The 123,612-nt window shown below is 44.9% G+C and overlaps 2 protein-coding genes across 12 annotated transcripts; both read left to right on the forward strand.

The window, feature by feature from the left end:
- Positions 1 to 43,695: 43,695 nt before the first annotated feature.
- GGCT (gamma-glutamylcyclotransferase) lies at positions 43,696 to 67,108 on the forward strand. Of its 5 annotated transcripts, none has more exons than XM_030551051.1 (5): positions 43,696 to 43,782; positions 44,559 to 44,726; positions 50,969 to 51,114; positions 62,716 to 62,851; positions 66,205 to 67,108. In XM_030551051.1, the coding sequence occupies exons 1-5, from the start codon at positions 43,732 to 43,734 to the stop codon at positions 66,352 to 66,354; spliced, it is 651 nt and encodes a 216-aa protein (XP_030406911.1). In that variant the 5' UTR covers positions 43,696 to 43,731; the 3' UTR covers positions 66,355 to 67,108. The 5 variants fall into 5 exon arrangements, with proteins under 5 accessions (XP_030406911.1, XP_030406914.1, XP_030406913.1 ...); XM_030551054.1 differs by lacking the exon at positions 43,696 to 43,782 and adding an exon at positions 43,789 to 43,887; XM_030551053.1 differs by lacking the exon at positions 43,696 to 43,782 and adding an exon at positions 43,789 to 43,882.
- A 6,154-nt stretch (positions 67,109 to 73,262) lies between these two features.
- On the forward strand, positions 73,263 to 121,576 carry NOD1 (nucleotide binding oligomerization domain containing 1). Of its 7 annotated transcripts, none has more exons than XM_030551059.1 (12): positions 73,263 to 73,366; positions 87,431 to 87,768; positions 93,239 to 93,413; positions 101,559 to 103,362; positions 105,303 to 105,386; positions 106,661 to 106,744; positions 108,333 to 108,416; positions 109,825 to 109,908; positions 115,136 to 115,219; positions 116,150 to 116,233; positions 118,014 to 118,097; positions 120,015 to 121,576. In XM_030551059.1, the coding sequence occupies exons 2-12, from the start codon at positions 87,553 to 87,555 to the stop codon at positions 120,085 to 120,087; spliced, it is 2,856 nt and encodes a 951-aa protein (XP_030406919.1). In that variant the 5' UTR covers positions 73,263 to 73,366; positions 87,431 to 87,552; the 3' UTR covers positions 120,088 to 121,576. The 7 variants fall into 7 exon arrangements, with proteins under 7 accessions (XP_030406919.1, XP_030406916.1, XP_030406921.1 ...); XM_030551056.1 differs by lacking the exon at positions 73,263 to 73,366 and adding an exon at positions 73,381 to 73,527; XM_030551061.1 differs by lacking the exon at positions 73,263 to 73,366 and adding an exon at positions 73,381 to 73,527 and having other exon boundaries at positions 106,661 to 106,735.
- The last annotated feature ends 2,036 nt before the right edge of the window (positions 121,577 to 123,612 follow it).

A 123,612-nucleotide genomic window follows, 5' to 3' on the forward strand; every position in this document is an offset into this window, starting at 1 on the left:
GGAAGTAGCTTAAATTGTGTTTCTGCTGGAGAAAGCTTCTTTCTATTGTCTATATGCTAGAAAGACCCTGTAATATTTCATCTTGATTACAGAGACAATTTTTATGTTTTTCCTTCTTATTAAAGTTTTTCTTTTTTTTGTTAGAATCTAATTGATTTTTTGATTATCTTTTGTAAGACTCCAGGGAAGGGTGTCTGCACTCACCAGGGAATTGGTGGGAGAAAGGAAAGGGAGGAGGGAAGAAAAACCTGCTCTCTGCATTTATCTCTGTATCTCTCTCCGGGGAAGAAGGGAGGGGAAGGTAACATTCCTCTCAGTGTGGTGATTCAAGGAATTGAATCACGGTGGTCTCCTAGTGTACCCAGGGGGAAAGAGCTGGGAGGAAGAAAGGAGGGGGAAGGGAAATGGTTCATTCCCCTTTGTTGTGAGACTCAAGGAATCTGGGTCTTGGGGGTCCCCAGGGAAGGTTTTGGGGGGACCAGAGGATATCGGCCCTGGAATTCCTGATTGGTGGCAGCGCTACAGAATCTAAGCTGGTAATTAAGCTTAGAGGACTTAGGCTAATACCTATATCCTGAACGCTAAGGTCCAGAGTTGAGAATTATACTATGACAAGGCCCCAGCGCACCAAGCATGTGCTTGGGGCTGCATACCGCGGGGGCGCTCTGCCGGTTGCCGGGAGGGTGGCAGGCAGCTCCGTGGACCTCCCGCAGGCATGCCTGCGGGAGGTCCACCGGAACCACGGGACCAGCGGACCCTCCGCAGGGATGCCTGTGGGAGGTCCACCAGAGCCGCAGGACTGGCGAGCTGCAGAGCGCCCCCTGCTGCGTGCTGCCATGCTTGGGGCGGCAAATGACTAGAGCTGGCCCTGCCTGGAGGTGGCAGAGTGAAGGTTTGCACACAGCTTTAAGTTTGGCATTGCCAGATTTGTGAATGATTAGCTGTGCTCAACATTCTCTCGGGGTAGGTTTTTTATGGAGTTACTAGGCGTTTTTTAATCTGCTTATTTTTTTCTAGTTACTTCCTTAATATCCGAGAGTAAATCCTTATTTGATACCTTTATTTTTGATCCTTCATCTTGGTTCCTCATGCTGAATTTTGGAAGAAATAGATCATGAATTGCATTTCCAGGTTGTAAAGCTGAGAGAAAGCAATAAGCTTTTATAGCTTGCTATTTGTATACCACACAACGCATAGGGAGGAGACTTGATTTATACTTTATTACAACTATTCTCATCTACAGTTTTTCCTACTCCTTTTTTTGGCTCATGAACCTACATATTAAAATTCTGAGCCTGGTGTTTTTAACTTATTAGTATCACATACAGTAAAGTGAATGTGTTAAGTATACAGATTGTGTTCAAAGAGCTGCACTGAACTAATAGCTAGCAAGTGTATTTCAATGTACATTTAAAATATAGGGTCTGATGCTCATCATGCTAAGGCCCTTTATGCTGCTATAAGTAAACTACTCCCACTGTAAGGCCACTCTACATTTTTCCTTTTTAATATAAATAAGACTTGAGCCCCAGACATTTTACCTTTGGAGAGCACCTCTCATCCCAGGTGGTTTTACATCATGGCGATGCAGCCATGTGGAGGGCAAGTCAACTGATGTGCAGCACACTGCACTAGAAAGCAGGCATGAAAAGTTCTGCCCAGTGACGCCAGGGCAGAGCAGCCTTGGAATCTATAATGTCCAGGTAGAGGGACAGAACCTTGGTTTTTAAGTAAATTGCATGGAATTCAATTTATTTACATTCCCAGTATGAGAAGTTCATTTGGTTATGCCAAGAATTGAACCTGTAGTTCCACAGAATCTAGGTAGTTCAAATCTTTGGCTTCCGGCCCTGATTCAACACTTAAGCAGGTGCTTAGCTTTCAGCACAAGTCCCATTAGGATTTACACTTAAGTACATACTAAAGCGCCATCTGGAGAGGACAGTTCAGCAAAGCAAGGGGGACAAAGATATGACAAAGGGGAAGCAAATCTTCCCCTCTCTGCGCTCCGCTATTTGTTTGCATATGCCAGAGAGCAGCACAAACTGTTCAGCAAGCTGCACAGCACGACACAGGTGTCGCAAAAATGCAGCCTCCCTAGAGGATTCTGAAGAAAACTGACCATAAACAATCCACGCAGTTCAGATATTCCTGCTAACAATGCCCTTGAAATCCTCTGGGCCTGCTGCCACAAACAGCAAATTTGTGAGGCAAGAGACAGGGGTATTTAGTCATCTATAGCTAACAGATGACAATCAACATCTGCACATTCAATGGGCAATTCTGTAGAAACAAAATGACTGCACTAAATCGTAATGAACTAACATTATGTGCGGTGATAAAAAGCATCATGCTCTGAGGCACTTGAGATTAGGGTGCCCAGATATCCCAATTTTATATGGACAGTCCCGATTTTTGAGTCTTTTTCTTATACAGGCTCCTATTATCCCCCACCTCGTCCCAATTTTTCACACTTGCTGTCTGGTCACCCTACTTAGATTGTCAGAGATCCTGTACTGAATCATTAGCCTTTCCTGAAGAGATGCTGGAGAGAGATAGACGGGAACTTGAGAATTAAGGCCAATGGCTGTTCTTGGAAGCTGACTCAATAAATATGTTGATTAAACAAATTAAGTGGGAAGAGAAGAAACGCTGTGTGTCTGATGGAAAAGAAAAGCATGCTTGTGCCCAGCACACAGGATAAGTAGCTCCAAGAATAGCTCATCTGTGTGAGAATGCAACCCCTTACTGCTGCCAAGAGCAGTGAAACATGGTGATTATGGATCAGCTTTCGTTTAGGCCCCTAATATTTCCAAGATTAAAAAAGCCAGAGACAATTTGGGTCAGTTACTTTGTCGCTTTCTTATCCTCTTCTGAGAAATTCATGTCTCCATCCTTTGCTATATACCTGGAAGCGATCCAATATGCTTATCACATGGCCATGAGGAAGAGAAATTTTGTCTAATTAGAAGAAGGCAACCACATACTGTCATTTCCATTCAACAGCATACAAAGTCAAAATCTGCAAGGCATAAAGAAGAAGAGAACCCTCAAACTAATATTTATTTACAATAATTTCTTGATTATTTTCCGAAGCAAATTTACTTGACTTTCACCCATTCACACCGTATTCCATCAAAAACTGTATTAAAAGATCCTTAGAATATTTGGGGAGGGGAGGCGGATTCGCTACAGAAATAACTCAACTGATTTTAATGCCAACGAAAGATTTATAAAATGAAATGTTGATACAACTCACAGACATCTATTCTGTGTGAAGCGTCCTTAAAAATTAAAGTTAGCAATCTCAAGCAATCAGCTCATAAAACACATAAACACAATTATTCTCATGTGGTGATAGTTAAGTCTGCATCAAGACATACCCCATCTACTCAACACCTTAAAAACAATGGAATCTGAAGCTAACGGGAAAAGTATTGTGTATTTTTTGCCACCTGTACATTGCCTATAACACTCGATAACACTCTCCTACAGCACTGTTGATAATACACACCAATGATCCTAGAGTAGGGGTGTTGAAAATTTCCTGTCTAAACTGTCTTTAAGGGGAGCTTGGGTTTTCAGCTACGTGATGCCAGTGGGCCAGATGCCAGCTCTTCCCCAGCTGCAGGCATTAGCTAAGAACTGACAAACTTACAGCTGAAGACCAGACCAGTTCATCTGTATGCTAGTTTTGCTCAAAATAGGTATTAGTCTTATAAGAATGTATTTGGTGTTTAGGCTCTATGAAATACTTGTAAGTTGCTGCAAGAATTAATTTCACTTGCAATGTCTGTGTTCCATGCTATAAGAAAATAGGTAAGTTTTTCTTTATAACTTTGAAAATGTTTGCTCTGAGCTTGTGTACAGGAATCGTCATCGTCCCCCCACCCTGTCCAGAAGGACTATAAAAAGCAGATGGATGGGTCACAAGGAATACCACAATACAAAGGATTGATTAATGGCTCTGTCCCACCTGGGAAATGCTACATGCAAAGAAGCGCTTCTTGTGGATTTAAATGCTGAATGAAATAAAACAAAGCCACAGGAAAATTTTCCATCTCTTTGGCTGTTTGAACTCTGACAGGGCCAGAGACTCTGAACGGAAACCAAAGATCCTCAGGCACAGCCTCCTGGGAAGAGGTGATACATGGGGGTAGGGGGCAGGCAAGACCGTATGCCCCCTGCAGATTGCTTGGTCACATGGTGCAGCCAGACCCCCCCTGCAGAGCAGCTAAGCTAAGCATCTGGTAGGGAGAGGCAGAGGCAGGAGCAGAGGTGCTGCTGCTTTCCCAGAGGGGGGCTGCTTTCTGGAAGGGGAAAGGCTGCCGGGAGGAGGGGGGATGATGATGAGGAGCTGTTATGGACTTGTATCCCCGCAATGTCAGAAGGCATGTGTCATCTATGCTCCTGGGTCTTAAAGACACTTTGAACTGACAGATCACTTCAACTCTATCACTCTTAGGATTTAGATGGTAACTCATTTGTGTGTATATGTTTGCTTACTTTGACCTGTAAATAACTCATTTGTTTTTCCTACTTAATAAACCTTTAGATTGGCTTCAGGTGTTATCTTGTTGTAAGATCTAGGATACCAATTACTCTGGGGGTAAGTGACTGGTCTTTGGGGACTGGAAGCAGCCTGAATGTGGTGTGATCTTTGGTGTAAGTGACCATTAATCACTAAGTCCATTTTGTCTGGGTGGCAAGGTAGATTGGAGAGTCTAGGGGACTGTCTGTGACAGGCCCACCGACCAGGGGAGAGGGTGGCAAAGGGGGCAATTGCCTTGGGGCCTGGATAATTTAAAAGGGCCCAGGCCCCCAGGCCCTTTTAGATCACCCAGGTGGGCCTCAAGGCTCCTAGGCTTGCGTGACTACTCTGGGGCCAGATCCCATGCTTTGGGGGGCCCCGTGGGCCAGCGCCGGGTCAGTCCCGGAAGTGACAGGAGATCCCGGAAGTGATGGATTTGTCACTTCTACCCTGGGCCCCAACCCCCAATGATGGCCCTGGGGCCTGGAATTCCTGTCATCAGGCCTAGTCTATGACTCCATGATAAGACTGTTATAGTGATTCAGGAGTTCACATTTGCTATTGGCTTGGTGAAATCTAACCAGTTTGGGGTGTCTGTCCTGTTTCTGACAGTCTGCCTTGAGGTAGGCACTCACAGTCATGAGCCACTCTAGACAGCATGACAGTCTTGACAGACTATAAGAAATTTTCCACAAAGAGTGTCTTCTTATCTCCAACTTTTTGTTAAAAGACTGCACATCTGAAAACCAAAATATTTTCAGTCTGGGGCCAAAATCTGAAAATTTCAATCTGGAAACTGTGAAACATTTTGAAACAACATTTTCAATCAAAACTAAACATTTTGACATCAAATTGAAAGATTTAATTAAAGGGAAGAATGGGGGCATGGGGCATCTGAACTGCAACTTCCATGAGGCACCATGGCAGCAAAGGTGGACATAGTTTAATGTCAAACTGACCCACAATTAAACATTTCTATTCAGTTTGATAAACTGTGCTATTTTAATTTGGGTTGACCCCATCCAAAATAAAATATTTTGTTTTGATTTTCCCAACAAAAGCTTTCAGTTTTTGGCCAAACGTTTTCAGTTTTCAAACAAAAGGTCGACATTTGCCCGCCCCACCCCCGCTCCCTCAAAAATTCTGACCAACTCTATCTACAAGGCTTTCATTTGCATTGCCAACAAAAACCGAAAAGAAGCACATGCCCCCATTTCGTCAAATGCGCACTTTGACACAGAACCTTAACGGCAACCTCAAATGGTCTATTAACAATCAGTACGTCTGACTGTCACGCATTCCAAGTATTTGGGAAGTTAATCTGATTTAACATTGCTGAGATTGCTGTTAACCCATGATCCATCAAACCACCATGAAAAATTCAAAACACTCAAAGTGTACATCCCGTGTTTTGGGTTTTGCCTTTTTAAATGAGACAAAATAAAGGTTTCAAATGCCTGTTACACTGAAAGCTCTAACTCAGCCTAAACAATATGTCATGGCCAGCTGCAGTTTGATAATAAACTGTTTATTGGCATCAAAAGCAAATAAATAGTTCATTCCCCCCAACCCCTGATGTAAATTAAAATCTTCACCCTGCACAAAATGCCTAGGAAAAGAGATGGCTTTAGCAGCACAAGTGGAATATTAACAAATATTGGCTCTTGCAGATCCAGGGATTAAGAGAGCTCTAGCTGTAAATCTTCACAGAGAATCCTCTGCCAGCTGCTATCTTCTCGTTCATTGCAATGGAATCCAACTCAAGGACCCTGGTGATCACAATGGTGGCAATACGGCAGAGGCAGTCCCTCAAGTAATCAAATCCCAAACACATAGAAAGCAGGTCCTGATCTGAGTGATTTTATCTGCAAAGTAAAACGAAAGTTCCTGGCAGCATGAAAGGCTTGATTCTTTACCTCAGTGGTGACCCCAGGGGTTAGCTAGGCTGTCTCCACCTGCAGCTGCTCTTCTGCAGTGGAGGCAAGAGAGGATTCTTTGGCTCTTACACAGCTGCAGTATAGATTAAACATTCTTTACGTTGTCACCAGTCAGACTCAGCAAAAGACTTCCTCCACCAATGGTCTAGCCATCTCCTTTATCTCTTTGCCTTTCGCTGATCTTCTGCAAACCAGAGTGATCTAAGAAATGAAGCCAGAGGAAAGGACATGTAAGGGCCTCCATATCATTGCGGGTCAAGGACTTAAGACTATTATAAAATCCCAAAAGAGCATGTTCTTAAATTTTTCCATAATGTTGACCACATTTGAATATAGTGATTGTCTCATGGACACCTCCTTTCCTATTCACACTCACTATACAACACCTCTGTGGCAACTACAGCAATCACTTACATGAACAAATAATATAAGTACTGAAGATACTGACTGTATTAACTTTTAAAATGATTTAACAGTTGGAAACGAGGAGAGGCTGCACACAGTGACCAGCCAGCTCTCTGTGGACCACCAGCAAGTGCTCTGCAGAGCATCAGTGGTTCATAGACCACAGTTCGGAAACTTGTGCACACTACACTACCACACCACAGCTCCTTGGGGCAGGGACAGTCTTTTTGTTCTGTGTTTGTACAGAGCCTAGCACAATGGGATCTTGGTTCATGGCTGGTGCAATGATATCAGTAATAATAAATAATAATAGAGTGGTGACTCTGTTGATACCATAGTACATTTCTCAGAGAGCAGAAGGGGAGTATAAGCTCAACAGTGAAAGCCTCACTTGCCTGGATGCCTGTGCTGTGGATACTGGTCATGGACCACATTTGTAGAGCCTGTGATAACCCCATAGTGAAGGGCAAGTCACATGTGTTTGGAGTTGGACTCAGGAGGTGGCTTTATAGCAAATGAGGAAGAAACCTTCAAAATAAATTAAATGTATTTTCCCTTTAATGGATGATAGTGAATCTTACTACTGATTCTTTCTAGAGACGTCAGGTACATTTCACCTTCGCCTATCTGCACTTTTTCAAATCAACAAGCAATCTGAGGGCTTGGCTACTCTGGAGAGTTGCAGCGCTGGTGGTGGCTTTACAGCACTGCAACTCACACACCGTCCACATTTGCAAGGCACATCCAGTGCTGTATCTCCCTGGATACAGCGCTGGCTGTACTCTACCTCTGCCTGGGGAATAATGACTGCAGCGCTGGTGATGCAGCACTGCTCTGCCAGTGTGGCCACCAAAAGCGCTGTTATTGGCCTCCGGAGGTATTCGGAGGTATCCCAGAATGCCTGTTCAGCTACTCTGCTCAACAGTTCGAACTCTACTGCCCTGGCCTCAGGTGACCCGCCCTTTAAATGCCCCAGGAATTTTAAAAATCCCCTTCCTGTTTGCTCAGCCAGGTGTGGAGTGCAAACAGTGACTCTTTCCAGTTGACCATGCCTCCACGCGCCAAACGAGCCACAGCATGGCAATGGCGAGTTGCTGGACCTCATCAGTGTTTGGGGGGGAAGTTGTACAGTCAGGACTGGCGCTAGGGTTTTGAGCGCCCTAGGCGGACGGCAATTTCGCCGCCCCGCCCACTGGTCCCGTGGCTCCGGTGAAGCTGCCGCGGTGGTGCCTGCGGGCGGTCCACCAGAGCCGCGCGCGCAGCTGACCATCCACAGGCACGACTGCGGCAGCTCCACCGGAGCTGCAGACCAACAGACCCTCCGCAGGCACCACTGCAGCAGCTCCACAGGAGCTGCCTGCCACCCCTCCGACGGCGCCCTGACCCAGGGGGCCCCTGGGCTGCCAGCTGCTGCGGCGGCGCCCTGACCCGGGGGCCCCTGGGCTGCCAGCTGCCGCGGTGGCATCCTGACTCAGGGGACACCCTGGGCTGCCAGCTGCCGCGGTGGCATCCTGACTCAGGGGACACCCTGTGCTGCAAGGTGCCGCGGTGGCATCCTGACTCAGGGGACACCCTGGGCTGCCGGCTGCCACCGGCAGCTCAGACTCCCTCTCTGTCCCAGCAGCAGTGGCTGCTCAACCATTAAAAAAAAAATTGGGGGGCGCTTTTTGGTGCCCCCAAATCTCAGCACCCTAGGCAACCGCCTAATCTGCCTAAATGGTTGCACTGGCCCTGTGTGCAGTCCCAGCTGCGCTCCAGCCGTAGGAATAACAATACCTATGGGCAGATCTCAAGGACCATGCTGGAAAGGGGCTATGACCGGGACGCGGTGCAGTGCAGGATTAAAGTGAAGGAGCTGCAGAGTGCCTATTGCAAAGCCTGTGAGGGAAACCGCTACTCTGGTGCTGCCCCTACGACCTGCCGTTTTTACAAAGAGCTGGACGCGATAATTGGGGGTGACCCCACCGCCAATCTGAGGACCACGATGGACACTTCAGAGCGGGGGGAGGCAGAGGAGGAGATGGGGAAGAGGAAACCGAGAGTGAGGGTACTGGGGTGGGAGGAGACACCCCAGAGTCCCAGGAAGCATGCAGCCAGGAGCTCTTCTCAAGCCAGGAGGAAGGTAGCCAGTCGCAGCAGCCGATACTTCGTGAAGGACAAGCAGAGGAGCGGCTTGTATTTTCAGGATAGAAATGTTTTGAGAGAGGAGGGAGGGTTAGGGATGCATGCATGCATGTCTAGATGTGGAATAGCCCATTGATGTGGTCTGTCACGTCGCGGTAATTGGCCTCGGTAATCTCTTCAAAAGATTCAGCCAGAGCGTGGGCAATGCACTTCAGCAAGTTTATTGAGAGAGCCACTGTGGTCCTTGTCCCAGTCAGGCTAATGCATCCACGCCACTGTGCTGTGAGGGGTGGGGGGACCATTGCTGCACACAGGCAAGCTGCATAGGGGCCAGGGCGGAATCTGCATTGCTGTAGAAGACCCTCCCGCTCTTCCCACGTGACCCGCAGCAGCGAGATATCTTGCAGGATCAACTCCTGTGGAAAATGTTGGAAGAGTGTTCAGTGTAGGTGCCCCCTGCAGCAGTCCGCTTTCCCCAACACACAGAAACCCCAGTACAGCCCGAAGCAATCAGTCCCCCTTACTCACCATTTTGGGGCTCCTGTGGGTTATGTGCGCTCTCTTTGGCATAGGAAAATTATGCTATTGTGAAGACTGTAAACTCCTTCACTGTGTGGGAATAACTGTCTGAGATATAAACAATGCTGCCTCTGTTAACTGTTGCCTTTTTTGCCTTTCTACAAGCAACCTTGACTTCTCAGATGCCCGTGTTATCAGCAGCTGAAAGACTGCCCTGCGGAAGAAGCCGCGAAAAAGCAAAGACGACCTGCTGCAAACAGTTATGGATTACCTGCCAGAGAGAATCAAAAACTGCAGGACTGGAGGGAAAGGGAAAGAAGGATCCGCCAGAGAAAAGCAGCGGCCAGGAAGAAAAGCACAAAGCAGCTGATAAGCATCCTGGCATGCCAAGCGGACTCTATCCAGGCACTCATAGCCATGCAGGCAGAGCACTACCGTGCCAGCCCCCTTGTCCCAAAGCTCTTTCACTTGTGCCCCAATGTCAGCTCCAAACCCCCTTCCCCAGCACCAGGTTCTTACCACCACCAGCTGCCCCCAAAACCTGTACGTTCACCAACCAGCCCTGAGAACTACGACCCTTACCCTCTGCACTCAGCCCCCATCACCATGCAGTATAGGCATCCTGAAGTGCAGCAGTCATTGCACAGCACTCCAGACATGACATATTCAAACCTGTGACTGTACAGTCCCCCACTGCCCTTTTAGGTTCCCAAAATGTTGTGTGTCTGTCAATAAAGTTATTTTCTTTTCAATAAATGAATTCTTGGCTTTGAAAACAGTATTTATTACTGCAGAAAGTAAAAAGATACCTTAGCCCAGGAAAGAAACGGGCACTGCAAATCAGCTTAGGAAAAACAGATTCCTACTAACATTGTAACTGTTGCACTTCACTCCCTGCAAGGCATCAAACATTACTGTTACTTTTCAGCCTCAAATTCCTCCCTCAAGGCATCCCTAATCCTTGAAGCCCTGTGTTGGGCCTCTCTAGTAGCACTGCTCTCTGGCTGTGCAAATTCAGCCTCCAGGCGTTGAACCTCAGAGGTCCATGCCTGACTGAATGTTTCACCCTTCCCTTCACAAATATTATGGAGGGTACAGCACGCAGATATAACTACAGGATGCTGCTTTCCCCCAAGTCTAGCTTCCCATACAGAGATCTCCAGCACCCCTTTAAACGGCCAAAAGCCCACTCCACTGTCATTCAGCACCAGCTCAGCCTGTAGTTGAATCATTCCTTGCTCCTGTCAAGCTTCCCTGTATACGGTTTCATGAGCCAAGGCATTAACAGGTAAGCGGGGTCTCCAAGGATCTCAGTGGGCATTTCAATGTCCCCTACTGCAATCTTCTGGTCTGGGAAAAAAGTCCCTGCCTGCAGCTTCCTGAACAGGCCAGTGTTCCGAAAGATGCGTGCATCATGCACCCTTCCAGGCCAGCCTGTGTTATGTCAATGAAATACCCACGGTGATCCACAAGCGCTTGCAGAACCACGGAGAAATACCCCTTGCGATTAACGTACTCTGATGCCAGGTGGAGTGGTGACAGAATAGGAATATGCATCCCATCTATCACCCCTCCACAGTTAGGGAAACCCATTTGTGCAAAGCCATCCACAATGTCCTGCACATTCCCCAGAGTCACGGTTCTTCTTAGCATGATGTGATTAATGGCTCTGCAAACTTGCATCAACATGATTCCAACGGTCGACTTTCCCACTCCAAACTGGTTCCCGACCGATTGGTAGCTGTCTGGAGTTGCCAGCTTCCAGATTGCAACAGCTACCCCTTCTCCACCGGCAGGGCAGCTCTCAATCTCGTGTCCTTGTGCCGCAGGGTCGGGGCAAGGTCAGCACACAGTCCCATGAAAGTGGCTTTTCTAATCCGAAAGTTCTGCAGCCACTGCTCATCATCCCAAGCTTCCATGACGATGTGATCCCACTGCTCAGTGCTTGTTTCCCGAGCCCAGAAGCGCGTTCTACGGTGCTGAGCATTTCCGTGAATGCCAGAAGCAATTTAGTGTCATACGCGTCAGGCGACTCGCAATCATCATTGGACTCCTCATCACTTGGATCTGAAGAAAATAGCTCAACTGCCAAACGTGATGTGCTGGCGAGACTCATCAGCATACTCCTCAGCAGTTCAGGCTCCATTTCTCACAGAAATCGCGCTGCACAGAACCGCTGAGAGAGTCAGATGGAGCCAAACATGGACGGAAAAACAGGAATTGCTGGGATGTGAAGCAGTGCATCATGGGGCGTTGGGACAGGAAAGCAGAATGACCCACACCCTCTGCTCCCTTCCTACAACCCACGGCACCAAAAATGGGACAAGGTGCTGCTGTGGGATAGCTACCCATATGCACCACTCCCAACAAGTGCTGCAATTGTGGCTACACTGCAGCGCTGGTAGCTGTCAGTGTGGCCACACTGCAGCGCTTTCCCTACACAGCTGTACGAAGACAGCTGTAACTCCCAGCGCTGCACACCTGCAAGTGTAGCCAAGGCCTATATGTATTGAACAGATGGTCTCCCTGGTGGTGAGTAATTTGAAATTCTCTCCCACAGATGCAGTAAGAGTCAGGGAGTCTGTAAAATTGACACGTTGGCCCTGTCCACCCTGCTGCTGGAACCATACTGTGTCAACAACACTGCTTAGATGTCAATTTCACTGTCCCTGGGCCACAGCTGATGGAAGTGGACAAACAGTTGATGGATTTGGGAACGGGGGCTGGAAAGATGAGACAAAATATAGCAAAAACACCAAAAACCCACACCCCTGGAAACCCATTTTTGTTGCTTTTTTGTTAGCCATAGTTTAATTTCTTATAGTGTAATTTAGCTTATCACACCAGTCTGACCAGTACCAGTTCATAATATCCATCTGAAATACTTCCAACATGAAACATTTGCCCCAGGGGTGAGCAAAGCTTATTAACACATGTAATTATTGAAGGATTGTTATTCCACAGGCAAAACATTTGCTTTTCAGGATATTATGAGCTACACACAGAGATTGCTCCTATCACAGTAAGGGAAATCATCCCAACCTATCCTTCAGTTCTGTGGTACAATTTTGGTAAGGGCTGCTACTAGAGCCCCAGCTAGTACCTTACTGTACGTTTCACATTTGCCTTCATGAAGATTGTGTAAACAAGCATATGGCTTTTTTTTCACTTTGGTACTACTGTACGAGACCCCAGTCACCGAGTTTGTCCATAAATATATGCTTTACACTAAAGCTGCCCAGAAAAATGGAACTCCCCTCCCGTGAACATTTGATTTCTTGGGAAAATGTTCACAATGAAAAGACAAATAAATTTTTCAAGGAGGGAAACATTTGGAAAGATTCTATTTTGGGGAAATGGACACAAAGCCAGCTTTGCAACTGTTTGGGCAGCTGCTTCCTGGGTCTGCCCAATTCCTCAGGGTACCTGGAGGACTGGGGAGTCAGACAGTTGCTGGAGGCAGCTCCCTGGAGAATCAGGCAGCATGGAAATGCAGCTCACAGGGCGGCAGCTGCCCTGGGAGCCTAGGCTGACAGAAAACCAGCCATGCAGGCACTCTTGCCAGCCTTCCAGATTTCCATTTAAAGTTTCACTGGAATGGAGACTGTGACAAGTTCAGTCACAGGGACCCCCTTGGATCTGTCACCTGATGTGCTGACTTTACCTCTGAGCCCATTTTCTCTGCCAGCTTGGGAGTCCAGAACTCTGTCTTGTTGAGCCAGACATTCCAGACTGCTGCAACACAGACCCAGGGTCTGAATCATGCCCCGAAAGCTGCAGACTTAACAGAAAACAGCTCAGCAAGTACTCCTGTCTCCAGTACCCAGACATCCAGTTCCCAATTCCAAATAAATCTGTTTTACTCTGTATAAAGCTTATACAGGGTAAACTCATAAATTGTCTGCCCTCCATAACATGGTAGAGAGATATGCACAGCTGTTTGCTCCCCCAGGTATTAATCACTCTAGGTTAATTAATAAACAAAATTGATTTTATTAAGTATAAAAAGTAGGATTTAAGTGGTTTTAAGTAATAACAGACAGAACAAAGTAAATTACCAAGCAAAATAAAACAAAACATGCAAGTCTAAGCCTAATACATTAAGAAACTGAATACAGGTAAATCTCACCCTAAGAGATATTCCAATAAGCTTTTTTCACAGACTAGACTCCTTCCTAGTCTAGGCCCAATCCTTTCCCCTGGTACAGCCCTTGTTAGTTCCAGCTCAAGTGGCAGCTAGGGGATTTCTCATGATTGACAGCCCCTTTTGTTCTGTTCCTCCCCATGTTATAACTTTGGCACAAGGCGGGAATCCTTTGTCTCTCTCTGGGTTGCCACCCCTCCCTCTAAATGGAAAAGCATCAGGTAAAAGATGGAGTCCAGTATTATGTGACATGTTCACATGTCCTGTGAGCCCCCTCCATTCTTCCAGGACAGGCCCTCATATATGCAGTGAAGGCCTGCAGTAAACAGAGCCATCTACAGTCAATTGTCCTAGTCAATGGGAGCCATCAAAGATTCCAAGCCACCATTAATGGCCTATACTTGCATAATTACAATAGGACTTCAGAGTTATACTTCATATTTTCTAGTTTTAGATACAAGAATGATACCTACATACAAATTGGATGAACACACTCAGTAGATTATAAGCTTTGTAATGATATCTTACAAGAGACCTTTTGCATAAAGAGCATATTCCAGTTACATTATATTCACACTCATAAGCATATTTCCATAAAGATACGGAGTACAGCGTCACAGACATTCCCGCAGGAGGTGTCAGTTCTGTGGAATCATAATCTTCTAACAGAAAAGTGTTCCATCGGAAATGTTTTGACCAGTTCTACTTGACACTGCTTTGGGTAGTTGTTTTTCCAACATGCAAATGGATTCCTAGGAATTAAACTTGCACTCACACTGCTGCTCGCTCTGCAAACAGGAAAAAAAATTAATGCTCTGGACTCATGCCAGCAGGCACCAAGCAGACTGGAAGTGATAGACACAGTAGCTAGTGAAAGAAACAGGTCATACTTCGCAGCAACTAATTAGCTGAATAGAGCAGGCACACTGATGCTATTGAAAGCTAGACTTCCTTCTCCTACCCCCGCAGAAAAAGCATTGGGGAGGATGCAGCAGAGGGAAAAGGGAAACATTAGAAGACACAAATGGGAGAGGTCAAGAACAAATTGGAGTAAACAAATCTGCTTGAAGGGTTTTGCAATGAAAAGACAGATCAAGAACTGCAGCCATTAACTAACACAGAGCTCTTTAAATTTCCCCTGGAAATAAATGTGGTTTATTATGCTATAGAACTATGAGCAAGCTTCTCAGCTGCTGTAAATCAATGTAGTTCCAAACCAATAAGATAAATTATTTACATCAGCTGATTATCTGGTCTGCTGTTTTAAGGGAATACTGTGCACATCCAGGAAAAGCAATGGTTTATTTTTTCGTGTGCTATTTATATATCTTCTAGACTTCATCTGGAGCTTAGTGCTCTCCATGGCCCCAGCAGGTTTACATATTATCCCTTAAATAATAATAAGAGTAACAATAATGCTTGATCTGGGTGGAAAATGGCAGTTCAGTGGATTAGAAGCAGGCTGATTTGCCTGGTTTTTTTTCCATTTTGCTCATTATTTGCTCATATGGATGCTGTGACCTCTTCTTAACACAATACCATATTTAGATAGGAAAGTTCTCTCACAAACTCTCGTGAGCCTCTGCTAACCACATCAATTGAACTTTAAAGCAAACCAGCCTACACCATATACAAAAAAGGGGGTTGACATCGGATCTGGACCTGAGAGTGGAGAAGGAAAAATGAAGAGTTAAGATGCACTGAGATAAATCTTTAGAATCAGCCCAGTATGACTAATAGAGGGTCTGACCCATAGCCACTCTCCCATTAATTTCAATGGGCTTTGGATGAGGCCCATACAGTACTTGCTGTATTTAGCTCTTTTCATTCTAGAATCTCAGAATGCTGTGCAAACCTGAATTAATCCAATTTAATGAAAAAAGAATTAAGGGGCCCAAACCTGTATTCTTTGTTCCCGAAATCTGAACAGGAGTTTTAGGTGTATAAAAAATGAAAGATCACGGCTTTAATGTGGGTTTTTTTGGAATTTGAGGAAACTTTAATGCTATATATATTGTATTCGCCCTTATTGCACATAATTGTTCAGTGCTCATTCATCCAAAGCTTAAACCAACAGCTAGATTTCCTTTGATCAAACTCTACAACCATTAAAGCAGTGAGTTGATCTATGGTATTCTTGGTAGAATAAATCTTATTTTTGTGCATTGTTTTAAAAATACCCACTTCACTGTGAAATTTCCCTTTCCAGACACTGGTTCAATGATAACAGAATTGAGCTACATGCACCACAGGAAAAGATAAAGAATCAATGTCTAAGCAATTTCAACATTATCTTTTGATTTTGATGTCTATGTTAATTAGTTTATAGCCTGATGGATTGGTGGTCCTATTTTAAAAACTTCTCAGCACATACATCCTCTCCACAATTGAAATGCTTCCTAACTGGAAAAATCAAAACCAAGAAGAGCACAATTTACCATTCCAAAATTTAGTTATACTCATCAGATGGATTCTTAAATATCACCATTAGCCAGAGGAAACCTCCTACAAAATGAATGTTTTAAAAAGTCCAGTTCAGCAAGTATAGCTCTAACAATTCCTGTAGAAAGACAGACATTACTTATTCAAGAATAGGGGGTGGGGGGAAGGGTAACAATTGAGCACTCACTGCCACAGCACCTCCTGCTGGTCAGTCTGGGAATTAGCTCAATTCCAGCCTCGGAGTGCCCCCTTCTAGCCAGTGTCTCACCTGCCTGAGGCCCCATGTCCCTTCCAGACCCTGGTGCCTTTTACCTTGGGGTTCTGCCTGCAGCAGTACCCCCCCACTCTGGGTCTTCCCTCCCAGAGGAACCCCTAACCCTCTATTCCCACCTTGCCTCAGTGGCTACTACCAGTCATCATCTAGCCCACTTTCTCTGAGGCAGATAGGACCAGCTGGCTCTGTTTCTCATTTCCTTTTTTGCCATTGGTGGTCAGAGAAGGTTCATGAAGCCTCAAAGTTCAAAATGCCAATCAACTCCTTGAAATGCTATTCACTTGAGAGGTATGTTTCAGTGCTGCATGAAACATGATGAGTATGGGGCAGACTATAAAAGGGAAAGGCAGTAAAACCCATTGATAAACTTAGAGAGAATGAAACTGCAGGTGTAAAATAAAAGTCTCACATTTTCTCAATGAATTGTAATGTGCAAACTGTCATCCAGTCCCATTGTTTCCTCAACATACAGAGCCAAATACTGAGGTCCTTGTGTGAGAGTCTGTACCCCTGTATTCACCCTTCACACTCCATTGTAATAATCTTTGTACAAGATATCACTTATGAAGTATCACTTGAAAACTCATAATTTTCTGATCATTATTGTACTGGTCAAATATGTGTGGCAACATTGTATGTAAAGTTATAAGATTCCACTGTATGTTACTAAAACGTGTTACTAAAACATATTCCGAATCTGGGGAGTGGCCAAACTAGCTCCTCAGAGACAAAGGACAAGCTGATGCCTCCGAGAGGTGTAAACAAAGTCAAATGGGTCATCACCTGCTAAGTAGCTATTCATTGGCAGGAAAAAGGACATGGGTGAAAATCCTACATTTTAGGAAAGAAACAGCATGGAGTTCCTATCCACGCAGTCTGCCTGTTGCCATGTTCCCAGCTGGAGGTGCTTCTCAAAGGCAGGAGAGGACTATACAAAAGAGAGGCAGCCATCCCAAATGATTCTTCTGTTTCTCTTTGCCCATGGCATTCACGACAGTTGAAGAACAAAAGAAGCAGAATTGGGAGGGAGGAGGCATCCTGACTAAAAGAAGTTTAGTCAGTAGAACTGCTGAAACATATGGTGAGAGAGACTTTACTTTGAATTTACCTCAGCTTGTTAAGGGCACATCTACATGTACAGAACTGCAGCTATACCATTGCAGCTGCGCTGCTGCAATGCACCCGGTGAAGGTGCTCTACACTGATGGGAGAGAGCTCTCTCACTTGCTTAATAAAACCACCTCCGCGAGTGGCAGAAGTTATGTTGGTGGGAGAAGCTCTCCCGTCAGCATAGTGTTGTCCACAGTGGCTCAGTAATTTTTCATGCACGGCATTCTCCATTGAATTGAGATGCCCTTATTTGGGACAGTTATTTTACTGAGGTATTTCTCAGAGAAGCAATTCAGCCTAGTGGCAATGACTGCTGTTTAGTCAGAACAGTGTTAGGAAAAACTCCACTTCATGGGGACATCTTCAGCTAGTTATACCAAGACATTAAAGGAGATTTAACTAGTCCTTAAATGGGGTGAAATTCAAAGCTTTGGTCTTTTCATAGAAATGATCTGATATTACTGGCTAGAGTTAGAAGTAAAACTAATCATCTGGGACTGATTTTTTTTCTGTTTAATCTCTGTTTAAAGGTGATTTAAAAAAAAAGTTGTAGCAAAATTATTTTAGTGGTTTATGAGTTCGGTGAACGAGGGGAAACAATGCAACTTAAAGAATCCTAAAACCACGGTCTCTGAGACAGGACTACAGCCAGGACATCTATGGTTGAAACAAACATGGCTCACAGTGAACACCAGGCCTTTCACTGGTTTTAATTAATCTGGTTAACCAGATTTATGGCCATTTAAAATTACTATGCATGGCTCATGAGCAATAGACGTTCCTATAAAGGCCACTTTTATATTGCCCTTGTGTGGACAATATAAAAGTGGACTTTGCGGACGTTGTCTTTTTTTGCATTCCCTACCTCTGAGTGCTCAGCTGTGAGATCTTAAGACTAGACTCTGATCCCCTTACTCATGCTGAGTACAATCTTATTCCATGAGCAGTGCCACTGACTTTGATGGGACTGCTCATGGACTAACGTGATACTACATGTGAGTACTACATCTGACTCCTATTGTTGCATTAATGTAATTTTTAAAATTTAATTTTCTATGTTAAAAAAGGGGAGTGGGGCCAGGGTAATATGTAGGAAAAAAGAAAAAACCGATACCAAGTATTTTCATTAGACAACACCAGCTTTGAGTACCAGCTAGCCAAAGGTCAACTATAGGAAAATTACTTACAGCACTAATTCTGTAGTGTCATATTCTCCTTTTCTCTCTTCCTCATAGGTGGCAGGCACCCTCTATCCTTTACTGATAGTTCTTACGGTGGGAGAAGAGAAAGAGATCTAAGTTAATCAATATCCTTAAAGATTTCTAAACTAAGTTTCAGCCCAGCCCCTTATGAACTGACTAAAATTTTATCTCCCAATATTTAATTCATTAAACTAGGATGCAATTCATTTTATACTATGAGCCTTCTCCCAGTCAGAGTTTTGCCTGTGTAGTTGATGTAGGATTGAGCCCTGTAAAATGCAGGAGCTGTAAGGAACATGCTGACTATGCATCTACAATTGTTGACTATTGCATATTTTTTTCTCAGCAAGGTTGAATGAATGACCCTTTCAGTCACTCTATTGCCTGCCTTTCTTTGATCACATTGCAGGGGTTAAGTCAGATGACAGATTCACACTAATAGCACATATTAAATCTAGCTCACTAAACCTTTAAGCATATGGAATGGGCTGTAGCAGTGGCTCTGAAGCTTTCCAGACTACTGTACCCCTCTCAGGAGTCAGAATTGTCTTGCATACCCCTAAGTTTCAACTCACTTAAAAACTACTTGCTTACAAAAGTGTCACAACACACTATTACTGAAATTTTAGTTTGTACTGGTTTCACTAGTGCTTTTTATATAGCCTGTTGTAAAACTAGGCAAATATGTAAATGAGTTGATGTACCCCCTGGAAGAACTCTGCGTACTCCTGGGGTACACATACCCCTGGTTGAGAACAATGGGGATGGAGAATAGAAGATGATGTCAGGGAGTTACAGGAGACAGAGGAATCCATGGAGGATGTGAACGAATAAGAGTGTGATTTGTAGAGTTCTGAAGAGGGCAGGAAGCTAGTAAAGACTTATGTGAGTATGGCTCATTTGTTCTGGTCTCTAGGTACAGAGACTGCATGGCTGTGATTCACCTCACTTACATTGGTGTAACTCCATTGACTTCATGGCTTACAGCTATGTAAATGAGAGATTAATCAGGTCCCATGTCTTTGTGGTCCTCAAAGTATTTTTTTAATCTAGTTGCTTCCTGATTTATTCTCTGTTAGTGATTATCATTGCTGTGGAAAGGATTTACAGTCCAGAATGAGGAGGTCTATTTGCAGCTGGGACTGTATTCTCATGTACCAAGACTCTTTACTTTACTTGTCTGCTTTTCTAGTGACCAGACAGGGCAGTAAATTTATAGGAACCTGGTATGCTCTTCAAAGAGCATAAAAATGTATTCAGGTTCCCTCAGAATCAAAAAGAACATTGGTTAGGACACCCAAGCCAGTACAGAGATATTGTCATGGATGTGCAAAAAACAGAGGCCTCTCATTCTAGACCCTGGGTGGCATTTTAGCACTGCTAGCCATTATTTCACACTTCTTTTTCTCAGTAAAGCTCAGTTTGAATCTGACATATACTTTGCTGCATCCTAACAGGAGCATGAATTCAGGAGAACAGTGTGATTTAGCAGCACAGACTCAACAAGTGGACAGTAGATGAAGTTTGGCTCTGCAAATCAGCAGCAGACTCAGCTTCTTCTATGGAACATATTTAGAACAAGGGAAATCAAAACATGATCACCAAAGTCTTAGCTGGGATAATTACTTTGCAACCTTGTTGCACTAAAGTCACCTGATCATCCTAATATAATGCAGTTGCCTCCACTACACATCTAGTAGCATTAACCCCATCATCCTTGTTTAAAATGCACACTCACTACCTGAAGAATGATGGTGAGCACACTCTGAAAGCAGCCATCCGTCCACCCAGATATTTAAATACAAATCTGGTTTAATCTGTTTTCTGATCTAATTTACATCATATGCTTTAAAACTGTCACTAGCTAAAAACAAAGTTGCCAATGAGTACATCTGGAAGACCTATTCAAGCAAAGGACTACAGTGGATGATATTAAAACAGGGTTCTTTGGGTGTTAGGAGATTGATTTAAGAGGTTTACAGAAAGCTCAAGCCTTTAGATCTATTTTGAATGACTTCCCTGAGGGAATCTGGTAAGTGAAACATAATCACATAATGGAATTGTTCTTGGAAAAACTACTGGCTCAGGAGGCTTGGAACACAGTAGGTCCAGACTTATGACCTCATTTTTAACAACTTTATTAGTTATCTGGGGAAAAAGTAAACAATACACTCATCACACTGGCTGATAAGGGTCTTACATTTAAGGCAACACTTGCATAGATGGCATTATTTAGTCTAGAGCAGTGTTTCTCAACCCCTGGGTCGTGACCCAAATATGGATCGCAAGAATATTTGAAAGGGTTGAGAACAAATTTTAAAAACAGATCATATTTTGCATACAATTTTTTTAAATAGATGCCGCTTAAGCTTCACCTTCTGTTAACACTGTGCAAGCCAATCAAGTTATTAGTACATAGAGGTGCCACCATTTAGCCAATCAAATGCAAGGTATGAAGAGTTATAGGAAAGACTGCACTAGGGAGCAGGGGTCTCATGTCCCAGCTCCCCTCAGCTGACTGCCTGGGGAAGGGGCGCAGTAGGGATTATTGACCTACCTGCCTATTTCTGTCATGTGCATGGTGGCCTCTGCTGGCTCCCACCTGCCTCAGAAGCAGCCTGCTGGGATGCTTGGAGGACATGTAGCAACTCTGGGGAGGAAGGTGAGAGAGCAGGAGACAGAGTAATTTTCGGCACCCCGGGTTCGTCACCCGGGCTTGGGCTGCAGCAGCCCCGAGAGGGAGGACACCCCCAAGCAGCCCCTTTCCAACCCAGAGCAGCTGGTAAGCACTGGCGGGATAAGAAGGAGGATTATTTCTTCCTCATAAAGCAGTGGCAGATACTGGAGACCCAAAGGGCTGGAGTCCCAGAGAAGCTGAATGAAAGGGAGAGTTTCCACAGGGTGCTGTTGCAGCCAGCGCACCTCGCACTCTGCACGTGGCTGGGCCCTACGGTGCCCCACATGGGCCCATGCAAACTTTCCCTGGTGCGCTGGTTGCTCACAGTGGGGCCGGGGTTGGCCGTGCACACTGCAGACACACAGCCTTGCCGGTAGCAGCATAGGGCTTGCTTGAGGGCTGAGCAAGCCACGTTTAGCCTTTCCCAAGAAGTTGGCAGAGTGGGACAGCTCAGGGCAGCCAGGCTCAGTGCTGCAGGCAGTAGAGGGCAGAGCTAGAGGCTCCAGGGCTGCGCTCCACTGTGGGCCGATACCCTGCTCCTGGGAAGGCTGCATGGAGCACCAAGCGATGGGTGAGGAAATAAATTGGAAGGAGGCTACTGTGATTGCAGGGTCCAGGACAGGGCTAAGGCTTCATGTGCAAGGCCGTGGGCAGGAGGGGATGGTGGTGCTGCGTAGAGGGTAATAAGTATTTGGGGGGCAACATACTTGTGTGTTTTCTCCATATGCTATTTACTGGGTCAGGACTCGCTATCAATGTTTACACCATAGTACTCCTGGGGGAATTCTGCATCAAAAAATTAAAAATTCTGCACACAATATTTTGAAAATATTCTGCAAAATTCTGCAAATTTTATTTGTCAAAATAACACTATATAATCATGCCAGTTTCAATTATTTTGGTAATTTATTTCAAAATACTTGTCAGCAAGTATGTCAGTACAATACAGACACACATAAAAATTCCCCCAGGAGCAGAGAGTTAAAGAAACCCCATGACAACCCAGTTCCTGTTTCTCTCCCGCCCCTGAACCCAGCCAGGGGGCCAGACACTCACACCCCCTTTCCCCTAGAGCCCAGCCTTGTCCCCCCACCCACTAAGATACTCACAAACCCTACCTTCCTAGAGCCCAGGGATCCAGAGGGAGGAACTGCCTGATGCTGGGTCCCGGGCTTGCATGGAGTTTCTTGTGATCCGCTGCCTCCTTCCTTCAGGGTGTGCTGTGAACCTTACAGTTCCCTCCCACAACCCCAGGCCTTGTCTGCTATTTGCAAGCTGGGCTCTGTTGGGTCCAGCAGCCCCTGGTGACAGCCAACATCTCTGCAGCCTATTTCTGTGGGGTGCAGGGAAGGAAACTCTGCGTGCCCAACATTAATTTTTGTAAAATTCTACATTGTGCAGTGGTGCAGAATTCCCCCAGAAGTAAAATGGGCCCTGGTCCAAAATAGGTTGAGAACCACTGGTCTAGAGAGAAGTTGGTTAAGTGACCTAATGGGAGAATTCAGACTATATGGGTTATTATAAAACTCAGCATGATACTCTATTTGAGGTAAGGACTAAGGGCACAAGATGAGGACTAAGGGCACAAGAACAAAGAGTCATAGGTTTAAGTTAAGGGAGAACAAAGGATTTAAGGGGCTAATGGAGTTTATTAGTATTATTAGATGTGTGTGAAAAGTTCTCAAAACCCCAAACTCATCTGAAATCAGGAAGATTTGGATGTCCTTCATGACAAGCTCAAACATCAGCCCAGATCAACAAAGCTTGGAAAACCTGGGCACAGGCTTCCAAACCTCACTTCCCCACCCTATCTTCAGGAGTAAGAGATGGTGCCATCCCCATCCTGTCCTTGATAGGGCCCAGTGGTAACATCAACCAGTCTTCGTATGGCAACTCTCCCTGTAGCAGGATCTTTGGGTGGTGGGTGGGTCAGTGCTATTCCCCCATTACTAATCCAAAGTGTTTTCATGGGCTGTTAGAAACAGCCTGGCCCTGCAAAATGGCCACAGGATGAGGGAAACTGACTGCCTCTCGGTCCTAATGTACCAAATATTTTGAAAGTTGTCCCACAGGACAGGACAAAGGCTAGGAGATCCAAGGGAACTGTGCCCCAACTGTCTTGCTTTCACAGTCTGGAACAGGCAAGGCAGAGAATATGCCCATGTGGTTGGGAAACTCAGGGAAGCTGAGCCAAGAAGACTAATGCTAGATCAGTGGCCAAGGTCTAAGAGGTATGTATTCACTAACAGTAACTACAAAGATGGTATTTAATAACCAAATATGATGTTCATCCTTCTGAACCAAGGAAGAACATGAGTTAGCATGTGTGAACCTTGCCCCTAGGTGACAAGACCAGGGGGAAGGTTATGAAAGGACCATAACTCTCCAACTCTAGCCATTTTCTATCTAGTTGCTTCCTAAGCTGATGGTAAATTCTCCCACAGAATGGAAATTTAGTTAGCACTTAGCAGTAGCATACAATTTTATGGCGCTTGGGAGAGGTATTACTGGAAGAAGGGGAGCAATCAGCAGCTCCAGCTACAGAAAGTGCTGCCCAGAAAAATAATAAATTCAGGACAAAAGAAACAGAAGACCGTTCAGAAGATGCTCGCAGACCATGGTGATGAGTGCAGTATAAAAACCATAGGTAGATTAGAGAGACAGAAACTCCTTTTTACTGTAAACATATTCAAAATGTGCAGGCGTATTGGCTTTTCTTTAAAATTCAGCTTAGGAGCTACAGCTCGGCATCACATGTAATATATTCTTGGTGGAGTAAGAGTGGCACCCAGTGGCCACAGGGCTTCATCAGCAGCCATTGTCTTTGTGTTCCTTTTGCATGTGCAATACAGTAGAAGTGATAATCTGAGTGGCACTTCTTACTGCAGTACTGATATAACCTGCATGGCTAGATCAACAACTGCTGGCCACAATTATTAGTGCAACCTACACCTTATTCTGACCCCCTCATCATGCTAATTATACCGAATTTAGACTTCTATTTAGTATCAACTTGAAATTTGGCCAAGAATGCAACCTAGTCACAGGGCATGTCCATTGTACAGTATTTCCTATCCACACACTTACAGGTGAATTCCTATTTCACCCTACAAAAATATTATTTTAATCTTTTCTCTCACAAGGTTAAATGTATTTCATCAATATTTGCCATTATGCCAGGGATAATATGGATTTGCTTTTAATCTGTTACCAAAGGCAGATCTCCATAAATGATCAAAGCCACAATTGTCTTGGAAGAAAAAGATATCATTCTCCTTCTGCATGTTTAGGAGACCACCTCTCCTCCAGCAGGAAATTAATTCTGCATCTCTCTGAACCTTGTGTGCTGTGTCCCGTGCATAATAAAATATTCGTTGAGGCAGAATTTCAGCTAGCAGTACTCCTCAGATCACTGGCTCTCGGGAAGGAGGAATTTTTGATGTGGAAGGTCTCTATGTGATAGAAAGAGAGAAATAATAGCTGGTGATTCATGAAAATGCACCCAGTCCAGCTAGCAGTGTCTTCCCATTATCAGTGCAGAACACATATAATATATGATACAATATAATAAATAACTGTAATATAATAAACTGTAATATATTAAACAACAACCAAGCGAGATCCTGCAGCACAGTCATTGGGTTAAAGAAGACCTTGAAGGGTCATCAAGGCAAGAATGAGCAAGTCATTGCTGTGTACCAACTTATCACCACAAACATGCTACCTGGGTTTAAAGTAGGCTTGCCCATTGGCATCCACTAAAATGAACAGACAGCTAAGAAAGATGGATTCTATTTTGTGCGAGCATCTGTGATTCATCGAGCCGTGGGGATCTACAGGAACAGCTCATGCATGAAAGAGAAAGCAAAATAAGGTTTCCTTGCCTTTTCCACTTGAAGTTGCCTGTGGCTTAAGACCTTGAGCCCTTCCATTTAGCAGAGGGAATCACAGAATTCCCCCTGTAAAGCACTCAACACCTTCTATGAAGAGCTGAGTGCTTGTAGTTAGAGCCCTGTAAATCTGCAGATATCCGTGGACCCTGTTTGTGTATCGGATGCAAATATAAATTTTGTATTCACGCAGGGTTCTACTTGTAGTGCTTGGCTGTACCAGGCCCCTTATGAAGAGTGGAGAACCATGCATTCAGTGAGCTGGTTGTCTGGCAGGCATTTGTAGCTGTGTGTGTGTGTGTGTGTGTTAGTGACAAAAAGGGAATGTTTACGATGGATTGGCATGAGCTTGGTCTCCCACAGCACCCCTTTTGGGTGAGTCAGGACCCTGCACTCAGGGCTGGCCTTAGCATGAGGCAAATTAAGGTGGCCACCTCAGGTGCCAGACTGTGTGTGGGGGAGGAGGGGGCCACTAGGACCCAGAGTGTAGAAAATTGTGTCTGCTGCTGGTGCATATGTATTCTCTCTGCTCTAGATGCACAGAGATGGTGGAGTGCTGTGCTGGAGGAAGGAAGGCACAAGAGACATAACAGGCAGGCAGGAGAAAAGGTGAGAGGGAATAACAGAAAGCAGCGGGACCTGTAGGGAGAGAGAGGAGGAGGAGCCTCTTATCAGTCTTATGTACCTCTCTAGCACTCCCAGGAGCCTGGACTGATTAACACCAGCTTCTCAGAGAGCTTCCTGTTTCCTGCTGCTTCCCTGAACCCACCTGAGAAGAATAGGCAGTCAACTGATGTAGTAGGAGCCAGCTAGGCCCTTAAGACGTTGATATCTTCCCTCACTCAGGCCCTGCTACCAGCCTGCTTATTTGTCCCCTTCAATTGAGTGTTGATAAAAACCACTATAGCTGGCACAAAACAGCAGTCATGAGTGAAAGAAGAAAACGCTCCTCTAGGGCAGCATTCCGAAAAAGAAAAAAAAAAGCAAAGGAAACTTTTCTATCTAAGCAGGGAGGAGCTGTCCTGAGATACATAGATACAAATGTTCTCGGTGAGCCTTCCAGCCCCAGTGAGGATGTGAGTGGTGAGGAGATGCCTGATCTTCCAGTTAGTCAGAGTGCAGGTGACCTGGCAGCTACTGCAGCATCCATATCTCCATCTCAAATGGATGTCACCATGCACAAAGAAACAAGAACAGAGGAGTGCAGACACGGATCCAAGAGTTAAACTCTCAAGATTTTTTTGTCCCATGCAGTTCTCATTCATTGAACTTGGTGGTCAGTGACGCAGCATCAGCTTCTAGTGAGGCTCAGGGCCGGCACAACCCATTAGGTGACCTAGGCGGTTGCCTAGGGCACTTACATTTGGGGATGGCGACCGCGGTGGCCGGATCTTCGGCTACCCCAGTCGTTGGCAGTATTTCAGGGGTGGGACCTTCTGCCGCCTCTGTCAGGGGCGCCATTTTGGGGATGGGGACCTTCCGTCGCCTAGGGTACCAAAAAAGCTGGCAGTGTCCCTGGTGAGGCTGCTGCATTTTTTAATGTAATTCAAAGCATCTATGTTTTCTCTGCATCACCTTCGATGGCAAATTTTGAAGCAACATCTGGGAACATCCTCTCTGACACTGAAACCACTGAGTGCCAAACAATGGGAAAGTCGAGTGGAGGCGATAAAGCCTATCAAACACCAAACTGGAAAGATAGATGATGCCATAGTTGCCATTATGGAGGATAATGCTATGACAGGAACTGTTCATGGGAGAATGGTGGCAGAGGGAAATGGAATCACCAGAAACATACATAACTTCAAATTTCTGTGTGGCTTAGTGTGGTGGCATGACATCCTGTTTGAAATAAGTGTTGTAAGCAAGAGACTCCAAGGTGTTGATCTTGATATATCTGGAGCAATGGAGCAACTGGACAAAGCAAAGTCAGACCTAGTCTTACCGGTCAGTTGAGGGATTTCAAAATGTTCTGAAGAGTGCTCAGAAGTTGGCAGAGGAACTTCACACTGAAGCTATTTTCCCACCCATTCAAGAATACAAGAGTCACCGAAGAAGATGACATTTTGATTACGAGGCATGGGATAATTCCATATGAGATCCCAAACAACAATTCAAAGTTGAGTTCTTTAACCAGGTGCTAGATTGTGCAATACAGTCAGTTGAAGAACGTTTCATGCAGCTCAAGGAACACAGCAGTGTATTTGGGATGTTGTATGATATTCCAAAACTCCTCACTATACCTGAAGATCTACACCAGCAATGCAGGACACTAGAGATAGTGTTGACACATGATGACATGCACGATATTGATGCAAGTGATTTAGGTGATGAATTGAAAGCCCTTTCAAGATACATTTCAGCAGGATCAACTCCAAAGGCTGTTCTGGAATATATGTGCACCCTCTTTCCAATTCCTTTTGTTGCTCTGCACATACTTCTAACACTTCCTGTAAGATTTGCCAGTGGATAACGCAGCTTCTCCAAGCTGAAGTTAATAAAAACATATCTACGCTCCACAATGACACAGGAGAGGCTGTCGGTCTTAAAACCATCTCAATAGAACATGAGCTGGCCCAGACTGTGGACCTTCAGGAAGCAGTTCAAATTTCTGCAACCAAGGCAGCATGGAAAGCAACACTTTGATTATTCAAACAGATAAAAATGCCAGTGTTTACCTTGCAGACAAGAAAAGTTACGTTTGCTGTTCAGGTATTTGAAAGTTAAGTGTTACTTAAAATTTTTGAACAAGGCATTTTAAGTTGTTAGTTTTCCTTTACTGGGGTAGGTAGCAGAGCAGTACAATGAGAGGAGTAGACCAGGAAGAAGGCAGAATTGAGACCTTTCAAAGTTTTGGTCCAAGCGAGGGGTCGTGAGGGCGTCATTTTTGCTCCTCGCCTCAGGTGCCAAAATGTTGTGGGCCGACCCTGCCTGTACTCACCCAGCCCCCACAACACAGTGTCAGGACAGCACAGATTCAGATGTGGGAGACTCAGCTGAGTCCCATGGGAGTTTCCCCTTTTGGGGCTAACAAAGGTCAAGAAAGGGGGGGACCCCAAAACATCTAACTGCCAGTGGTAGGCCTCCCTCCCTTCCTTCGAGGACCCTCCAGCAGGCCATAGTTCAGTCCAGTGCCCTCAGGCAGATCACTCATCAATTCTAAAGTAACCATTTGGGGTCTGGCCCCCTTCCCCTTGGGCAGCTCAGATAGGCAGTGATCATGTGAGCAGTCATCATTCTCCGCCACGCCCTTCTGCAGGAGTTGGATTTTGGTGAAGTTCTATTTCCTTCCTAAGGCAGCTGTTGACTGAACTGGGTTTCTGCTTTTCAGGCCTTACCTCCAGGCCTGACCATGCCTTGAAGATGTGGCGGGCCAGGGCTGCGTGAGCTCATAACAATTCTGTAACCTTCACCTGGCTGGTGTGGGATTTGTACACCCTGTCACATGACTAGATAGGGTAATACCAATTTCTGATTTTCTCATTAATTGGGAGGGGGAGGGAAAATGACAGAGGGAAGGTCATTTGGATGCCTTGTTTGCAAGAGTCCAGCCTTACCTTTGCTTTTCTCGCATTTCTAATATTTGTTTATTATTATGAACTCTAACATTCTGGAAGGCAATAGAACTTTCAAACCATTTGTATGTGCCGGCAGCCTTAACTTCCCCTTGATGATGTGTGGATGTAGGACTTGAAACTTGTTTCATGTTTAATGATTTTCACCCAGCATGTCCAATGGAACTATGTATAACTAAATAATAAGTGTACATTACATTTCACTGATTTTATTTTTAATTAGTGAAAATAGTGAAATCTGACAATTTTTTCAAAGGTTAGAACAATTCTTTAACCTTCCTGACGTCGACTGAATGGCTTAGATCCCCAAAGGTATTTATTTAGGTGCATTGATTTCAATGGGAACTAGCACCTAAATGCCTTTGAAGATCTGGGCCAATGTCTTTTGTGGATGATAAACAGTGAAACTTATAGCTGAAGCACATAGTTATAAAATGCTGTGACTCCTGCTGACTCAAGTTAACAAACCAAATCATCTTCTGATTCTGTCTAATTAGATCAGCCAGATAGTTTGTGTGACAACAATTCAAAGAACTTGGATAGGAGGGGGAAGAAAACCCTTTCCAACTGATATGCAGTTAGACAAGAAGCTAATGCAAAGACTTTAAAAAGAGAAGGAACATGCTCAGACAGACAAATACCTGTAAGGATCCTAATTGTTGCATTCTGAACTAGTATGGTATAAGTAAGTGGTCCTGAAAACAAAGAATTTTCAGTAATTTAATCATGAAAAAACAGGCGTATTTCTCAAGTCTGTTTAGCCAAGCACTGGTCTCAACAAACTAAGGTTATGGCTACACTGCACTTTTGTTGGTAAAACTTTTGTCTGTCAGGAGTGTGAAAGAACACACCCCTGACCTATAAAAGTTTTGCTGACGAAAAGTGGCGGTGTGGACAGCGCTTTGTCCGTGGGAGACGCTCTCCCACCGACAAAGCTACTGCCTCTCATTGGGGGTGGTTTTATTTTGTTGGCAGGAGAGCTCTCTCCTGCCGACAAAGAGTGGCCACACTGAGTACCTTACAGCGGCACGACTAGCAGCACAACTGTGCCGCTGTGAGGTGCGCAATGCAGATGTATCCTAATGCTCCAGAGGTGGTAGAAAGGAGCTTTGGTAAAGGGCCCAAGATATCTGTCCATCAGAAACAGTTGAGTGTTATAATGAAGTGCTAACCAAGTGACCAATCCTGGGAAGTGCTTAGCACCTACAACTCACATTGCCTTCACTGGAAGCTGTGGTTCAAGCCCAGAGTGTGTGGAAAACAACTTGGGATTTGTCTACACGCACTTTTGTTGGCAAAACTTTTATAGCTCGGGGTGTGAAAAGATCACATCCCACACCGACATAAGTTTCTCTGACAAAAGCACTGGTGTGGACGCCAATATAGTACTGCTGCTCCTCGGGGGTGATTTAATTATGTCTCTCCCACCAGCATAGAGCAGCTCCACAAGAGACCTTCAGCAGCGCAGCTGCAGAGTCTGAAGTGTCGCTGTAAGGTCTGTAGTGTACACATAGCCATAGAAATAGTGATGATTATAGGATTCAGAATGCTACCAGTCAAACCACCACTGTAGGACACAGGCCAGATTTAAGAGCACAGTGATATTGCAGGACTGGAGAACATAGACCATCTATAACTAACCTTATCTGATAATTTTTCTGTAACGAAAGATGACAGAGGGAAGAGAAGAGCATAGCAACCGACCTCACACTGACCTACAGTCACTAAGAGGATGACGAGCAGACAAACACACTGAACAGAAATGGCAGAACTGCTTGGAGACGGCAGGATACAGTAGTTTCATCTGTCCCCGTGGATTCATTAGTAATTGTATTTACTCAGAAATGCTAAAGTGTATTACAATACTAAAAGACAAACTGCTTGATCCACCATGACAGAGTGGAAATGTCAAAGCCAGAGAAAAGGCAATGATAGTGTAGCCAGGTTGGTCCCAGGATATTAGAGAGACAAAGTAGGAGAGGTCATATATTTTATTGGATCAACTTCATAAGTAAGCCAGAGAAGAAAGACAACCAAAACTGATTATCTGAAAAGGAATAAATGCGTTCTGTGGCAGGATATGCTAATAAGGAGAGGTTCTAAGACAACTCATGCTTAATATTGTCCTAATAAAATAATCTTGATGCACAGCAAACTGAAGTATCTCAGTAAATGAGGAAACTAACTCTACAAAATCTTCAGGAACCATTTGCTTCTCACCATTAAGGAAATATTATCATTCAGAGAGCTAAAAAAACAGAGAGGACAAAATACTGAGTTGCTCCCAAAGTAAAATGAAAAGGAGATGGATTCTGTACTTATGTACTCTGCAGTTCAATATAATTACTCCTTGTAGAGGTAAGGTTGTGCAAGGTTGGCGAGGAGCTAAGTGGCGGACCGAGTATGTGACTGACTGTGAGCGAAAAATGCAGGCTGTGCAGTTGAAGGCCGTGCAATGAACCTTGTCCGGCAGATCCTGCCAAAATGAGTTTAGTATAGTTCAGCATGTTTTTGCCTGTAAATACGTTAGTTTAGATAATATGTACAATTTATGAATGTAATGAATGCAGCCAGCTGTTGACCCCATATAACCTTGAGATAAGCGCAGGGGATATAACATTGCAAATCACTCCCCTTGATGGAGTCCTGCCTGGCCAGCTGTCTTGGATGGCCAGAGTCCCCTGCAACCCCTCCGCGCGTCTCAGGGACTCCCCGCGCAGCTTGGAGTGTAAGTCCTTCTCTCAGTAAAGCCTTGCTTATTATTTTCGGGCTGAGTGTCATTCTTTCACCGGTATCTCGGCCCCCCTTGCGGGCACAATTGGCATCACAAACAGGATACCGGCAGGAGGATGCCTCTTTGGGGAAGGAAGGATAAGGGGGAGGGAGAGAGCCGCATCCCCAGGTGGCCTGCCACGGGATGGTGGGCACCAGTGGCTCGCAAGCTGGTGGGGTTGGTTGCCCCCGCCGCATGGCTGGAGCTTGAGAAGGAGCCGGGGGTCACCCCAGTTAGGCTGGAGGAACTGATATCCAAGCTCTGGCTGGATAAAGCAGAACGCGCGGAGCGTAAAGTGGCAGGAGACCTGGGATGGGTTTTCCTGACGGTGCTCTGCGCAGTGGATGAGGCGCTGCTGGCTCAGCGCCAGAGGATAAGATGGTTAGAGGCTGATCTGCAGCAAGCAAATGAGGCCTGTTCACTGACCAAGGTAGTCATTTCTGGCACAGCTGAATGGGCCGAGCACTTAGGGCACCGATGTGCGGGCATGGCGGCCTGCATTGTGAACCGCCAGCGGCGGAAGGGAGGGCGGCGGGATGTGCGCCCCCTCGTCGTACGTGCGCTGGTGCGCAAAACTGATTGGGACCCAGAGACTTGGAATGGGGACATTTGGGAGATAAGCAAGTGATTTAAGGAAAGAGTGAGAAGTTAACTCTGTAGTTGCTGGAGGGAACAGCAGTTGAACTTTGTAAAAATGCTAAAGAGAAAAGTTCTTGCTGTCTTTGAAATGTTTTGTAAATAAATCCAGGCAAAGAAATCATTTGATTGCAATCATTTGGCTATGAACAATTTAGTCAAATTATCTAAAGAAATGTATACAATGCTATGTAATTAAAACCCTATTAGGCTCTAAGAGGCTACAATAAGTAGTGTTTTCTTTCAGATCACTGTGTGTTTGAAAGCAGAAGTTAGAAGTAAAAGGCCATCAAAAATTCTGGTAAAGTTAATTGTGTCTCTTTTTAAGTAAGAATCTTTAAGTTGTGGATAGCTTTGGATCCAGAAGTAAGCTAGAAAACATTCATATTAATGCAAATTATCTAACTGATAAGGTAGAAGCCACTGAAACCTGGGCTGCCTATGAAACAAATACAAGAAATATGGGGAAATTTCTCTGTTTTCCCTGAAATCAACAAGGGTATTTGTATATTTTAAGCAATGATTGACTGCCCAGAAAGGGTAGACCTCTGTTCTTTTGTTTTTCAGTATAATCAGAGAAAACTGATGCCAGCTGAACAGTATTCAATGTACCATGCATTTACTGCCACAATAGGAATTATGTTTTGTGTTCTATGTTCTGTCTTGTGGTGTTTGTCTTGTGGCCAGAATTGTTGTGTTTAATATTTTCATAAGACAGTCTAGTTCAAAATTAAATAGAAGGGTTAAATCAAAATGCAGATACTTGTTTTATTCAGCTTGAAATACAAAGTGGTTGGATAAATCAGGAAAATGTGATATACTAAAGTCTAATACATTTGCTTAAGTAAGGAAAAAGAAATTTCATTGGCCAGATTTTTTAATTGAAAAATTGTTGTTAAATTTGCATACCAACAGTCTTTGCAAGCAAGGACATAAAAGGTTAACCCACTCCCCATATTGCACATGAGATCCTTCTGGCTACCTCAGATTTCTAGCCAAAAGCCTGGGGATGTTAGCAGGTGGGCTACATCAGCCCGTTGCCTGAAAGTCAGAGGCATAAGTACGGGCTGACATGTACTCCGGTCTGCTCTTTGTACACCCGTGTGCAAGTGCTACACAGGAGCAAATCATAAAGGGTTTAGAAGAACTTATCCTCTATTACGGATCCTCCCTCAAGGTGCAGAGTGATCAGGGAACTCACTTCACAGGAATGGAAGTGAGAGAATGGGCTAGGGGGAGAGGGATTGTGTGAGTGTTCCACATCGCATACCATCCGCAGGGCACCGGGCTCACTGAGTGCATGAATGGCTTGCTGAAGGAGCAGCTACATAAGCTGTCTCCCACTGAATCCTTGGCTGGCTGGAGCCGTAACCTGCGCCAGGCCGGAGCTGTGCTCAATGACCACCCTCTGTATGGCTCCACCCCATATGACCGATTTAAAGGAGAGATCATTGAGCGACCCCGGGTGCTGCAAGTGCAGCAGCTGCACCCGCAAGCTCAGCTTCCAATTCGGGCCACCCCGGGGAGTGCTGGCCTCGATCTGAGGGTCCCTCAAGAGAGCCTCACTCTACAGGCTAATAGCCGAAACCTCATCAGTATTGGCTTAGCCATTGTGCTCCCACAGGGCTACTATGGGCGCATCGCCCCACGCAGCAGTCTAGCCCCTCAAGGGCATAGATGTAGCAGCAGGGGTAATCAATGCCGACTACACTGGGGACGTTAAGGTGCTTCTGGTGCACAACAGCCCACAGACAATAACTCTCTCCCGAGGCGAGCAGCTTGCACAGCTGATCTGTGAGCGCATTGGTTTGCCTGACGTGCAGGAAGCGGATGCACTTGCACCCACCGCTCGAGTGGGAGGGGGTTGGCTCAACTGGGCGTGCCGTTTGGGTCCATGACCCCACCAAGCATAACCTGCTTGAGGGGAAATCCTAGCTGATGGCCCCGGGGATACTCATCTCATATTGCTGAAAGGGAAAGATACCCCAATTTATGTGCCCTCTAAGCATCTTTCTTCCAGGCGACCATAACCGCTGCATTCCAGCTCGGACAACACTGTGAAGCATCCCGTGTGCGCCACCTGAGGGCTGTGACCTGCGTGATGTCCCTGTGACATGCCCTCTATTGCCTAGTCCTTGAACTAGGCTTATCTGCAATCGGCACCCGAGCAGTGTGGCACCACAACTCCGCCGTCCAATGGATGCAGTCGGTGGCGCTGGCAGGTAACAAGCCGGATTGTTGGTATTGCACGCACGCCCCCCAACTGGCGAGCGCCAGCATTCCATGGGCTGCAGTGCCGTGGAATGTATCCTGGCTCCTTAATGATACTGCCTTTCTCACCAAGTATAATGAAACTCCCCCTACCGGCGCCAAGGGACACTGGTGGTGGTACTGAGTGACGTGCAGTGGTGTGTGCAGCGACCTCCGGTGATAGACACTGCTCGCCGCATCGGAGAACTTCCCCCATCCTCGAGTGCAGTGCTAATAGAATACCTGCCAGGCACCAAGCAACTTAATGTCACGGCCGGCCCACCGGGATTGCACAGTGAGTGGATGGCTGGGGATACATGGGCCCCAAGTGATAATTGCTCTGGCTACTCCGGAACTAATTTGACTTATGCCAATGGCACCACCTTATGCCATCGGTGGTGGCGTTGGGGTGAGTGGGGACTGCACACCCCCGCTCACGATGGAGCTCAAACCCCATTGTGCAGAGATACACAGGCTTTCACCAAGTTGTTTGTGCCTTTCTCCCCTGGCTAGCTGTGACTAGTGGGATTTGTATGTGTGTTTGTCCTTCTGCAATGTTGCATAAACTGCTTCTCCGCCCAACTGGCAAACCCCAAACCGGTGCGTGCGCTCACCGTGTGCTGGTGGCAGTAAACACAGCTCAGTCTGCCAAGGGATGGAGTGTAGGGGCAAGGTTGCAGAAGGCTGGTGAGGAGCTAAGTGGTGGACCGAGTATATGACTGAATGTGAGCGGAAGATGCAGGCTGTGCAGTTGAAGGCCGTGCAATGAACCTTGTCCAGCAGATCCTGCCAAAATGGAGTTTAGTATAGTTCAGCATGTTTTTGCCTGTAAATAAGTTAGTTTAGATAATATGTACAATTTATGAATGTAATGAATGCAGCCAGCTGTTGACCCCATATAACCCTGAGATAAGCGCAGGGGATATAACACTGCAAATCACTCCCTTTGATGAAGTTCTGCCTGACTAGCTGTCCTGGACGGCCAGAGTCCCCAGCAGCCCCTCCGTGCGCCTCAAGGACTCCCCACGCAGCTTGGAGTGTAAGTCCTTCTCTCAGTAAAGCCTCGCTTATTACTTTTGGGCTGAGTGTCATTCTTTCACCAGTATCTCGGCCTCCATTGCGGGCACACTCCTGTTGATTTACACTGGTATAAATGAGATGAGAATCTGGCATTGGGTAGCAACAGCTGGCATTCTTTGCAAACTAAGGTGATAAAGGAAAAACAACAAGGAGTCTTTGTGGCACCTTAAAGACTAACAAATTTATTTGAGCATAAACTTTCGTGGGCTAGAACCCACATTGTCAGATGCATGAAGTGAAAAATACAGGCTCAGGTATAAATACATGAAAGGATGAGGGTTGCTTTACCAAATGTGAGTTCAGTCTAATGAGATAAATCACTTGGTAAAGCAACCCCCATCCTTTCATGTATTTATACTTGCTCTTGTATTTTTCACTTCATGCATCTGATGAAGTGGGTTCTAGCCCACGAAATCAATTTGTTAGTCTCTAAGGTGCCACAAGGACTCCTTGTTGTTTTTGCTGATACAGACTAACACGGCTAACACTCTGAAACTTGTAAGGTGATATAGGGCAACACTTTCAAAACTAGCCTCCAAAGTCATGCTTGCAAGGTACAAATGGCCCTGTTCAAATGAGTATTTGTGAGTGTAAAATATGCACTTATGTACTAAAGTTAACTACTGCGTGGAGAAACAGATAGTTGTGTGGGTTAGGATCTATTTGCATGAGCAGTCACCCATTTAACACACATGCAATTATTTGTTTGCATCTGCACTCACATATTTTGGAACTTATATTTTAAAATTTAGCCCATAATGTCCTGCACCTGTAAGAGTTAGAGGAACTATGCAAAGTTAGAGGCAGGGATCTAGTTATTGTCTCTGAATCTCTGTTTTGTACAATAAAGGGCAGAATCAAAATGTGGCCATGCAGCCCCCTATTGTCAATATATTGTCCAGAGAGCAACTGGTATTCTAGTCCTGCATATAAAGGGGATACTCCTTCCCTTTCTGCTCCTTCTTCCCCCCTTGCATGGATCTTCCATCAAAGACCAGAAGGTGCAAATAAGGCACAGGACTGTACTGGGTGTTGTGTAGAACCTGGGAAAATTTGGGAGGCTCATCCTTAAGGAGGATGCACCATGTGCTTCTCCACACAAGGCTCAAGTAAGGGGAAGCACAGGAGAGCACAGTTGCTCCTCTGCTGAAATCAGGGTGAGAGCTCCCCCTCTACTTCCTCTCCCTGCCTTGGAGGAGCCCTGTACCCCCCCAGCTCTGGCTTTCAGCAAGAGCTGGTGAATCTGAAGTTGGGAAAAGTAAGAGTACAGATAGTTGGTTGAGGACGGAGTTTCTAGAACTTCCAGCCTTCCCACCAGTAGGCAGAGTAGCAGCAGTAACTGACAAGGGAAGAGGAGGTGTCCCAGCCAGATGTCTCTAAATAGATAGATTTTGCAATAAATCTCTGTTCTCAAATGTCTGAAAGTCCAGATATGCAGGAAATTGTGGCAGGCTTTTCAAAAACGTTCAGAGAAGAACCATTCCAATTTTTATTTGTTTTTACAACAATATTGATTATCCATCCTGGCAGAGGGAGTTCCAAGGACATGGCTGGTTGGCTGTGGTTTAAAAGCACAGTATATAAAGCCATGGAAGCTCAGAATAAGTGAGTACACAATTTGTTTACTTTTTTTCAGACTTGATCTACTATATTCTAAATACCTGCACACTTCATCTGTGGAAAATTTTAAAATCAGAATACCTAAGCTAGAGGTGTTTCAGTGGAGTCACTGAGTTAGTCCAATGAGCCACTGAATATTTCCACTCAAAACGGATAAAGGGATTTAGTTTGCTCAGGACTTTGAGTTCTCGTGTACGCTTTGTGCTGGTCCTCTGCAGAGGGGTGAACTTCACCCAGTGGGGCACAGCAACATAATGACTCACTGTAAAATAAGTTATGTTCATTTACACAATCATTAATTTTCTATAGATCCCAAGACCTAACATTGTATTAAGAAACGTTGCTGTAACCATCTTATGTTTTGGGAAATTATGGAGGGGTCAGACACAGGAGGCTCAGACAATAATTATTTAATGACAGGAGATGCTGAGATTCAAAGAGTTAAAGCTTTGTAACCATTAAAACACAAATCACATGACAAAATATACAAAGTAAGAATCGTTAAATCAGACTCTAAGTTCTCACACAAGGTTTTGCCTACTTGCCTATCTGTACATTTCTATTATTGTTGATGGAAATATTTTTTGTTGGTTTGTGAGTGTCTGGCTAAATCAATGTTCCAAGCCTACAAATAAGTGTAATCTTAATTAAATAATAATGGCAAAGCACATCCTGATAGGAATCCCTATAGGGGAGGTGTATATGGACGTACTTAATTTAATTTGTTGCCCCTGTTCACCAGAGATATTATTTTTTAAATGTAAGGCTCCCCTTTACAGCAGTCCTGGACTGCGAATTTTCCACCACTAGATGGTAGCCTTTAGCTGATCTAGCTGATCCCACTGCTTTGCATTTTTGGCCTAACACAAAGCAGAAGAGAGAGCACAGGCATATAATGTGTGGTGCATCTAGATTCAGAGTTATTCTACTGATTGAGATTAATTTCTATAAAAACACTATTTTCTCCATTAATTAGCCATTATTAATTGTGCATATCAGAGCTCTTTTTGGTATGTATCGTCAGCCAATAAGATCTCAGCTGAGACAATAAGTACAACGGATAAATTCTTTCTGTGTTACTGGAATGTTTGTGCTTACAGAGAGGATAAAAACGATTACTAACTGTTTTAGGTGTCAAACAAGTTGACCATAGCACTGTGTCAGCTGGTCTGGAGATATTTTGAAACATCCAGAATTGATTTGCTTCTAAAAGCAGGTTTCATTTAACACTCTAACCTCTAGGGGAAGTTAGTGATCACTGAATAAACTAAAAATATAAAATCCAATAAACAGTGGTTACTTAAGCTCAAATAATTATAGGAAAGGTTACTTTTATCATTCAGAAACTCCAGTTCAAAGCAGGCTGCAGTCCAGAATGCTCATAGTCATCTTTTGCACTCTCGGATAATGCTTGGCAATTATATGTAGTTTGGACCTACTGAATCTAACTCCAGTTCTTGCATTGGTTACTTAAAGAATGGTTTCATCAGATAAAATATTCACTGTCAATGTGACATCAGCTACACAGAAATGAATCTTTCTGTAACCTGGATACTGGCATGTCTCAGGGTATATGATAAATGGATTAGATACTTAACCATGTTGATTTATTGCTCAATGCACAGGGTTAATTGGATGGCCAGATTTGAGGATACTATTATTTATTTGTATTACAGTAGTACCTAAGGACCCCAGAAAAGACTTTGTCCCTGGTTTTGTACATACACCTCATAAGAGTCTTGAACAGGTTACAATCTAAATAGACAAAACAGACATAAGGGGGATGGAACCAAATTTTTTTCTACTTCACATTCGCAAAGGATCTTAGAAGTTTTCACCTTCCTATGGAAGGGCATCTGTCAGCACGTGACTGAACAGCGGCTTGGACATGTTTCCTTCTTTTAAATCTAGGCCAAAGATATTTTTTGTTCAGTTCAGGTCAGACGGTTCAAGAAACAAATAGTGCTCTGCCCCCTGGATTCATCCATGATCCAAGCTGCATCCCCTAATGATACTACTCATAGTACCTTCTCACAGTAGATTGTCAAGCTCTTCATACTATCAGCATCACTCTTCTTTTATGTGTTTTGATCAATAATGAAACAGTTTAAAAAGTTGACATGAAAATTACTATCACAAGGATGCAGAGCTACCATGTCACTGAAATGACATAGGTACATTACAGGCTTTCTGCAGACTCAGATCTCACATTTCCATTAACCTTTTCTGTGAGCTGCTGAGCATCCCTTGTGAGGTGCTGTTACCCTTACCTCCTAATGGCTTGGAGTGTCTACCACACATTTGAATGATGTATAAAGAATATCTATAATAAACATGATTATTGCATTGCTTCACATTTTAAGGGTTTCTTTGCACCCAAAAGGACTAGATTTTTTTTTTTAATGAAAACTTAGATTTTGGGATGTAAGATGGCAGCCACCAGCACACTGCAAGCCAGTCCAATTCAGCCTCTGGTGCTATCACACTCATAAATATTTGAGATGTTAAATCACTGTTTGTAAAATGCCATGGGCCATGCATGGAATGAAATGAACTTCGGAAGTGCAGTATGATCAACTCATTTAAACTAAAAATTAATATGAATATTGTAAATCAAGCTTTCATTTATGTAGCATTTAAATTAGTATTATGCTAAATCCAGAATAGGTAATGCCAGCAAATATCACATATTACTGTGCAATACAAAAATGCTTTGGGGACTATTGAATACTGTTCCTTGCTTTAAAACAGATGAATTCATCAGTTCATTGAGAATTGATTAACCCCATGTATAGATAATACCAGACAAAAGGGAGACGATCACAGAAATAGAGTTGTAAACGCCTCAATTGATTAAATAATTACAGTTTGAGGGGGAAGCAGTGTTTTAAAAATACTCTCTTTCAGCTTTCACAAAGTTGGCCCCAATCCTACCAGTTACTGCATACAGGCAAAGGGGATTGCATGCAAGGATCCAGCTGTAGGATCAGGGACTTGTTTTCCAAATCTCTCATTCATTTCACACTGCCGTTAACATTTGGTAACATCAAAATCTGATTCCTTGGACTTAAATCTTGACTTCAGAACTCTTCGCTTAGTTACCTAATGCATATATCTAAAACAATACAAATATACTTTTTGACATTTCCCATTTATGTATTGCTTTTTCTTTCTTCTATACACCGAGGTATAAGGGTTTTCTGGGGAAAATCTCTTGTTTTATATTGGTCCTAAATAAAGTATACAAGAGAGACCTTTTAATATACATGATTAACGTGAAAACAAACCATTCCTCAAGTCATTTTTGATCAAAGGGACACCCTCTGAATTTTTTTGTCCCAAAATTCTAAGGGTGAAATATTGGCAATGGCTAAATTCCTTCTGACTCAAATGGGTCCAGGGTTCCATCCAAAGATCATCATAACAAAACTTCAATGAAAACTAGTTATTGTTAAACAAATAAATATTCCCCTATAAAGCAATAAGCCAAAATACTGTATCAAAGGAACCTAAAAGTGAACTTGTGACTATAAACAAAATACTGATATTGACTTCATTGATTTTCATTATCTAAGCTGAGAGAAATGCAAAAAGTAAACAAAGAGCATAAAAAGGATGAATATATTGGATCGGGATTCTGCACCACTGAAGACTCAATGCAAGGGTAGCACTTGGAGGTATAAAATGCTGGGTTTATCTCAATGTGCTGTTAACTTTGAAACAGGGCTTTGGAGCGGAGCCCAGAGCTGGAGCGCAGAGCAGCTCCGGAGCAGCAGGTTCTTGCCTGGAGCTGGAGCGGAGCCAGAGCACGGCTCCAAAGCCCTGCTTTGAAACCTAGGTATTACAGTTAAATACCAATATAGTTGAATAGTTAACTACTGATAGTTTTAGTAAAAACATGCAGCACGGGTGCTTATCCCACAATCCCAAATGTATACCATATCTTCCTAGGTACTAGTAACCCAGCTACTCAACTGTTAGACAACTTCTACAATGCACTGACAGTACCATCATCTGTGGCATGTTGAAAAGTGAAACTGTGAGAATAGCATAAAATACACTGAAATTAATATACAAATAAATAATATAGAGGCTCCTGTACTGCTTGCATTTTTCATTTTCATATCTAATTCATTAAATTAAAATATAGGTTTTAGTGAAACCGTCAAAGAATTTCCTACCTTCTGCACTATAGTGCTGCAGAATCCAGGAATTTTGCTGCAGATTTTGATTCCAGCTCGCCACATTGTACGCTGATTGCTATTTTGCATGAAGCCACTTGTGGAAAGAGATGGTCATAGGAAATGGAACTCTTATTAGTTAATATTTTTGTTAATATCTCTTGTGAATGTATTTTATATGCTTTTCAGTAATCTCTATTATAGTCCTCAGTGGTACTTGGCAGATGAATCCTTCTGACAAAATCTATTAATGTGTTATCTTATGAAATATATATTGTTGAATGAATAAAAAGCTTTGCTTAGTAATCGAATATTGACAAACAATGAACTAGGTTATGATGTGCCATTAATGTGCCCCTTAAGTCAGCTTTCTGCTTACACTGAAGAAGAGTATTAATAACCTAAATAAAACATGCCCTAGAGTGCCTTCATACAAAAGTGAAACCTTTCTTTAATGGATCACCTAGGGGACCATCAAAAAATTGATTGCCTAATTGTGCTTTACAAAAGGCTGATCCAGAGTTTACTGCAAAGTTGAAAACCTTGTAAATGCTCTAAAGCAGTGTCATCAAAAGCAGAGCTGCCCACTGGACATCTCGTTCCTCCAAGCAGGTTTCATTTCAATTAATCTCTCCCATTTAAGACACTACCAAATAACTTTTTGCCACTGAAACCCAGACTGGGCCCCTAAGATTCAGCTGTGAATCATTTGTCCACACTTAATGTGCAAAAGTGATTCACTTAGAGAGAGCAGTGGGTACAATATGGTATCTTGGTTTTTTTTGTAAACTGCTTATACTTCTCAAAATATGGTCTGAAAATTGCAGGCAGAAATTCTGTCTGCCAGGTTCCCACGCAAGCAGGGCTGGCTCCAGGGGTTTTGCTGCCCCAAGCAGCCAAAAAAACAAATAAACAAAAAAAAACCCACAATCCCGATCTGTGGCAATTCAGCGGGAGGTCCTATGCTCTGAGTGGGGGCAAGGGACCCTCCGCTGAATTGCCGTTGAATAGCTGGATGTGCACCCCTCTCCGGAGTGGCCGCCCCCAAGCACCTGCTTGCTAAGCTGGTGCCTAGAGCTGGCCCTGCACGCAACAGCTGTGCCAGTGCTACCATGACTCTCTGCCCTTTTCAATAAGAACATAATGGCCATATTAGGTCAGACCAATAATCCGTCTAGCCGTGTACCCTGTCTCTGCATGCTGCCAGTAGTACCAGAGCTTCAGGGGGAGTGTACACAACAGGGCAATTTTGGAGAGCTCCACCCATCATCCCCACCTGGCTTTGGCAGTCAAAGCTTTAGAGTTGCCTTAGGCATAGGGTTACATCCCTGATCATCTTGGCTAATAGACTTATTCTCAGTGACCTTATCTAGTTCTTTTTTGAACCCAGTTATTCTTTCAGACACCAAACCTCCCCGGCAATGAGTTCCACAGGTTAGTTTGGTCTTTGTGAAAAAGTAGTTCCTCTTGTTTATATTCAATCAGCTTCCTGTTAATTTCAGCAGGTGACCCCTGGGTTTTGTATTATGGAAAAGTATAAACATTTATCTATTCACTTTTCCCACACCACTCATAATTTTATAGACCTCTATCCTATCTCATACCCCTCCATTCCCCCTCATCCCTTTTCTAGACTGAACAGCCCTAATCCTTTTAGTCTCTCCTTGTACGGAACCCATTCCATGCCCCTGATCACCTGTGTTGCCCTTCTCTGTTCCTTGCCAAGTTATTGGTTTTGAGATGAGGTGACCAGCACAGTTCACAGTATTGAAAGAGTGGGCACGCCATGGATTTATACAGTGGCATTATATTATTTTCTGCCTTATTTTCCATCCCTTTCCTAACACTGCCTAAGAATGTTCACCTTTTTGACCACTGCGGCGTGCTAAAGCTGAAATTCTGGAGACCTTTCCATGGTGATGCCAAAATCTCTCTGGAGCAGTGATGGTGAATTTACACACCACAGTTCTACACACCTATCTGGCATTATTTTTCCAGCTGTGCATCACTTGGCAAGGCTCACTGCCGGATTTCAATGCGTCCAGTGCCTGCCCTTAGCAGTGAGGTAACAGTAGCCCCGCTCCTCCCCACCGTTGCACCAGGCCCCACTTCCACCAGCGTCTCCCCTCCACCTGGCACCGCCCCCTTCACAGCCCTGAGGCTAGGCCAGCAGTCCACAAGGAACAGGTCGCCAGAGGGCGGAGCGTCCTCTCGACGTCACTCTGTCCCGCTCCATCCAGCCACTCTGGGGACGTTCTCGGGGAGGCGGCCAATCAGGAGCGGCTGCCTGCCGGCAGGGTACTGGGCCAATGGGGAGCGCTGTTATGTCGCAGAGTGAAGGCTACTGTTCCGCGTAGAAATATGCTACGTATAGAACTTAGCGCTACACGTACTGAGCATGCGCAGTACACCGTAAGTGAAACATTCCTTGCGGTGCAGTAGCCGTCACTCTGCTGCGGGATCAGCTGTTTCTGCTCCAGCGGCAGCTACGCGGCGCCCTCCTGGTCGGGAGGTGAGGTTGGTCCCCGCCGCCCGGGCCGCTCATCGCGGGGCAGCCCCAGCGCCGGGCAGGCAGCTGTGCGGCGCCCTGGGGTGTCCCCCGGCAGCGCCCGGCTTCTCCTTCTCCCTACCCGCCCTGGGGCTGCAGCGCCCCGGGGAGCGCAGCGCTGGTGTGGGGAGCCACGGACCTAGCGCCGCTCACCGTGGCTGCTGGCGGGGGTCGCCTGCCTGAGCTGTGAAAGCTGCCTGGGCAGAGAACCGCCCTGCACCGCGCTGGAGCTCCCCTTTAGCCCTGGGGCGGCTATCAAGAGACACCTGTAGCCGGAGCAGGCATGTGGGCCTTCTCGCAGAGGCATTGATCCTGACTGTTCTCCACGGCTCTGTCCCCAGCAGTGCGATGGGCGCCACCACCGCCCTTAGAGGCAGCCTAGTTAAGACTTTTCCAGCCTAAATATGCTTTTACTCTTCCATCCGCACCAAAGTGGATGTTTATAAGCCAGGGGAGCAGCCACTGAGAGAACAGGAGCAAAGGGGAAGGGCAAATGGGGGTGTAGTTGATTCAAGAAAGATGGTGAAGGAGCCACGGAAGCCACAAGACCAGGGGAAGTGAGGAGAGGTATAAGTAGAGTTCATCAACACTGTTGAGATTTCCTTTAACACTTGCTTTCTTATTATTCTCTGTATGGTAGATGGAGACTCCCAGGAGCTGTGTTTGTACCAGATTGAGTGGTGGTTTGGGAGTTAGTACCTGTGGGGAGGACAGTTTCCTGTATTTTGCTTATGGCAGTAACCTGCTTCGGGAGAGGATCCTGCTGAAAAACCCAACTGCCACTTTCTATGCTGTAGCCAACTTGCAGGTCTGTATCTATGGAAGAGATGGAACCCTGTATTGTCCATTCTTTGCTCTTTCCTTTATATGTGCCAAACAAATTTAGCCTTAATCTGTGTTTTAGTTATAGTTTCAGGAATTTGGAGAGGAGGCATAGCTGCTACATTAGGGAAAATGTTTATTACATTTCACTAACACTTAATTTTATTTTTAAGCTTGTAGAATATTGAAGTACACTTTGGGAAGCTCTAAGCTCATGTATGAACATTACCTGAGTAGTGCTGCTGCTGCCTTCATCTCACTGCTTCATAGGCTACCTGAATTGAAAATACTCTTTTCAGGGACACTCCAGGCACCAAGCACATGTAACTGGAAAAGTTCTGAGTAGGGTGACCAGATGTCCTGATTTTATAGGGACAGTCCTAATTTTTGGGTCTTTTTCTTATATAGGTTCCTATTACCCCCACTCCACCCCCTGTCCCGATTTTTCACATTTGCTGTCTGGTCACCCTAGTTCTAAGTGCTTACAGTATCTGGGAGGGGCTTAACACTTATATAATACTGGCACTGGAGACTCTCAAAGCACTTGGCAAACATTTAATCAATTTAGTCTTATATGTATGAATGAGAGAAACATTATTATGCCCATGGTTAGAGATGAAGAAACAGAGGCATAAAGTCTTAAAGTGACTTACCCAGGGTCACCCAGGAAGCTCACGGCAGAGCCAGAATTTTTGTAAAACCCGGATCTCCTGACTTCATGTCCAGTGTTCTAACAAGATTATCCCTTACCCTTCATAATTCTGCTTTTTATTTATCAATTCTAATCTGTTTAACATTTTGAATGTAACCACATTGCCCCCAAAGTCAAGTTTTCCAGTCATCTTGGCTAATATTGTGAACTTCTCATTTCTTAAGTGCATCTAAAACTGGGTATCCAGTCAATATTGGATCCAGAGTCAGTGTTGTGTAGCTTATCCTCCAGGGGGCAGACTGGAATCAGTTTTGGTGAAGATCTTTGCATTAACCCTTTGAATGAATCTCAGAAATAATAATGGAATGTCTAAAAGTCCACAAATCCTGACTGGCTAGGAGTTGCATTTTTTTTTTAAAACAACCAGTGTTAGCAGATCAAACATTGTTTTAACAATGAGGAAAATTGTGCTGAAGTTGTCCTTTAAGCGGGATCTAAATTATCAAGCAGCATAAAGTGTAATGCAATGAAGACTTCAGCGAACTCCTTGGAAAAATATTTTGCTACATAAGGGCACTTCTTCCTGAGAGAGAACTCACTGAAACCAATAAGAGTTTGGCTGAATTGAGAATGCTGGTTTAGGACGTCATATGCTAGAATAAAGAGCGCCAAAAGATGCAAATGAGAGCTCTGAAAGAGAGAGATTATTAAACAACATTTTTTATTAGGAGCTAGGTAAACTCTTAGAATCAGAAATATTTACTTTAGTCCAACAAGTTACTAACTTTTCATTTTTCTTATGCCTCAGTATTGTAATATATGTGGTATTCTTTGCTACTCAAAGTGGTTCTGCTACTCAAAGTGGTGTTGCACACAAATTTCAACAAATTTCACTGAGGCTGGAATGACTTACTCTGCAGTTTTGTCCTGGAGTCCTGGACAAACTGGTGGCTGAAAGGAAACTGGGACAGCTCGGTTCCCTGGCAGATAAATAGATGGGTGCAAGCCTCTCCTTCCCCAGGAAGAGGGGTGGTTTTTTCGGCTCTCGGCGAGCTAAGATCATGCGTAGTCTCTTTCAGAGCCAGGCCTAGCACAGTTCAAGGCTTCTTATGCTGTCTTGTCTGGGTATAAAGGGAGTTTTCATCAGTGAACTAAAACTTCACATTTCTTGCAAAAACATGATTATTTTGCTGGTTTCACTGGAAGTGTGAGTGGATTATTTGTGCATATTTAAGTTAGGGTTGAAATGCACTGACAAAGCCTTGTTGGGAAAGCCTATTAACCTCAGCTGAAGCCAATACTATCACTATCTGACATCTGCAGGCAATACAATCACTCATAAATTTGTCATAAAATAACAGTTACAATTTGTTTTGATTTTTTTAATGTTTCCATAGTTTTTAAAAATACATTCCCATGCAAATAGTTGCTTTAACAACAAATATACCTTCCCTTGCGCATCTGAAACCCAGGTGTCTATAGCGCTAGCGATGTGAAAGTGACTGCTCTCCAAACTAAGAGAGAGGCAAAAGGTAAATGGATGATAGTGACGCAAGGTTTTTTTTTAAATAATTTTTACTTTGACCTCAGATTTTACTACTAATCTAGGTAATGAAATTGACTTGTTTACAATGTCTGACTTAAGCTGAAAGTATCCCTTTTAATGTTAATCACCAAACTAAGGCCATGTCTACACTAATACTTATGTCAGCAAAACTTTTTTTGTCAGTCCGGAGTGTGACAAACACCCCCATGAGCGCTTATGTCACTCAGGTGCACAGCACTATGTCAGCCAGAGATGCTCTTCTGTGGACATAGCTACCGCCGCTCGTTGAGCTGGTTTTATTATGTCGACAGGAGAGCTCTCTCCTATCAGCATAACACAGCCACACAAGCACTCTTACAGTGGCACAGCTGCATCGGTACAGTTGTGCCACTGTAAGCTTGTAAATGTAAACATGGTTTTAGTGAACGTACCTTCCATAATTTTGGGATACAGTAATCTTAATGGTTTAGCAGCTGGGATGTATTACTAAATTTTCATGGAATTTGTTAAACAGCTATCAAATGTTCGTGTATAAAGTTTTCTTACACAGTATTTATTGTTTAAAGCACTTTTGTGTAAGAAGTTAATGTAGTCTCCATGACAGTTAAATAAACTACCTTGCTCATTCAGATTTAAGCCACTGATCTAGACTTACAGTATAAAAGATCTTAACAGTTGCATTTTTTGTTTATATCAACATATCTATTTGAATGACTTGTGTATGGTGGTCTAGTGCCAACTGGAGGGAAAGACGAACTCTATCAGAGGGAGTCTGAAAGTTCCAAAGATTACTGTGATCAGTATCTAGCATGTGGTCATAAGTGTACTCATTCAACCACCAGTCTTCTGGCAATTAGCGCCTGATCATCTGAAATGCTGAGCACTTTCAAATATCACTGACAAGTCAAAAATGCTCAGCACATCAGAGGCTTCTCAGCACCTGGCAGGATCAGGCTCTGAAGGAGGAGTTGAAAGTAGCCAAGTGCAGTATCTCTAGCAAAAGAATGTTGTGTGAAGACTTCATGCCCAATTGCAGCCTTCAATTTGTTACTTTCAGGTTATGCAGTAAGTGTATTATGTAGCAAAGCATGTGAACTTGTTCGATCTGGCTCTCAATATCTGGTGGTTTAGAACAGACCGATGTCATAGCTGTACAGTGTGCTAACACAGGCTCCCTTTTATCCACTGCTCCATACTGATTCAGTTATATTGTGATTCAAAAAGAACGGAGATCTCGGAATGAAAAGGCACTACCTAGATTAACAATTGACCTCTGGTAATTTCTGTACAGTGAAACCAGGTACGGCTAGCAAGACAAAACCAGCCTTGAAATAAAAGGTTAAGGATGCTGAACAGGAGTGTTAGCTTTCTCAGAGAGAAGCAAGACAGCAGTGTGTAAAAATGAAGCAATCTGAACTTTGGGGGTGGGGCTCAGGGAGTGGACATGAGTAGTTATGGTAAATGAACAAGAGAAAATAAGGAACGCAAGCAACAGACAACTAAAATTGGATCAGCATTTAGGAGAGAGGCAAAAAAATGAAGGGCATGAGCCCAAGTAGTGCCAAGAGCCTTTATTGCTGTTAACTCTCATAGGCACTGGAGGGGTTGAGCAGAATCAAGTCCAAAGTGGTCTTAAAACAGGAAAAGCTTAAACAATTGGAAAAATAATTAATTTTTATTAGAGTATCATCAATGTGCTCAATTCTGTAAAAACAGAAAGACCACCTCTTTAAGGGAAGAAGGGCTCAATCCTGCAAACATTTGCCCATGTCTGTAACTTTATGCCCGTGACTTCGGTGGGACTACTGGTGTGCATACTGTTACTCATGCTTGAGAGTTTGCAGGATCTAGCCTGGAGTCTTACACTCTGAAATCACTCTGTAGCAAGTCATAGAATGGCTGACGATTAGCGTTCATGTAGGTATGTTTCTGTTTTAGAGAGCACTTTGAGAAAAGTTGCTTTTCGGACGGTTTAGTTGCACTCTTTCATATATGGGGCATATTTTGCAAAACCACCTGTTGCATCCTCATGGCTTATTGAAAATCAGAGAAGAAGCTCCAAAGTGTACACTTGATTTTTTTTTTTAAGCCCTTCAAATTTCAGAAATATTTTTAAAGATCTGTAAGAGGTAGCTCACTTCAGAAATTACAAACCTTAACATAATTAAACACTTTAAAGGGACTTCAAAATCTGAAATATAGTCAGTTTAAAAAAAGGAGGGGGTCACAACTTAAAAGTAGTTGAACAAACTTTGCTTGTTCTTGAGTGATCCAGTCATTGATGTTGGTACAATTACATTTTCTTACTTTTCTTTAGAATGTCACTCTACAGGGCTGCTGGATGAAAAGCCCACACAAACTGGAAACTGGCTGACAACTGATTAGTCACTCACCGTTTCCATGATGTGCCGAGTGCTGTTTGATGCACAAAGTAAAACTGAAAAAAATAGGAGGAAAAGTTTTACTGTATTTTATTTTACAGGAAATTTTATAACAGGGGTCTCAAACTTAGTTTACCATAGGACTAGTGCCAGTCCTCAAATCCTCCCAGCGGGCCAATAATGTCACTGAAGATGGTGTTCGGAAAAGAAAATGTTTCTATTGTGTTCTTTATTTAGAACTTCTTAGAACTAAAAGAAGTGTCATATAACTTTATAAAATTCTTCGCCTGCCAGAGTGTGTTTGCTGTTTGCTAGACACCTGGCAGCGCTTCAGTTCTCTCAGTTTGTTGATGTTTGGCCTCAGTGACTGAGCAGTTGAAACCTTCAGGGTTGCAGCAAGGTGTGCATCAGATAGTTGTAGTTTGACTTGTTTATATTCACTGTGGGGAAAAAAGTAATGCCTCCATGGCTGACTGAACCTGGCAACTAGTGATGATATCTCTGTCCCTCTCCCTCAGCCAATAGGAGCTGTGAGGGGCGGTACCTGTAGCAGACAGAGCCAGGCAGCATGGCTGGCTGCATGCGTCTCCTCTGCATGAGCAGTGAGGAGGTTATCAGGCCACAGATGGCCCTTGGGCTGGGACTTTGAAACCCCTGCTTTACAATAAAATTAGGTTTTACTTGTGAGAACAGGAGGTGTATGAGTTCTAAAAGAATCTCAATTTTGTACCTACAGCAGGTTTTTTAAAAAAAAAGAAAATATCTCTTAGAAGTCTCTCACCTATTGTTTTTACAGGTAACTGAAGAATTAGAATTAGAAACTTTTTTTTTCAGTTTACTTTGTGCATTTGATAGCATTTTCTGCCTACTCACTTTTGTTGGTCAATTTCAGTTCCTTTCTTTTCTCATATGCTAGCAGGATGACTTCTCACATGCCCTGCTCGGGGCAGCACAGATGCATGCTCTTCCTTACTTCCTTCAAGAGGGTGTTCCTGGGTAAAAGCAGCACCATAAGCTGAGCAGGAATAAGCAGCTGAAAGGCATGTACACAGAGAGGAAGGGGACAAAGAGGAGTACTTGGCCGTAACAGGTTTGGTGCTGTGGCTCTCAGGCCCACCCAAAAACCCTTCTAAACCTTTGAAGGGCAGCAGAAAACCATTACGGAAACAGGATTTTAACTTCAGAAAGTCACTGACATCCCTTTAATGTTACTGTATTGTATTTAATGTAGAATGTGTCTATTACGTTGCGATGAGGTTGTGGCTCTTTCTCTGCCAGTCTCATTTTCTAGCATCTCTTTAGGAGAATTGTCAGTTGTTTGGCCTAAAATATAGAGATGTACCCAGATCTGGGCCAAATTTCACAATGCAGCTCATCGTCACTAAAAATGAACCTACCATACCTTTCTTCCTTCCCCAAACTCCTTATTTTTCATGGGGCCTGCTGAAACTCCCATTGAAGTCTGCAGAAAGTAACCAGTTGATTGCAGTGGGAGCTGGATCACATCCTTAATGAAGGAAAAGTGACTTCCTTCCTTGTGGCTATGCTGGCTCTTCTTGTAGACTTTGCTTAAGCTAGTACTTTGTTAAGAAAACCCAAATCGCTGAGTTTAAGTAGGAATTGATCATTTGTGTTGGTTTAATTTGCAGGATTTTAAACTCGTTTTTGGCAGTCATCAAGGCAAAGCAAGCTCTTACTGGCATGGAGGTACAGCTACCATTGTTCAAAGCCCTGGAGACGAAGTGTGGGGAGTAGTATGGAAAATGAACACTAGCAATTTAAATTCGCTGGATAAGTAGGTGCATTTTAATGTCTTGTCACTTTAGAAAGCAAGCCAAATGCAATGGTTATTTTTCAATAATCAGTGTGGTGGGTTTGTTTTGGATAAGGGAGAACACATTGGATTCTGAAACACAAATTTAACTCCAAAATTATCTCTAATGCGTTAGAAGCTGATAAACTTAACATTGCTTTAACTTGAGAAGCAAAACAACTTTAAAGAGAGGTTTTAATGTGAGAAGGGGATTCTGAACTGCTGGACTGAACTTAAATTCATGTCAGTCACTAAAAATTGTCATCTTTCCATATTTGCTAATAAAGCTCTTTGAGGCAAGGTTTTCTGTCTTTGCAGCCGATTATCTCTTTTGTCCTGCGGTGGAGAGGAGATGATACTGAGTTTGACTTTGTGATTTCTATGTCAATAGACTGATATGAGCATCATGTTGGGACTTCATCTTGGGCTCTAGCAGGAGGCAGTAGAGAACAAGCTCTCCAATGCTAGCAAAGGGAGCTCTTGGAAAAGCCACTTATATAGCAATTTCCTAAGTTTGCAACAGATTTCAAAATGTTCACTTTGAAGTTAGTCCCAACTATGAATTAACTAGGGAGCAGAATAGGAATCTCTTGTGGCAGTTAAATGAGCAGCATGGGAACTGTGATTCAGCAAAAAGCAACGAGGAGTTCTTGTGGCACCTTAGTGACTCACAAATTTATTTATTTATTCATTGCGGGGGAGGGATGTCTCAGTGGTTTGAGCATTGGCCTGCTAAACCCAGGGTTGTGAGTTCAGTCCTTGAGGGGGCCATTTAGGGAACTGGGGTAAAAATCTGAGGATTGGTCCTCTTTTGAGCAGTGGGTTGAACTAGATGACCTCTTGAGGTCTCTTCCAACGCTGATATTCTATTATTTGGGCATAAGCTTTCATGGGCTAGAACCCACTTCATCAGATGTCTGAAGTAAAAGATACAGGAGCAGGTATAAATACTTCAAAGGATGTGGAGTGCTTTACCAAGCATTAAGTCAGTCTAACAAGATACATAAATTAACAGCAGGATACCAAGGGAGGAAAAATAACTTTTGAAGCGGTAAGAGAGTGGCCCATTACAGACAGTTGACAAGAAGGTGTGAGTAACAGTAGGGAGAAATTAGTATTAGGGAAATTTGTTTAGGTTTTGTAATGACTCAACCACTCCCAGTCTTTATTCAGGCCTAATCTGATGGTATCCAGTTTGCAAATTAATTCCAGTTCTGCAGCTTCATGTTGGAGCCTGTTTTTGAAGTTTTTTGTTGAAGAATTGCCACTTGAGGTCTGTTATTGAGTGACCAGGGAGACTGAAGTGTTCTCCTACTGGGTGTTGAATGTTATGATTCCTGATGTCAGGCTGACTTAGAACAATGGTTCCTCAGCTCTCGTCCCCTTATGTCCCTACTCTACTTGTGCTACATTGATGACATCTGGACCCAGGAGAAGGAGGCCCTTGAGGAATTCCACCAAGATTTCAATGATTTCCACCCAACCATCATCCTCAGCCTGGACCAGTCCACACAAGAGGTCCACTTCCTAGACACTACAGTGCTACTAAGCGATGGTCACATAAACATCACCCTATACTGGAAACCTACTAACCGCTATACTTACCTACATATCTCCAGCTTTCATCCAGACAGCATCACACGATCCATTGTCCACAGCCAAGCTCTAAGAAACAGCCGCATTTGCTTTGATCCCTCAGACAGAGACAAACACCTACAGAATCTCTATCAAGCGTTCTGAAAACTGCAATACCCACCTGGTGAAGTGAAGAAACAGATTGACAGAGCTAGAAGGATACTGATAAATCAGCTACTACAAGACAGGCCCAACAAAGAAAGTAACAGAAAGCCACTAGCCGTCACCTACAGCTCCCAACTAAAACCTCTTCAGCGCGTCATCAAGGATCTACAACCTATCCTCCAGGACGATGCCTCACTCTCACAGACCTTGGGAGACAGGTCAGTCCTCGCTTACAGACAGCCCCCCCAGCCTGAAGCAAATACTCACCAGCAACTACACCACACAACAAAAACACCAACCCAGGAACTAAACCCTGTTGCAAACCCTGGTGCCAACTCTGTGCACATATCTATTCAAGGGACATCATCATAGGACCTAGCCACACCATCTGGGGCTCATTCACCTGCACATCTACAGGGGAATATATGCCATCATGTGCCAGCAATGCCCCTCTGCCATGTACATTGGCCAAACCGGACAGTCTCTATGCAAAAGAATAAATGGACAAAATCTGACATCAGGAATCATAACATTCAAAAACCAGTAGGAGAACACCTCAACCTCTCTGGCCACTCAGTAATAGACCTCAAGTGGCAATTCTTCAACAAAAAACACTTCAAAAACAGACTCCAATGTGAAGCTGCAGAACTGGAATTAATTTGCAAACTGGATACCATCAGATTAGGCCTGAATAAAGATTGGGAGTGGTTGGGTCATTACAAAACCTAAACTTAATTTCCCCAATACCAATTTCTCCCTACTGTTACTCACACCTTCTTATCAACTGTCCGTAATGGGCCATTTTCTTACCACTTCAAAAGTTATTTCTCCTCCCTTGGTATCCTGCTGTAATTGATTTATCTCGTTAGTCTGACTTAATGCTTGGTAAAGCACCCCACATCCTTTCATGTATTTATACCTGCTCCTGTTTCTTACTTCATATATCTGAACTGGGTTCTAGTCCTCAAAAGCTTATGCCCAAATAAATTTGTTAATCTCTAAGGTGCCACACAGGCTCCTCCATATATATATTTTGCTGATACTGACTAACACAGCTACCACTGAAACCTGTGATCGGTCATCTCAACTATCACTTCAAAGGGTTTTTTATTCTGCTGACAGTAGCTCATCTCAATTGATTAGACTCTTCCAGTTGGTATGCATACTTCCATCTTTTCATGTTCTCTGTATGTATAAATATCTCCTGTCTGTGTGTTCCATTCTATGCATCCGAAGAAGTGGGCAGTAGCCCACGAAAGCTTATGCTGAAATAAATTTGTTAGTCTCTAAGGTGCCACAAGTACTCCTGTTCTTTTTGTGATGATTCAGTTATCCCTCCCAATGTAAACCTGTCCTGCCCTCATTCAGTGATAACTTAGATAGCTCTGTCACCTATCAAATTGCCTGCTGGAGAGCACTGAGGCAGTACATGGCTAAGAACCTCAGAAAATCATCCCCCTCTTTTGCAGGTGCCTTAAGGATTTAGGTATCAAAGGGGTGCAGCAAAGAATCTTGTGGCACCTTACAGACTAACAGATCTGTATGTTTTGGAGCATGAGCTTTCATGGGTGAATACCCACTTTGTCAGATGCATGGATTAGAATTTAGGGGCCCAACTTTAGACACTGTTTGGAAACTTTGGCCAGAGCTCTGTACTTCTTGTTTTATTACAGCTCTTAGTGGCCTAGTCTATAAAACTGAAATTTCAACTTGCGCATTAATGGGATGTAACGAGTCTGAATCTGCAAGGGGTGAGTGCTCTCAGCCACCACTGACTTAAGCACCCCACAGGATCATTCAGGATTTGAGGAATAAAATTGTTTCCAAGTTTAGTTTGGAGACATTGAAATTAGATTAAATCTGAGCAGTAAATTACCTTGTGTACTTCTCACTGGGGAGAAGTCCTCACTTTCTTCTCTGCACCTTACTGCTCTCTCTAGTGATCATACTATAAGATCCTGTCTCTTTTTTGTACAACATCTTAACTTGCCATGCGTGCCTGAAACCTAAAATACTTCACAGAGCTAAAGATCCCATAACTATTTCTGTCTGTGAGGGAAGATACTGCCCTTACCAGCACTGTCAGGAAAGAATAGGTTGACTGATAAATAATTGTAATTTGTATTGTGGAGTTTTAAATCACTTGCTCTTACTTTTTAATCACTTTTAATGTTAGTGAAAGGTACCTGATTGGCTGCTCTGGAAACTCAGTTGTTCTAACTCAACAGAAAAGTTACAGGATGGGCATTATCATTGCTGGCTTGCTCCTCTGACAGTTCATGAATAGGTCCTAAAGGTGATCTTCAAAAGGAAAGAAACTGGATTTGTCCTCTTGCTTCTTTATGACCTATAAAGAAAACATGATTTAAAAAAACAATGCTAGTCTTTTCACTAGATACTTAGGGTATGTCTACACTTACAGTTTTGCAGCGCTGGTAGTTACAGCTGTGTTAGTACAGCTGTATAGGGCCAGCGCTGAAGAGTGGCCACACTTACAGCAACCAGCGCTGCAGTGTGGCCACATTTACAGCACTTGCAGCGCTGTTGGGAGTGGTGCATTGTGGGCAGCTATCCCACAGAGCACCTTGTCCCATTTCGGCGCTGTGGCTTGTGGGAAGGGGAAGGAAGTGTGAGTGTCTTTCCGCTTCCTGTTCCAACGCCCCGTGGTGCTTTGCTACACATTCCGAGCAGTTTGGTGGCATTGTGATTCTACAGCGCTTTTTCTGCGACTTTTTGTTATAAATGGATCCTGAGCAGCTGATGACCTTATTGATGAATGTTGCCAGCACATCGCGCTTGGCAGTGGAGCTATTCCTTCAGCTGCAAAGTGAGAGTGACAGTGAGAGCGACAGTGACAGTGAGGAGTCAGACGATGATATTGAATCGCCTCACTGTGAAGACAGTAAATTGCTTGTGGCAGTAACAGATGTGCTCAGCTCCGTGGACCGGCGCGTTTGGGCTCGGGAAACCAGCACTCAGTGGTGGGATCAAATCGTCCTGCAAGCCTGGGATGACGAGCAGTGGCTGCAGAACTTTCGGATAAGAAAAGCCACTTTCATGGCACTGTGTGCTGAGCTCGCCCCTACCCTGTGGCGCAGGGAAACGAGATTGAGAGCTGCCCTGCCAGTGGAGAAGCGGGTGGCTATTGCAATCTGGAAGCTGGCAACTCCAGACTGCCTCAGATTGGTGGCGAACCAGTTTGGAGTGGGAAAGTCTACCATTGGAATGGTGCTGATACAAGTTTGCACAGCCATTAATCGCACCCTGCTAAGAAGAACCGTGACTCTTGGGAACGTGCAGGACATTGTGGATGGCTTTGCAGAAATGGGATTCCCTAACTGTGGAGGGGCAATAAATGGGACGCATATTCCTATTCTGTCCCCACCCCACCTGGCATCAGAGTACGTTAATCGCAAGTGGTATTTCTCCGTGGTTCTGCAAGCGCTTGTGGATCACCGTGGGCGTTTCACTGACATTTACTCAGGATGGCCTGGAAAGGTGCACGATGCACGCAGCTTTAGGAACAGTTCCCTGTTCAGGAGGCTGAGGGCCGGGACTTTTTTCCCAGACCGCAAGATCCCAGTAGGGGACGTCGAAATGCCCACTGTGATCCTTGGAGACCCCGCTTACCCCTTAATGCCCTGGCTCATGAAACCATATACAGGGAAGCTTGACAGGAGCAAGGACCGGTTCAACTACAGGCTGAGCCGGTGCAGAATGACTGTGGAGTGTGCTTTTGGCCGTTTGAAAGCTCGCTGGAGGTGTCTTTATGGGAAGCTAGATTTGATGGAAAGCAGCATCACCGCTGTTATATCCGCGTGCTGCACCCTCCATAATATTTGTGAAGGGAAGGGTGAAAGATTCAGTGAGGAATGGACCTCCGAGGTTAGACGCCTGGAGAATGAGTTTGCTCAGCCAGAGAGCAGGGCTAATAGGGAGGCCCAGGAAAGGGCTTCAAGGATTAGGGGTGCTTTAAGGGAGCAATTTGATGCTGAGAGCCAACAGTAATGTTTGATGCATTTGATGTGCTTTGCTTTACCTTGGTGTATAATATTTACCACTTCCAGCAACAATATAACATAGTGAAAAAGAAAAAAAAACTTTATTCAACATACAGTACATAACAGGCAAGGGGGTTGGGGTGGTGGACTGTACATTCACAGGTTTGAATATGTCCTATTTTGATCACTATTCAATGTCTGCTGCACTTCAGGATTACTATGCTGCAGAATAATGGGGGTGGAGTGAATAGGGTAAGAATTATAGTTATCAGGGCTGGTAGGTGATCGTACAGGTGTTGGGGGCAGCTGGAGATGATAAGGAACTGGCTGCTGGAGAAAGGTGTTTTGTGGAAATACTGGGGAACAAGGAAGAGGGCTTTGGGAGGGCTGTGAGTTACCACGGTACATATTTGCCTGCATGGCTACAATAAACTCGAAAGACTCAGTTTGGCGAGCCAGGAGGCTTATAATCTGCTTTGTGGTTTTCTTTGCAGACAATTCCTTTGTCCTGCTTTCTGTTTGCCTCCATTCATGTACACTGTTTCTCCATTCATAGGTCTTCTCTCTCCATTCCTGTGTCTTCCTACTTTCTCTGTTGTAGTGGCTCATAACAGATTTGATCAATTCCTCTTTTGATTTTCTAGGATTCCGTTCAAGTTCTGCAACCCACGTGAGGCCGGTGATCCGGCTGCAGTAGTCAAGGTCACTAGAAAAAAGAGAGAGAGAACCATGTAATACACAGAGGCTACATTGTTTATTATCACACGTTGAAGGACTTTTTAGACTTTTGGTAGCATCCTTCTCACATACCTCACATAACACAGAGAGGGCAGGCAAGCTAAGTCATGGCGAGCAATGGGGTGAGTGGTTTTGCCCCGATTTCCCCTTGGGAGTGGGAATTGACCAATGGGTCACTAGGGTTTATCAGCAGTGGGTACAGGAGGTAGGTGGTGTCCTGAAGAGGGGACAGTAGTGAACAGGAAGGTAGTGAGCTAGCTGCTTGGGGGGGGGGGGTGTTCTTTGGTCCGCGTTCACGCCGTCCTGCTGGTGAGGGGGGGGGGAGCACCGCGGTGCTGGATGCCTGCTTGGAGGGTGGGTGGGGAACACAGGAGCACACCGCGGTGCTGGATGCCTGCTTGGAGGGGGGGTGGGGAACACAGGAGCACACTGCGGTGCTGGATGCCTGCTTGGAGGGGGGGTGCCTTACACCGGAGCACACCGCGGTGCTGGATGCCTGCTTGGGGGAGGGGGGATGCCTTACACCGGAGCACACCGCGTGGATGCTTACATGCTGGGAGGGTGGGTGGGGAACACAGGAGCGCACCGCGCGGCTGCCTACGTGCTTGGGGGGGGTTAAAAACAGAGTGCCATGGGCTGGGGAAACGCGAACCTGGCGCCCTGCACTCAATTATCCCTAAACTCTCAACAGGGTTTCCTACTGCCAGACATATCACTGCTGCGTGTTACCTGGGAAGAGAGGGAGGGTCTTCTACAGGAATGTGGATACCGCCCTGGCCCCTATGCAGCTTGCCTGTGTGCAGCCATGGTCCCCCCACCCCTCGCTGCACAGTGGATCGGACGAGTTAGCCTGACCAGGACAGGGACCACGGTGGCTCTCCCGATCAACTTGAGAAAGCAAATTGCAAACGCTCTTGCAGCAACATTTCAAGAGATTACCGAGGCAGATTACAGAGACGTGATAGAGCAAATCAATGGGCTATTCCACGTTTAGGCATGCATGCAGGCAGCCATAACCCAAACCGTCCTTTCCCAAAACATAAAAATCTGCTTACCCCGAGCACGATCCTCTGCTTCTTCCTCACCAGCAACTTCCAGCTGCTGCGACTGGCTAGCCTCCTCCTGGCTTGAGAATAGCTCCTGGCTGCATGTGTACTGGGACTCGGGGGTGTCTCCCTCCATGCCAGTAGCCTCACTGTCGCAGTTCTCTACACCCTCCCCCACTTCTCCCTGCTCTGAACTCTCCATCATGCTCCTAGGATTGGCAGTGGGGTCACACCCAAGTATGGCATCCAGCTCCTGGTAAAAACGGCAGGTCGTGGGGGCAGCTCCTGAGCGGCGATTTCCCTCACGAGCTTTGCAGTAAGCACTCCTCAGCTCTTTAATTTTGACCCTGCACTGCAACGCGTCCCGTTCATGACCCCTTCTCATCAAGGACTGCGATATCTGACCATAGGTATCATAATTTCTCCTTCTGGAGCACAGCTGTGCTTGCACAGCCTCCTCTCCCCAAACACTAATGAGGTCCTGCAGCTCTGCATTGGTCCATGCTGGGGCTTGTTTGGTGCGTGGAGGCATGGTCGCTGAGTGATTGATTGATTAATTGCACTCCACACCTGGCTGAGCAAACAGGAAGCGGATTTTTAAAATTCCCGGGGCATTTAAAGGAGGGGTCAGGTGAGCCCAGGGCAGTGGAGTTTGCATGATTACCAGAGAGGCTTCTAAGGTATGCTGGGATACCTGCTTATGCCACGGAGGTCAATAAAAACGCTGGTGAGTGTCTACACTTGCTGACCAGCGCTGGTGATCCAGCGCTGGATCCTCTACACCCGAGGCTCGACCGGGTGTACAGCCAGCGCTGCAACCAGGGAGTTGCAGCGCTGGCCGTGCTGTGCAAGTGTGTACACCACCTAAGTTGCAGCGCTGTAACCCCCTCACCAGCGCTGCAACTCTGTAGTGTAGACAAGGCCTTAGTTTTTATCTACCCCATCTTCCTAGTGATCTGGTATAATTATGATGGAGTAACCATGAAGTAAAAAGCGATAGGAAACTATTTTTATCAGATGTTAAAAATTCACTTTTTGTATGTGTTAATATTAACTTTTTCCTTTTCTGCATTCCTTGTCCTTGAGAAATAATTTAATTACCAGGATTTCTACCTGTTAAAATACTTACGTTGGCTTTTATTCTGATAACATGTCAGTGTCCTTTTAAGGACTATGGCCCCAATCCTGTAAAGGCTTACATTATGGGTATGTCTACATCTAAAATTTTGCAGCGCTGGTTGTTACAGCTGTATTAGTACAGCTGTATAGGGCCAGCGCTGCAGAGTGGCCACACTTACAGCAACCAGCGCTGCAAGTGGTGTTAGATGTGGCCATACTGCAGCGCTGTTGGGCGGCTTCAAGGGGGGTTCGGGGAACGCGAGAGCAAACCGGGGAAGGAGACCAGCTTCGCCACGGTTTGCTCTCGCGTTCCCCGAACCCCCCTGCAAACCGCAGGGAAGGAGACCTGCTTGCACGGAGGTTCGGGGAACGCGAGAGCAAACCGGGGAAGGAGACAAGCTTTGCCGCGGTTTGCTCTCGCGTTCCCCGAACCACCCTGCAAACCGCAGGGAAGGAGACCTGCTTGCACGGAGGTTCGGAGAACGCGAGAGCAAACCGGGGAAGGAGACCAGCTTCCCCGCGGTTTGCTCTCGCGTTCCCCGAACCCCCCTGCAAACCGCAGGGAAGGAGACCTGCTTGCACGGGGGTTCGGGGAACGCGAGAGCAAACCGGGGAAGGAGACCAGCTTCGCCGCGGTTTGCTCTCGCGTTCCCCGAACAAGCAGGTCTCCTTCCCTGCGGTTTGCAGGGTGGTTCGGGGAACGTGAGAGCAAACCGGGGAAGGAGACCAGCTTCGCCGCGGTTTGCTCTCGCGTTCCCCGAACCACCCTGCAAACCGCAGGGAAGGAGACCTGCTTGCCCGGGGTTCGGGGAACGCGAGAGCAAACCGGGGAATGAGACCAGCTTGATTACCAGAGGCTTCCTCAGGTATGCTGGGATACCTGCTTATTCCACGGACGTCAAGAAAAGCGCTGGTAAGTGTCTACACTTGATTACCAGCGCTGGATCACCAGCGCTGGGTCCTCTACACCCGAGACAAAACGGGAGTACGGCCAGCGCTGCAAACAGGGAGTTGCAGCGCTGGTGATGCCCTGCAGATGTGTACACCTCCTAAGTTGCAGCGCTGTAACCCCCTCACCAGCGCTGCAACTTTGTGATGTAGACAAGCCCACAGTCTGCACTATGGACCTTACAGCTGTACTGCTACAGCTGTGCTAATGTAAGGTCTCCTGTGTAGCTGCTCTTTGCTGACAGGAGAGAGTTCTTCTGCCAGCATAATTAAACCACCCCCAACGAGCAGCGTTAGTGATGTTGGCAGTAGAGCCTCTCCTGCCGACATAGCACTGTGCACAACATCACTTTCGTTGGTGAAATGTATGTTGATCAGGTGTGTGTGTGGGGGGGGGGGTTTCACACTCCTGCCAGACTCAAGTTTTTGCTGACAAAGGAGCTAGTGTAGACAAAGCCTTAAATGTGTAGAGTTAAGCACAGACATCAAATAGCCCTGAAATCAGTGGGACTGTTTGCACTTCGTAATCGCACACAGTCATAAGTGTCTGCAGGATTGGGACATAGTTATAGCTAAAAATAGATTAACTTTTATGTTGGATGATTAAACCTGAAAAATCCAGTTTTACTTTTTACTGTGTTCACTTTTTCTCAGCATGAACAATGAAAATAGTCTTTGTTACTTCTGTTTTTGCATAATGCATAGTCAATTTCACTTTTAGTTCCTCATTTACTAACTAAGCAATACAATTCTTGGGTTTGCAAACAAGGAAGAGGAATCTTTGTGTCTTTACTTTCCTTGGTATTAAACTTCTTGGAGATAGTTCTCTTGATTGTAAATTTTTGGAGGTTTTGTCTTAGCTTAAAATTTACATTTCATAAGTTTGTTTGACCTGACACTTCTTCTTTTAAATCCCAGCAAAAGACACGATTGGCCTCTCATCTTTCTTCCCCTTATGACCCAGAAATCTGTTTCTAAAGTTTACATTCTGTTTGTTGGTAGGCTGCAATCTTCCTGTTAGTTCCATGTGGCACATGGGTCTGCCTGCAGTGAGCCAGCTGGGGCCGTACTCTGCTAGTAGATGTTGTTTTCATTTGAAAATATAATTTTGTCAGATACGCGGATACCATTGTGATAAATAGTGCTAAAACCTAGACAGGGTATTCTAAGTGGTCACATTTTTACCTATCGTGTTCAGCTAAGCAGTTAACTGTCGTATCTAAATTCTGTCCCTGATCTCATGACGTTTGAACCCATTACTGCAGCCCATTTATTTAGATTTGTATTAGAAACTACTTTTAACGTTTTAGCACTGTGTTTTTAATCCACTTTCTTCCCTCTGCCCTTGGGCAAATCTTTCTTTTGAAAGAAACTAGTTATGGCAGTTCTCGATACAATCTTGTAGCTCATTGCTATTGTGCAAGTTCTACGTACAAACTACAAGGTCTGGGCATGTCGATGGGTGTGCTGGATTGTTCACAAGGATGTGCTTTGCCCAAGAACTGTGGGAGTTTCCTCACTTTAGAATTATCTCTGTTTAAAAATAATTAAAAGGGCAAGGTAAAATTTTGCAGTTTCATTATCAAAGTGGAACTTAATGATTCTGGCATTGTCTTTTAATTCTGATCATTTTGTTGTGTGCATATTGTGGATTTTCAAATTTTATTTATATACCAAACATTAAGCAATTTCCAAGAAGTGCAGAAAGTAATGTTGCTGTTAACTTGCATGGTTACAGGGATAGACTTGCTGTTACGCTATTTGTTCTGGATCTAAAAAATAAGCCAATGGTATTGTTCACTTTTTGATTTCAGTACTCCAAGATTCAAGTATTGATCAAAATTATTGGAATACATTAATATTATTCAGTACTGCAGCCAAAAAGCCACCTTGCATTTAACATGCTAAAACTCACCTATTCAAATACATGTTAGTTTTCTCCCCTGTATTGGTGGTTCAGAATGAAAGGAAATGTTTTTGATTCTTTACAGGCAAGAAGGAGTTGCAGGTGGTATTTACATTCCAATAGAAGTTAACATTCCAACGCAAGAGGGAAAAATACTGACCTGTCGAAGTTATCAGATGAGTGATTGTGTCTGTGATCTCCCATCACCACAGTACAAAAAAGTAGGCATCATCTAAAAAGAGTGTGAACTGAAGTGGATATTGTATTACTGCTTGCCATTTAAAATAGTCTCTTACAACAGCATTTGCTATATAGCAGAGTCCCTTAAAATAGCATTTCAATTACTTCCAAATGTATCAAACCAATACATCCCTATTGTTAGTCTGCTGACTTCAGTGAAACTAAACAGAAGGTAAATCTGGGCTATAGTTCGTGAAGCATGTGCTCTTATCCATGAATTGCTTCTTCCTTGACACATTTGCAGCCACCTGTGAGCTTGCACCAGCTGCTCAAAAGCAGTAAGCAACTTTACAAAATAGTTTGGAATAGAAAAGATGACTGTACTAAACACAAATGGAATTTTAGTGGGCAGAACTTAATGTCCTCACCTGGAATCTGGCAAGGACATAGATATTAATATCTCCACTCTTGTAAAAAAAAAAAAAAAAAAAAAAAAAAGTGTGATAGACTCTTTAATGACTAAAGGTACTTAGTATCTTGGCTTGACATCTCCAGCATCATAGGCCCTGTAACACTCTTCTGGGGCATTGGTCTAGTACTTCGTCTTAGGGTATGTGCAGTGTGCCTCAAGTGTCATATGATCCGGATTCATCACTGAATTTGGACTGCTGGTTGGATCATTAGCTTCCCTGGCTTGGGCTGGGTACTGCCGGGGAGCGCGACATGTACGCTGATCTGTGTCCCCCGATTTAGTACTGATTTGGAAGAAAAAGTTCCCTGTGCGAAGTTCACCAACACCACTCTGCAGCACATGGACTCTTTTTGGAGGTATGCCTAAGCACTGAGCTGTCCTGACTTGCTTAGCTAGTGAGGTCTGAGGCCCTATCCCAGAGGTGATGTGACTACATGTCTAGAAATGTTTAGCTAATTGGAATTACAGGTAAAATCAACAAGCTACCATAGTGACTTTCTACTGAAAATAACTAACTGGGCTTGATCCTATAACCCCTATGCATATGTCACGTCTTTTGACCCAGGGGTCAATCCATATGGATCAGATTGCAAGATCAGAATCTCGTTTGTTAAAGAACGCTAACCCAGGCATCCCTAGTGCGCTAGCCAGCTATCACTCCCCCTTATTTTTCTCCCAGACAGATCTTTGGGGCTGTTTTGAAGAAATACAACTATGCTAATACAAACATCAAGGTTGATAATTTATATATCGTCTGGGGCTCTCCTGGCCATACTGAATGTATACCAAGATAATGGAAAAACTGATCTTTTATTTGACAAACAAAATTACCCCTTTACAAGTAAAACTTTACAAGGCAGTCATCTAATTGTATACACTGTAATATAATACTGTACTACATATGTACAGTTAGTCATGGCTTTTTGTGACAAAACTGAAACTGTTACGGGAATTGTAATTTCCTGGCTTGTGTATTTAAATTCTCTGCCATACACTTTTTAACCTACTAGGCAGTGTCTGTCATCGCAATAGTATCTTGCTGCCTGAGCTTTTAAAACATGCATATATATCAGTTATATATTGGTAATTATCAGTTCTCCTTTCTCACTGGCTCCCCTCTCTCAAAACAATTGTAGTGTCGGGCTCAAACCAAATTTTACTCTTTTTTGTAATCACATCAACTCTGACACTGCCTTCTGTAAGGGAAGTGTTCTCTTTCTAATACGTCTTCGTTTTCCTATGGTTCTCTTCTACCTTTTTTTTTCCTATATGAAAGGACAGGTAGGGTTGTTCATGCCATATGACTGTGTCGGTGACTAAGTGTGCTGTGTGTGTGTAGTATCTTCGGTACCTGGAATAAGCAGTTTTTATTTTTGTAACCTCCACCCCAGTAATTTCCTGTATTTTTTTTTCTTTTCACTTCCCATAAATAGTTTTGGCTTACACCACACACTTCCATTTATTTTATGTGGGGGAAGGAAAGCTTCAGTAAAATAAGCAGTAGAGAAACTGTCTTTCAATCTAAATGGCTTCTTTGCTACTGTAGTTCTTAGTCATATTCACTACTGTCCATTCAAATTAGAAAGACCCAGCAGCTGTTGGTGTACCATCTCAGGATTTTTCTTTAATAACTCAAGCGTTATAATTACTTCTCACTTAGAAGAACTTATGCTAAGGCTGGTTGAAGACTGAAATCCTATATCTTAAAGGTGGAAATTAATTTACTCCTGGGGGAATTCTGTGCCACAAAAATTAAAATTTTTGTGCACAAAAATTTTTAAATTCTGCATATTTTTTATTTGTCAAAATAATGCACTATAATCACTCTGGTTTCAATTATTTTGGTAATTTATTAAACTACACTACAATGGATGGAGAATGGGAGGGAGGGAGTATTGGAGGAAATCCTCAAATACCTAATAGTAATGGTGATAGGTTTCACCCTTTATTTCTACTTATTAGTCAACAAATATGCAGCTGTGTTACATCATAGGTAACTGAAGAGTAAGTGAGGACTGGGGAATCAAATTCTCTCAATTTATATTAGCTAGTGACCATCTCCAGAAAAGGAAGGAGAAAACAATTCCTGGAACACATTTTTGATAAGATTTTTTTTCAGTCCAAAAAGAGAGACCAGTTCTGATCACTAAAGGAACATAAGCATTTATAAGGCCATACTGTCCTTTATACCACTCTGGCAAAGTAAAGGAGCCTTAAAACTTTTACACCTGTTTTATATTCTGGGGGCATTCACAAAGACAAAGGAAAGAATTCACTAAGCAGGCAGGCTGCTACATTCTGCTCTGTTTGAAGGGACAGAGCCTGTCCTACACCTACCACCTCAGAAACACCTCGAAGCCCTGCCCCTCCACACTGAGCATGCTATAGTAGTGAGTAAGAGGGATGGTCGGACATGCACCAGCACCCTGGAGATTTACATCTCTACTGGCTGGTCCAGACACACAAACCAACCTGCCTGTGCTGCCAGGGAGGGGCATGTGACCGCTCTTGCAGCGTCCCTTTGCTTCCCTGTCAGATGTCATTTTTCTGTCAAAAGAAATCTGTGGGGGACATGAATTCTGCACATGCACAGTGATGCAGAATTCCCCCAGGAGTATTAATTGAATCGTTAAGTGCCTGATCTCTCAGTGCTTTACACAATAGCCTCCTAGGGGGTTTGTCCTAGTACCTATCCTGGCAGTATCTGAGCTGCTTCAGGTTAATTATATTGGCACTAGAGAGCTCTTTAGTAGTCTTCATAGTGTCTTTGGCTGCCTTCCCTTTTCTGGTTAGGTAGGGTGTACATAGGGTTTTGTTTTAGTCCTGTCACCTTAAATGGTACTATTTTTACACAAGTAAAGGTTTGTGTGATCTAATTCTTCACAATAAAAGTGATATTAAAAGTTTTTCTTTTAATTGTAGGTTATCTGTATGGGTGCAAAACAGAATGGCTTACCAACTGCCTATCAGAAGAAATTAGAAGCTATAGAAACAAACAACTATGCAGGACCAGTATCAGTCTTTGAAGAACTTGAAGCTACTATTAAAGAGAAGGAAACAACAACTCGTTAGAAAAGTATCCCCAAAATATCTCCACTTCAACTTCCTTACCTGATTTAATTCTGTGGCCTGTGTTATACTGAAGTCAGATTAGATTATCACTGTGATCCTTTCTGGTCTTGGAATATATGAATTTTTCATTTTGATTTAGACATCTATTGCTAATCAGTGTATTGAGAAGATAATTTCCTTCTTTGATAAAGAAGGGTGAACTTGATATGTTTGTGTAGTTCAGTAAGGTATTGGATTGAATATGCAATTTAAGATCCTAATCTTGCAAAGACCTATGTACATGCATAACTGTATGTACCACATCTAAAGTTAAGTACGTGTAAATCTTTGCAAAGTTCAGCTTAACTTTCTGTAGTTCTCATACCGTGCTGGTAAAGTTCATATAGTTCTTTAATACAGCTATAAGCAGAACTAAAGAGAGAAGCCAGCTTGGTAGTCATGTGCATAGGCTGCTGTGTTCAAAGATTAAGAGTTGCAGGATCAAACTACAGTTCTTAAGTGCTGTGCTGCCACTGCACAGATAGCTGACACGGCAGACCCCGAGAGAAGTCCCAAAGACCACAGACTCTAGTAAGGTATGAAGGAACCCGAGCCAGGTTTATTGTCAAACGAAGCACAGTAATAGTTTCCTATAGACTTTACAGGACATACTATGAATATGTGCGCCCTGGCAATGGGCACAGCTCAGTCAGTGGCGGGACTTTCCACTGCCCCCTAGGCTGGCCAAAGATGCGCACTCCAGGACCTACTTTTATACAGTTACAGGGCAGATTACTCATCCTTACTGACGTATTGAGGTACAGCCCCTTGGCTCATTAGGGTGCTGTTTCCCCTTTGATCATGTTGTTCCAGACAAACAGATCTATCCATCATGCTGTCCTGTTTTTAAGATGCATTGCCTGTTCCTTGTTATGTCTATAGAGTGTCCTCATGTCATCTTGGCACAAGTTCCTCTTCTCGCTACTTCTGTGAGTGAGGCCTGCCTCTGGCTCACAACCCAGCTTTTGCTTAGCGGTGCACGGAAGTACTTTGGTTCAGGCTTCAGGCCTCAGACTAGGCCTCTGACACAAGAATTTGTTTCCGGGCCTCATCTTACTACTACAACAACAACAAGACGGAGTGTGCTTGTGTGTGTAATTATATATGCGAGTGATACATTTATTATCAATAAATGTGGCGCTTTGCCTTATTTCCCCCGAAAAGATTCTGTGCAGTACTTTAGGTACAACAGAAGGACAGCATTCTACCTGTAATAGTGTGCTGTTTTGTGGTATTGCTAGAAGTGGATGAACCAAGTCAGATAATATAACTCTCTTGAATGGATTTTTTAAAAATTCTAAAGAGTTGGCTAACTACTTAAATTTTTTTCTTTAAATCATTGAATGCCTTGAACTTCCTGACTTCTGCAGGAAGCAGACCTAAGGCTTGATGAAAGCCCATAGGAATCTCTTCATTGACCTCATTGGGTTTGGATTAGGCCCCAATAAAGAAACACTGAGTCTCTCTTCACAGTAGCAGCTGCCTAGCTCAAATCAGAGTATTGTAAATCTTGCATGAGTTCCTGATCTTGTGATACTTTCAGATTAAATTGAATGATTACTTCCGGGGAAAGTGGGCAATTGAACAACTTTGGGAAATACAAAAAGAAAATGTCTTTTTTTTTCCTTTTGTATTTAAGATCTGTATGCAAAGAATTTGCCTTGATATAAAGAGGATATGAGTTATCTTCAAAAGTTACTATGTGATTGATTATGACATCTGACAACATACACATAGGAACTTATAATTTACCTTGTCTTCTCCTCATAAACTTCCATATTGGACATGTGCCATAGCAGTGCACTTCCCATCCACGTCATGGGAACATCTCCAAAGTTTATGCCTTTCATTTGGACCCCATCTAATTCCCATGTTCTGTGTGTGTAAAATAAATATCTATGCACTGAAAGTTGAAGTAAATAAAAAAGATTGCAGTTGCCAGATTACTTATGTGTCTATACAGTGTACAGAGAATGAAAAGTCATTTTGATTTAAGAATGCTCAGTGTAGCCTGTGTAGGCTAAAGCTGTTTGTGTGAATGTGTAAGTGAAAGTTGTCATACTGGGCATTGTTTTTGAATTCATCTGTAAATTAATCTATGTGCACTGTGTATGTGTGCATAGAAAAGATCAGTTTTTTTAAAATAAAGATTCTTTATAACTGTAAGAATCATTTTTGTTTAAGATCATTTGAAACTGCCATCTTTAACATTGTTACTTTAGCACAGGCAAACTTTTTGGCTCGAGGGCCACATCTGAGTATGGAAATTGTATGGTGGGCTATGAATGCTCATGAAATTGGGGGTTAGGTTGCAGGGGGGATGAGGGCTCTGGCTGGGGGTGCAGGCTCTGTGGTGGGGCTGGGGATGAGAGGTTTGGGGTGCAGGCTCCAGGCGGCACTAACCTCAAGCAGCTCCCAGAAGCAGCAGCATGTCCCCTCTGGCTCCTACACAGAGGTGTGGTGCTGGCCGGGTGGCTCTGCGTGCTGCCCCATCTACAGGTGCTGCCCCTGCAGTTCCCATTAGTTGCGGTTCCCGGCCAATGGGAGCTGCGGAGGCAGCGCTTGGGGCAGAGGCAGTGTGCAGAGCCCCCTGACTGCCCTTACATGTAGGAGCTGGAAGGGGGACATGCTGCTGCTGCTTCCAAGAGCTGCGGGGAGAGGCCAAGCCCCCGACCTCACTCCCTGGCAGGAGCTCAAAGGCTGGATTGAAAGGTCTGATAGGCCAGATGTGGTCCACGGGCTGTAGTTTGCCCACCCCTGCTTTAGCAGCTCCAATTAAATGATTTTTAAAAAATGTATAACTTAAGCTGTTTACAAACATAAAGTACCATCATATATGCTTAGCTTTATTACTAAAGAGTAAGGCCAAAATAATTGTCAAGAGGAAGAAAAAGGAAACTTTCGAAGGACAATATAATTGCAAATCATGTAGAAAAGGAGCAATGCTGGGGATCCAGTACTTATACCACTGGCACAAGAGATCAAAGATTTCTATGAAAGCAAGGACAAAAATGCAGTTATTCCTCTACTATATTTGATCCAAGGAACATGCTGTCCTGCACTGACCTACCAGTGTCCCAATTTATTGATGTAACTTAGCCTAAACTGTGCTGGATCATGAAAAATACTTTTTGAAATCTTTGTGAAAGTTTTACACTTGTTTTTGTCTGTTCCCTGTCTTTAAAAAACATGGGGTTTGGGAGAGGGGCTGGACAGCTTGCAGGCTGATAGCTAAAGGTCCTGTTTTTGTGGTAAGGGACAAAGAGTCCTGTAGCACCTTATAGACTAACAGATGTCTTAGAGCATAAGCTTTCTTGGATGAATACCCACTTCATCAGATGAATGTAGTGGAAATTTCCAGAGGCAGGTATCATCCCAACACCTGTGCTAGCTCTTCAATGTGGCAAATGCAAACAACTGGTAGGGAAGTTATCACCTTCTGCATTGTAGATAACTGTAGGAACAACAGTATCAGGTTGCCCTGCCCTAAAATATATCCTCATTCTTCTTGCAAGTTCAAGTGTATAAGCAAAAGTAGTACTAATCAGCCCTATCTTTCTGAGGGCTCATTTTTCCAGATCTTGGAAACTTTGGATTGCAGTAGCATGCTGCTTCAGCCATTACTATATGGTCGGGTGTGCCTCCAGCTCTTCCAAACATCTGTTTCCAGTCACACCTGGTGATGCTAGACATAATGGGCTAGATACAAATAGACCTCCACCCTGATATAACGTGACCCAATTAAAGGCAGGTTCACATACAAAGTGGTGAAACTCTGACAGGCTGCTCTGAGCAGTATGTTAAGGGTGCTGGGCCAGGCCGGGGCTGAGGGTTCGATAAGGGGTAGAGGGTCTCGGGTGGTCAGGGGCTCCCCCCCGGGGGGGGCAGGAGCTGTGGGAGGGCATTTTGGGGGCCTCGCAGTCCTAGAGTGGCCTGTGGGATTAGCAGGGGGCCAGGAGCAGCCTGCTCTACTTCCCTTGCCCCAGCCCCAGCAGTGTCGCTTGGGGGAAGGGATCCCCCCGCACTCGCCAGCAGCGGTGGAAGCGGAGCAGTCTGGCCTCAGCCTGCCCCCAACTGCAGCACTCCGCCTCCTGCCAAAGGTGAGTACGGGGCATGGGGGGGGCATACTTTCCCCAACCTCCCCGCACTCACCTGTGGTAGGAAGCAGAGCGACGCAGCTGCAGTCCACTCCACTTTCCTTGCCCTGGCCCGAGCCATGTTGCTGGTGAAAGGTCCTGCACTCACCTGCCCAACGGGAAGAGGAGCACCACAGCTGGGAGCTGGCGGAGTGGAGCTGGCTGGGGCTGGGCTGCTCCACTTCCCGCCGGCAGCCCTATACCGCTCCACTCTGCCACCTCCCAGGCCTGGTCTACATTATGCGTTTAAACCAATTTTAGCAGCGTTAAACTGATCTAACCCTGCACCCATCCACACAACGAGGCCCTTTGTATCGATATAAAGGGTTCTTTAAACTGGTTTCTGTACTCCTCCCTGACGAGAAGAGTAGCGCTGAAATCGGTATTACCATATCGGATTAGGGTTAGTGTGGCTGCAAATCGATGGTATTGGCCTCCGGACGGTATCCCACAGTGCACCATTGTGACTGCTCTGGACAGCAATCCGAACATGGATGCACTGGCCAGGTAAACAGGAAAAGCCCCGCAAACTCCAGCATGGGCCGTACGGGAGATACTGGATCTGATCGCTGTATGGGGAGACAAATCTGTTCTATCACAGCTCCATTACATAAGATGAAATGAGAAAGCATTTGAAAAAATCTCCAGGCTATGATAGACAGAAGCCACAGCACAGTGCTGTGTGACAAGCGTAATGGAAAGCCAAAGAATCAAATGGACGCTCATGGAGGGAGGGAGGGGGAACTGAGGATTCCAGCTATCCCACAGTCCCCACAGTCTCCGAAAAGTATTTGCATTCTTGGCTGAGCTCCCAATGCCTGTAGGGTCAAACATATTGTCCGGGGTGTTTCAGGGTATATGTGGTCAATTTACCTCCCCCACTGTGAAAGAAAAGGGAAAAAAATCATTTCTTGACTTTTTTATGTGTCACCCTATGTCTACTGCATGCTGCTGGTAGACGCAGTGCTGCAGCAATGAATAGCAGCATCCTCTCCCCTTCCCGGTGGCAGATGGTACAATATGACTGCTATCCATCACCAGCATCAGCCCGTGAGTGCTCCTGGCTGGTCTCAGGTGAAGTTGGCTGGGGGCGCGTGGGTAAAAATAGGAATGACTCCCGATCATTCCCGGTAGATGGTACAGAATGACTGGTAACTGTCCTCATCATAGCAACTGGGGGCTGAGCTCCACCAGCAGCCCCCTTTCATGTCTAAAGAAAAGATTCTGTACTGCCTGGACTATCATAGCAGTGGGATGCTGGGCTCCTCTCCCCCGCACCGTTTAATGTCCTGCCTGGACTATCATAGCAGCTGGAGGCTGCCTCCCCCTCATTTTATCTCACTAAAAAGTCAGTGTTTCTTGTTCCTGCATTCTTTATTACTTCATCACACAAATGGGGGACACTGCCACGGTAGCCCAGAAAGGTTGGGGGGGAGAAGGGAATCAATGGATGGGGTTGTTTCAGGGGCATCTCCCGTGAATGGCACACAGCATATCATTTCTGCAGGATCTGACATGGAGCAGCTATGCTCTCTGGTTCTCTGATACACTGGTTTTCTAGTACACTTACCCCATATTCTAGGCAGGACTGACTATTTTTAGATAAACCATAAAGGAGGAATTGACTCAGGGAGTCATTCCCATTTTTGTCTTTGCACCCCTGGCCAACCTCAGCTAAGGCCAGCCAGGAGCACCCATGACAGCAGCAGATAGTACAGAATGACTGATAACCATCATCTCATTGCCAATTTACAATGGCACAGCAGACAGTACAGAACAACTGGTAACCATCTCTGCTACCTTGCAATAGCAAATGAATGCTGCTGTGTAGCACTGCAGTACTGCCTCTGTCAGCGGCATCCAGTACACATACGGTGACAGTGACAAAAGGCAAAATGGGCTCCATGGTTGCTATGCTATGGCGTCTGCCAGGGCAATCCAGGGAAAAAGGGCGCGAAATGATTGTCTGCCGTTGCTCTCACGGAGGAAGGAATGAGTGACAACATTTACCCAGAATCACCTGCAACACTGTTTTTGTACCATCATGCATTGGGAGCTCAACCCAGAATTCCAATGGGCAGGGGAGACTGTGGGAACTATAGGATAGGTACGGGATAGCTACCCAGAGTGCAATGCTCCAGAAATCGACGCTAGCCTCGGTACATGGACGCACACCGCCGAATTAATGTGCTTAGTGTGGCCGCATGCACTCGACTTTATACAATCTATTTTACAAAACCAGTTTATGTAAAATTGGAATAATCCCATAGTGTAGACATACCCCCAGCCGTGGCTTTCCCCAATCTCCTGGCACTCACTGGCAGCGGGAAGCGGAGCGATGTGGCTGGGAGAAGGTGGAGTGGAGTGAGTTAGGGCTGGGCTGCTCTGCTTCCTGCCTCTGCTGGTGAGTGCCTGGCTGGGGCTGGGGCTAGATACAGGTGGGGGCAGTCAGGATACAAGAGGGTTGTATAGGGGGTGGGGTCCTGGGGGTGATTAGGACAGGTGCCTCTGGAGGGGGTAGTCCGGGAACAAGGGGGGGGGCCAAAGCAGGTTTGATATAACGCTGTCTCACCTATAATGGGGTGAGATTGTTTTGTCTCCCTGGGACTGCCTTACATCGGAGTGGAGGTGTGGCTTAGAAACAGCTTTAAAAAGTGAACGGTGTTTGTATTAAAATGACCCCAGCCTCTCCCTCCAAAGTGAGCCAGCCCTCTGGGCGCGGCAGCTCTCTCCAGCTCAGGCCCTCTGGAGAATCAGAGACCCAGGGAGTGGAAGGAACTAGCAGGCTCATGCAGTGTAACCCGCTGCCCAGCTGCAGGATGGGTTGTGGCTGGGAGGTGGGTGTAGCTCTTCCTTCCCTAGTTATTCCAGCGGGCTGTACGGCTAAGGCCGCCTGCTGACCGTTTCCCGCCGCTGCTGGCTGGCTGCCTGCAGGGGGGAGCGCGGCCCTGGCTCCCGTTTCGGGGGCGCTGCGGAAGCGTGTCCCCGAGAAGCCGGGGTAGGTGATGTCCTGGCTCACAGCCGGGCAGGGGCCAGGGCTGGCAGGGCGTTGGGCACCAGACAAGGCAGGTCCTAGGGCCTGATCGTCCGCGGAGCTGAGCCCCTGCAGCAGGGCAGCTCCCCCTGGCTGGAGCCCTGGCAGGCCCGCCGGCCGCAGAGGGCGCCGCTGCCGCTGCCCTCGGGGGGGGGGGGGGGGAGGAGACGCCTTGGGGTTGCGACATCGTCTCGCTCTCCGCGGCTGCTGACGGGGCAGCTCGCTCAGTCAGCGTCGGGCTCCTGCGCGGTGCAGCGAAGGGGAAGCGCCCGGCCGAGCCGCTCTCCCAGTTCCCGGGGCGCCGCGCAGCGCGGGGCTCCGGCCCCCGTGTCCGGCCCGCTCGGGGCAGCAGCAGCGCCGGGTCCCGGCCAGGCGGCCTCGCTCCTCCCCTTCCACTCCGTGTCCCCACGCGCGGCCGCCGCGGTGAGTCCTGCGCGCGCCGCGCTCACCCTGCTGCGCCGGGGGCTCACAGTGCTGCAGGCAGGAGAGATGGGGGAGGGGCTGCCTGGGGCAGGAGAGCGAGTGGGCTCACAGTGCTGCACGCAGGGGAGATGGGGTGTGTCACAGTGCTGGGGGAGGGGCTGCCTTGGGGGGGTCTCAGTGCTGGGGAGAGGGGCTGCCTGGGACAGGAGAGCAAGGGGGTCTCAGTGCTGGGGACAGGAGAGGTGAGGGGGTCACAGTGCTGGAGGGGTGGCTGCCTGGGACAGGAGAGCAAGGGGGTCTCAGTGCTGGGGGCAGGAGAGGTGGGGGGGTCACAATGCTGGAGGGATGGTTGCCTGGGGCAGGAGAGCAAGGGGGATCACAGTGTTGAGGGAACATGTCACACGGTTGTGGGTGAGGCCTCGGTGAGGTGAATGAGGCCAATGACTGCAACACACGTCTACAGCTCAAGCTTCAGGGTAGCTGGTTGGGTTCTGTGGCTGCCCCCTGCGGTTCCTTTCCAGAGATCTCATCCCTGTAGTAGGTTTTGAGATGCTGCTGCTTTATGCAAAATAAAGAGTCAAGCATCTGAAAACAAATGCAGTTCTTCTAAAACAGTGATTGGGGCACACTTCCCTGGCCAGGTGGGCCAATGGCCATTTGCAGAGTTGTGAATGAATGTCATTTGGGTTTGGCATGTGTCCCTCAAAGTAGGGTTGCCAAGTCTCCAGGATTCCTCTGGCGTCTCCAGGAATTAAAAATATTTAGTTAAAGATTATGTCATGACGAAACCTCTAGGAATACATCCAAACAAAATTGGCAACCCTACCTCAAAAATATCTATTAACTGCCAAGAGGTGGTATGTTAAAGGAATAGTAAGGACTTGACTTAAAACACCTGACTCCAGGATTGAAAGCCCTCGGTTTAGGTTGCCAGCTGCCTGATGACTGTGTGTGTTGTGAGTAGTGGGAGAATTTTCTTTACCCCAGTCCAGTGGCCCACAAGTCTGGCCCGTGCTTTGTGAGAGCTGGGTTTCCCACTGATAGGTAGGTTGGTTCTGTGCCTCTTTACTGGCTCTCTTTGCATGGCTTTGCCAATGTTGAATTGTTTTATTTGGGATGGTGGTGGAAGGAAAGAGAACCACTTAGAAATCCAGAGCTGTGGGAGCAAAATATTTCGGGTAGCCCATGTCTTAGAAATAAGTGGATATAAGAGAGAAAGGAGCAGGAAACCAAGGAGGTATCAGATAATGTGGTATGAATTTGTGTGGGAGAAAGGCCAGTGAAGCAAGTATGCAAGGAGGGAATAATGGGACAAATGGGTTAGTGGAGTTGAGAGGAAAGTTAGAGAAATGTACAAGGTTAATTAATGAAGTCTAGAAAAATGAACTAGACATAACTGAATTTGCTTTGACATTTTGGGAGGTGTGTTTTGAAATCTTCTCATTCAGTCCAGATGTGTCCTCATCAGGAGTTTGGTCAGTGAGATACAGCGAAACTCAAATTACTAAGTGACATGGAGACAGTAATGTTTTTTTATAGCTACATTGTACAGGCATTAAGTATTTATGATTCTTATTCTAGTTTAATTTTTTTTTAATCTAGGCCAGGGATCGGCAACCTTTCAGAAGTGGTGTGCCGAGTCTTCATTTATTCATTCTAATTTAAGGTTCCACGTGCCGGTAATACCTTTTAACATTTTTAGGTGGTCTCTTTTTATAAGTCTATAATATATAACTAAACTACTGTTGTATGTAAAGTAAATAAGGTTTTTAAAATTAAGACACTGCATTTAAAATTCAATTAAAATGCAGAGCCCCCTGGACCAGTGGCCGGGACCCGGGCAGTGTGAGTGCCGCTGAAAATCAGCTTGTGTGCCGCCATTGGCACACGTGCCATAGGTTGCCTACCCCTGGTCTAGGCTTTGTTTGTTAGTCTAATATTTGCACTTTGTAAATCTGTACTCAGGCTGTGTTTCTAAACTGCAAGGTTTGAGTTTCATGTTTCTTCAGTAAGAGACACTCCCATTCCTCAGAAATTTGGCAGAGGACAAATCACATTCGGCAGGGCTTGAAGAGTGTGCTGAGCAACTTTTAGGCAGAGAATTAAACATAACAGCTAGAGGCTAATACAGGAACCCCACTAGCAAAGACAGGAGGAAAACCCAAACCCAGCTGCTCCTCCCCAATGCCACCCCCTGCTGCTGGCAGAGGGAAGGTTCTGCAGGAATACAGTGCATCTACATTACAAATAGCAGATCCTGGGTTAACTCTTCTTCCTGGATACCAGTAGCAAAGCCAGAATGGTCAGGCCTTACACATGATCCCTGTAAATGGAATATGACCATCAGCAGCCTGACAAAGGAAATGCAAGAGAGCCCTATTGAGCTAGTTGTTGTGTACCCACTTATCAAACAGATGGTACCTGGCAGGAATTAGTCTTACTCCAATCCTTCAGAGACCAAGCATGGAAAATTTCTAGGGCTGTCAATTAATCGCAGTTTACTCACATGATTAATTCAAAACAAATTAACTTGATTACAAAATTAATTACAGCTTACATTGCACTGTCAATAATAGAATACCAATTTAAATTTATTATAAATATTTGGATGTTTTTCTACGTTTTCAAATGTATTGATTTCAGTTACAACACGGAATACAAAGTGTACAGTGCTCATTTTATATTATTTGTTATTACAAAGATTTGGACTAAAAAGACAAAAGAAATACCGTATATACTCATTCATTAACCCGTTCGTTTATAAGCTGACCCCCCAAGATGGTTAGGTAAAAATAGCAAAAACTGTATGACCCTTTCATAAGCCAACCCTGTATTTCAGGGGTTGGCAAACTTTGGCTCCTGTCCCGTTAGGGTAAGCCACTAGCAGGCCTGGTCGTTTTGTTTACCTGGAGCGTTCACAGGCACAGAGCCCCTCAGCTCCCAGTGTCTGTGGTTTGCCGTTCCCAGCCAATGGGAGCTGCAGGAAGTGCGCGCCACAGGGAGCTGAGGGGCTCTATGCCTGCAGACGCTCCAGGTAAACAAAACGACAATGTATTAGATATTCAATTCAATGATTCCATAGAGTTTAAAATCATCAATTTTTGGTGTAGACCTGTTTGTAAGACGACCTCTGCTCTTTGATGCTCACTTTTTTACCAAAAATATTTGGCTTATGAATGAGTATATACAGGTAGTATTTTTCAGTTCACCTTATACAAGTACTGTAGTGCAATCTCTTTATCAGGAAAGTGCAACTTACAAATGTAATTTGTATCAGGGGGTAGCAGTGTTAGTCTGGACCTGTAAAAAGCGACAGAGTCCTGTGGCACTTTTTGGACTAACAGATTTATTCAATCCTCCCTGATTGAACTAACTTCATTATCTCTAGACTGATTCTTGCCTGCATATTTATACCTGCCTCTGGAAATGTCCACCATATGCATCTGACAAAGTGGGTATTCACCCATGAAAGCGTATGCTCAAATACATCTGTTAGTCTGTAAGGTGCCACAGGACTCTTTGTCGCTTTTTACAAATGAAGATTTGTTTTTGTTACATAACTGCACTCAAAAACAAAACAATGTAAAACTTTAGAGCTACTGAGTCCACTCCGTCCTACTTCTTGTTCAGCCAATCACTAAGACAAACAAGTTTGTTTACATTTGCAGGAGATAATGCTCCCTGCTTCTTATTTACAATGTCACCAGAAAGTGAGAATGGGCGTTTGCATGGCACTGTTGTAGCTTGCATTGCAAGGTATTTACATGCCAAATATACTAAACATTTGTATGCCCTTTCATGCTTCGACTACCATTCCAGAGGACACGGTCTATGCTGATGGCACTCATTTTAAAAAGAAAAAATGCATTAATTAAATTTGTGACTGAACTCCTTGGGGGAGAATTGTATGTCACCTGCTCCGTAGTTTTACCCACATTCTGTCATATATTTTGTGTTATGGCAGTCTCGGATGACGCCCCAGCATATGTTGTTCAGTTTAACAACACTTTAATTGCAGATTTGACAAAACGCAAAGAAGGTACCAATATGAGATTTCTTAAGATAGCTACAGGCTAGCACTTGACTCAAGGTTTAAGAATCTGAAGTGCCTTCCAAAATCTGAGAGGGATGAGGTGTGGAACAAGCTGTCAGAAATCTTAAAAGAGCAACACTCTGTGACTTTCTGTATCTTGTGGGAACACCCTACACACCCCATGTTCATCCTTATAATATGATTGTGTGGTCTCTAATGCAAAGTTTGTCATGTTGGGTGTCTTCAGAAGGCTCATGATGTACTGAGCATTGTTGCTATGGTAATGTTATAGGTTGTAATTTCATGTATATAGTTATGAGGCTGAAAATGTGTCCTCATGGCTTAAAGCAAGCGCAGGCAAAAACTCCAGAAGCAGAGGGGCAGTTCACACCTCATCAGGGCACATATGGGACAAACCCAGCCCAGCATCACAGGAACAAAGGACACTGGCCTAGACAACAACAAAGGATCTGTTGGACTCTCCAGTGAGTCACCCCCCTTCCTTTGATCAGTTTGGGACTGCGATGAGGTAATGCTCACCTAACTCTGAAGTGGGGGCAAAGCCAAGAAGGAAGAATGGACATGGTAAAAGGGAGAGACGTTTGCCATGCTCTTCTCTCTCTTCTACCTCCATCTACGAACACTACCAGCACCAAGCAACTGAAGCGCTGATCAAAGGGGAGAGCCTGGCTGAAGTGCAACCAGCCAGTCTGTGGTGAGACGCATCTAAGTTTATAAGCGTACTGAAAGTGTTAAGATCAGCTTAGAATGCATTTTGCTTTTATTTCATTTGACCAAATCTGACTTGTGTTTTGACTTATAATCACTTAAAATCTATCTTTGTGGTTAATAAATCTGTTTGTTTATTCTACCTGAAGCAGTGCATTTGGTTTGAAGCATGCCAGAGACTCCCCTTGGGTTACCAAGCCTGGTACATATCAATTTCTTTGTTAAATTGACGAACTCATATAAGCATGCAGCATCCAGCGGGCATAACTGGACACTGCAAGACGAAGGTGCCTAGGGTTGTGTATGGGACCGGAGATATTGGCTAGTGTCGTTCGGTTGCATAATCCAAGGAACAGCTTACATGCCAGAGGCTGTGCGTGAACAGCCCAGGAGGGGGGGGTTTCACAGCAGAGCAGGGTACGGCTGGCTCCCAGAGTTAAAGATTGTAGAGGCCTAGCAGATCACCAGTCCAGAGAACACCAGAGGGGAACGTCGCACACTCCAATTCGAAACCTTCAAAAAAGAAAATCAACCTTCTATTGATGACATCTGGCTCAGATGATGAAAATGAATATGCGTCAATCAGCACTGCTTTGGATTGTTTTCAGGCAGAAACACTCATCAGCCTGCAAGCATGTCCTCTGGAAGGGTGGTCGAAGCATGAAGAGGCATATAAATGCTTAGCATATGCTTAGCACATAAATACCTTGCAATGCTGGCCACAACAGTGCCATGCGAACACCTGTTCTCACTTTTAGGCGACATTGTAAATAAGAAATGGGCAACATTATCTCCCAGAAATGTGAACAAACTTGTTTGTTTTAGCGATTGACTGAATAAGAAGTAGGACAGAGTGGACTTGTAGGCTCTAAAGTTTTATATTGTTTTGTTTTTGAGCACATGTATGTAAAAAAAAAAAAATTCTACATTTGTAAGTTGCACTTTCAGAATAAAGAGATTGTACTGCAGTACTTGTATGAGGTGAATTGAAAAATACTATTTATTTTTGTGTCTTTTTTACAGTGCAAGTATTTGTAATAAAAAATAATATAAAGTGAGAGCTGTCAAGAGTACAGTATGTTTAAAAACATTAGGAAAGATCATATACTATGAATTTGTTGTGCAATTTTTTTAAATTTACACCTCATTTCTAAATGTATCTTTAAGCACGTGCTCATGCCATGACCTCAGTGGGACTTTACTTTATAAACATGTGCTTAACTGAATGTCCTAATTAGGCATGTTTTCCTAAATTGAGGCCTTAGATACTGTCATGAAGGGTGCTATGGAAAAGCCTAAGATAAAAAAGTCTCTGACTCCTAGCAACTAGTTCAGCTAGTGATGTGTCATAGTTGTTGTTTTCAGAGTCAGTAGGAATGGTTTGTTGTGGACAATCAGAACAGAACTAATATGGGTTGGATTTTTCATTTGGTTTAATTCTTTAAAGAGAAACTATTAGTTTTAAATTAGTTTTTCCTTTACTTTAAAAACAAGTGACCAAGGGAAAACCTGCTCTTCAGACTGATTTTCTGTGCTTCCCCATCTTGTATACCCTCTGCCTGTGATTAGGCAGTTTAATCAGAAACCATACTTAATGGATTAAATACTTTTCATGCTCTTATTGCAGGCCTTCACCCCTTTCTCTGTTGCATGTAAGTTAAGAGGCTCCAATAAGATCCTTTGGCAATAAGTATTTACACTATCAATGAACCACAATATTCTTCACTACCAGATTAGGTGAGCTTCTTGCATCACCAGGCGAGGGAATGGCAGGCATGAGCAGCAGTTGTGATGGGATTTGAGGGAAACACTTTGAGCAAAAAGAGGATGTGAACAGTAGAAAGCAGAGCCAGTTTTTTTTGGCTGCACAAAGATGACCATTTTAAAGAGCTGTTGTAATCAGCGGCCTGACTACATCAAAATGGCCTCATCTTACTCATCCTTGTGTGACTCCAGCTCAGTGATTGTACAGCACCTTGGTGGAAGTGCTAAGTATATTGTATCTACTTACTATGGCAAGTCTTCACCTATGTCTCCCTTTCACTTCTCTCTCGCCCCAGTCCCCTCCCATCTTCCATTATCCCCAGCAATTCATGCTCCTTTCTCTCTGTTTCCAGCATTGCTATTGTTTTGCCTGTCCTACAGATCCTTTCCACCTTCCTATTGTTCTAATTCCCTTCTCTCCTTTGCTTTTAAACTCCTTGGATGAGCAATCTTCTCTGTTGATTGCTCCTCCTCCAGTTCTTTGAGCTCATGCATTCTGGCTTTCGCCCTGTTCAATCCACTGAAACTGCTGTCCTCAAACTAACAGCCTGTGCAGTCGGTTACTCCATCTTCCCCTCCTCCACAGTCCTCACAGCTGTTCCATGGTTATGAGGCTAAGCATGTGTAATGCTCCTTCAGCCTTTCTTCATAAGCTTTTCTGCTCTCATTCCCTTCACTGACAGAGTTCCCCAAGGCTCAGTCTTTGGCTTTCTCACTTTGGGTGATCTTCTTTGAGACCACTTGATTCAACTCATATCTACACCCAAGACTCTCTCAAATCTCTCTCTCCATCTCCATCTTTTTGGTAACCTGTGCAGTCCCACATCTCTGTCTGTCTCTGGATATTTTCTTTCAGATGTTTCTATCCCACCTCAAGTTCTGTATGTCTGAAATCAAACATACGCTATTTTTTACACATACCCTTGCCCCTCTGTCAGTTCATTACCCAGGTTTGTGGCTTTGAGGTACTGTAAGCGAGTGGAAAGTTTACATCCCTTAACAGTTTTAAAATCCACCCTTTCTTCTCCATCCTTGAAAATTCTACCTTCTTTCTGGGTGTTTAGGCCACTCAGATCTACGTATATATGTATCTCTGTTTTAGCTAGCCCATGCTGATATGTTTTGTCTATTTCTCAGAGAAACACACATTAGCTGTACTTGCAGGCTGGTGTGGTAGGGTTGCTATAGGAGGAATTCCACTTGCATATCAACTGAGTGATGTCTTACTGATGGATGGATACTAAAATAGCCACTACTAGTCATAAAACAATCCTGAGGTTCAGAGGTCACTTGAAGATTGTTTGTATTTATTAAACCTGTCACAAATGCTGCATCAGTTAAATAAAACATTTCTTGACTCCAAAATTTTTCAAAAGCTATTTAATGTACTAAAATACCTGCCATTGCCTTGTACCCCCAAACTTTTCCAGCAGAATTCTACATGCTGGATAATTGCATTGGGTCTGGAGCCAGCAACTGGAGTGGCTGAGATGGATGCACCTCTGAGGCCACATCCACGCTACGGGGGGGAAATCGATCTTAGATACGCAACTTCAGCTACGTGAATAATGTAGCTGAAGTCGAATATCTAAGATCGGATTACTCACCCATCCACACCGCGCAGGATCGATGTTCGCGGCTCTCCCTGTCGATTCCGGAACTCCGTTGGGGTTGATGGAGTTCTGGAATCGATATAAGCGCGCTCGGGGATCGATATATCGCGTCTAGATTAGACGCGATATATCGATCCCCGAGCAATCGATTTTAACCCGCCGATACGGCGGGTAATCTGGACGTGGCCTGAGCTTAGCAAGTGGATTCTTTCAGCACCTATTTCTAATTTGTAAAAAGATTCACACATCACCTTTAAAAGTAGTGTGTGCATGTAACATTGATTAATAATCAAACGAATAATGCAAGCTTGTAATGACAAACACACAATACTTCATAACAATACAAGACAAAGTAAGACACATCTCAGAAGACGTAATAGTAGATCAGCTGTGTCAGATACTGTTCCTGCTACAGAAATGGCCCATGGACATGCAGACAAGTGTATAGGTATGATGATGTCACCATACTAGCCCTGGGGTTTAAGCAATGAGTGAATAAAGAAGATTAGGTTAGCAAGAATTGTACTACCTAGTTTCTAGTTGCAGGCTCTTCTGAACAGTGACTGTATGTGTATAACAACTGCCACAATGGGTTTCCAATCCTGATTGAGGCCTTTGGGGCATTATCACATCTTGAGGGTTCTGTTTTAATAACATTATATGGTCTGTTTTAGTAAGATTATGTAGCTGCTTTAGTTTATGAATAGGACTGGAAGGTTCATTACACACTAATACAATGCTCTGCAAGACCGATTAGCTTTTCCAAGAAGCAATCAGTTAAGGTGTTTTTCTAAACCTTGTCCTGATGTGACATTTGACGAGTTTATTGTGGTAGCTGAAGACACTCATTTTTACTGTTTAATTAGACTGATACCTGCTTTCCAGAAAACCCAGCACCTACATTCTTTCAGGGTTAGCCTCACCACTGGACACATCAGGACTAATTAGTGTTGCCAGTTCTCACAATTTTTTCATCAGTCAGGGAAACTCAGCCTCTCCCACCTCCTGTGAATAATGGGATAGCTCTTCTCAGTCCCCTTCCTCCCCTCTTCCTCCTTGCAGCACCCAGCCTGGAAAAGGGGAGAAGGGGAACCGGCTGCAGGCACCCCAGACCTGAGAGAGGGGTTGAAGACCCCAGCAGTTGCAGGAGGAGCAGAGGTGGGGCTGGTGTAGGAACTGATGTAGGAGCTCAGGGCCAATGCGGGCACAGGATTAATTTGGGGATTGAGGGCAGAATTTGTTGCTGAGCAGGGGAATTAGGAGATGTGGCGGTGAGAGCCGCAGTGGGGCCCAAAATCACATTACTCAAATAACTTGGGAGAGTGGTCAGCACTAGTTGTAGCGCATGTGCTGGGGTGGGTAGGCGATGTTCAAAGCACCCAGCATACCCTCTTTTTAAAATGCCTCATGATTCTGGGGACAATCTCATGATGTTTTGGGGTCTGTTTTTTTTTTTTTTAACCTTTAGGGTTGTCAGTACTGCTCCTGATTCCTTCAGCAGCAAGTTACATCCAATTGTCAGATTCATAGAATGTTTATATTGCTAACTAGACCTGGAAGGAGTCATAATTCATATTCCATAATTAATATCATTCAGCATCAGACCCACCTAAATCTTTGTAAGAAGAATTTGCACATAATCATCCAAGTAATGAAGCTATCAATTTGAAATTTGTGCAGGCACTGGCTAATCAATTGCCCCATTCGTGGTTAGCTGGAGACACAATATGATCACTAACACAGATGAGAGAATTGTGTGCTAAGAAAAGGCCTGTTAAAGAATGCAAATCTTGGTCTCATTGCTATAGCCAATGTGGCTTCTGGGACAATCAGAACTGTACATCATAGCATGCATTAAATCAGCCATCCTCCTTGCATTAATGTTATATGTCCTTGTCTTACAGTGATGAGGGTCAGAGGCCCTTTTCATCAGGATAAGCTAGTGACATTTCCTCAATCAATATGTATGGCTGTGAAGCTTAAACATAGCTCTGGGGAACAGGAATGAATTGCTCTTCTTTAAATAAGGGCTGTGACTACATAATTGCATTTTTTGGATATCAAATACCAGCTATTGTATCTGTCAGATAACTGATAAAACTGGATTGTAATTAATTACTGTTACTTGTACTTAAATAGCAATATAATAAAATATATGTAATTACTATTTTGGTGCAAGCACTGAATCTACATTTAATTTATTAGCTGAGAACCAGACTTCTTACAAGATCACAATCAGATCCATTCCAAATACCTTTGGAGAATTTGCAAATTGAACTTGAATTGCACTCTTGAAGTATGCCCTACAATTCCAAGGTGGAAAAGGTTGGGTGAAATCTTGATGCGGCACTTCCAGTGAGATTTTTGTGAACACTTTTTTAGATTTCTAATTGTAGTAACAGTAGAAAAAATCTCCCTCGCTTCTCTGCAAGAAATCCAGTGTAGCTGCTTCAAAGTGTATATAATTCCCCAAGACAATAACAATTCAGAAAAGCTTTCCACACCTTTCTCACCCTCTTTCCCTTTCCAGATATAAATAAGGCCTTATCCACACTGGAGATTTCATCCATAGCGACCAGACACCAGTGCAGACTCTCAGCCCTTTACGTATCCACACTAGAAGCTGCAAGATGCACCAATACAGCTTACCGTTGCTTGAAACTGGGATAAGCTGTGATTCACACTAGTGCAGTTTGTAATGACTTTGCCTATCTACACTAAGAGCCAGATTCACAACTGGTGAAAATTTGCATAGGTCCACTGTCCCCCAATATGCATCTCACCAATTTACACCACCTGAGAATGGGACAGTACTGCTTTTGCACAAGTGCAGCTGCAGTACTGATTAGTCATCAGTGGCTAAAACGGGGGCTAATCCCTAGCCTAGACAAGTTCTAAATGTTGCACATTCCTTTAACTGAATGTAATGACACCTAAACAGTCTGACTAATGTTTTTCGCCACAAGTAAGTGATCTGTGTTTATTAGATAAATCCATCTTCATTACACCATTCATGTTACTCATGCAGCTGGGCTGGCTGGTTCCTGACTCACTTGGCTTCCTGGAAACCATGTTGCCATTTCTCTGTGTCAGAAGAATCTAATTGTGTAAAAATATGAACCTTGATGACTAAACCATTTTTCAAACACCACTTCATTCTAAAACTTTTGCAAGCTTTCTTTGAAGAGGCACCATCATCATAATATATGGTCAGTAAAAACATCTATACTCTTTTAAGATATTATACCAACCCCTGAATCCCTAGATCATTTTTGTTGTAATATTGTATTATTATTATTTTATTTTATTTGTATTGCTGTAGTGCTTCAGAGCCCCAGGCATGAACCAAGGACCCCATTGTGCTAGGCTGTACAAACGCAGATCAAAAAGACAATCCTTGCTCTAAAGCAGGGGTCTTAAACTCAAATGACCACGAGGACCATGTGAGAACAAGTACATTGGCCTGAGTGGCACATTACTGACATCTCCCTCCTGCCGCTCTCGGCCCCGCCCCTACTCCCCCCTTGCCTGCCCCCATTCCAACCCCTTCCCCGAAATACAGAAAGGAGAAAAGTTGTTTTGGTTTTTTTAAAGGAAAAGGAAAGGGCTCAGGAGAGGAGAGATGGTGCATAATTTCTGCATATGCCCACTTCCATACAGAATATGATCTGTGTTAGGAGATGGACATATACATGTATAGGTTTTCTCTCTTGCTTCTCTCATCTGCCAGTTGGTTTCATGTGGAACTGGGCTGGTAGATGGGGAAGGGATAGAGAGGTATGAGGAAAAATGGGAAGGGATGAGAAAGGGACGAGAATTAAAATCAGATGATCAGCCTCCTCCAGAACTGGTTTGGTTTTGGCAGCTTTCTTGGTATGGATGTATTAGGATGGCCGACCAATGAATTACAAGGATGTGTACCTAGGAATGCTGCTTCACAGCCAGCGATCACGTGGTAGCCAAATGCTTCATTGAAGTGATAAGATCGGCAGTAACAGACATAAACTGGAATATGCAGCCAGATCATCTTAAAAACCTAGCTAGAGACAGCTCTGGGTGGTGCTCGATCTATACAAAGAGGTTGTGTCAAGGGCGCCAGAAGAGCGGGGGCTATGCCTTCTGACTTTTTACCAGCCGTAAGGGTGAACAATGGCAGAGAGGGAGCAGAGATGAGTGAGCAGGGGGTGAGGTCTTGGGGCGAAGAGGTGGCACGGGAGCAGGGCCTGAGGGGAAGAGGTGGCATGGGAGCAGGGCCCTGGGTTTGAGCTCTGGTGGGCCCCCCTCCCTTTTAGGAAGTTTCCACCGCTCCTGGGCTGTATCCCTTTGGGGTTTGCTATGATGATGTGCTCAATTAAAGGTCCTCAGTTTTTGTTGATCCTTACAGGTGGGATTTTGTCTGTATTCTGTGATTCCACAGCTACTTCATTCACCCCTTATCACAGCATTGTAATCCAGGATCTAAGATACCGCTTATGGGTTTTGGGGAAAAAACAAACAAAACGTGGTGTTAGCCTGTATGGTTGCAGAGGTAACTTTGAAAAGTGGACCAAGTCTAAACCAATGCAATGATATTTCCCTGAGTCTGAGCACAGTGTGAAACAATAGTTCTAAGAGGCGTGACCTGCCTCTGGCATCTCAATTGGGTGTTAATTCTGAAACCTACAGGAGATAATTTAATTGTCAACGTTATTATTTGACTGCTGATTGCTTTTGCAGAAACATGCAACAACGTGATCTTCCCACCCCAAGCTGCCTCCTAAATCTACCCAGATGCCAACTCCCCCCATTTTTAATGTATCTGAAGCTGTCACAGGTTCACAGGGCCTTGTCTGTAGGCAAAATTTTAAACAGATTCATAACTTTTTGTAGTAAACGAGAACTGACTTGATCTGTAAGAATTACTGCTTTATGATGCAATGTCACTTTGTTTCCTTTCTTTCCTGCCCAAAGACTTTTGGACAGATGCCCTATCTTATCCACTGAAGCATAAAAAGATATCAGATATTCTATCGTGCACCAGAGGACAGCAAATAAAGCAGACAGAAATGCAGCACAAGGCAGAATACACTACACTCTTTATTATAGAGTGCTGTGTATGCTTTTGTTAGCCTTGACCATTAGGTAACCCTTTGCCAAGAGCAATGTGAGTTCAGGTGCTAGGATAGGAAACCAGTGTTCTTGGAAGATGAGATTAGCAACTGTATTCTTGAAAGACTGGAAATGTTTTGTTTGATTGGTATTTGAGGAGTAAGTCTCTACAGCTGAATGTTCTTTTAATAGATATTCTATACTGTTATCTGCACAGGTCCAATAGTGTGAAGAACAATCTTTGTTTCACTTGAATTAAACTCCATGCCGATTCCGTGCTGCAAATCTCCAGTTGCTCAAAGATGAAGTTAGAAGGAGCAGCCTCTTGCTATCTTAACAATGGAAGGTCAGTCTTGTGCTAACACAGAGATTATCCAGCAAGAACCCTTCGGATCAAGTCCTCCACCCTTCCTTAACTTGCTGAAAATACATCGAGAACTTTTAGTCAGCAAAATCCGAAACACCCAGTGTTTGATTGACAATTTGATTAAAAATGAATACTTCTCTACTGAAGATGCAGAGATTGCTGCACAGTTTTCTACTCAAGCCGACAAGGTACAGTAACTCCTCGCTTAACGTTGTAGTTATGTTCCTGAAAAATGCGACTTTGAGCAAAATGATGTTAAGCGAATCCAATTTCCCCATAAGAATTAATGTAAATGAGGGGATTAGGTTCCAGGGAATTTTTTTTTCACCAGACAAAAGACTATATTTTTTATAGTATATATACATACATACACACAGTATAAGTTTTAAACAAACAATTTAATACTGGTACACAGTGATGATGATTGTGAAGCTTGGTTGAGGTGGAGGAGTCAGAGGATGGGATATTTCCCTTACTGCTAAATGATGAACTAGCAATTGGCTGAGCCTTTAAGGGTTAAGTCTCTCACTTTACAAGGCAGCAGTAATGAGGGAGGTATGCACATTTCCCCTTTAAGTACACTGCCTTGTTAATTAGATCAGTTTGCTGAGACTGCAGATGCTCCTGAGCCCTGGTGTGTCCCTCCTGCTCTATGGAAGATGGGGTAAGCAGGGTGCAGGAGCAGGGGGAGGGGGACACTCTGACATTAGCCTTCCTCTTCTTTCCTTCCCCCTCCCCCACAGCAAGCAGGAGTCTTGGGGAGCAGCTCCAAGGCAGAGGGCAAGAGCAGCGCATGGCAGTGGGGGGAGGGACAGCTGCAATGCTAGCCTGCTGGGCAGCTGCAACACAGGGAACTTAGGGGAGAGGGGAGCTGATAGGGGGGCTGCCAGTCCACCCTGGTTCCAAGCCCCCACCAGCTAGCTGCAACAGGCTGCCCTTCCTGCAAGCAGTAGACAAAGCAGGCTGCTGCCAAGTGACATTAGAAGGGAGCATTACACAACTTTAAACAAGCATATTCCCTAATTGATCAGCAACGTAACACTGAAACAATGTTAACTGGGATGACTAAGTGAGGAATGACTGTATATTCTTATTTCACTAGCCAGCTTTAACTTTTGATTAGCCATGTAAAACCCCACAAGTTGAAGTGTATCTGGTAACTTTAGCTCAACTATCTTTTAGGCTTCTATTGTGTTTGATAATCTGTCCAGTTCCTACTTGGCTGAGTTCCCATCTCAGGTATCACTGCCACTAGTTGGCACTCTAGAGGGTAGGCTCAGCACAGAGGCTATTGAATGGGTAGGGTAACTGAACAATTCTCTCACACCTAGAGGTGACCCTACCAATGAGGAGGGTCATTGCTGAGGCAATCTAAGGAAGTTTACACAGTTGCTACCTTTGCTCTGTGGATAACCAGAGAACACCAGTCAGCAAGGCTGCCAATCCAGCACCTTTGACAATCACTGGGTTGACATGGAAAATAAATGAATGTAAAGACCATTATACAGGGCTGAAAATCATTGGTGTATTTGGGCAGTGAACAGCTGGAGTGTGGGGCTGGAGTAGACAGACTACCTGGTTACCAACAAACTGAGGATTTGATTGTCAAACTACAGAAGCAAACCCTATGGGATGGGACTTTCAGAAGCACTCGGTGTTGGTCCAGCTCTGATTTTGTTCATTTTACCGTCAGGACCCAGTATTCATTTAGGGTTTGAACAAACTCCTGTTGAAGTCAGTGGTAGCCTTTCTACTAATTTGAGTGGGAGGTTGATTGTCTCTCCGCTTCTGGCCATGCTGCTCTCCCTGCAGCCTTCGAAGCAGCTGCAGCTCCGGGGCTGGCAGGCTGCAGCCATGCCACTTGGCCCCACCCCACAGAGCAGTCTGTGGCCACGCTGCCGGAGCACACTGCAGCTGTGCCGCCCGGCCCAGCCCTCTGGAACATGCTGCAGCCATGCCACCCAGTCTGGCCTACTGGAGCAAGCTGCGGCCATGCTGCCCAGCCTGCCGGAGCAGCTCCAGTCAGGTCAGAGACATCCTGCCCTGGCTCTCTCCAGATAAGGTGGGAAGGGATGGGAAGTGGAGAGTGTGGGGGTCCTGGGCTAGCGGTGGGGCCATGTGGGGGGTGGTCATAGGGATTACCACCCCAGCTTCTCCCCCCACAAAAAATTTCCCCACCAGTTGCTGTCCCAGCCCATCAGGGTAAGCAGCTGGCGTGACGGGACACTTTGTTTACTTAGGTTTACCTCTGTGTCTGCGGATGCTCGAGGTAAACAGACCATCTCGGCCTGCCAGCGGCTTATCCTGATGGCCCGGGAGCCAAAGTTTGCTGACCTCTGAATTATAGGGTCAGCTTATGAACGGGTTATAAAAATTTTTCCATTTTTACTTATCCATCTTGAGGGAGTTGGTTTATAAACAAACCAGCTTATGATCAAGTATATACAGTAAATCTCTGTAAATCTGTTTGTTTGCAGTTACAAGAAAAGCTTTAAGAACACAGATTTTTTTGTAAATTGATGATGTGAGCACATTTCTAATTGCATACCTATACTGTTTAGAGCATTGTTACCATGCAAAATACTTAAGAGGGAAATAGAGTTTATTTCACTGTGACATAGGAGGGTTCATAAGTTGATCCTAGTTTAAAGAGGGGAAAATGTTCATTTTAAAACTGTAGTCACTTTTTCTACACATACTCTTCTCTTTAAAGACCTAAGAGCATTCTGTATCCTCCTTCATGAAATTGGGAAAAACCTTGATATCCTCACACATTTTGGTTTTAGATTTCTGTCTCCAGGAGGAAATATTAGCAAAAATTGCTTGGGTTTCCAATTCTTCCACAAGAGAAAATGTTCCAGGCTTTTTTTCCTGTTACAGTGATTTAATACAATACCTGACTCTGACTTCTTTTATGAACCAGTTATGGAGCCTTAGAAGTTTCAGATTTGTGTCACAGCTAGAGGAGAGTGAACGACAAAAGAGGCAGGGTCCTGCGCTTCATTAATGTGCAGATTTCCCTAGGATAATAACTCTTGTTGGTTAATGGACATTGTACCTGTGGTGCTTACTTTGTGTAGGTAGCCAAAGCTGGGAGTTGAACAGTGGTGCATTGTATGATCACCTTGGGTTCTTTTTTTGTTCAGTAGTATAATATAGTAATAAAACAGTCAGTCATATACAGAAGGGAGCTTTCAGCCAAGGCAATGTGTACTTCACAGGACCAGTGGGAAGTTCAGTTTTTGGGCCAGATTGCCTGATCTCCCACAGAGAATCCTGCAGAAGGGACCAGAAGTGGCTGGAAATGCAGGGATGGAAAAACCCACAGGAGACAGCTTGGAGTGAAGGATTCAGTGAGGATCCTCTCAGGGCCGGCTCCAAGTTTTTTGCCACCCCAAGGAAAAAAATTTTCCCATGCCCCCTGGCCCTGCCCCTTCCCTGTCCCATTCCAACTCCTTCTTCAAATCCCCGGCCCTGCCTCCTCCCTGGGCACGTCGCATTTCCCCTCCCTCCCAGGCTTGCCTGGGAGGGAGGGGGGAGAAGCGGAGTGGCGGTGCGCTCAGGGGAGGGGGTGGAGGTGAGCGGGGGGGGAGCAGTTCTTCTGCCCCCCCCAGGGTTACTTCCTGCTGCCATCCTCGTGCCCCCCACCACTGCAGCTCACCTCTGCTCCGCCTGCTCCCCTGAGCACGTTGCTGCCGCTCCTCTTCTCCCCCCTCCCTCCCAGGTTTGCCACAAAACAGCTGATTTGCACGGGAAGCCTGGGAGGGAGGGAGAGAAGCGGAGCGGCAGTGCGCTCGGGGGAGCAGGCGGCAGTAGAGTGGATGCGAGCTGGGAGGAGGGGTTCCTCTGCCCCTCCTGGGTTACTTACTGCGGCCCTCCCCATGCCCCCCACAGCTCACCTCCGCTCAAGACCGGCTCCTGGCTTTTTGCATCCCAAACAAACAAACAAAAAAAGAGCCGGAGTGCCTCCCCTTGGAAAGTGCCTCCCCAAGCACATGCTTGAAGCGCTGGTTCCTAGAGCCAGTTCTGGATCCTCTCATGGAGTCCCCCCTCCACCCACTCCATATTGTTTGTCAGGGGAGCAGAGTTTGACCCCGGAGAGTGAGCCGCAGGCCCATGCCTAGACCCTGTGGTTTTCATGGGCTTCTACAAGAGGCCCGGCCTGTCTGCATGGAGGCCCCATTACCTCTCTGTGCCCCCAGCAATTCCTGACAGGGCAGTTCCATTGGGCTGAACTATCAGGAACTCCTTCCCCCATGGCTTCCTCTTACGCCGCACCTCCCCAGGATTTCCCTTGAAGGAGAATCCCCACTATCGAGGGGTCTCTGTGGAAGAGGCTAATGCAGCCCCTGAGATTGTTTCCTGATGCGACCACCCACATTTACGTTTACCAGGGCTCCATTCTTTGTTCCTTTTCTTTTTAAATTGAAACGATTTGTAGCTGTAAGCTTTGTTCACATGAAATATCTCCTATTTGTAGTTTTCTTATTGAATATCTGAGGTGGAAGGAAAAAATAGATTGTCCGAGGAATGTTTGCTGGCTACAAGTAGGTTTTATCGATATTTGTCATAAGAGAGTTGCCCCACTTTTGCAGATCCTGAACTAGAAAGTGCAGATTTCAGACCAGAGGATTTGGGTGAAGGTCTTTAATATCTAAAAATCCTCTTTTTATTGCGCTCTGGTGTATTCTATCCTGCATTGTGGGTTCTCTAGCTCATGAGAGGCCAGAGAAAAGTTGCCTCAGAGATTAAGGAATTTGGAAGACCTTTGCCTACTGCAGAAATTGAGGTTGTAATTAGCAGGAATGGAATCCAGTCCATAGAGAAGTATCCTTAGAGCAAAGGCTGTACTCTCTAGAAACACTCGCACTAAGGTTGTCACATGCTGGTTGCCCTCTAGATCCACCCACCAAACCTAACCCCTTCCATCTGTTAGCTGGAGTCAAACTTTTTTGCTAGTGGGTGTGGACATTTACTCTCCTATGGCTGCTGAATGAGAGGGGCATACAGCATTGCATGCACATGCACGCTGTCTCTCACCCCCCATGCAATCCCCATAGCATGGGCGGGGAGAGGTGGTCTTGCAGAGTTAAACTGCTATGCTTAAAGAAGGAAGAGCTTGTTTGATTCTGCATTCAAGTCCAGAGAGACATTCTGCTGTCCACACTGCTATTCAGGCTAGATTCTGATATAAAATTAAATAATGCAACTTAGCCTCAGAAATCAGAGGACCAGGCCAGGAGGTCAAATATCAGTTGTCTGGTTTCATTTAATATGGGCAAGATTTGAAATCTCCTGCATGACTGTGGTAACCACCCAGACCAGGAATTTCCTTCGCATTCTACACTGTGGAGCAGCCTGTGTCCTTTATCTTTATAGCTGGTATATGTACACAGCTGTAATAATGAGCCCAAACTAAAACGTCTGATCCAAATCAGAGTTGCAGGTCCAGCCTCTTTGTAATGCCGGAATCCAAAGACACTGAACTTTGGGATGGTTCAGGTTCAGATCCAGATTCTGACATCCCAGCTTGGGAGCGTAGACTCTAGGATTTGACTGGGGTCCCATTTCCATTCCTGCAGCAACTCAAAGCATTTCATAAATGTAACCGATACACAATCCTACATATTGCTAACATTCTACGTGGTATTTCTTCAGGTTCGTAAAATTCTGGATCTTGTTCAAAGCAAAGGAGAAGAAGTTTCAGAATATTTCATCTACATCCTGCAAGAGGTCTTTGATGCGTATTATGAACTACAGCCTTGGTTGGATGAAATAGAATTCCACCCTTCACAGAATATTCAAAATAAACCTGTTGTACATACAGATCCAGGTAGGAAGAGGTGTAAGAGCCAATATGCAGGTCAATTCTCTATAGAAAACATGTCTCCAGAGAAATGTATGTTAATATTAACTGGATTAATTTCATCTACTGATTAGCCTCACTATTAGTTCTGATTTTCCCAGCCTTGGGAACCAAGCTTTAAAAATATGTAACCAGGGATAGACCCTACATTGTGTTTCTTGTTTTCAGTCTGAGTAATATGGGATGAGATTTTTATCCCCTCTACTACTGTCTGTGGCAACATACAGGTGTGACAGGTTGGATCACAGAAACCCCCTTGGGAAGTGCCAACTGATGTGCCAAGACTACTTCTGGCCCTGCTTTCCCTGCCAGCTCGGGACTCCAGCACCCTGTCCTGTTGAGCCAGACATGCCAGTCTGCTCCAACACCAACCCAGGGTCTGAACCACGTGCCCCAAAACTGCAGACTTAACTGAAAGAATCTTACAGAAGTGTTCCTGTCTTTAACACTCAGATGCACTACTCCCAATGGGGTCTAAACCCCAAATAAATCTGTTTTACCCTGTATAAAGCTTATACCAGGTAAACTCATAAATTGTTCACCCTCTATAACACTGATAGAGATGCACAGCTGTCTGCTCTGCCCCCCCCCCAGTATTAATACATACTCTGAGTTAATTAATAAGTAAAAAGTTATTAAATACAGAAAGTAGGAGTTAAGTGGTTCCAAGTAATAGCAGACAGAACAAATTGAATTACCAAGCAAAATAGAACACGCAAGTCTATGTCTAAGAAAACTGACTACAGATAAAAACCTCACCCAGTAAGCTTCCTTTTATAGACTAGTCTCCTCCTAGTCTGGGTTCAGCAATCACTCACACCCCCTGTAGTTACTGTCCTTTGTTCCAGTTTCTTTTAAGTATCCTTGGGGGTGGAGAGGCTCTCTCTTGAGCCAGCTGAAGCCAAAATTGAGGGGTCTCCCAGGGGTTTAAGTAGACTTTCTCTTGTGGGTGGAGACCCCCTCCTCTTCCCTATGGAAAGTCCAGCTCCAAGATTGAGTTTTGGAGTCACATGGGCAAGTCACGTGTCCATGCATGACTCATTTTTACAGGCAGCAGCCACTGCTTACCTGCTACCTTGAATGTCCTTGTGTGGACTTCTTATGTGGATTGGAGCCTCCCAAGATCCATTGTCCCTTAAGTGCTTCTTGATTGGGCACTTAATTTGCACATTCCTTTCTCAAGAAACTGACCAAATGCTTTACAAAGGCTACTTAGAAATCAAGCAAGTACACAGCCAATATTCCTAACTTCAAGTACAAAAATGATACATACATACAAATAGGATTAATAGATTCAGTAGGTCATAACCTTTACAGAGATATGTTACATGGCATGTGTAGCATAAAACATATTCTAGTTATGTCATATATACTTTCATAAGCATATTTCCATAAAGCCTTATGGGAGGCACCATCACAAAAGAATCTGTAAAAACCAGAGCACCATCTAGGGAAAATAACATGGTGAATGCATTGTGTAGGGCAGCTGTAGGCTTCCAGGCTGCTGGAACTTAGAACAGCCCCTTCTATTACCTAAGTAAGTTATGCAGGTGGCCATTTTAGACCCCAAAGCATGGCAGATCATGAGGGCATACACGTGGATTAAAGTCACCTTAGTCCTCCCCGCATAGCGCTGCAAGCAGTACCATCATGTGTATCACTCCCATTTAAATATTTGACATTAATTCACTCTAAAAGTATTCGGTTTTACTGATCAGCTACAGTTGACTTAAAAAAAAAGATACTTTAAACAAAATAATGAAAGAGCTACCTTACTGAAGCCAGGAGGGGCAAAAGGGAAAAATTTCAAAAAGGTTACCAGGGAGTCAGATGAAATTGCTACACTGTGGTATGTCTGTGACAGGTTACCTGCGGTGCTTCCTGGAACTGGGATACCACTGAGCCCTCTGTCTCACCAACCTGGATTCCCTCTCACACTGATGCTGTGACAAGCTGCAAACCTCTCCCGGTCCTACACTTAGGGCTTGGCTACACTGAAGAGTTGCAGCGCTGGTGAGGGGGTTACAGTGCTGCAACTCAGGATGTGGCCACACTTGCAAAGCACAGCCAGCGCTGCAACTCCCTGGTTGCAGCGCTGGCTGTACACCTGGTCTGCCTTGGGTGTAGTGATTCCAGCGCTGGTGATGCAGCGCTGGTCAGCAAGTGTGGACACCACCAGCGCTTTTATTGACCTTTGGGGTATAAGGAGGTATCCCAGAATTCCTGTCCACAACAAACCAGAAGAATGGCTGAACTTCGATCTCCCCGTAGCTACTTGCTAAAAAACAAACACAGCTGCTCTGTGCTCCAGCGAGCGAGCCAGCGAAGGCAGGAGAATTGCTTTGGAATGTTCAAAGCTGTTTGCTTGAGGAGAGAGGGGGGAGGGGTAATGTTGAGCAACTGTTTATGTGGTCTGACGGCTATTTAGGAGTGCATAATTAGCATTTAGTGAATAAGAGACAGGTGGGGGAAAGGTCAAAACTTTTAAAATGATTGAAGGTAGGCACTGTGTATCTTCCAGTCCTTACAACTTGCAAGGCAGGGAGCTGAGAACAGTGTCAGCTCCAAAAATCCACACTCTCTGTCTCCCCCACGCTCCCTGTCACATTCCACCTCACCCACCTCTTTTGAAAAGCACGTTGCAGCCACTTGAATGCTGGGATAGCTGCCCACAATGCACCACTCCCAACAGCGCTGCAAATGCTGCAAATGTGGCCACACTGCAGCGCTGGTAGCTGTCAGTGTGGCCACACTGCAGCGCTGGCCCTACACAGCTGTACGAACACAGCTGTAACTACCAGCGCTGCAGAACTGTAAGTGTAGCCATGGCCTTATATAGCTATCCACAGGCAGGGACAACCCCAGCTCAGTTACATGAATGCTTTTGCCAGCCACCCATGAACCAACAATAGAGAGGCTCCAGCCGATTCCCCCCAGCTCCCCAGTCTAGCATCCCAGAGCTGTACTGTCTTGCCCTTGTTAGAAGCCTGGCCCGTGTGAGTTTATTATCCACTTGCCCCTCCCTCAGTGTGAAGAGGACATGCACCAGCTCTTGTTACTGAGCAGATTTCCCAAGCACTTCATCTAAAACACACTGTTTTAGGTAGAACATAAAACAGATTTATTGATTACAGAAAGATGGATTTTAAGTGATTTATGAATAGTGACTGTACAGGTCAAAGTTGGTCACCTAAGAAATAAAAGTAGAATCACAATCTCAGTTCTATAAAATAGATAGGATTTGAATCAAGCAGTGTGTCACCCTGATGAGATAGTTCCTTCATACACAGGCTGGGATTCCTCTTTTCAGCCTGGGATCACCTTCCCTGTGCAAAATCTTTGTTCTCCAGACTTGTTTCCAGGTGTTAAGTTGTGGGAGGAGAGAGGCCAAGTGAGGATGTCACTTTCCCATTTTGTAGCTTCTTCCAGCTTGTTGGAAAGATCTTTTGGTATGATGTGAGTCAAGCAGTCTCCATTGTCTGTGCTTTCTCTGCGATGTCTCCATCCTATACAGTTCTTGGGGGAGTCCTGTTGAGTGTGGATTCCCCTTAATGGGCCATCATCAGTGTCTGGCTGCTCCATTGTTGTACCTGAAAGGCTGGTTCTGGGTATTTCCAGTCTTACAACATATTTCAGTAACACAAACAGTAAAACTTCACATACAGTGATAGCACATACAATCCAACATCTCACAAGGCATACTTTGTACAAAACCTATTATAATCATATCACCATGGTAAATATGGGGTGCCAGGGTGTTGCTTTGAGGTACAGAGTATCACAACATCAGATCAGCATTTTCAGGTGAACTGGAGATTTCATTTTAACCATGTAACCTAATGACAGCAGTTTAAGCATCAACATTAACTATTTCACTTCCAATTGTTTTTGCAAAAATGTCCTGGGATTGTAGGTGGAACTTGAGTATGCCACCATGACTCCTGACTTACCCTTATAGATAGGAGGCTCTAACCAAGTAATAGTGTGATAAGGACACAGTTTGCTGTGTATCTAGGATCATCTCTATTATGCATTAAATCACAAGAAACACATATACGCTGTAGGATTTGTGCTAGAGCAGCCAAAGAAAACTAATATGTAAACACTCAGCTGCTAGCTGACATATCTTAGCATTAAATGTAGCCTGACCGCAGCCCCACCACAGTATTGGAATACAGTCATGAGGATTTAGTTGAACATTTATATTTTGCTTTGTTTATGTAGCTTTTATTTTCCTAAACCTCAAGCACTTTTGTTTGTTTGTTTTTATATATCCCATAGTGTTGCATCACAGTCTCAGATCAGCCCTAGAATTGATTAGTTTTCAACACACAGCACAAACTCACTGCTCCGTGATTATCTTTGGCAAAGTGACAATCAGATTTTTTGTTATATTATTACAATTAAAATATCACATTTTTATACAGCCCTTCATCTCAAAGGATCCCAGAGCATTTTCCAGACTCTGGGCTTGTCTACATCACAAAGTTGCAGCGCTGGTGAGGGGGTTACAGCGCTGCAACCTAGGAGGTGTACACATCTGCAGGGCATCACCAGCGCTGCAACTCCCTGTTTGCAGCGCTGACCGTAGTCCCGTTTTGTCTCGGGTGTAGAGGATCCAGCGCTGGTGATCCAGCGCTGGTAATCAAGTGTAGACACTTACCAGCGCTTTTCTTGACCTCCGTGGAATAAGCAGGTATCCCAGCATACCTGAGGATACCTCTCTGGTAATCAAGCAGGTCTCCTTCCCCGCAGTTTGCTCCGGTGTTCTCCAAATCCCCCCCCAAGCAGGTCTCCTTCCCCGTGGTTTGCAGGGGGGTTCGGGGAACGCGAGAGCAAACCGTGGGGAAGCAGGTCTCCTTCCCCGCGGTTTGCTCTCGCGTTCCCCGAACCCCCTCCCCGCAAGCAGGTCTCCTTCCCCGTGGTTTGCAGGGGAGTTCGGGGAACGCGATAGCAAACCGCGGGGAAGGAGATCTGCTTGCACGGGGGTTCGGGGAACGCGAGAGCAAACCGCGGGGAAGGAGATGTGCTTGCAGGGGGGTTCGGGGAACACTGGAGCAACCCGGGGAAGGAGACCTGCTTCCCCGCGGTTTGCTCTCGCGTTCCCCGAACCCCCCTGCAAGCACATCTCCTTCCCCGCGGTTTGCTCTCGCGTTCCCCGAACCCCCTTTGAAGCCGCCCAACAGCGCTGCAGTGTGGCCACATCTAACACCACTTGCAGCACTGGTTGCTGTAAGTGTGGCCACTCTGCAGCGCTGGCCCTATACAGCTGTACTAATACAGCTGTAACAACCAGCGCTGCAAAATTGTAGATGTAGATATACCCTGTATAAATACAAGACTCTTAACCTTCTTAAGACTCCTCCCCTGTCCTCCCCCCCCCCCCCCCGACCTTCTGAAATGTAGACTCCTTTGCAATGAAAACACAGGAACATTGTCCAGTGATTAGGATTTTTATTATTCTATAAATTATTTTTTAATCTGTTGAGGTGCCTAGAGCTGGGATGATGATGATTATTAACAAACTAACAAATAGGCAAGGAGTGAAGAGTGACAAAGATGATCAAGGGGATGGAACTCAAGCCATATGAGCAAAGGCTGGAGGAACTGGGTATGTTTAGTTTGGAAAAGAGGAGACTTAAGGGGGGGACATGAAAGCAGTCTTCAAATACTTGAAAAGCTGCCATAAAAAAGATGGAGAAAAGTTGTTCTCTCTTGCCGCAGAGAGCCGGACAAGAGGCAATGGGTTCAAATTACAGCGTAGCAGATAGAGGGTATGGCTACACTTGAAATTTGTGGTCGGAGCACCGGCGCTGGGAGAGAGCTCTCCCAGCGCTGTACGTAAACCACGTTCCTTACGGGTGTAGCTTGCAGCACTGGGAGCCGCGCTCCCAGCGCTGTGGCACTGATTACACTGAGGCTTTACAGCGCTGTATCTTGCAGCGCTCAGGGGTGTGTGTTTTCACACCCCTGAGCGCGAAAGTTGCAGCGCTGTAAAGTGCCAGTGTAGCCAAGCCCTTAGATTAAATCTCAGGGAAAACTTCCTAACTGTAAGAACAGCAGAGCAATGGCACAAACTGCCTAGGGAGCTTGTGGAAGCTCCTTCACTGGAGGTTTTCAAAAGGAGGCTGGATGGCCATCTGTCTTGGATGGTTTAGACACAACAAATCCTGCATCTCAGCAGGAGGTTAGACTAGATGACACTGGCAGTCCCTTCTAACCCTGCAGCTCTAAGAACAACTCCTGTAACTGAAACTGCTAGGGAAACTTAGAGGGGAGAATGTAACCATCTAAATTGTCTATGGCTTGGACATCCTGACCATTAAAGAAAGGGCAGTGGGGTCTATAGGCCCTAGGTTTTATGTCTCCTCCAAAAGATGACGGCATCAAGCAACACAGTGCCCCCTAATAAAGTCTTGTGCCGCTGGGTCAGTACTGACTGGAAGGGAAGAGTGTTTCCAACTGAATCACCAGCACCACTTCCTAGGCAGCCTCCCATCAAAGTACTGGCAAAACAGCCCCATTGAGCCTGTAAGATGTAATTACACCAGCTCAGGACTGGGGGAAAAGTATTTGAGCCAGGAATTCTAAAGGCACTCAGGAACAGCTAGCAATCAGATCTTTGCAATAGTCCTAATCGCCTAACTTGGCATGTAGAAAGTACCCAGTGCTGTAAAAATAACTGCTTTTAGTTTGTTCCTTTTGGACTGAGGCCATGTCTACATCTAAAATTTTGCAGCGCTGGTTGTTACAGCTGTATTAGTACAGCTGTATAGGGCCAGCGCTGCAGAGTGGCCACACTTACAGCAACCAGCGCTGCAAGTGGTGTTAGATGTGGCCACACTGCAGCGCAGTTGGGCGGCTTCAAGGGGGGTTCGGGGAACGCGAGAGCAAACCGGGAAAGGAGACCAGCTTCGCCGCTGTTTGCTCTCGCGTTCCCCGAACCACCCTGCAAACCGCAGGGAAGGAGACCTGCTTGCTCGGGGTTCCGGGAACGAGAGAGCAAACCGGGAAAGGAGACCAGCTTCGCCGCGGTTTGCTCTCGCGTTCCCCGAACCACCCTGCAAACCGCAGGGAAGGAGACCTGCTTGCTCGGGGTTCCGGGAACGAGAGAGCAAACCGGGAAAGGAGACCAGCTTCGCCGCGGTTTGCTCTCGCGTTCCCCGAACCACCCTGCAAACCGCAGGGAAGGAGACCTGCTTGCTAGGGGTTCCGGGAACGGGAGAGCAAGCCGGGGAAGGAGACCAGCTTCGCCGCGGTTTGCTCTCGCGTTCCCCGAACCACCCTGCAAACCGCAGGGAAGGAGACCTGCTTGCTCAGGGTTCCGGGAACGGGAGAGCAAGCCGGGGAAGGAGACCAGCTTGATTACCAGAGGCTTCCTCCTTCCACGGAGGTCAAGAAAAGCGCTGGTAAGTGTCTACATTGGATTACCAGCGCTGGATCACCAGCGCTGGATCCTCTACACCCGAGACAAAACGGGAGTACGGCCAGCGCTGCAAACAGGGAGTTGCAGCGCTGGTGATGCCCTGCAGATGTGTACACCTTCAAAGTTGCAGCGCTGTAACTCCCTCACCAGCGCTGCAACTTTCTGATGTAGACAAGCCCTGAGAAATCACACACAAACCTGTTAGCCAATTCATGACATCCAGAAAATAAAGCATGCAGTTGGAAAATGTTGCTAAGCAGAAATTGTCTTTCTTATCCCGACAGGAGCTTTGCTAGTGCCTCTCAGATTTGTGCTGAACACATGGAAAGGAAAAAAAAAGTTCACTATTACAAGTTGATTCCCCTCCAGAGAAACACTGCTTGTCATTGAAAAAGCCCAAAGAGCCTCTCTGAGGGTCCTGATGTTGCCTCTCTAGAAACTGTATAATATCAAAATTCTCATCGTTCCCCCTGTTTCTAGAGAGGCAACTTCAAGACAGCATGTATTTGATAAAAGATAGGAAGGAATTAGCTGTAGCCTAAAACTCTTCTGTACCTAAGAGCTGCAGGCATAAGTGTTTGTATATAGCCAGTCATTCCTCCTCAGTTCCTAAGCATGGAGGGACTTTATATACTGTAGCCCTTATGTTAGATTCGATCTCTTTTAATAATTAATTCTCTCTTTAGTCAGCAGGTACCGTCAGAAACTCAAATATGAATTGGCAAGAGACACAAAGTTTGTTATGTCGTATGCTCAGAAGGAGGAAATGCTGCTGGAGGAAACCTATGCTGCTAGTCTTATCGAGCTGGTCAGTTATACCAATGAGAGCCTAGGCAAGGTGAGCTGCCTAGAAGATCTGTTTGATGATAGAATTGGGTTAATTAATGAAGATGGAGAGACAATCTACATCTTTGGTGATGCAGGTATTGGAAAATCCATTTTGCTGCAAAAGATGCAAAATCTTTGGGCCAGAGGAGAATTGGATGTAGGTGCCAAATTTTTCTTCCGGTTCAGGTGCAGGATGTTTAGCTGTTTTAAAGAGAATGAAGCCATCTGTTTGAAGGATCTCCTGTTCAAATACAACTGTTACCCAGACCAGGACCCCGAGGAGGTATTCAACCACATCCTGTACTTCCCTCATACAGCCCTCTTCACGTTTGATGGTTTTGATGAGATCAATTCCGACTTTGACCTGAGCAGCATCCCTGAGATCTGCTCACCCAATGAACCTACCCACCCTCTTGCCCTGTTGGTGAATCTTCTCAGTGGAAAGGTTCTTAAGGGATCAAGGAAAGTTCTGACAGCAAGGACAGGAACTGAGATCCATCAAAATATCATTAGGAAGAAAGTACTGCTCCGAGGGTTTTCCACCAGTAACCTAAAGGAATACACTGAGAAATTCTTCAGAGACGAGGAGTGTCGGGTATTGATGTCGAACCAGCTGGAAGCAAACCCCAGTCTCTGCAGTTTGTGTTCGGTGCCTTTGTTTTGTTGGATTATCTTTAAATGCTTTGAACTCTTCCGTTCCATGTTTGACAGTCATGAGCTTCCAAACTACTCAGTTACACTCACCGATGTATTTTTGCTCATGACTGAAGTTTACTTGAACCGAACTCTGAAAACAAATTTGCTGAAGAAGAACACCAGAAGCCAAGTGGAGACATTCAGGTCAAAAAAGGAAACTCTGTTCTCTTTGGGTAAAATAGCACACATGGGGATGGAGAAGTCTCTCTTTATCTTTGACCAGGAGGAAGTCACATCCTTGAACATGTCAGAGCAGGATTTGCACCTGGGATTCCTCAGAACGGTTCATGACTGTGGTGGCTTTGGAGACCAGTCCTCCTATGAGTTCTTGCACTTGACCCTGCAGTCTTTTTTCACAGCTCTGTTCCTAGTTACTGAAGAGAAATTGGGTACAAAGGAGTTACTGAAGTTTTTCGCAGAGTGCTCTTCCACTGATTCTGCCCAGTCTACTTGTCTCCCTATTTCCTGGTTGCGCAAACTCTCTATAGGAGAAGATCCTTTCCGAAATAAAGAACATTTTCACTTCACCAATCTTTTCCTCTGTGGTCTGCTTTCCAAAGACAAGGAGAAGCTCCTCAGACATTTAGTTTCGCCTGCAGCCATTAAGAGGAAAAGAAATGCGCTCATCACATATCTCTTAGAAAGCATGAAATTTCAATTGCAGAGCCTGATGCGGGCAAGACATAAGGGTTATAAACAGATTCAGGTCATGCCCAATTTTGTTTGGATGCTGAGATGCATTTATGAGACTCAAAGTGAAAAACTAGCCAAGCTGACTGTCAGGGGCATGAGGGCCAACTGCATCAAACTCACCTATTGCAATGCCTATTCGTCGGACTGCAGCGCCATATCCTTTGTGATGCAGCACTTTCAGAAGCATCTGGGTCTGGATCTAGACAACAATAATATCAATGACTATGGAGTAAAACAGCTTCTACCTTGTTTTAACAAGCTTGCGGTGATCAGGTAGGATGTTGTGCCAGGTGACTGTTTGTCTTTGATTTATTACACAATATAAGCATTAAACTTACAAAAACTCTTTAAAGCTTGAGAGGGCTAAAGGCACCAAGTGCTCCTGGAAATAAACTGTATTTGGCTTTTAAAGCCTTGTTTCAGAACGATCACCTCAGTATCTTAAGAGAAGGCAGCCCCAAGCAGCAAAATTTGGATCAGAATTTTGAACATCCCAGAGTTTGCCGATTTAAGATCTGTTTGGGTGTGTGTGTGTGGAAGGTAGAATAGCAATAGGGACCAGCTGTGTGAATTTTGAATCCAGATTGCAAAAAATACCACCAGAAGTTTGGGGTGTTTAGGTCTGTGGTCTTAATTTGGGTCCATCTCAGATTATGTCTTGAAAGTGGTCCAGGTTCTATGAAAAAGCACCAGGGGTGGGGTGGGATGGTGAGGGGAGCAGGGAAGGAGAAGTACTTGCTGGTAGTACTTCCCTGACATGAAAATTTGCTAGAGCCTGTCCTGGCTTTAAAATATGGCAGTGGGAGGAATCTGCCATTCAAAGCAACTGCTGATCAGAACAGTGTGCCTTTTGTGTTAACATTTCTCATCCTGACATGAGGACTGTCATTTCCATTTGTTAATTCCTAGAGAACAGAAAATGACATTTATAACAACCCAAACCTAATTTCACAGTGAGTCATTTGAAAAAAAGCAGACACCTCTGATCTGTAGAAGTTGAGCCAGATTCTCTCTACTGATCAGTGCAGCTGAGTGGGCAAGCTACCAACCTCCTGGAATAAGCAGAAGTGGCTTGGCAGCAGGGCGTTCTCAGGGCTTGTCTGCATGGCAGCACAGTGTGGACTCTGGGGTTGTGAATTGCATAGTATGCAAACAGGTTGTGCTGTAACCGCCCTGTGCAGACTCTGCTGGCATGAACAAAAATCTACTTGCTTCTCATTACCTTTTAATTCATGCCAGCAGGATCTGCACGGGGCTGTTACAGCACAACATATTAGCGTGCTCTACAGTTCACAACCGTAGGGTCTGCAGTGCACAGTTGTGTAGACAAATCCTTGGCATTGGAGCTTGCTCCAGAAATGGCACTGGTCAAAAATTTTCCACTGGATCAGTTTTATGTTGGAAAATGCTGATTTGTTGAAATGTTTCACAGGAACATGTTGATTTTGATGACATTTAACAGAAAAATGTCTAAACTATTCATTTTGATAAGGTCAAAACAATTCTTTTTTTGTCCCTTCAACTCCTGTATTATGAATTAGAATATAAAAACCAAAATAATAAAGTTTGAAATAAAATGTTCTGATTTTTCTGAAACAAAATATCTTGGAGCATTTTGTTTCATGACAAAAATTCAGTGTTTTGACTTTTTGTCCCAATACAGGGCAAAAAAAGAAATTTCAAAATCTCCTGTGGGATAGAAATTCTGTCTGTTGACCATAGTTCACTAGTGCATATATATGTCATGGCCTTCAGAACATGCTTCTATACTCGTCTGTTTTCTAGCCTTTCACTGAGTATGGGCAGGGATGATTAGATGACTGGTGGCCCATTGAGGAGCTGGGTTTTGCTGGGATAGGTATTGTTGCGAGATGCCAAGTAGAGCATCTTCCGTAATTATAATGAACTATGGGAAAACGGGGATCTGTCTTTGGTCTGTTGATCTACTGAATTTATTTGTTTTTAACTCCATGTACGACATACAGAGCCTTAGCCGCGAGCTCTGTTTTTTTTAAAGTGCAAGTTTTAAAAACTGAATTCACATTTGTGTCAATGGCTTTAATATATTAAGGTCTGATGCTCTGTTAAAATGTCAGAGGAAGATGTGTAGATCTGCAGCAATCCATGAAGAGGAGGCCATAGAATATCCTGTGGCCAGTGAACCCTTCAGAATCTGACTAATCAGCCATCGATTCCCTTCTTTCTTCCTTTAGGCTGAGTGTTAATCAGATCACAGATCATGGAGTAAGAGTACTATACGATGAGCTCTCCAAGTACAAAATTGTGACTTACCTGGGGTATGTATGAGTTGCGAACAGCGCAAGAGATAATGTTACATTACAGCACCTTTCATCCTGAATGATCCCTCAGCGCTAATAGCACTAGCAAGGACAGGATGGAAACTCAGGCCCCTTTGGGTTATGTCTACATTGCAGTAAAAGACCTGGGGCTGGCCTGGGACAGCTGTCGTGGGGTTGCAGGGCACCACCTGAGCTTGCATGTTTATACTGCAATTTTATAGCCCTGTCACCAGAGCCCCCAGATCCTGAGTCAGCTGACCCGGGCCAGCCACAACTGTGCCCACGGGTCTTTTATCGCAGTGTAGACATACCCTTAGTTTACTGAACCTTACCATGGCAGGAGTTGTAAGGCACCGTTTTATGTCATAGTGTAGTGAGATGTGATGCAGGTGTCCGTGTGACAGCACAGCAGGAGAGGGACAGCCAATCCCCCATACAGCAGTTCTTCTCCTGTCCTTGATCATAGGATGGATTCCTACAAAGGGCAAAGCTTGCTCATGTTGTAATGCTGATCAGGTATGTTCAGTTTTGCAGCTAGAAATTGACCTCCTTTGTCTCTATCCACCTCTAGTTAAGTCATTTCTTTCTTCTATACAAAGTAAATATAGCTTACAAGAGAGAAGGGGAGTGGAAGGGTCATCTTTCAAGGGGTCATGTTTACTGGATCCTTTTGTATAACCACACTTACCCATGCAGGAAGCAGCGATTTCCTTAAAGACCTAAAAGAACATCAGTTTTTGGTCAAGTTTGGGCTGGTTGGCTTGTTAGCCTTTACTCGCTACTTTTGGTTAAATAGTGGCATGAAAAGTGAATTTAAGTCTCAAGAATTGCTTTCTTCCACCAATGCCCTGTTCCCAGTGTGCCTCCTCAATAATCCAACCTTGCAATGAAAGGAACAGGATGTATTTCAGAGAGCTTTCATGAATCTAATAAAAGAATGAGCACATATTTTGCATACTCACTGGTTTCATAACTTTTATGTAAAAGTATTTTCATATTGGCACCAAAAAATGGGAGCTGGGTTTGCTGGAAGAGATCATTTACGTTTCTTTTTATATATAAACACCTTCCTTCAAATAAATCCCAGTCTGGTCTTAAATTTTATAGCTCTTTATTAAATTATTATCCCCATCACTAGAAAGAAATACTTAAATCTTTATACAGGACCCTCATAAAGACAGATACTTTGTGTGTATCAAAACCATCCAGGTTGTATATATTCAGGTAACAGCAGAAATAATCTGTTTTTACCAATGTGATTTTTCTTTAAGCTTGTACAACAACCAAATTACTGATGTGGGAGCGAAATACGTTGCAAGACTCATTGAAGAATGTTCAAGCCTCACGTATGTTAAGTATGTCCAGGATTTTTCCTTATTATGCTCCATGGTACCATAATTAGGGTACATCAACTTTAAAGAGAGAAAGAGAAAAGTTTCTTACTTGAATAAAAGAAAACACGTGCAGATTGAACAAAAGGAAATTTGCGAAGTTATGTACTTCCTTATAATAATCTGACAATGATTGCTCTGCATGCATTCCTTTAATGCTTAATCTTTACTAAAGACTGCTTTGCTCCCTGATGCAAAGGGTCAGCACAACACTCCACTTAGGTCAGGCCTGCACAACATGTGGCCTGGGGCTCACTGTGCGGCCTGTGAGGTGAGTAGGCAAGCGGTGGGTGAGGGAGGGGGACTGAAGGGACAGGCAGGCAGTGGCAGGGGGTGAGGAGGCGAGCCAGGGGGAGGGGGAGGGGCTGAGGAGGCGAGCGGGCGGGCAGTGGCGGTAAGCGGGCAGACGGGCAGTGGCGGAGGCTGAGTAGGTGAGCCAGGAGGGTGGGGGTGGGTAGGTGAGCTGCGGGGGGGGGGGGGGAGGCTGAGGAGGCGAGCGAGGAGTCAGTGGCTGACCTGTTCTACTGATCTGGTCTGGCTCCCATCTCCTCTCCAGGGATTGCAGCTGTCTGGAGGTGCTGCCTTCCACGCCTTCCTCAGTCACACCTCATTCATTCAACAGGGCAATTGATTACAAAGTGGGGGAAGATCTTATTCTACTTCTAGCAAAAAGACATTTTTCTTTTACCTTAATTATTCTACTTTAGAGGCCCACTATAACATATTACCAAGGTTCAATATCGCTGTTCCGGTGGGGCAGTGCTGGGGAGGGAGGGTTTGTTTCCACAGGGCAGGCAGTTCTGGATGGGGGGAGTATTTCAGGGGAGCTGAAACATCCCTCAGCTGTTTTCTTTGGAGTTTTACAAGTTGTGCAGGCCTGACTTACGTCCTATTTTGAGTACTGGAGAGGGACTTTACTAGGTCATAAACCTTATGCTGGGGCCTCTGCATAAGGTTACATTTCCCTCATTGTAACTAATTTCAGGTTTGTGTAGGCCTGACCTTTTCATAAGTAAAGGGAAGGAATGTATTCCGGTATTGCATTTCAATGAAGGAACTACCAGAAGTCAAATGGTGAACCATTATCATTGTTTACAGGGAACTTCCACAAAGATAGACTGCCTAGCCATACACAATGCCAGTTTTCATCCTCAGGTTAAGTCACGTTAACTTGTCACGTAATTTTTTTTTTACCATATAAAGTGAAAAGAAGCAACAGAAGCAATGTGAGCTAGTGGAGTGAACACAGTACTGGGAGCCAAGAACTCTTGAATTCTAGTCATGGCTCTGCTGCTAACTTGTGCTGCCTCAGGCCTAAATTTTGCAGCCTAAAATGATTACTTTTGCTCTGATACCTTGTAACTGAAAGTTTAAATGTGTACAACATTTTAGTCCATGGAAATTTGCAGTAGCCGTAATTGACCTCCATCATTATCTACCATAGGAGTTGGCTGCTAGGGTCAGTGTCTAAGCTGGGGTTCAAATATAGATGTATAGATGAGTTGGGTTTTTTTAAAAGCTGCATCTTAACAGTGAATATATTTTTAAGCAGAATAGGAGCAAACAAGATAACCACGGAAGGAGGGAAATGTCTTGCCCTTGCTATCCAGAAGAGCAAAACGATGTATGACATTGGGTAAGTAAAGTTAGGTACTGCCTGGCAGGAGTCTAAACATGGCGTCGGCTGGGGCTGGCAAAGGAGTTATGACAGTTTGCAGCAGCTGAAGAACTGGCCTACTGCATGTAGGAATAGCAGCTTCCAGAGGGCCAGGGCCCGATTAATATATAGGTAAACTATGCATGTGCCTGTGGTCTAAATTCACATGGAGGACCCAAAATCATAGGCCAGTGTCTTTTGCCACAGCTGCCTCCTCCTTGACCTGCCCGGGGGCATCGACCACTGTGGCAGCACCCTCCACCCCAGCCTGGTGCAGAGGGGAGGCCCCAGAGTGGGGGAGGAGATGGAGAGTGAGCCCCCTCTGCACTCACCCCACTGCAGCAGCTTCTCTCCTACGGGGCTGGACCCAGCTCCCTGCTCTGGGCATTGTGACCGCGAGGTTTGGCCCAGCCACGAGGAGTTGTTGTCATCTCAAGAGCAGACTGCCAACGGAGGTTCCCGGTGATTTTAGTCGCCCTGGTGGCAATCTGCTATTGAGATGCCAACAACTCCTCTGGCCTGGTATGGTGATAACAGAATTATCACCATTTTATTTTCACACGTTACTGAGGATGGAGAGCCTGCAGGGCTGCTTTAGTATCCACCTCCATTCCAGGCCTGGCCCTTGCACTGGCGTGGGGCTGGAGTGGGCACAAGGAGCTTCTTCCCCTACACACATCCTGCCTGGGCTGGGCAAGGGCCAGGTACAGTGGCAGTCTCTGCATGCAAGGTAACAGAGAGACTGTGCTAAGCACCCTAAAGGGGGCAGGGAAGAGAAAGGATGATAGTCCCTCCACCACACCAGCTCAGAGCAGGATCAGCGTGCATGGAAAAGTATCCCCTAAAGAGGTGTAGCTGCAGGTGGATCCCAGCTCAGTCCAAGAAACACTCCCACTCAGGCAAACTATCTCCCAGTGCTCCCTGTGGGCTGCACCTTTACAGAATTGAACCCTAAGTGCTCAGTCCTGTAAGTGATTGGGAATCGGGCGGCTCTAGGTATTTTGCCGCCCCGAGCATGGCAGGCGGGCTGCCTTCGGCGGCTTGCCTGCGGGAGGTCCCGCGGATTTGGCGGCACACCTGCGGGAGGTCTGCCAAAGCCGTGGGACCAGCTGACCCTCTGCAGGCATGCCGCTGAAGGCAACCTGCCTGCTGCCCTCATCGCGACCGGCAGAGCGCCCCCTGTGGCTTGCCGCTTCAGGCGTGTGCTGGTGCCTGGAGCCGCCCCTCGTGGGAATGGAACCTGCAAGGATCAATGGGAGTGAAGGGGGTCAAGTCCCTCACGGGCTTGGATCCCTGGTCAGTACTATAAGGTTACTAGTGGGGGAATCTGATAAGGATGACGCTAGATCCTTGTTCTTTATTTTTCTCTGTTTTCTTTCCTTGCCAGGATGTGGGGTAACCAGGTTGGAGATGAAGGAGCAAAGGCATTTGCAGAGGCGCTGAGGAATCACCCCTCCTTAACAAATGTGAGGTAATAAATCGGCTTTAGAGAACACCTGCCTTTCTAACTGGCTTTGAAAACAGAGCTGATCTGGAGAGGCTTTGTCTGCAAAGTGTTTGGTAATGGAGCCTTTCCTCTGTAGGCTAACAGGTCCCTGAGTCAAACAAGACGCGAGCCTGAGATCTGGGATCAGGCGGGATTTTCAGTCACAACGCAGGTTGTCCTTTGTATGTCTGTCATTTTCTCTTTTCATAATGCTCCAAGTTACGGCCTAGGGCCTGCTTCTCTGCTGCCTTGCACCATCAATGCTCCCGTAAACCCATTTTCCATTCTCATTTGGTAGCACTTGGCACCTACTTTGTAATGGTGCAAATGACTGCACACATCGCAGGGTGATGGAGAAATAGGCCCCTGGTGCACTGCATACTAGTAAAACCTGCTCTCTTGAGGAGAAACATGCAGTTTCTGTACTATTTCTTAGGTTATGTCTACACTAGAGACCTTACAGTGGCACAGCTGTACTGATACAGCTGCGCCGCTGTAAGATCTCCCATGTAGCCGCTCTATGCTGATGGGAGAGGTCTCTCCCATTGACATACTTAAACCGTTCCCAATGAGCAGTGATAGCTATGTCAGTGGGAGAGTGTCCACACCGGTGCTTCTGTTGGGGTCACTTATGTCGGTCAGGCAGGTGTTTTTTCACACCCCTGAGTGACGTGTGTTTTACTGACAAAAGTGCTAGTGTAGACATGGCCTTAGACTGTAAACTCTACAGGACAGGGATCATGTTCTGGTTAAGTGTTTGCAAAACAGGGCTACCAGAGTATAAATAATAGTGATCCATGAGACAGTGTTGGTAATGAAGTTCAGTATCTAAGCTTGAAACTAGTATCGGAAAGCACTAAAATATTTGAAGTTGGCAATCTGGTATGTGGGGAAGCTAGACTTGTAAATCTCATCACTTCAACTCATACCTATTTGTGTTAATGTTTTCAATTCTTGCTGTGAATTTTAAAATAATTTTCACGGCCACTTCCACCCAGTTTCAGTGCATGCTCTCCTCCCCCCCCTTATCCCCGCCTTTTTTTTTTGGCTCAATTACTTTCATTTTGTCTCCCAGTTACACTAAACTCCATGACCCTCTCTTGAAAGAGCAAATATCCTTGCTTGCTTTCCCCACAAGATGGTGCACTTCACTAGTTTCTTCAGTAGAGAAACAGGGAGCGTGGTTAAGACATTCTGGATCTCTGGAGAGCTCTGTGCTACTGTCTCAGACTATCCGTGATTTCATAGCTAGAGCTCTGCCCTGTTTTCTCTGAGCAGATGACTGCCTGAAACAAAACGAAATGATGAACAGCTGCAGCGACCTAGATTTTTGTTCAAATATAAAAACTACCTAAGCGAGCCTTCTCCTCACTGCGGAATTCCTCTAGAAGTCTTATCTCAGGTGTGATACACCTTGAGCCAGCATTAAGCTGGGTTCTGCTTGCCTGGCACTCTTACTCTGGAACAAATTTGTTCATGCATTTAGTGCTTACAGAAGCAAATACGATGATATGCACTGGCAAGCTGCCGTCATTGCATGTGCAGTATGAATTCTGCCTTTGCACCTGCCTCATTCTTAGAACCATAGGGTTAGAGGGGACCACAAGGCTCATTTGGTCTAACCTCCTGCCGAGATGTGGGATTTGTTGTGTCTAAACCATCCAAGACAGATGGCCATCCGGCCTCCTTTTGAAAACCTCCAGTGAAGGAGCTTCCACAAGCTCCCTAGGCAGTTTGTGCCATTCCTCTGCTGTTCTTACAGTTAGAAAGTTTTTCCTGAGATTTAATCTAAATCTGCTGTGCTGTTGTTTGAACCCATTGCCTCTTGTCCTGCCCTCTGTGGCAAGAGAGGACAACTTTTCTCCAACTTTAAAATATTTCAAGGCCTCTGTCTTGCCATCCTTTAATCTCCTCTTTTCCAAACTAAACATACCCACTTCCTTCAGGCTTTGCTCATATGGCTTGAGTTCCATCCCTTTGATCATCTTTGTCACTGGCCTCTGGATCTTTTCCAGTTTCTCTACATCCTTCCTATACATTGGTGACCAAAATTGGGCACAGTACTCCAGCTGAGGCCTAACCAGCACTGAGTAGAGTAGTACTATCACCTGCTGTGACTTGTATGCTATGCCTCTGTTAACGTAGTCTAAAATTGCATTTGCTTTTTCTGTAACAGCATCACATTGCTGACTCATGTTGAGGTTGTGATCCACCACAACTCTCAGATCCTTCTCAGCAGTGCTGCTGCCAAGTCAGTTATCCCCCATTCCGTATTTGTGCATTTGGTTTTTCTTCACCAAGTGTAGCACCTTACATTCGTCTTTGTTGAATTTCAGCTTGTTGTCTATAGCCCAGTTCTTCAAATTATCAAGATCCCTCTGAATTCTAGCTCTATCCTCCAATGTTTTGGGAACTCCCCTTTAGCTTTGTGTCATTTACAAATTTGATCAGGATGCTGTCTATATAATCATTCTTAATTTAGAGTTCTTAAATTAGCAATTTACATTCTGAACCTAGAGTACTTTAATCTTGTTTAATCTATTGAATATCCATTAGTGTGAATGGTGGGTTTTATGCAAAGTTTAAGGATAGATGAAGATGGCCCTAAAATAATTTTTGTTTCAATCTTTTAGCATGTCATCATTTTACTTAAGTCCAGTCATCACAGGTGCTGAATATCTGCAGTTTCCCTGTGGTCAGTCAGAATTCCAGGTGCATGGCCCCTTCAGAATTCAGGCTTTTAACTAGACTAATCACTAATCATCATGGACTTTAATGAAGAAGTGTGCTTGCTTGCACGTCATTGATTGGAACATAAGAATAACCTTATCAGGCCAGACCTTTAGTTTGGAATCCTGCCTCTGGCAGCAACCAATAATTGCTGCTTCAGGGTTTGTCTACACACTGAAGTCACACTGGTCTAACTTAATGTTGGTTTAGTTAAACTGCTCCACTTACCTGGTTCATACCAGGGAAATTGATGATTCAACCAGTGAACCACATTCAAGGTTCTTTGTATGACTGAATCTCAGTTGTTTGCCAGCTGACATTCCTGATGCAATGCCTCCCCCCAACATTTGAGCCATCGGGCTAGCCCTGAGAGTACTGCAGATAAGTGTTGACGGATTGTCCTCAGCCAAATGCAGCATCATCAGCAATTCTTATAACTGACCCATCCATGCGCGTACCTGGCTTTGACTTGTCACACCGTTCATGGACCCTTCTGAACCTGTTTTGAACAGTTAAGGGTCAGTTTGCACCCAGCCTTTACACGTAGGGCTAACGAGAGGATCCCACGCATGGTTGTGGCCCATGCACACAATGTCACACATCACAACTACCCTCTGACCAGATTTGATGGTGATCAGAAGCCTCTGGCACTTGGCTGATGACGCTTCTGCAAATAGGCTTGGCAAGCTCTGCACCCAATAAGAAGAAATCAACCAGCGACACTTGTGTGTGTGGCTCCTCTTGTATAGGTCTGTCTGCTTCTGGCCACACTGCTCTCCCCTCAGCCTCCAAAGCAGCTGCAGCTCTGGGGCTGGCAGGCTGCAGAGAACCAGAGCGGGCTGCGGCCGCACCACCTGGCCTGCTGGAGCACGCTGTGACTGTGTCACCCAACGCGGCCTGCTGGAACATGCTGCGGCTGCGCCGCTTGATCTGGCCCGCCAGAGCAGGCTGTGGCCGCGCTGTCCAGCCTACTGGGGCAGCGCCAGCCAGGCCAGAGTCATCCTCCCCTGGCTCTCCTCAGATAAGGTGGGAAGGGATGGAATGGGGAGAGTGTGGGGGTCCTGGGCTAGGGGTGGGGCCATGTGAGGGGTGGTCACAGGGGTTACTCCCTTGACCCCCAGCTTCCCCCCAAAAAACATTTCCCCACCAGTTGCTGTCCCAGCTCGTCAGGGTAAGCAGCTAGTGCACCAGGACACTTTGTTTACTTAGGTTTACCTCCGTGCCTGCGACGCTTAAGGTAAACAAACCATCTTGGCCCAGCAGCGGCTGGCTTATCCTGATGGCCCAGGAGCCAAAGTTTGCTGACCCCTGAATTACAGGGTTGGCTTATGAATGGGTCATAAAAATTTTCCATTTTTACTTATCCATCTTGGGGGGGGGGTTGGCTTATAAACGAAGCGGCTTATGATCGAGTATATATGGTAAGTGGTTGCCCAGTCCTGGGCAGCTAGCTAGCACAAGGCCTAATCTCACTGGTCATCCCTGCAATAATGCCAGCTCATGTTTAGCTTTTAGAGGGACTTAGAAGAGCTGCTTTTTAAAGACCTGAAACTTGGAGCTTAGTATTAGGCAGATACTCTTACCAATGTGTAGCTGAAGATAGGGTTTTTAAATCTTTCCCTCTATCCTCTGCACTGAAAACTGTGTGTATGTATAATTAAGGCTATGTTTTAGTCATGAGTATTTTTAGTAAAAGTCATGGACAGATCATGAGCAGTAAACAAAAATTCACAGCCCGTGACCTGTCCATGACTTGTACTATATACCTGACTAAATCTTGGGGGCTCTGGCGTAGTGGACGGCCTGGGGGCACCACAGGTGCTCTGGGGTGGGAGGGTGGCCTGGATGCTGGGGGAGGGGAGGATGGCATGTGGCCTGGGACCCCTGCTACAGCTGGGGGAGTGGCGGCATGTGGTTTGGGACCCTCACTGGTGCTGGGGGAGGCAGGCGGTATGGCCCAAGACTGCCCCAGCAGTGGTCAGTGCAGCTGGCCCAGGGGCTGCCTGAGCTGCTTAGGTGGCCCCGGGCCAGATGCACCAGCTGCTGCAGAAGTCCTGGAAAGTCATGGAATCCGTGACAGATTCGCAGCTTTATGGTTGGCTGGGTCCCTGGTGGTTTGGGGCTTTTTTGGATTAGCTACTGGTGGAGATAGCACTGGTGCCAAAAACATTTTCCACCATGGCACTCAAAGCCACCGGTCACAATTCTGCTGTCAGTCCTGTAAGTACAACTATCTGATGCCAAACCTTGTGACCTGTGTAACTGAGGGCAGAGTTGGACCCAGGCTGTACAACAGTAACAAAGCATGTAGTTAAAATGCTTCCGCTTGTAAAGTCTTAATTAGTTACAGTTTGTAGAGCCCTTTGAGCATGTAAATCACTCTCTATATGCTCTGTATTAGGAGTGATTAAAAGATAATTCAGGCTTTTTGTAAAATGGAGATGCTGGCTATTTTTATATATTCCTCTCTCTTGTTTCCCAGTCTTGCATTCAATGGCATCACGCCAGAAGGAGGCAAAAGCATTGCCGAAGCTTTGAAGCACAACAACACCGTGAAAATATTTTGGTAAGCAATATCTGTTCATTCTATGGAAATATCTGCCCCCTTGCTCATTGTTAATGGGTTGCAAAGGGAAGCTGCAACTTATGTTTACTTTCTCATTGGAAAATATTGATCATTTCACTTTAGAATGGGTGCAAAGGTAAAGGACGATTACGTGTTCTTTATGACAGGTCTTTTCCATAGCTGCGTTGGAGTGCTAACTCTTATCTAACGGGCGCAGGAATGTCTCCTCGAGCTGGGAATCACACCCCCAGCTTGAAGTATAGACATCTCTTTAGGCTAGGTCTACACTTCACTTTCATCAGTATAACTGCGTTGCTCAGGGGTGTGAAAAATCCACACCCCTGAGCAATATAGTTATACCAACCTAACCCCAAGTGCAGGTAGTGTTGTGTTAACGGGAGGGCTTCTTGTGTTGGCTTAGCTACTGCCTCTCATGGTGGTGGATTAACTGCCCTCCTGCTGGCATAATAATGCCTTCAGTGGAGTGCTACAGCAGTGCAGCTGTGCCACTGCAGCTTTTTATGTGTAGACCTGAGTCTTGTCTCCTAGCACTTTTGTTACGTGAGACAAGTTTTTTGTTTCTGTTCCCACAGCCTTCGTGGTTTCTCTAATGCTACTTTCATTCTGGACCTGTCTGTCTTCCAGTGCATTGTATCTACCTTCTCATACACAGCCCCGTCCCATTCTGCAAGGCACACACCTGCTAACCCATGTCACCGCCCCAGTGTTAATAAAAATCAAGTAGGTAGTCTCTTTGCCTCTCCTGCCTTCTGTCCAGGGGGGGTGCGTGTCCAGTCTTCTTAAGCTGCTCAGGACAGGAACTATTTGTGGCTTGTCCAAAGCTGAGTGCACTGTCAGCTCTTAAATAATTGAGCAGCAAATGTTAAAATGGTCAACAGAGTTTCTGAACAAACTGTCTCTCCTAATTAGGTTGACTAAAAATGCGATAGATGATGAAGCTGCAGCGAGTTTTGCAGAGATGCTGAGAGTCAACAAGAAGCTAGCGCATTTATGGTGAGTTAATTACATTTAGACAAGGTGGCTCTTTGTCAGCCATCACATAAAAACTTCAACTTCCAAGTCTATGCAGGTCCCAGTGAGCCATCTTTGCAATGCCTGGACGTGTTCGGGCACTCCTGGGCTACGTGGGTGACAAGTGAAACTGAGCTGCTGCTGTACTTTTTTTTGTTTTAAACTTTTGAAAAAACATGCATAAAGTTAGGCACCTGAATCTGCATTTAGATGCCTCAGTAAACGTCCTGAGCACTTGCAGCTCCTATTGCAAAGAGTGGAGGCTCTGGGGAATCACCACCTCTGAAAGCAAAAACGGGCCCTGATTTAGGGTGCTTAGCTTTTAAGCAAATACATTTGAACATTTTGGCCATAGTTTATTATAAATCTGCCTTAAAATAGTGGGAGCACAGCACCCTTTGGGTCAGAGCGGGCACAGTGGCTCAGTAAAGCATGGGTGCTGCTGCCAGTAGACAAGTTTATATCCTGCCTTTCTTGGTTAAGCTACCTGATGCTTTGAAATGGCAAATTGACCAGGGTAGATATTTGTACTTGAGACGGAGCCAAATATTCTTCCAGTAGCTGAAAGCACACTCAACATTTCAATTTGTTGGCCAAGTTCAGAAAGTTCTTCAAGGTAATTCTTCCTTTTCTCCCCACTGAGAGAGATTTTTGAGAATTAATTTGATTTTCTGAGTCCTGAATCTCTGCCAATCCCGGGATCTTAGAGTATGTGTGGCATATCATGACAAGCTACAAGGTGGGTGGTGTTTGCCTCGGCTGAGTATTTTTACAATATTTCAGCAGGGGGTAGCTTTTGAATTTGAGACAACAGTTCTATTCTAGAGCAGTTAATGCGGATCTCATGCTGTCTCCTTTTCTATTCTTATGTCTTTTGTATCTTTCAATTTCAACTCTTATATCAAGTGTGATTTATAACTAGTGAGTGACCATCTTACCTATATATTACTGCAGCTACATTTCTGTCTAGTCTATGGCTTGATTATGACGAACTCCATTTGGAATTAATACCTGTACTCATAACTAATTTGCTGTGAACAATACATGGTGCACACTTTTCCCTCCGGCCCACACAAGGGGGAACATATTGACCTTATTTCATCCCTGGCATAAGCGGTAGCAACTCCTGTTGACTTCACTGGGAGTTGCATTTGCTGACACTATGGCTGTTTGGTGCAGTGTCTCCAAAGAGATCCCAATCCTTGCCGGCCTGATACTCAAGAGACTCCAATCCATTTAGAATTTCATTTGGATTGCTCACATGGCAAATAGTGACCACTAAACACCCAGCCTGCCCCAGGATTTATGCACAAAATTGGTCTGCTATTCCATGAAGAGTCCTTGTTAAGTAGAAAATATAATAAAGAACTTTTCATGTGTCAATAGATCCAGTGTTCATAATTCCACACTGATAGTAATCAGCTCCCACTTACCAAACAGCAGATGTATCATCAATTGCATAATTCAGCTCACTAACCCTGAAACACACACGCAAACACTTTGAAATCAAGAGGCTCTAAGACTCTTGGTTTTGCAGGTAGTAGCGCAGCTGTTGGGAAGATTGTCAGATGCTGGCATGCCATCCATGCAGATGGTAATCAGAAACTACCTCTTCTTGGCAAACAGTTAACCCTGCTCATCAGTGTCAAGCAGAGCTTACCTCCCACTGTTGATTTCTGCATCAAATACCCCAAGTGTGCAAGAGAAGGGATGCTACAAGTCAGAGCTAAACAGTTCGTTTGACATGGTGCTTTATTCTTAGGCTTATCCAGAATCAGATTACAGCCAAAGGGGCCAAATACCTCAGCGAAGGTCTCCAGGAGAACACAACCATTAAAGAAATCTGGTAAGATCCCACTCTTCAGAGGGTTGCTTCGTAACACTTTCCTTTCAGATGCTTTGACCATATGACACTTGAAGTAAATCAGAATTTAGAGCAGGGGATCTTGACTTTTTTCTTTCTGAGGCCCTCTTCTCTCCCCCTCTCCCCCCAACCAAATGCTATAAAAATTCTATGGCCCACTTGTGCCACAACTGTTTTTCTGCATATCCAGTGGATTAAACATCAAGGCTGGCATAACAGGGTAGATAGCAGGGCTGTTACCTGGGGTCCCACAAAGCAAAGTTGCTTGTGCTTTCTGCCCTTAGCCCCAGTGAGCCCTGGACTCCTGGTTGAGAGCACATTTCTAGGCGGGGATCTTATATCTCCAGCCTGTGGGATTTAGATTTTGAAGGACCCGCCTCTTCCAACACTTACACCTCTGCTTTGCTCATGTGCGCAGTCCCTTTGGCTTCAATCTGATCGCTTTCCTGGAGAAAGCAAAGCACATGCATAGGTGTTTGATGAATCAGGGCCTAATTTTGTAGCCTGAGTTCTGTTTGATCTGAATATTATTTTCAAGCTTTCTTCAACATGTTTCTGCTACCAAGGAGCCAAAGCCAGACAAGCAGGTGATGGCTGCATTTAATTAACATTAATAATTTGGTTCACAGAATTTGTGCTTTGATTTTCTTTTTTCAGACAGCACTCCATGCACAGTCAAGGTGCTAAGCTACCAGGAGATTAACTTTTTGCAAGATTTGCTTGTTTTAGATTAGGTAGGCATCACAAGCCACTTGTGTTTTGAGGCAGAAAGCCAAAGCCTGTTCCTTCTGCCAGCTCCTAGGAGTGGAATAGTCAGTAGAATTGAGCTATTTTTAGCGCTACTGCTTTCAGGCTGTAATTTTGTACAATGTACATTTTGTTAAAAAAAAATTTTTTTTTTCTTAAGTGCCAGGCCACAATGTCCCTACTTTGAAAGCTTGTCAGTCACCACCTGTGTTCCACTGCAGCAGACATTGGGGAGGGGCTCCATTAAAGAGCTGCACTTGGGGCGTGTGGTGTGTGTACATGTTTTCTCTCACTGTTTGTCACCCACCCACCCCCTCTAATATTTTCAAACTGAAGGAAGGTTCCCAAATCTATATTTAGGTTTCTAAATAAAAGTGGTTTGTTTCTCAGAGGTGCTGAGCGGTGGTAGGATGTGAAAACCAGGCTATTTATGTACAAGGGCATAATTTTAGGCAGCAGCAATTGAAAATGTTGACCTAAAGCAATATCACTATTAAAAAAATATACTAAAGGAAACATCCCAGCAAATTAAGTTGCCCTTAGTATATTTGCTCTGCTCAGGCGAATAAGGAATAATGAGGGCAAAAGCGGGAACAAGGCTCTGTTCATTTGGTTACACAAGATTCCCGCACCTGGGGACCTTAGTCAGCTGGATCCCTCTTTTCATAATATAATCAAACATATCGTTCACCTCCTGAGCAGTTCAAAGCAGTAGGGGATTGTCTTACTCCAACTGCAGAGTCACCTTGATTAGCATAAAGCTAAAACATCTAATGTTGGCGGTCTAAGTTAGCCTTCTACCTTTATAATAAGGGGGCTGGGTTCTCAAGAGCACAGAGCACCTAACCAGCTCTGATTCACTTACATGGGAGCTGTTGGGTGCTCAGCACATTAGAGTGCCTAGAGAAAAACTAATTTTAGACACTACTTTTTGAAAAATCTTGCCCCGTGTGTCCATCAGAACTACAATGTGACCTAGTTACGGGGGAGCCCAGGTATGCACATTTGGTGGGTGAGTAGGACACAGAGGCCTAGGAAACTTTGATTGCCACTCCAAAGGCTTGAAAAAGCAGAAGACATGAAATTACCAAAAAGTGCAAAATAAGCAAAAATTCGCAATTTTTTGTTTCCTTTTTCTCCCCCTCATATTAGCTTAAATGGGAACCCAATCAACCAAGAAGAGGCCAAAGCCTTTGCAGATGAAGAGCGGATTATTTGCTTTTGAGTGTGTTCTTTCCAGTTTGGACAAGCTGAGTATTACAAGTACTGTTCCAGCACTTGGAGACAGCAGGCTTACCAAGGCATCCATCTGCACTGCGGACGTCACAGCATGTAAAAGAGTCTGATTAACTGGCTTTTTAAGAACACTTTGCCCTTCCCCCACCAGCAAGGTGCCTGTGTTGTTACTCCACACTTTTGCCGAGTGGGACAGTGCCTTAGAGAACTATGTCAAATTGTCTAAGCACCCTATAAAAGTGCTATGTCCGTGTAATCAAATCAAACCCCTGGCAGCTCTATGTGCTTTGATACATGGATATAGATGTATTATGTAAATAAGTCTCTTTATAGCTTATTTATAGGCACAATTAAGGGTGCAAGAGCCACAAGCTCACAGCCATATCCCCAGTGGACTGAGAAAAAGCTTGTGAGCATTGGGAGATCCTGAGTAGAACTGTAAGCCATCCATGCCTGGCATTTTCTGCTGTTGCCTTCAGCATTGATACTCATTCCTGCCTGGTACCTGAGGTCTAATTTTCCCATCAACTGTCAATGGAGGTGTGGATGCTCAGCAGGGCCGGCTTAAAGCTGATTTGGCCAATTCCCCAGAATCAGGGCCTGCACCTTAAGTGCCTTTTAAAATTTTTTTTAATGCACCCTGGCAGCGGTCCACTCCGCCGGGTCTTCAGCAGCCCCATTCCTCTGGCCAAAGCACCGGTCAGAGCATGGCAAGCCCTGTGGCCCCGCTCTCCTGACCGGAGCTCCGGCCAGAGCACGGCTGCCCCACAAACCCAGCCAGAGTGTGGCAAGCCCCACAGGCCTGCTCTTCTGCCTAGAGCCCTGGCTTGCAATCTAAAGTGCCACTGAAGACTGGGAGCACCGCCCAGTGAGTACAAGCCCCAGGAATCGGGCCCCGCACTTGCTAAAGCCAGCCCTGGTGCTCAACACTCCTGAAAAGCAAGATCTTGGACTTTAGGTGTTGGTTATTTTTAATATTCCTTACTGGAGCTAATTCACACAATCTCTCCCAGATAGTCAGCAACACTCCTGCCATTTTGTTAGAATGTAATTACAGGGGCTGTTTCGATACAGACCACACAACAGTGTTCAGTTTTGGGGATTCTGGAGCTAAACCTGAAGAATTGGCCTCTAGCTTCAGATACTAGACAACTTTATACTGGACTTACAAGGTATAATTTTTTAATAAGAATAATTAGCCATTAGAGAATCCACCCCACCCCTGTGTAAATGGTTCCATCACTGATGATTTTTAAATCAAGGGTGGATAGTTTTCTGAAAGATCTGCTCTAGGAATGATCTTACGGGAAGTTTGAGGGCCTCTGTTGTACAAGCGGTCAGACTAGATCAGGGGTTCTCAAACTGAGGGTTGTGACCTGTCAGCCTCAACCCCCAAACTCTCTCTCACCTCCAGCATTTAGAATAGTGAGACATATATATAAAAAAGTTTTTAATTTATAAGGAGTGGGGGGATGGGACATTGCACTCAGAGGCTTGCTATGTGAAAGGGGGCACCAGTACACCAGTTTGAGAACCCCTTGACTAGATGATCACAATGAGCCCTTCAGGCCTTGGACTCTGACAGGCTGCTGCTGGCAACACACCAACAACGAAGAGCTCGCTGCAGCATGGAGAAAGTAGAAATGAAAAACTAATTGAGTTGAGCAGAAATCTTTCCCAACAACAGGGAAGTGCTAAAAACTGTTAGCAAATGTAAGACGTCCTTGCCAGTCCTACCTGAATGAATAGAAACATTGAGAGTGGTGGTAGGAGATGGAGGGAGATTGGAATGACAAGCCACAATCGTGAGCTAGACAAGTGAGAAGCAAAATGATTTTTAGTAGGAGCTACTGATTTTGGGAGCCCAACCTGAGATGCCTTAAAGAAGCCTGATTCTCAGAGGGCAGGTGTGCAGTACTTTATGATCAGAGGGGTAGCTGTGTTAGTCTGGATCTGTAAAAGCAGCAAAGAATCCTGTGGCACCTTATAGACTAACAGACATTTTGGAGCATGAGCTTTCGTGGGTGAATGCATCTGAGGAAGTGGGTATTCACCCACGAAAGCTCATGCTTCAAAACGTCCTTTAGTCTATAAGGTGCCACAGGATTCTTTGCTGCTTTTACAGTACTTTATGAAAATCAGGTCCTTTTTACCGCATCTCAGGCATTGAAGCACCCAAAAGTATTTGACTAAGCTTTTGCATAGTGTCTATGTTCCTTAATTTTCCTTTAGTTAAATAAATTTTCATTCATAGATAGATTTAAAATAAAACAAAACTTGTGTATGTGTGCACGCTGGATTCTCCATTTACTAACTTGCCCACCGAGCTGGGTGGGATGAAGGAACAAAGGAAGCTGTGCATAGGTTCTAGTAAAAACAACAATCCATCCTAGATCTCAAAGTAAAATAGTTAAATGGTTTTCTTTCTATTTTAAATCCACAACCACCTCCTTTTGGTAGTAGCGCCCTCTTCTTTCCCACTCCCATTTATTCCTTTTTCCCCCAAAACACACTTTCAAACATTGTAAAGAAAAATAGTAGTATTCGTTATTTCAGTGGGCTTTTCTCACTGGCTATTATGTCAATGATGTGGCTCTCCTCCCACAGAGGTGAAGTGATATTTCCATGTCTTCCTAGAGAAATCAGCTAACTGGAATGATTTCGTGCATCTGGGCCACTGGTTACTGAAGCCGAGAGGTGCACAATTAGACATGCAGTATATTTTAGCTGTAAAAACATCTGCCAACACAAAATATTTAAAAAATCCTGTTAAAGGCTAGTTTTCTCTTAGGCTGTGTCTACATTGGCACTTTCATTGTTAAAACTTTTGTTGCTCAGGGGTGTGAAAAAATACCCCCTTGAATGACAAAAGTTTTAATGACAAAAAGCGCCCGTGTAGACACCACTTTGTTGGCAGGAGAATCTCCTGCTGACGAATCTACCGCCCCTTCATTAGGAGAGCTTTCTCCTGGCCACAAAGAGCAGCTACAACGGCACAGCATTAGCTACGCTGTTGTAAGACTGTGTCCCTATGTCTACACTGCACACCTAAGTCGCACTAAGGTCTTCCCAGTCCTTTGCCAGGTGGCAGATACAACCACCACCAAGAAAGGGCGTGAGCCCAGGAGGTAGTGAGTCCCCTTAGTTCCTACTGTGCTCAGCACATCCCAGGCGGTGTTGATAGCAGAATTAAACCTAGAGCATCAGCGAGGGAAAAAATGCATTTTCATGTTCCAAGCCTTGTCCTCCTTTTGCTGATCAGTTACTGATGTGAAAATACAAAGTGTCCATGAATTTAATATGCTCGTTTGGGGCTTCTCCCTTCAGCTTCTTCTGCACTAGGATTTGACACTAGTGTTGGTGCAACCCCTGTTACATGCTTACCGTTAAAGCGTGGGTCCGATGCTGCAAGCACTTACTGAACTGCGTTTGGCAGGAAATGCCTGCAGCAACAGGCCTTGTGTTAAATCACGTGCTATAGACTGTGGGCCTGTTAAACACTCCTGTCCAATTA

The sequence above is a fragment of the Gopherus evgoodei genome, chromosome 2 (assembly GCF_007399415.2).
Source record: "Gopherus evgoodei ecotype Sinaloan lineage chromosome 2, rGopEvg1_v1.p, whole genome shotgun sequence".
NCBI classification, from domain to species: domain Eukaryota; kingdom Metazoa; phylum Chordata; order Testudines; family Testudinidae; genus Gopherus; species Gopherus evgoodei.

What these genes read in the sequence shown, in the direction of transcription:
- GGCT (XM_030551051.1), top strand. Translation starts at nt 43,732, where the DNA reads ATGCTACGTATAGAACTTAGCGCTACACGTACTGAGCATGCGCAGTAC. An exon ending in ATGCTGTAGCCAACTTGCAG is followed by an intron (nt 44,727 to 50,968) that starts GTCTGTATCTAT and finishes TTTAATTTGCAG; the next exon opens with GATTTTAAACTCGTTTTTGG. An exon ending in CATCACCACAGTACAAAAAA is followed by an intron (nt 62,852 to 66,204) that starts GTAGGCATCATC and finishes TTTTAATTGTAG; the next exon opens with GTTATCTGTATGGGTGCAAA.
- NOD1 (XM_030551059.1), top strand. Translation starts at nt 87,553, where the DNA reads ATGGAAGGTCAGTCTTGTGCTAACACAGAGATTATCCAGCAAGAACCC. An exon ending in AACAAGCTTGCGGTGATCAG is followed by an intron (nt 103,363 to 105,302) that starts GTAGGATGTTGT and finishes TTCTTCCTTTAG; the next exon opens with GCTGAGTGTTAATCAGATCA. An exon ending in TCAAGCCTCACGTATGTTAA is followed by an intron (nt 106,745 to 108,332) that starts GTATGTCCAGGA and finishes ATTTTTAAGCAG; the next exon opens with AATAGGAGCAAACAAGATAA.